We start from the raw sequence: 144179 nt of genomic DNA, 5'->3' as shown, positions 1-144179 counted from the left end.
GAACACTGTGGCCCCCGGTTCTACTCCACACCGTATTTTCAGCCTTACACTTTTTACTTCGTTGCACTTTCCGCCTTCAAATCTCACTTTGCAAACAATCTTGAAGGGATTGACAACCCCTTTGAAGCGTTGGGTGCAAGCTTGTTTGTGTTTGCGCAGGTACTCTGGACTTGACGAGACCCTCCTTCTGGATCGATACCTTGGTTCTCAAACTAAGGGAAATATTTACTGCTCCTGTGCTGCATCACCCTTTCCTCTTCAAGGGAAAAACCAACGCAAGCCCAGTCTCCGTCAACGTGTCAATTTCTGGCGCTGTTGTTTGTTGCCGTAGGAGAAGAATTTCTAGCGCCGTTGCCGGGGAGGAAGATCAGGTCAAGAACTCATCTCTTGCATTTACTTTGTTTGCCAGTTGCCTCTCGTTTTTCTGTCCCCCACTTCACAATTTGCCTTTTTCGTTCGTCCTTTTTCCTCGCTGGCGCTTTGCCCGCTTACCTGCCTGCTAAAACCTTAATGGCCAAACCAAGGGATTTTGATGCTCATTATGCGAAGTTAGAAGAGATTGAAACTAGTGTTAAAGGCTTCATGTCTACACAGTTTGAATAGAACAGTTACTTTCGTAGGGAGATGAAGGAACAAAATTCTTTTCTGGCTTTTATGAGTAGAGAAGTTTATGATATGGCCAAAGATTTCCTTGCGCTAAAATCTCAGTTTGCTCATCTTGAAAAGTTGGTAGGCCAGATTTCTGATAAGCAGGCTACTTTAGTCAATAAAATGGCTGCTAAACCTGAAACTCGTGATGAGAATCACGAAGATCTTAAAGTGCTTGGTGTGACTCCCATTGAATCTATGTTTTCTTGTGTCAAACCTAATGATTATGGGGCTGGATATGAATCCACTTTGGTTGAAAAGTGCCCCAATGATTCGGAGTCCATCTATCTTGATGCTAAAAGCATTGAAAGTGGAGTAGAAGACGTTAAAACTTTGAGTAGTAATGAAATTACTACCGTGGATTTCAAGGAATTCAATTATGATAGTTGCTCCTTGATTGAATGCATTTCTTTGAGACAATCCATGTTAAACTCTCCACATGCTTATAGCCAAAATAAGGCCTTTACCGATCATATCGTCGAAGCTATGACAAAATATCTTAAAGAGAAACTTGAATTGGAAGTCTCTATCCCTAGAAAGCTTCATGATGAGTGGGAACCTACCATCAAAATCTAAATCAAAAACTATAAGTGCAATGCTTTGTGTGATTTGGGTGCTAGTGTTTCTGCGATTCCAAAGTCTTTATGTGATGTTCTGGGTTTTAATGAGATTGAAGAGTGTTCTCTTAATTTGCATCTTGCTGATTCTACCGTCAAGAAACCCATTGGAAGGATTAATGATGTTCTTATTATTGCGAATAGGAACTATGTACCCGTGGATTTCATTGTGCTTGACATTGATTGCAATCCTACATGCCCTATTATTCTTGGTAGACCTTTCCTAAGGACTATCGGTGCTATTATCGATATGAAGGAAGGGAATATTAGATTTCAATTTCCTTTAAGGAAGGGCATGGAACACTTTCCTAGAAACAAAATAAGATTGCCTTATGAATCCATGATGAGGGCCACTTATGGTTTGAGCACCAAAGACGACGATATGTGATTCTATCACTTTTATGCCTAGCTAAGGGCGTTAAACAATAGCGCTTGTTGGGAGGCAACCCAATGAATTTATCTTTTTATTTCTGTTTTGTTGCGTCCACACCATCACAATTCTGTTGTGAGTGTGTTTTTTTGTGTTTCTTTTTGTGTTTGATCCAAGCAAAACCTCTATGACTAGTCTTGGTAATGGTTGTTTGATCCTGCTGGAAAAAGACAGAAAATTTTCGCTCACGAGATGATTTTTCATTTTTATTCAGAAAGATATTTTGAGTTGATTCTTTTTTCTGCTGGTTGAAATGACTTTTTCCCAGGCCGTTGTAATGTTTCAGATTTTTTGAGGTACCAGAAATATACGAAGTATACAGATTGCTACAGACTGGTCTGTTTTTGACAGATTCTGTTTTTGTTGAGTTGGTTGCTTGTTTTGATGAAACTATGGTTAGTATCGGGGGGGGGGTACTAGACTTGGAAAAGTGAGAATACAGTAGCCCAACACCAATATAGATAGAATTCAAGGTTGCTACAGTACCAAAAGAAGTGGTAGTTTGTTTTCTTGTGCTAATGTTATCACGAGTTTCTGTTTAAGTTTTGTGTTGTGAAGTTTTCAAGTTTTGGGTGATGTTCTCATGGAAAAAGAAATAAGGAGTGGAAAGATCTCAAGCTTGGGGATGCCCAAGGCATCCCAAGCCAAATTCAAGGACACCAAAAAGCCTAAGCTTGGGGATGCCCCGGGAAGGCATCCCCTCTTTCGTCTTCAATCCATCGGTAACATTACTTGGAGCTATATTTTTATTCACCACATGATATGTGTTTTGCTTGGAGCGTCTTGTATCTTATGAGTCTTTCCTTTTTGTTGTGTCATAATCATCCTTGCTTCACACCTTTTTGAGAGAGAGATACATGCACTCATCGTGATTTTTGCTAGAATGCTCATAGTGCTTCACTTATATCTTTTGAGCTAGATACTTTTGCTCTTTGTTCTTTACTTATATCCTTTAGAGCACGGTGGTGCGTGATTTGGTAGTTGGCTTATGCTATTAAAGTAGTCCCATATGTGATAGGTACCCAAAGAGGATGCAAAAACGTCCATCTTCATGTGCATTGAGTAGAAAGAGAAGTCTTGATTCCTATCAATTAGTTTTGATACGTGGATTTGGTAATATTAAGATCCATGTTAGTAGGGTGTTGTGAATCTAGAAATACTTGTGTTGAAGTTAGTGATTCCCGTAGCATGCACGTATGGTGAACCTCTATGTTAGGAAGTCGGAGCATAATTGATCTATTGATTGTCATCCTTTGTGTTGAGGTCGGGATCGCGAGATGGTTAACACCTACCAACCCTTCCCCTAGGAGTATGCGTTTAGCACTTTGTTTCGATTACTAATAAAAACTTTCGCAACAAGTATGTGAGTTCTTCATGACTAATGTGAGTCCATAGTATAGATTCACTTTCACCTTCCACCATTGCTAGCCTCTCTAGTGCCGCTCAATTCTCGCCAGTGCACAAACCCACCATATGCCTTCCTCAAAACAGCCACCATACCTACCTACTATGGCATTTTCATAGCCATTCCGAGATATATTGCCATGCAACTCCCACCGTTCTGTCTCATGACTTGTGCCGTCACTCTCATATTGCCATTGCATGATCGTAAGATAGCTAGCAAGATGTTTCAACGTCATACGCCATGCTAGATCGTTGTACATCCCAGTACACTGCCGGAGGCATTTCCAATAGAGTCATCATCATTTTGAGCCGTGAGTAAATAAAAGTGTGATGATCATCATTATTAGAGCATTGTCCCATGTGAGGAAAAAAATAGGCCAAAGAGCCCAAAAATAAAAAAAGGGAGAAAACAGAAAAAGAAAAAAAAAAGAGGCCTAAGATCCTGAATAAAAAAAGAGAGAAAAAGAGAGAAGGGACAATGCTACTATCTTTTTCCACACTTGTGCTCCATAATAGCACCATGTTCTTCATGATTGAGAGCTTCTTGCTTTGTCACTACCATATGCTAGTGGGAATCTTCATTATATAACTTGGCTTGTATATTCCAATGATTGGCTTCCTCAAAACTGCCCTAGGTCTTCGTGAGAAAGCAAGTTGGATGCACGCCCACTAGTTTTCCTTTTGAGCTTTCACATACTTATAGCTCTACTGCATCTCTTGTATGGCAATCCCTACTCATTCACATTGATATCTATTAATGGGCATCTCCATAGCCTTTTGATACGCTAAGTCAATGTGACCATCTCCTTTTTTTTTGTCTCACAACCACCACCACACTCTATTCCACTTATAGTGCTATATCCATGCCTCACACTCATGTATTGCGTGATAGTTATAAAAAGTTTGAGAAAGTAAGAGTGCGAAAACAATTACTTGGCCAATATCGGGGTTGTGCATGATTTACATTAGTTGTGTGAGGATGATGGAGCATAGCCAGACTATATGATTTTGTAGGGATAACTTTCCTTGGCCTTGTTATTTTGAAAGTTCGTGATTACTTTGCTAGTTTGCTTGAAGTATTATTGTTTTCATGTCAATAGCAAACTATTGTTTTGAATCTTACGGATCTGAACATTCATGTCACGTGAAAGAAGTTGCAAAGGAAAACTATGCTAGGTAGCATTCCACATCAAAAATTCATTCTTTATCACTTCCCTACTCGAGGACGAGCAGGAGTTAAGCTTGGGGATGCTTGATACGTCTCCAACGTATCTATAATTTTTGATGGTTTCCTGCTATTATCTTGTAAGACTTTGGATGTTTTCATGCCTTTTATATATTTTTTGGGACTAACTTATTAACTCAGTGCCAAGTGCGAGTTCCTATTTTTTCCATGTTTTTGACCCCTTTCAGAGGAGATTTTGAAATAGAGTCTAAACGGAATAAAATCCCCGAAAAGAATTTTTCCGTAACGGAAGAAGATCAGGAGACTTGAGAGCCAAGGCAGGGGGCCCCAGGGGCCCCACAAGCCCTCACCCCGCGGCCAGGGGGGGAAGTCGCGGTCCACAGGCTTGTGGGCCCCCTCGACGCCCTTTGCCTTACGGGTTGCGCCTATATATTCCCTAAAAATCCCAAAAAAATCAGGAGATCATCGAAAGTACTTTTCCGCCACCGCAAGCTTTTGTCTCCGCAATATCCCATCTGGGGCACGTTCTGGTGCCCTGCCGGAGGGGGATTCAGACACGGAGGGCTTCTTCATCAACACCATGACCTCTCCGATGATGCGTGAGTAGTCCACCATAGACCTATGGGTCCATAGCTAGTAACTAGATGGCTTCTTCTCTCTCTTGGATCTTCAATACAAAGTTCTCCATGATCTTCATGGAGATCTATCCGATGTAATCTTCTTTTGCGGTGTGTTTCTCGAGATCCGATGAATTGTGGATTTATGATCAGATTATCTATGAATCTTATTTGAGTTTCTTCTGATCTCTCTTATGCATGATTTCATATCCTTGTAATTCTCTTCGAGTTGTGGGTTTGGCCAACTAGATCTATAATTCTTGCAACGGGAGAAATGCTTGGTTTTGGGTTCATACCATGCGGTGACCTCACCCAGTGACAGAAGGGGTAGCGAGGCACGCATCGTGTTGTTGCCATCAAGGGTAAAAAGATGGGGTTTTCATCATTGGTTTGAGATTATCCCTCTACATCATGTCATCTTGCTTAAGGTGTTACTCTGTTCGTCATGAACTCAATACACTAGATGCATGCTGGATAGCGGTCGATGTGTGGAGTAGTAGTAGTAGATGCAGAAAGTATCGGTCTACTTGTCTCGGACGTGATGCCTATATGTATGATCATTACCTTAGATATCGTCATGACTTTGCGCGGTTCTATCAATTGCTCGACACTAATTTGTTCACCCACCGTGATATTTGCTATTTTGAGAGAAGCCTCTAGTGAACACTATGGCCCCCGGGTCTACTCCACACCATATTTTCAGCCTTACACTTTTTACTTTGTTGCACTTTCCGCCTTCAGATCTCACTTTGCAAACAATCTTGAAGGGATTGACAACCCCTTTGAAGCGTTGGGTGCAAGCTTGTTTGTGTTTGCGCGGGTGCGCTGGACTTGACGAGACCCTCCTTGTGGATCGATACCTCGGTTCTCAAACTGAGGGAAATACTTACTGCTCCTGTGCTGCATCACCCTTTCCTCTTCAAGGGAAAAACCAACGCAAGCCCAGTCTCCGTCAACGTGTCAATTTCTGGCGTTGTTGTGTGTTACCGTAGCAAGTACCCCAACGATGTGCTCGTCTTCGATGGTCCACCGTCATCTGCGGGGTGCCTTGCCCCGTATCACGTCGCCGTCGTCTCCAACGTCATGGAGGTGATGGTCATTGGTGCCGGCACCACTAAGGCTCACGCAAGGCATCAGTAGATGCTGCTGATCCCGCCGCGGTATCAGCCGACACGCTTCTTGCTGCCCTTGCCGGGTTGAAGACGCCCATCGCCACCTCCACAAACCCTACCGACGCGCGGGCCTCGCTGGAGGAGGCTTGCAGGCAGATCTTGGAGGAGGGTATTACCATCGCCGTGGCTAAACACCGGATGTAGGCCGCGCAGCGCGAGTATAACTCCGCTTACGGCCTCACTCCGGTTGCTGAAGGTCCTAGCCAGCTCGGCGCGACCCGCGGCCGCGACCGGGTCATCGCCGAAATTCTAGGCAGCAAGCAGCCCATCTACGAGACTCCTGCGGCCAACTTGCGGGCTGCTCAGGCGGCCATGGCAGAAATGCCAGGTTTGAAGGGAGAGGAGCGCGTCCTTCAGGAGAAGCGGGTCAAGGATATCCCTGACGCTGCAAATGAGCAGCAGACACTGCTTGACCTTGGTCAAGCATAGTCGGAGTCTCCGGGAGCCGATCTCGGAGCTCGGCGTAACCCCAACGGTCGTCATCAAGCTGAGGGATCTTCCTTGCATCACACTTCTGGCCGGAAGGGCGAAGGCAACCAAGATAGGCGTTCGCAACGCCAGAGAGAGCCAAGTCTTCTGGATCCCTTCTGTTATGGAAAAAATCATCTCGAAGGTTTTATTCCATTTGGACTCCGTTTAATATTCTTCTCTGAAAAAGGTCAAAAACACGAAAAAAACAGAAACTGGCACCGGGCACTGAGTTAATAGGTTAGTCCCAAAAATGATATAAATAGCATATAAATGCATATAAAACATCCTAAGTTGATAATATAGTAGCATGGAACAATAAAAAATTATAGATACGTTGGAGACGTATCAGCCGGCTCGGCTCGGACATGGCTTAACAGCCTTCCAGCCGACAGCGTCAACTCCTGGGTTGACTTTGAGGAGGCGTTCGTCCGCAACTTCACTCGCACCTACAAGCGCCCTGGCCAGCCTCGCGAGCTGGCCATGTGTGTCCAGAGGCCCGACGAACCCCTTTGCGACTACGTCACACGTTGGACCGAACTGCGCAACTCTTGCGAGGGAGTGCATGAGGTACAAGCCATCCAGTACTTCATCGACGGCTGCCGAGACGACACTCTCCTCAAGCACAAGCTCATGTGCTCCGAGCCCACCTCTCTAGCGGTGCTCATGGCCAAGGCGGACAAGTACGCCACGGCCGACTCCGCGATGCGGGTCAAGATCACTGCCTCGGACAAGATTGTCCTCACGCGGACTACTCCCAAGCCTACTGGCGACAATCGAGGCGGCCAGAACAACAAGCGCAAGGCGGATCAACTTGATTCGCGCTCCAACAACAAGCTGGTGGCTAACGTGGAGGGAGATGCACGGACAACTCAAGCCGACTCTCAGCGGAGGCGTACCGGCAAGAATGACTGGCAGCCCAAGCTCACCTTCGAGCAAATGCTCGACGCGCCCTGCAAGATGCACACTCGGGTGAAGCCCGCTACCCATACCCTTCGAAAGTGAAGCTTTGCACGACGACTGCCAGAAGGAGAGGGCCTGCCAGCTCCCCCAGGTGCAGCTGCGGTGCCTCATGCTCCGGCTCCACCACCGCCGCCTCACAACGACGACCGTCTCCACGACGACTACCCCCATCAAGACGAGGCATATGTTGTCTTCACCAGCGAGGGTGATGACAAGCACAACCAACGACAACGCCGGCGTGAGGTGAACACCACGGTCCTCCAGGTTCCCCAATACATGCATTGGTCTGAAAAGCCAATTACATGGAGTCGGGTTGACCATCCTACAGTGATGCCAAATCCTAGCTCATACGCACTCGTCCTCGACCCCACTTTCGCCTCCCAGAGGCTCACGTGTCGGTTCTCCCGGGTGTTGGTCAACGGCGGCAGCAGCATCAACATCCTCTACCTCGACACCTTGCTCAAGCTTGGGCTAAAGGAGAAGGACCTCCAGCCAACCAACACTGTCTTCCACGACATCGTGCCGGGACAGTCCTGCTCGCCGATCAACAAAATCTAGCTGGACGTCCTTTTCGGTGACAAGGTGCACTTCCGCCGAGTGCCAATAATGTTCGAGGTGGTGGATCTCAACAGCTCGTATCACGCGTTGTTGGGAAGGCCGGCTCTGGCCAAATTCATGGCCATCCCCCACTATGCCTACCTCAAGATGAAGATACCGGGTCCAAAGGGCATCATCACCATCGCTCGCGCCTACAAGAAGTCGCTCGAGTGCGTACAAGACAGCAGCCGCCTGGCTGACGCCATGGTGATTGCTGAGGAGAAAAGGCAGATCGACCGTCTCATGGCTTAGGCTACCGAGCAGCCGGCGATCCCTACTCCACCACCCCAGTTGGCCGACGAGGGCTCGTTCAAGACGGACAAAGAAACTAAGCAATTGCCACTCGACCCTGCGAACCCCAAGCAGTGCGTCACCATTGGGGCTAACCTCAGCCCCAAATAGGAAGGCGAGCTCGTTGACTTCCTCCATGAGAATCGGGACATCTTTGCATGGTCTCCAAAAGATATGCCAGGGTTCCGAGGAAGTACATTGAGCACAAACTTCGTGTGCGGCCGGATGCATAGCCGGTGAAACAACCTTTGCGCCACTTCACCGAGGGGCAGCGACACACAATTGTAGAAGAGATCGTCCGGCTCCTTACAGCCGGCTTCATCATGGAGGTTTTCCACCCGGACTGGTTGGCCAATACAGTCCTGGTGCTGAAGAAGAACAATACATGGTGAATGTGTATCGACTACACGAGCCTGAATAAGGCGTGCCGGAAAGACCCTTTCGCCTTGCCCAGGATAGATCAAGTGATCGACTCCACAACCGGCTTCAAATCAAGCTAGATCCAGCTGATCGCGTGAAGACCTCATTCATCACGCCCTTCGGGGCCTACTGCTACACCACCATCACGTTCGGTCTGAAGAACGCTGGTGCTACATTTCAGCGCTGCATGCAGCACTGCGTCCTACCACAGATTGGCAGAAACATCCACGTCTATGTGGATGACATCATCATCTAGACCAAGCAGCACTTCAGTCTCCTTGACGACTTGCGGGAGACGTTCGCCAACCTACGCAAGTACAAGATCCGGCTCAACCCGGAGAAGTGCGTCTTTGGGGTTCCAAGTGGCAAGCTCTTGGGGTTCTTCGTGTCCACTCGTGTCATCGAAGCGAACCCTGAGAAGATCGGAACCATCGAGCGGATGGTGAACCGGCTCGAATCCTTGACGTCCAGAAGTTCGCCGGCTGCCTGGCATCTATTAGCCGGTTCGTCAGCCGGCTCAGTGAGAAGGCGCTTCCACTCTACCAACTCATGAAGTAAACAACCAAGTTCGAGTGGAGTGACCAGGCGGACGAAGCCTTCCGCGACCTCAAGCGCGTCATCTCAAGCCTGCCAATCTTGGCTGCACCGGCTGAAAGGGAACCCATTCTCATATATATTGCAGCGACCACTCGCGTGGTTAGTGTGGTCTTGGTAGTAGAGCGCAAGGAGGAGGGCAAGAGCATGCCATCACTGTGGTGAGCACCTCTCCACTTTGAGAAATCATGGGCAACCGTGATGCTACGGGCCGGATTGCCAAGTGGTCCATCTCCATGGCCGACCACGACATCCGCTACGAGCCACGCACTGCCATCAAGTCCCAGGTGGTGGCCGACTTCCTCGTCGATTTGGCCAAAACCCAATTCGAGCCGCCGCCTCCACACTCCACTCATTGGCGGATGCACTTCGACGGCTTGAAGATGCGAACTGGTCTGGGAGCCGGCATCGTCTTGACGTCTCTGAAAGGAGACCAGCTCAAGTATGCCCTCCAGATACACTTCGCCGCCCCAACAATGCCGCCGAGTATGAAACACTCGCTCATGGCCTCCGGCTTGCCAAGGAGATTGGCATCCGGCGGCTCCTTTGCTTCGACGACTCGGATCTCATGGTGCAGCAAGTCTGTGGTGAATAGGATGCCAGGGACGCCAACATGGCGAGCTATCGCTTCCTCATCCAACAGCTCAACGGCCCTTTTGAGGGCTGTGAGTTTCATCATGTCCCCAGGGCGGACAACGAGGCGGCGGATACCTTGGCCAAGATCGCCTCTACAAGACAAGCAATTCCAGCAGGCATCTCCCTCGAATAATTGCACAAGCCCTCCATCAAGCCGTCTCTGGAGTCGGCGTCAATTTTTGTGCCAGAAGATCCCTCAGTACCAGCGCCGTTGGCTATGCCAGCTGTGTCGGCTAGACTGGCTCTACCGACTCCAACTGTTGTGCCGGCTACAATAATTCGCCGGCTACGACTGCTTCGCTGGCTACAACAACAATGTCGGCTATGCCAAGCTTCGAATCCTATCGGCTTGACACCCAGTGGGTGGCCGTCATGAAGGTAGACGGCATGATGGCTGCCACAACGGCATCAGAGACAGAAAGTCTCGAGCCTGCGACTGCTTCATCAAGCGCGGGGACTACAGAAGCCCCTGATACTCAAGGCGAGACGGAGCCATCCCTTGTGTCGGCTTCGTTGTGGGCTCAACCCATCTTGGCCTTCCTTCTTCGCGGGGAACTTCCTCAAGAAGAGGCAGAGGCAAGTCAGATTCAGCGTCGATCAGCAGCCTACTCCATCATCAATCGCGAGCTGGTTCGGCGTAGCGTGACTGGCGTGTTCCAGCATTGCATCGAGTCAGAAAAGGGGCAAGAGATCCTCAGAGACATACACCAGGGTGAGTGTGGGCATCATGCCGCCTCTAGATCCCTAGTGGCCAAGGCGTTCCGCCACAGATTCTACTAGCCCACGGCCCTCGAGGAGGCCATGGACATGGTCAACAAATGCGAAGGCTGCCAACGCTTCAGCATGCACAACCACATGCCGGCTTCAGCTCTCAAAACCATCCCCCTGTCATGGCCGTTTGCCGTCTGGGGGTTGGATATGGTGGGGCCATTCAAGACAGCTCGAGGCGGGATGACACATCTCTTGGTAGCTGTCGACAAGTTTACCAAGTGGATCGAGTCTAGGCCCATCAAGAAGCTTGACGGCCCCACAGCCGCCAGGTTCATCAAGGACATTGCTGTCCGCTACGACGTCCCCCACAACATCATCACCGACAACGGCACCAACTTCGCCAAGGGTGCTTTGGCACTCTACTGCTCCAAGGAAGGCATCCGGCTCGATTTAGCTTCAGTGGCGCACTTGCAGTCCAATGGCCAAGTGGAGAGGGCTAACAGACTGATCCTGGCCGGCATCAAGCCAAGGCTGGTGGCGCCACTTGTCAGGTCAGCCAACTGTTGGATCGGAGAGCTGTCGGCTGTGTTGTGGAGCCTTCGCACCACGCCAAACCGGTCAACTGGATTCACACCATTCTTTCTGGCATACGGGTCCAAGGCAATCATCCCCATGGATGTCGAGTTCAACTCGCCTCGGGTCACCTTATACATAGAGACATAATCGAAGGAGGCAAGAGAAGATGACATCGATCTGCTCGAGGAGGCACGGGATCTAGCCTTGAGCCGGACGGCTATATATCAACAGAAGCTGAGGTACTACCACAACAAGAAAATCAAGCATCTCTCCTTGAGAGAGGGGGACTTAGTGCTCAGAATAATCTAGTGAACAGCTGGCCAGCAAAAGCTCTCTTCCCCATGGGAGGGACCTTTCATCATCACCCGGACACTTCATAACAATGCGTACTACTTGATCGATGCCCAGAAGCCAAGGACGCGCAAGAGAGACGACTCCGGCCAGGAGACGGAGCGTCCATGGAACACGGCATTGCTTCGCCCGTTCTATTGCTAGAATGCAAGAAAGAAAAATGAAAAGAGCATGTACGTATGTATCTTCCTCCCTTTTCAGGATTTCCAATGAATGCAATGAGTGTTTCAAGCCGATGCTTGGGACACACCTCTTTTGGATTCATGGAAAGAGATTTCACTCATTTGTGAGTCCCTTGGTCCGGCTCCACGGGCTCGGGGGCTCGCTAGCCGGCCCGAACGATTTCCTTAGTTGTAGATGAGTGTATAGTGTACGCTGGGTCGAACCCTTGCCGTCTCGTAATAGCTACAGATCGGCTCCCGACTGTCCGGCTAACGAGGCGGTGGCAGGGAAGGCTGGTTGCATGAAAAGTTCAACTACAAAAAGGGTTGCCAGCTCGGGTTGGTTTGATCATCTTTCGATCTTATTATTCTAGCCGACCTCTGTTGGCTTGTTTTTGAATCTTAAAGTCTTGATGGCTTCGAAAAATCTAAGTCCAATATTCTCAAAGGCAGAAGACGCGTCCCAGTCACAGACCGGCTCCCGGCTGTCTGGCTGGCGAGGCGGATGTTAGAGAGAATAAAGGGGTTGGAGAAAAAGGAGTCAAGCAGGAACCAAAAGATGAAAATATGAGGCAGCAAGCATGGTGTTTACGAATACAATGGAGAATACATTACATTCGAAAGCATTCAAAAGGCCCACGGCCGAAGTTCATTACAATAAACACCCCTAGTGGGTGGAACTGTTGGACTGACGATACAATGCAGACAATGCAAAACAAAAAAGGGCCAGCTAAGGGGCCGCGGTTACGTCTGCGGCCCCGACTCCAGCTCCTGAAGTGGTGGTTTCACCATCGCCGGCTATGCCCGAGGCGAACGCGCCGTCTCCACCATGAGAGCCTCCAGCTCCGTCCTTCGCGGCCAAGTCCACATAAGCCTCGCTGCTGGAGTCGGCAGCTTCCCCCTCAAGGGCCGCCTCGGCAGAACAAGCATCGGCATCACGTTGCCATCTTCATCACACTCCAAGTTGACCTCATCCCAGGCAGCAAAAGAGGCGAAGTCGCTGGCCCTCATCTACAGCTGGTCCTACATGGCCTGCAGCTCCCCCTCCGAGCCGTCGCGCTGTGTGGTGAACTTGCCAAAGTCTAGGTTCCGATACCAGGACTTGGCCAAGCGCAGCACCATGTAGGCACCAGCGCGCACGGCTGAGGCACGCCAGGTGTCGAGGCGGGCGCCGCCGGCTTCAATCCAGCGGGACATCCGACTCATTGACGACGGCTCCATGGCCTCGGGTCACAGAGCCCTTATCATCAACGAGCCTGCGCTTTGGAGCCGATCTAGGGATTCGGCAAGGACAAGCAAGCGGTCCTTGATGCCAACAGCAATCTGCTCCACAGTCCACCCGGTGTTGGCATCCACCTCCTCACAAGCAGCGCGGCGCTCCTCGCGACTGGTCTTCACAGCCGCTTCCTGTGTCCCAGGAAAGATTCATGGGGTATGGGAAGTGGTGCGAAGAAGAATAAGAGGGGAGGCCTGATACATCTCAAACGTATCTATAATTTTTGATGGTTTCATGCTGTTATCTTGTCAACTTTGGATGTTTTATATACCTTTTATATCCTTTTTGGGACTAACTTATTAATTCAGTGCCAAGTGCCAGTTCCTGTTTTTTCTATGTTTTTGACTCTTTTCAGATCTCATTTTGGAACGGAGTCCAAACAAAATAAAATCCCCGAAATAAATTTTTCCAGAACAGAAGAAGATCAGGGTACTTGAGGGCCAAGGCAGGAGGCCCACAGGGAGCCCACAAGCCCTGACACCGCGGCCAGGGGGGGGGGGGCGGCAACCAGGGTTGTGGCCTCCCTCGCGCTCCCTTGCCCTAGCTCTTTGGCCTATATATTCCCTAAACTCCTAGAAAAAATCAGGGCGTCCATGAAACCACTTTTCCGCCGCCGCAAGTTTCTGTTTCCACGAGATTTCATCTGGAGACCCTTCCCGGTGCCCTGCTGGAGGGAACTTTGGAGCTGGAGGGCTTCTACATCAACATCATCGCCTCTCCAATGACTCGTGAGTAGTCTACTTCAGACATACGGGTCCATAGTTAGTAGCTAGATGGCTTCTTCTCTCTCTTGGATCTTCAATACAAAGTTCTCCATGATCTTCATGGAGATCTATCCGATGTAATCCTCTTTGGCGGTGTGTTTGTCAAGATCCGATGAATTGTGGATTTGTGATCAGATTATCTATGAATTATATTTGAGTCTTTGCTGATTTCTTATATGCATGATTTGATATCCTTGTAAGTCTCTCCGAGTCTTGGGTTTTGTTTGGCCAACTAGATCTATGATTCTTGCAATGGGAGAAGTGCTTGGTTTTGGGTTCATACTGTGCGGTGACCTTTCCCAGTGACAGAAGGGGCAGCAAGGCACGCATCATGTTGTTGCTATCAAGGGTAACAAGACAGGCTTTCATCATAGATTTGAGATTGTCCATCTACATCATGTCATCTTGCTTAAGGCGTTACTCTGTTCTTATGAACTCAATACACTAGATGCATGCTGGATAGCGGTCGACGTGTGGAGTAATAGTAGTAGATGCAAAAAGTATCGGTCTACTTGTTTTGGACGTGATGCCTATATGTATGATCATTGCCATAGATAACGTCATGACTTTGCGCGGTTCTATCAATTGCTCGACAGTAATTCATCCACCCACCGTCTACTTGCTTTCATGAGAGAAGCCACTAGTGAACACTACGGCCCCCGGGTCTATTCACAACTATCGTCTTAGCTTTTACTTTTACTTTGCTTTGTTTACTTGTTGCTTTCAGTTCTCACTTTGCAAACAATCTATAAGGGATTGACAACCCCTTCATAGCGTTGGGTGCAAGCTCTTTGTGTTTGTGCAAGTACTTGTGACTTGACGCGATCCTCCTACTGGATTGATACCTTGGTTCTCAAAGTGAGGGAAATACTTACCGCCGCTATGCTACATCACCCTTTCCTCTTCAAGGGAACACCAACGCAAGGCTCCAAGGCCGCGGGGGAATCCTTTGCATGTTTTCCAAGGAAATCCCTATAGGCGTAGCTTGCAGCAGAACGATTTCTGGCGCCATTGCCGGGGAAGGTCTTTTGTTGCCGCAGCAGAAGGATTTCTGGCGCCGTTGCCGGGGAGGAGAGATCAAGTCAAGATCTATCCAAGTAAGTGTCACAAACTCATCTCTTGCATTTACCTTTTTTGCCAGTTTCCTCTTGTTTTCCTCTCCCCCACTTCACATTTTCTGTTTTCATTTGCCTTTCTCCTTTGCCGTTTTCATTTGCCTTTTTCCGTTTTCCTTTGCCAGTTTTCTTGCTTGCTTGTGTTCTTGTTTTTTTGTTGAAGTATTCATGGCTGAAAACACCAAACTTTGCGACTTCTCAAATACTAATAATAATGATTTTATTAGTACTCCGATTGCTCCCGCCGCTAGTGCGGAATCATATGAAATCAACGCTGCCTTGCTGAATCTTTTTATTGAAGAGAAATTTTCTGGTCTTCCTAGTGAAGATGCCTCATCCCATCTCAATACTTTCATTGAACTTTGCGATATGCAAAATAAGAAAGATGTGGATAATGATGTTGTTAAATTGAAGCTTTTTCCGTTCTCTTTGCGAGATCGTGCGAAAACTTGGTTTTCTTCTTTGCCTAAAAATAGTATCGATTCTTGGAATAAATGCAAAGATGCTTACATATCCAAGTATTTTCCGCCGGCTAAGATTATCTCTCTCCGTAACGATATCATGAATTTCAAGCAACTTGATCATGAACACGTTGCACAATCTTGGGAGAGGATGAAGTTAATGATTAGAAATTGTCCCGCTCATGGCTTGAGTGTGTGGATGATTATACAAATCTTTTACGCTGGTTTAAATTTTGCTTCTCGCAATATCTTGGACTCCGCCTCATGTGGAACGTTCATGGAAATCACGTTAGGAGAAGCTACAAAACTCCTAGACAATATCATGACCAACTACTATCAGTGCCACACTGAAAGGTCACCTGCTAGCAAAAGGGTACACGCTATAAAAGAAATTAACTCGCTTAGTGCTAAGATGGATGAGTTGATGAATTTGGTTGCTAGTAGAAATGCTCCTTTAGATCCTAATGACATGCCACTATCTTCCTTGATTAAGAGTAGCAACGCTAGTTTGGACGTTAATTTTGTTGGTAGGAACAATTTTGGCAACAACAATGCTTTTAGAGGAAACTATGTTCCTAGGCCTTTTCCAAGTAACTCCTCTAACAACTATGGAAATTCCTACAACAACACTTATGGAAATCATAACAAATTACCCTCTGATTTAGAGAGTAATATCAAAGAGTTCATCAACTCTCAAAAGATTTTCAATGCGTCCATAGAGGAAAAACTACTAAAAATAGACGATTTGGCTAAGAGCGTTGATAGGATGTCTTGTGATATTGATGCTTTGAAAGTTAGATGTGCTCCTCCCAAGGTTAACTTGGATGAAACTTGAAAGGCTATGCGTGTATCCATGAATGAGAGCAAAGAAAGAACCGCCCAAATTCGCGCTAAGCATGAATGGTTTAAAAGGGTGCGTTCTAGTGATGCAAATCATGAAGATCTTAAAGTGCTTGGTGTGACTCCTCTTGAGTCTTTGTTTTCGCGTGTCAAACCTATTGATGAAGGGGCTGGATATGAATCCACTTTGGTTGAAAAACTACCCAATGATTCGGAGTCCACCTATCTTGATGATAAAGGTGTGGACAGTGGAGTAGAAAAAATCAAAATATTGGGTAGTAATGAAACTCCCACTTTGGATTTCAAGGAATTCAATTATGATTGTTGCTCCTTGTTTGAATGCATTTCCTTGATGCAATCCATTGCAAACTCTCCACATGCTTATAGCCAAAGCAAAGCCTTTACCGCACATATCGTAGATGCTATGATGAAATCTCTTGAAGAGAAACTCGAATTAGAAGTCTCTATACCTAGAAAACTTCATGATGAGTGGGAACCTACTATCAAAATCAAAATCAAAAACTATGAATGCAATGCTTTGCGTGATTTGGGTGCTAGTGTTTATGCGATTCCAAATTCCTTTGGAATAGCGGAAACACTAGCACCCAAATCACAAAAAACATTGCATTCATAGGTTTTAATCTTGATTTTGATAGTAGGTTCCCACTCATCATGAAGTTTTCTAGGAATAGAGATCTCCAACTCAAGTTTCTCTTCAAGAGATTTCATCATAGAATCAACGATATGATCGGTAAATGCCTTATTTTGGCTATAAGCGTGTGGAGAGTTTAGCATGTATTGCATCAAGGAAATACATTCAATCAAAGAGCAACTATCATAATTGAATTCCTTGAAATCCAAAGTAGTAATTTCATTACTACTCAAAGTTTTGATATCCTCTACTCCACTTTCAGTGCTTTTAGCATCAAGATAGATAGACTCCGAATCATTGGGGCGTTTCTCAACCAAAGTGGATTCATATCTAGCCCCATCATCATTAGGTTTGACATTAGAAAACAAGGATTCAATGGGAGTCACACCAAGCAGTTTAAGATCTTCGTGATTCTCATCACGAGAACACGCCTTTTTAAGCCATTCATGTCTAGCACGAATTTGGGCGGTTCTTTCTTTACTCTCATTCATGGAAACACGCATAGCTTTCAAAGTTTCATCCGTATTATTCTTGGGAGGAGCACATCTTAACTTCAAAGCATCAATATCAAGAGATATTCTATCAACGGTCCTAGCCAAGTCATCAATTTTGAGCAGTTTTTCTTCTATGGACGCATTGAAAATCTTTTGCGAGTTGATAAACTCTTTAATATTACTCTCAAGATCAGAGGGTAATTTATTGTAATTTCGATGAGCATTGCTGTAGGAATTTCCAAAGTTATAGAGCGATTACTAGGAAAAGGCCTAGGAATAAAGTTTCCTCTATAAGGATTGTTGTTGCCCAAATTATTCCTACCAACAAAATTAACATCCAAGCTCTCATTGCTATTCTCAACCAAGGAAGACAAGGGCATATAATTTGGATCTAAAGGAGCACCTTTACTAGCAAACAATTTCATTAACTCATCCATCTTAGCACTCAAAGAGTTAATTTCTTCTATAGCATGCACCTTTTTCTAGTAGGTGACCTTTCAGTGTGCCATTGAGAATAGTTTGTCATGATATTGTCTAGGAGTTTTGTGGCTTCTCCTAATGTGATTTCCATGAAAGTTCCACCAGAGGCGGAATACAAGATATTTCTAGAAGCAAAATTCAAACCAGCATAGAAGATTTGTATAATCAACCAAAGACTCAAGCCATGAGCAGGACAATTTCTAATCATCAATTTCATTCTCTCCCAAGATTGTGCAACATGTTCATGATCTAGTTGCTTAAAATTCATGATATCATTACAGAGAGAGGTAATCTTAGCCGGTGGAAAATACTTGGATATATAAGCATCTTCACACTTGTTCCAAGAATCAATACTATTTTTGGGCAAAGATGAAAACCAAGTTTTTGCTCGATCTCGTAATGAGAACGGAAATAGCTTCAATTTAATCACATCATTATCCACATATTTCTTCTTTTGCATATCGCATAACTCAATGAAGGTATTAAGATGGGATGCAGCATGTTCACTAGGAAGGCCAGGAAATTGCTCTTTCATAACCAGATTCAGCAAAGCAGCATTGATTTCATATGATTTCGCACTAGTGGCGGGAGCAATCGGAGTACTAATAAAATCATTATTATTAGTATTTGAGAAGTCACACAATTTGGTGTTTTTAGTCATGGTGACTTCAGCAAGAAGACAAGCACACAAGCGAACAGAAAGCAAGCGAAAGAAAAGGGCGAACGAAAAAGGCAAATATTTTTGTAATTTTTGTTTTTCAAAAGTGGGGGAGAGGAAAACGAGAGGCAAAAGGCAAAAAAAGTAAATGCAAGAGATGAGTTTGCGATAGTTAATTGGATAAGTTTCACTTAGAATAGTCCCCAGTGCCAGAAATTGACACGTTGAAGGGAGACTATTCTTGACTTGATACTCCCCGGCAACGGCGCCAGAAATTATTCTTGCTACCTCTTGAGCTTGCGTTGGTTTTTCCCTTGAAGAGGAAAGGGTGATGCAGCACAGTAGAAGTAAGTATTTCCCTCAGTTTGAGAACCAAGGTATCAATCTAGTAGGAGTATCAAGGCAAGTCACCAATGTACCTGCGCAAAAACAAACAAACTTGCACCCAACGCTATAAAGGGGTTGTCAATCCCTTCACGATTAATTGCAAGGTGAGATCTGAAGGTGAAAAGTGCAACACAGTTAAAGTGTAGAGCTACAAATATGATGTGAAGTAGACCCGGGGGCAATAGTGTTCACTAGAGGCTTCTCTCATGATAGCAAATATTACGGTGGGTGAACGAATTACTGTCGAGCAATTGATATAACCACGCAAAGTCATGACGATATCTAAGGCAATGATCATACATATAGGCATCACGTCCAAGACAAGTAGACCGATACTGTCTGCATCTACTACCACTACAGGAATTAGCTTCTTTGCCGTCTGCCATCACAAACGGCAAATAGTAAATCCCGGACGGCAAAGAGAATATCACAGACAGCAAAGAATCTCATGGCCGGCAAAATTTCTGCGTCAGCCTACGACGACATTGTAGATTATTTGTCGTCTGTCTCCCCAAAGCGGACGGCAAAGAGATTTGCCATCAGCTTTTCATAGGAGCAGTCGGCAAAGAGGTCGAGACGGAAGACGACTGGCGTTGCCTCCATTAGGGGCTAACGTAGGCTTTGCCATGTGCCTCCCCCCTCTTCTTTGCCATCAGCCTCCCCCCTCTTCTTTGCCGTCAGCCTCCCCCCTCTTCTGTGCCGTCTGCCTCCCCTCTCCTCTTCTTTGTCGTCAGCCTCCACCTCCTCCACCCCCTCCTCTGTCCCTCTTCTTTGCCGTCTGCCCCCCTGGAAGCAGATGGCAAAGATACTATATGGCCAGTTGGTACTGCCCAAGTTGCACAGCTGGGCGCCACGTGGCACCTTTGCCGTCGGCCAGCTGACGGCAAAGGCCTTTGCCATCAGCTGGCAGAAGACAAAGAACCTATATTGTCACATTTTTGTTTATTTTTTCTATTTCACAGCACATATACATATAATTCATAGCACATATATGATAAATAGGTCATAACACATATATGATATACATATAAAGCTCATCAATGCCATTTGTTCATCAACGTACATCCCATATATCAAAAGAACCAATACATACAAAGTTTCATCCATATATACATACATATAGTTGCACATATATTGTTCATCCTTATATACATATACATATAGTTCCACATTGTTCACCAACTCAAATAAAAACGGAAACTAAAGCACTCCAATGTCAGCTTCCATGCATGTAGTAAATCCAATCTGCAAAATGGGAATAAGAAAGTCAGAAGAAGAAGAACAACAACATATATATGATAAATAAGCTAAATTGAAGAAGAAAGAGAAGAAGCAAGAAGAGAACAAGGAGAAGAAAAACAAGAAGGAGGAGGAGGAGGAGGAGGAGGAGGGGAAGGGGAAGGAGAAGGAGAAGGAGGAGGAGAAGAAGAAAAAAGAAGAGAAGAAGAAGGAGAAGAAGGAGGAGAAGAAGGAGGAGACAAGAAGAAGGAGAAGAAGGAGGGATCCTTCTCCTTCTTCTCCTCCTTCTCCTTCTTCTTCTCTTCTTCTCCTCCTCCTCCTCCTTCTTCTCCTTCTCCTTCTCCTTCTCTTCTTCTTCTCTTCTTCTTCTTCTTCTTCTTCTTATTCCTTCTTTTCATTTCTCCTCTTCTTGGAGCTAAATTAGCTAACTATGTCTTTTTGGAGCTAAATGGGCTAATTATGTCATTATAGAGGAAAACAAGCTAAGTATATAATATTAATGAGCTAACCAAGGTTCTTATGCCTTTTTGAGCTTATAATGTCTTTTAGGAGCTAAATTGGCTAATTATGTCATTGTTGGGGAAATTAAGGCAAGGAGAATATTAAAGAGGAGAAGAAAGAGGAGGAGGAGGAGAAGAAGAAGAAATAAATAAGAAGGAGGAGAAGGCGGAGGAGGAGGAGAAGGACTAGAAGGTCCTTGGCCTTCTCCTCCTTCTCTTCCTCCTCCTCCTCCTTCTTCTTCTCTTCTTCTTCTTCTTCTTCTTTCTTTTCATTTTTCCTATTTCTTCTCCTCTTCTTGGAGCTAAATGAGCTAACTATGTATTTTTGGAGCTAAATGGGCTAATTATCCCATTTTAGAGGAAAACAAGCTAAGTATATAATATTAATGAGCTAACCAAGGTTCTTATGCCATTTTGAGGTTATTATGGCATTTTGGAGCTAAATGGGCTAATTATGTCATTGTTGGGGAAATTAAGGCAAGGAGAATATGAAAGAGGAGAAGAAATAGGAGGAGGAGGAGAAGAAGAAGAAATAAAGAAGGAGGAGAAGGAGGAGGAGGAGGAGAAGGATTAGAAGGTCAAGGACCTTCTAGTCCTTCTCCTCCTCCTCCTCCTCCTCCTCCTCTTTCTCTTCTTCTTCTTCTTCTTCTTCTTTCTTTTCATTTTTCCTATTTCTTCTCCTCTTCTCCTCTTCTTGGAGCTAAATTAGCTAACTATGTCTTTTTGGAGCTAAATGGGCTAATTATCCCATTTTAGAGGAAAACAAGCTAAGTATATAATATTAATGAGCTAACCAAGGTTCTTATGCCATTTTGAGGTTATTATGGCATTTTGGAGCTAAATGGGCTAATTATGTCATTGTTGGGGAAATTAAGGCAAGGAGAATATGAAATAGGAGAAGAAAGAGGAGGAGGAGGAGGAGAAGAAGAAGAAATAAAGAAGGAGGAGAAGGAGGAGGAGGAGGAGAAGGACTAGAAGGTCCTTGGCCTTCTCCTCCTTCTCCTCCTCCTCCTCCTCCTCCTCCTTCTCCTTTTTCTCTTCTTCTTCTTCTTCTTCTTCTTCTTCTTCTTCTTCTTCTTCTTCTTCTTCTTCTTCTTCTTCTTCTTCTTCTTCTTCTTCTTCTTTCTTTTCATTTTTCCCATACTCTGCTCCGGATCCAACGCAAAATTTCGGCAGCACCTCCCCGCTGTTCTCCTGATACACGTCTCCGCAATAAACAGAGAGGATGTGCATCCGAAGAACAACAGGGAGGCACTGACGAAATTCCGCATCGGATCCAGAGCACATCATATGGGAAAACGAACCCAATCTACACATACTCGGGCTGTCCATGCATAATGTTGGACAATTCGAAAGGATGGCGGTTATAAATATGCATAGGCATGCATATTTATAGATGTCGCCCTTTCGAATGGGAGACGCATACTGGTCATGCATACTGATAAATTAATTTAATTACCTAAATCTAGAAAGTTTCATCCAAAAATCGAGCCACATTAAATGAAGGGGCGGGGAGGAGGTGAAATTTGTACTGACCCACGAATGCAGGGGCGGAGCTCGTACAACGCACGGGCAGGTCTTCGCACAGCACACCTCACAGCGACGAGACAACTATCACATGCAAATCCACCCGATCAACACAAATATTCTAATTACGTCATTTTAGAGGAAAACAAGTTAAGAATATAATATTCATGAGCTAACCAAGGTTTTTATGCCATTTTGTAGCTAAATGGGCTAATTATCTCATTGTTGGGGAAAATATGGTCAGTAGAATAAGATAGAGGAGAAGAAAGAGGAGGAGGAGGAGAAGAAGAAGAAATCAAGAAGGAGAAGGAGGAGGAGGAGAAGAAGGAGGAGAAGAAGGAGGAGGAGAAGGTATTCTTCTTCTCTTCTTCTTTCTTCTTCTTTTCTTCTTCTTTTCTTCTTCTCCTTCTTATTTTTGTCTTCTCCTCTTCTTCTTCTTCTTGTTCTTCTTCTCCTCCTCCTCCTCCTCCTCTTTCCTCTTCTCCTCCTCCTATTCTTCTTCTTCCTATTCTTTCTATTAAGCTAACTAACTAACTAACCTAACTAACCAAGCTAACTAAACCTATCGCTAAACCTAGATAGCACTAAATAGCAAAAAAATAACAAAAACAGAATCTACCACTAGGTAACTAAAAAAGAATCTAGCTACCACTAATTAACAAAACAAAATCTACCACTAAACTACCTACTAAATCTACTAATTAACTAACTAAATCTACCAACTAACTAAACTACCACTAAAACTACTAATTAACTAACCTACCAACTAAACTATATATGCCATTGAATCTGTTAATTAGCAAAAAAAGAAAAAAAAGGACTCACTGGAGGGGGGCGACCGGGGAGGAGGAGGGTGCGGCGGTGGAGGAGAGGGCGGTGGTGGCGGAGGGGGTGGTGGTGGAGAAGGGGCAAGCTCTGATGGCGGTGGTGGAGGAGGAGGTCACGGGGAGGAGGAGGGGGCGTGGTGGAGGAGGGGGCGCAGGGAGGAGGGGGCATAGGGAGGCCGGAGGAGGGCGCGCAGGGAGGAGGGGGCATAGGGAGGCCGGAGGAGGGCGCAGGGAGGCCGGAGGAGGAGGGGGCGGCGGCGCAGGGAGGCCGGAGGCCGGAGGAGGGAGGAGGAGGGGGCGCAGGGAGGAGGGGGCGTAGGGAGGCCGGAGGAGGAGGGGGCGGTAGCGCAGGGAGGCCAGAGGCCGGAGGAGGGAGGAGGAGGGGGCGCGGGGAGGCTGGTGGAGGAGGGGGCGGCGGCGCAGGGAGGCTGGAGGCCGGAGGAGGAGGGGGCGCAGGGAGGCCGGAGGAGGAGGGGGCGCATGGAGGCTGGAGGAGGAGGGGCGGCGGCGCAGGGATGCCGGAGGAGGGCGCGACGGCGGTGGTGGTGTCGGGGGGTGAGAGAGAGGGGTGTGGGGTGGCCGTTAGGGGTGAGAGAGAGGCGCGTGGGGGTGGGGCTAACGGCCGTTAGGGCGCACCCTCTTTGTCGTCCGCCTCCCGATGGCACAGAGGAGAAAAGCGGACGACAAAGAGAGAGGTCGTTAGGGGGGAGAGAGGGGGTGCGAGTTGGGCCAGCTGAGCGCTTTGCCGTCTGCCTAAGTGATGTTTGCCGTGAGCCCAAGTCTTTGCCGTCAGCCTGAGTGGTGTTTGCCGTGAGCCTGCAGACGACAAAGAAGCAGCAGATGGCAAAGACCCTCTTTGCCATCAGCTACCAGAAACCAGGCAAAGAGGGTCTTTGCCATCAGCCAGCAGACGGCAAAGAAGCAGCAGATGGCAAAAAACTGTTTTCCAGTAGTGTACTATTACTCCACACATCGACCGCTATCCAGCATGCATCTAGTGTATTGAGTTCATAACAAACAGAGTAACGCCTTAAGCAACATGACATGATGTAGAGGGATAAATTCATGCAATAGATATAAACCCCATCTTTTTACCCTGGATGGCAACAACACAATGCGTGCCTTGCTACGCCTTCTATCACCGGGTGAGGACACCACACGGTATGAACCCAAAACCAAGCACTTCTCCCATTGCAAGAATTATAGATCAAGTTCGCCAAACGAAACCCACAACTCGAAGAGAATTACAAGGATACGAAATCATGCATATAAGAGATCAGAGGAAACTCAAATAATATTCATAGATAATCTGATCATAAATCCACAATTCATCGGATCTCGACAAACACACCACAAAAGAAGATGACATCGGATAGATATCCATGAAGATCATGGAGAACTTTGTATTGAAGATCCAAGAGAGAGAAGAAGCCATCTAGCTACTAGCTATGGACCCGAAGGTCTGTGGTGAACTACTCCCGCATCATCGGAGAGGCAATGGTGTTGATGAAGAAGCCCTCCGTGTCCGAATCCCCCCTCCGACAGGGCACCAGAACGTGCCCCAGATGGGATCTTGCGGAGACAGAAGCTTGCGGCGACAGAAAAGTATTTTCGTGGCTCTCTCTGATAGTTTTGGATTTTTAGGGAATTTATATGCAGAAGAAGTAGGGCAAAGGAATCACGGGGGGGGGGGGGGGGACAAGCCTGGTAGGTGATAACCCACAAGTGTAGGGGATCGCAACAGTTTTCGAGGGTCGAGTATTCAACCCAAATTTATTGATTCGACACAAGGGGAAGCGAAAGAATATTCTCAAGTATAAGCAGCTGAGTTTGTCAATTTCAACCACACCTGAAAGATTAGTGTCTGCAAGAAAGTATCAGTAGCAAAGTGGTATGATAGCAACGGTGCCAGAATAAGATCTTTTGACGGTAGACTATTCCTAACTAGTTGTATCAATGGTGCGAGTAAATAGCACGTTGATGGGGGGCTATCCTTCCCTGGCAACGACTCCAGAAAAGTCTTGCAACAAGTAACAGAAAGGTAGCAAGTAACAGTAGTAGTGAGAGCAGCAGCAAGTAACAGTAGTAGTGACAGCAACAGCAAGGAACAGCAGTAGTGACAACAGCAGCAGAGTAACAGAAGTAGCAACAGTAGTAGCGACAACGTAACATAGCAAGGACCAGTAGTAAAAGACTCATAGGCAGTGGATCGGTGATGGATGAGTATACCGAATGTGATTCATCATGTAACAGCTATAACACAAAGAGATAAGTAACTAGCTCCCGCTCGTCACTGTAATGTAGGCCTGTATTGCTGGAGTCATACGTGCTTAGGGAAAATAACTTGCATGCCATCTATTGTCCATCCCTCCCGTAGCAGCGGGGTCCTAATGGAAACTACGGGATGTTAAGGTTCTCCTTTTAATAAACAACCGGACCAACGCATTAACACTTGGTGAATACATGAATTCCTCATACTATGGTCATCTCCGGGAGTGGTTCCGGCTATTGTCACTCCGGGGTTGCCGGGTCATAACACATAGTAGGTGACTACAACTTGCAAGATAGGATCTAAAACACACATATATTGGCGACAACATAATAGGTTCAGATCTGAAATCATGGCACTCGGGCCCTAGTGACAAGCATTAAGCATGGCAAAGTAGTAGCAACATCAATCTCAGAACATAGTGGATACGAGGGATCAATCCCCGTCAAAACTAACTCGATTACATGATAGATCTCATCCCACTCATCACCGTCCAGCAAGCTGCTACGTAAACAAAAGTCCTTCCCCGACAGTGGTGCCAGAGATCCTTTTGTCGTCTCTTGAGCTTGCGTTGTTTTTTCCCTTGAAAAGGAAAGGGTGATGCAGCACAGGAGCAATAAGTATTTCCCTCAGTTTGAGAACCTTGGTATCTATACAGTAGGAGAATCTCGTCAAGTCCAGAGTACCTGCACAAACAAAAAAGAGCTTGCACCCAACTCTATAAAGGGGTTGTCAATCCCTTCAAGATTGTTTGCAAAGTGAGATCTGAAGGCCGAAAGTGCAACGAAGTAAAAAGTGTAAGGCTGAAAATATGGTGTGGAGTAGACCCTGGGGGACATAGTGTTGACTAGAGGCTTCTCTCAAAATAGCAAGTATTACGGTGGGTGAACAAATTACTGTCGAGCAATTGATAGAACTGCGCAAAGTCATGAGGATATCTAAGGCAATGATCATACATATAGGCATCACGTCCCAGACAAGTAGACCGATACTTTCTGCATCTACTACTATTACTCCACACATCGACCGCTATCCAGCATGCATCTAGTGTATCGAGTTCATGACGAACAGAGTAACGCCTTAAGCAAGATGACATGATGTAGAGGGATAATCTCAAACCAATGATGAAAACCCCATCTTTTTACCTTTGATGGGAACAACACGATGCGTGCCTCGCTACCCCTTCTGTCACTGGGTGAGGTCACCGCACGGTATGAACCCAAAACCAAGCACTACCCCCATTGCAAGAATCATAGATCTAGTTGGGCAGACAAACCCACAACTCGAAGAGAATTACAAGGATATGAAATCATGCATAAGAGAGATCAGAAGAAACTCAAATAAGATTCATAGATAATCTGATCATAAATCCACAATTCATCGGATGTCGACAAACACACCGCAAAAGAAGATTACATCGGATAGATCTCCATGAAGATCATGGAGAAATTTGTATTGAAGATCCAAGAGAGAGAAGAAGCCATCTAGTTACTAGCTATGGACCCGTAGGTCTATGGTGAACTACTCATGCATCATCGGAGAGGTCATGGTGTTGATGAAGAAGCCCTCCGTATCCGAATCACCCCTCCGCCAGGATACCTGAAGGTGCCCCAGATGGGATCTTGCGGAGACAGAAGCTTGCGGTGGCGGAAAAGTACTTTCGATGATCTCCTGATTTTTTTGTGAAATTTTTGGGGACATATAGGCGCAAACCCTAGGGCAGAGGAGGTCCAGGGGGCCCACAAGCCTGTGGGCTGGGGCCTCCCCCTGGCTGGGGGGTTAGGGCTTGTGGGGCCCCTGGGGCCCCCCTGCCTTGGCTTTCAAGTCTCCTGATCATCTTCCGTTACGGAAAAATTCTTTTCGGGGATTTTATCCCGTTTGGACCCCGTTTCAAAATCTCCTCTGAAAGGGGTCAAAAACATGGAAAAAACAGGAACTGGCACTGAGTTAATAAGTTAGTCCCAAAAAATATATAAAAGGCATGCAAAACGTCCAATGTTCGACAAGATAATAGCATGAAAGCATAAAAAATTATAGATACGTTGGAGACGTATCAAGCATCCCCAAGCTTAACTCCTGCTCGTCCTCGAGTAGGGAAGTGATACATAATGAATTTTTGATGTCGAATGCTACCTAGCATAGTTGTCCTTTGCAACTTCTTTCACGTGGCATGAATGTTCAGATCCGTAAGATTCGAAACAATAGTTTGCTATTGACATGAAAACAATAATACTTCAAGCAAACTAGCAAGGTAATCATGAACTTTAAAAATAACAAGGCCAAGGAAAGTTATCCCTACAAAATCATATAGTCTGGCTATGCTCCATCATCCTCACACAACTAATGTAAATCATGCACAACCCCGATATTAGCCAAGTAATTGTTTTCGCACTCTTACTTTCTCAAACTTTTTATAACTATCACGCAATACATGAGCGTGAGACATGGATATAGCACTATAGGTGGAATAGAGTGTAGTGGTGGTTGTGAGACAAAAAGGAGGAGATGGTCACATTGACTCGGCGTATCAAAAGGCTATGGAGATGCCCATTAATAGATATCAATGTTAATGAGTAGGGATTGCCATACAAAGGATGCACTAGAGCTATAAGTATGTGAAAGCTCAAAAGGAGAACTAATGGATGTGCATCCAACTTGCTTGCTAAGGAAGACCTAGGGCAATTTTGAGGAAGCCCATCATTGGAATATACAAGCCAAGTTATATAATGAAGATTCCCACTAGCATATGGTAGTGACAAAGCAAGAAGCTCTCAATCATGAAGAACATGGTCCTATTATAAAGCACAAGTGTGGAAAAAGATAGTAGCATTGTCCCTTCTCTTTTTTTTCATTTGGGCTCTTAGTCCTCTTTTTTTTCTTTTTTCTTTTCTCTTTATTTTATTATTATTTTTGGGCTCTTTGGCCTCCTTTTTTTTTATTTCCTCACATGTGACAAAGCTCTAATAATGATGATCATCACACTTTTATTTACTCACAGCTCAAAGCTTAGAAATGACTCTATAGGGAATGCCTCCGACAGTGTACCGGGATGTGCAACGATCTAGCTTGGCGTATGACGTTGAAACATCTCGCTAGCTATCTTACGATCATGCAATGGCAATATGAGAGTGACGGCACAAGTCATGAGACAGAACGGTGGGAGTTGCATGGCAATATATCTCGGAATGGCTATGAAAATGCCATAGTAGGTAGGTGTGGTGGGTGTTTTGAGGAAGACATATGGTGGGTTTGTGCACCGGCGAGAATTGCGCGACATTAGAGAGGCTAGCAAAGGTGGAAGGTGAAAGTGCATCTATACCATGGACTCACATTAGTCATGAAGAACTCACATACTTGTTGCGAAAGTTTTTATTAGTAATCGAAACAAAGTGCTAAACGCATACTCCGAGGGGAAGGGTTGGTAGGTGTTAACCATCGCGTGATCCCGACCTCAACACAAATGATGAAAATCAATAGATCAATTATGCTCCGACTTCCTAACATAGCGGTTCACCATACGTGCATGCTACGTGAATCACTAACTTCAACACAAGTATTTCTAGATTCACAACACCCTACTAACATAGCTCTTAATATTACCAAATCCACGTCTCAAAACTAATTGAGAGGAGTCAAGACTTCTCTTTCTACTCAATGCACATGAAGATGGATGTTTTCTTGCATCCTCTTTGGGTACCTATCACATTTGGGACTACTTTCATAGCAGAAGCCAACTACCAAGTCACGCACCACAGTGCTCTGAAAGATATAAGTGAAGCACATAGAGAAAAATTATCTAGCTCAAAAGATATAAGTTCAGCACTATGAGCATTCTAGCAAAAATCACGATGAGGGCATGTCTCTCTATCTCAAAAAGGTATGCAGCAAGGATGATTGTGACACAACAAAAAGAAAAGACTCCTATGATACAAGACGATCCAAGCAAAACACATATCATGTGGTGAATAAAAATATAGCTCCAAGTAATGTTACCGATGGATTGAAGACGAAAGAGGGGATGCCTACCCGGGGCATCCCCAAGCTTAGGCTTTTTGGTGTCCTTGAATTTGGCTTGGGATGCCTTGGGCATCCCCAAGCTTGAGATCTTTCCACTCCTTATCTCTTTGTCCATGAGAGCATCACCCAAAACTTGAAAACTTCACAACACAAAACTTAAACAGAAACTCGTGATAACATTACCACAAGAAAACAAACTACCACTTCTTTTGGTACGGTAGCAAACTTGAATTCTATCTATATTGGTGTTGGGCTACTGTATTCTCACTTTTCCATGGCCAGTACCCCCCGATACTAACCATAGTTTCATCAAAACAAGCAACCAACTCAACAAAAACAGAATCTGTCAAAAACAGACCAGTCTGTAGCAATCTGTATACTTCGTATACTTCTGGTACCTCAAAAAAATCTGAAACATTATGACTTCCTGGGAAAAAGGCATGTCAACCAGCAGCAAAAAGAATCAACTCCAAAGCTCTTTCTGAATAAAAATGAAAAATCATCTCGTGAGCGAAAAGTTTCTGTCTTTTTCCAGTAGGATCAAACAACCATTACCATGACTAGTCATAAAGGTTTTGCTTGGCTCAAACACAAAAAACACAATCAAAATAGAGTTGTGATGGTGTGGACGCAACAAAACAGAAAGAAAAAGATAAATTCATTGGGTTGCCTCCCAACAAGCGCTATTGTTTAACGCCCTTAGCTAGGCATTGATAATTCAATGATGCTCACACAAAAGACAAGAATTGAAGCACAATGAGAGCATCATAAAGCATGTGAAAATCACATCTAAGTCTAATATACTTCCTATGCATAGGCATTTTACAGGAAAACAGATTGTCAAGACAACCAATAGTCACCATATGCAAGGACCAATAGTCACCATATGCAAGGAAGAAGAAAGAGACAATAGCAATCTCAACATACCGAGAGGTGATTTAGTGATATGAAAGTTTCTACCACCATGTTTTCCTCTCTCATAATAATTACATGTGGGATCATATTCGAATTCAACAATGTAACTATCACATAGGATATTCTTTTCATGATCCACATGCATGCAAAGTTGACGCTCTTCAAAAATAGTGGGATTATCATCAACTAAAGTCATGACTTCTCCAAACCCACTTTCAATATTATTACAAATATCATAATCATCATGAGGCTTAAACAAATTTTCAAGATCATAAGAAAAATCATCGCCCCACTCATGATCATTGCAACAAGTAGTGGACATAGCAAAACTAGCATCCCCAAGCTTAGGGTTTTGCATATTTTTAGCATGATTTTCACTAATAGAATTTATAGTGAAACCATTGTAATCATGCTTTTCATCCAAGGAGCCCTCGTGAATCACTTCATAAATTTCTTCCTCACAATTTTCAGATTCACGCATCTCAAGCAAAACTCCATAAAGATAGTCAAGTGCACTCAACTCACTAGCAATTAGATCAACATAATTGGATCTCTTAAAGAGATTAGCAAGTGGATGAGGATCCATATCACTAGATTTTCAGCAAGCGAAGTTGCAAGCATGTTGAATGCACATGGCACACAAGCGAAAAGAAAGCAAGCGAGAGCAAAGGGCGAACGAAAAAGGCAAACGAAAAAGGCAAATTAGTTTGCGACACCTACTTGGATGAGTTCTTGACTTGATCATCCCCGGCAAAGGCGCCAGAAATCCTTCTGCTACGTCAACAAAAGTCCTTCCCCGACAGTGGTGCCAGAGATCATTATGTCGTCTCTTGAGCTTGCGTTGGTTTTTCCCTTGAAGAGGAAAGGGTGATGCAACACAGGAGCAGTAAGTATTTCCCTCAGTTTGAGAACCAAGGTATCAATCCAGTACGAGAATCTCGTCAAGTCCAGAGTACCTGCACAAACACAAAAGAGCTTGCACCCAACACTATAAAGGGGTTGTCAATCCCTTCAAGATTGTTTGCAAAGTGAGATCTGAAGGCGGAAAGTGCAACGAAGTAAAAAGTGTAAGGCTGAAAATATGGTGTGGAGTAGACCCTCGGGGCCATAGTGTTCACTAGAGGCTTCTCTCAAAATAGCAAGTATTACGGTGGGTGAACAAATTACTGTCGAGCAATTGATAGAACCGCGCAAAGTCATGACGATATCTAAGGCAATGATCATACATATAGGCATCACGGCCGAGACAAGTAGACCGAAACTTTCTGCATCTACTACTATTACTCCACACATCGACCGCTATCCAGCATGCATCTAGTGTATTGAGTTCATGACGAATAGAGTAACGCCTTAAGCAAGATGACATGATGTAGAGGGATAATCTCAAACCAATGATGAAAACCCCATCTTTTTACCCTTGATGGCAACAACAAAATGCGTGCCTCGCTACCCCTTCTGTCACTGGGTGAGGTCACCGCACGGTATGAACCCAAAACCAATCACTTCTCCCATTGCAAGAATCATAGATCTAGTTGGCCAGACAAAACCCACAACTCGAAGAGAATTACAAGGATATGAAATCATGCATAAGAGAGATCAGAAGAAACTCAAATAAGATTCATAGATAATCTGATCATAAATCCACACTTCATCGGATCTCGACAAACACACCACAAAAGAAGATTACATCGGATAGATCTCCATGAAGATCATGGAGACCTTTGTATTGAAGATCCAAGAGAGAGAAGAAGCCATCTAGTTACTAGCTATGGACCCGTACGTATATGGTGAACTACTCACGCGTCATCGGAGAGGTCATGGTGTTGATGAAGAAGCCCTCCGTATCTGAATCCCCCCTCCGACAGGGCACCAGAACGTGCCCCAGATGGGATCTTGCGGAGACTGAAGCTTGTGGCGGCCGAAAAGTACTTTCGATGATCTCCTGATTTTTTTGTGGAATTTTTGGGGATATATAGGCGCAAACCCTTGGCAGAGGAGGTCCAGGGGGCCCACAAGCCTGTGGGCCGCGACCTCCCCCCTGGCCACGGGGGGAGGGCTTGTGGGGCCGCTGGGCCCCCCTGCCTTGGCTCTCAAGTCTCCTGATCTTCTTCCGTTACGGAAAAATTCTTTTCGGGGATTTTATTCCGTTTGGACTCCGTTTCAAAATCTCCTCTGAAAGGGGTCAAAAACATGGAAAAAACAGGAACTGGCACTTGGCACTGAGTTAATAAGTTAGTCCCAAAAAATATATAAAAGGCATGCAAAACATCCAAAGTTTGACAAGATAATAGCATGAAAGCATAAAAAATTGTAGATACGTTGGAGACGTATCACAAGCCTACGATGAGATTACTCACGAACGGTGAAGAGCATCATGGAATTGTTGATCGAGGAAGGTTGATGATGACGATGGCGATGATTTCCCCTCTCCGGAGCCCAGAACGGACTCCAGATCTGCCCGCCAGATGAAGAACAGGAGGTGGCGGCGCCTCCGTATCGTAAAACGCGATGAATCCTTCTTTTTGATTTTTTTTCGAGCGAGACGGAATAAATAGAGCTGAGTTTGGTGGCGGTGGCGCCACGTGGGCCCCACAAGCCCTCACGGTGCAGCCATGGGGGGTGGCCGCGGCCCCTGGGCTTGTGGCCCACTGGCGCACCCCCTCCGGTGGATCTTTGCACATGTATTTTTCATTAATTCCAGAAAAATTCTCCGTAAATTTTTAGGACATTCTGAGAACTTTTATTTCTGCACAAAAACAACACCATGGCAATTCTGCTGAAAACAGCGTTAGTCCGGGTTAGTTCCATTCAAATCATGCAAATTAGAGTCCAAAACAAGGGCAAAAGAGTTCGGAAAAGTAGATACGATGGAGACGTATCAACTCCCCCAAGCTTAAAGCCTTGCTTGTCCTCAAGCAATTCAGTTGACAAATTGAAAGATACAAAAGAAAAACTTTGACGAACTCAGTTTGATCTTGTTGTTGCAACTATGTCTAACTCATAACCAGAATTTCAGCAAGATCACAAGCAAACGACATAAGCAAATGACATCTAGGTCTCACGGTAAACTCATATCAATGGCATAATCAACTAGCGAGAAAATAATAATAAGCCTCAAATGTCAACACTTCAATCAAAACAACATGAAGAAGTACGAACAGATGGTATCTCGCTAGCTCTTTCTGAGACCGCAAAACATAAATGCAGAGCACCTTCAAAGACCAATGGCTGACTAAACATTGTAATTCAAGGCAATGAAGATCCAGTCACAGTCATACTCAACACAGTTAAAAGCAAAGCATAAAAATGACAGAGGTGCTCTCTAATTGGTGCTTTTGTAAGAGGAGGATGACTCAACAAGAACATAAATAGATAGGCCCTTCGCACAGGGAAGCATTGATTTGCAGAGGTGCCAGAGCTCATGCTTTGAAACAAGAGATAATAATTTTGGGTGGCATGCTTTCATTGTCAACGCAATGACTAAGAGTTCTCAACATCTTCCATGCTACACATGCTATAGGCGGTTCCCAAACAGAAAAGTAAAGTTTTGACTCCCCCACCACCAATCAATCACACTCCACGGCTAGCCGAATCCTCGGGTACCGTCCATACCAACATCAATCCTGGGCGAGTTTTGTTTGCAATTATCTTTTCGATTTGAGCATGGAACTGGGAATTCCAATTACCGGCCCCTTTCTCGTGAATGATAGTTAATAAACACATATCGAGGATAACACGCCTAGCATGGAAGATACTAATAGCCACTACCAATCAATCACCACATGAGCAGTTCGGGCATGCAAAACAGATTATTTCATAAAGATTTAGAGAATGGCACATGCAAATTTACTTGGAACGGCAGGTAGATACCGGACATAGGTAGGTATAGTGGACTCATATGGAACAACTTTGGGTTTATGGACGTGGATGCACAAGAAGTATTCCCGCTTAGTACAAGTGAAGGCTAGCAAAAGACTGGGAAGCGGCCAACTAGAGACCGCAACAGTCACCAAAATGCATTGAGATTAACTAACATTGAGTGCAAGCATGAGCAAGACATAAATCACCATGAACATGAATATCATAGAGGCTATGTTGATTTTGTTTCAACTACATGCGTGAACATGTGCCAAGTCAAGCCACTTGAATCATTCAAAGGAGGATACCATCCTATCATACTACATCATAGTCATCTCAACATTCATGTGGGCAACCAAGACAGACCATTATAAGCTCCTAGCTAAGTAAGCATGGCATAAGCAACTATGATATCTAAGTTGTCATTGCAAACATGTTTCTCTCACAACAAAGCTGAACTAGGAACAGTGAGCTAGTCATATTTACAAAAACAAAATAGATCGAGTTCATACCAGCTTTTCCAGGCTCAGTCACTTCATCATATATCATCATTATTGCCTTCCACTTGCATGACCGAATGACGTGAACAATAACAAGAGTGCTCGTGCATTGGACTAAAGCTAGAATCTGCAGGCCAACACAAAGGAGAAGACAAAATAATATGGCTCTATGAAAGCTAAACAGGTATGCATGCAAGAGCCACTAAACATTGTAACCATTATCTTCTACCTTGACCCAAAGAAAAAGAAAACTATCTACACGGGAAAGCTCGCAACAAGAAAAAGAAGAAAAAGAAAATCTTTTTGTTTTTTCTCAAACTAGATAGACACACGAAAAGAAAAAAAAGAAAAACTAGCATGGATGATACAGTGGCAAAGTGTGAACACCGACGAACAAAGTGAAAGCGTAAGCAACAATGTAAAGTTGGTGAGAACACGTACTCCCCCAAGCTTAGGCTTTTGGCCTAAGGATGGTCCTAGCTACACCCAAAATCATAATGAGGGTTGTACGAGAGCACTGCAGCCACTGCCTGAATAGCTGCCCCACGGAGACGAGCAACCTTTGCCTCCCTCTCATACTCCTCTGCCTCTCCTCTGGTTATGTAATATCTCCGTTTTACCTAAAAGTCAAAGAAGGCAGGAGCAGCAAGGATAATATGGAAAACACGCTGCCGGTTAAATATCAAACGGTATAGGAGGGATTCATCATCCATCTCAAGGAACTGGTAGCGTGTCAAAGCGACGCTATCAAGGAAAGCTGTATGGAGTGGGGTATCTCCTTCGCGGATGGGTACTCCAAGAAAATTTGCTATGCGAGTGGCATAGATCCCACCAAAGAAATCCCCTTGATTAGCATTCTTATTCAGCCTCCTTGCTATCATAGCTCCCATGTTGAAGCTTTTGTCACCCGTCACTACGCTCTTAAGGATACTAAGGTCGAAAGCGCAGAGGTAACAATGCTCAATCTTGCCATTAATGCATCTGCCTATGAAGAGGGCAAAGTAATGCAAGGCAGGAAAATGAATACTCCCCATGGTAGCTTGCGTAATGTCTCTAGTTTCTCCAATAGTAATACCAGAGCAAAAATCTCTAACCGAAGATTTAGAAGGATCATTGAGGCTACCCCAAATAGGTATTTTGCAAATTCTATTGAAATCCTCTAAATCCATGGTATACGATTTATCATAGAGATCAAACAGTACCGATGTATCATGGCCAGCTAAAAATTTGAATCTACGAACAAAAGAGGCAGTGCGAGCAACATACTGTTCACATTTATCGGAGATAAATTCTTCGAGTCCGACATTGTGAACAAGTGCATCAAACTCATCTTTGAAACCTACCTCAATCATAAATTCATCAGAAGGCCATTCACATGGTTGTACCTGCGCGTCCCTTGGTTGGTAAGGATCAGGCTCCCGAATCGCAAGACGGGGACCTCTCTTGCTTGAGGAACCACCATGAAAGTTTGTCCTGAACATCTTCCTTTTCTGAAATTTATAGTGACCCAAAGGAAAAGTGAACAAGGCTCAACTAAACTAGTAGCAACTATTCCAAAAGTGCCTAGAGACCATATTACGCATCAAAACTACTTGGGACCAGCTAAAATCAGCATGCAAAGCTCAAGAACATGGCCACCAAGGTAGCAAAAATACGCGAAGTATAAGGCACTAGAGGAAAAACTAATTGGACCAATGGAGGAGTCGGTTACCAAGGAGTAATTTCCCCAAAACAGTTTGGAGAATGGTTCTTTGAGCAAAGAGATCGAAAATCCCAGCAAGAGGAGCAAGAACACGGGTTTGAGCTGCGAAACGATTTTTTCTGGAGGTAGGAGAACCAGGTGAGAGCAAGAATGAGTGGAGGGGGTGCCTGTGGGCCCCACAAGCCTGGGTGGTGCGGCCAGGGGGGTGCCCGCGCCGTCAGGGCTTGTGGCCCACTGGTGCGGCCCCCAGACAAGCTCTTCGTCTCAGTATTTTTCAAAAAATCTAGAAAAAATCATACTTGATTTTCAGGACGTTCGGAGAACTTTTATTTTCGGGGTACTTTTCTACCGGATGCTAAAACAGAAAACAGGGAAAACTAAACTAAATCTAACATTTTTCTTCTAAGCCACCAAAAGTGAAAGCTTGGAACAGAGGTTTGTGACTCCTCGATTCATCCATCTCATGGTCATCGAAAGAAAATCCGTCAATGGGGTTGATCAAATCCCCTCGACAAAACTTTTCGAATCACAAAAGAGAACGGAGAATTTTCGAACAATCACTATGTCACTTCAATGGGGATGTGTATCTCCCCAACAAGAAAATCATACTTCATCTTGACACGAGGAATAGGGCGTTCAAAGCTCCCAATAAGAATCGATGAAGTTTTTTCGATAGCATTGATGCAATGTACTCGATATTGTTTCTTCGGAAAGTGCACCGTATGCTCATTACTGTTGACATGGAAAGTGATATTGCCTTTGTTGCAATCTATAACAGCCCCTGCAGTGTTTCAAAAGGGTCTTCCGAGGATGACAGCCATGGCATCGTCCTCAGGAATATCCAAGATAACAAAGTCTGTTAAGATACTGAGGTTTGCAACCACAACAAGCACATCCTCGCAAATGCCGATAAGGAAAGCAGTTGATTTGTCGGCCATTTGCAACGAGATTTCAGTGGTGTCAACTTATCCAGTTCAAGCTTACGATAATGAGAGAGAGGCATAACACTAACACCGGCTCCAAGGTTACATAAAGCAGTTGTAACGTAGTTACCTTTAATGGAGCAAGGTATAGTGGGGACACCGAGATCACCTAGTTTCTTAGGAGTTCCACCCTTGAAGGTATAATTAGCGAGCATGGTGGAAATATCAACCTCAGGTATCCTCCTCTTATTAGTCACAATATCTTTCATGTAGTTAGCATACGGAGACAACTTGAGCATATCCGTCAAACGCATTTGCAGAAAGACAGGTCTGATCATCTCAACGAATCGCTCAAAATCCTCATCATCCTTTTTCTTGGATGGTTTGGGAGGAAAGGGCATGGGTTTCTGAACCCATGGTTCCCTTTCTTTACCATGCTTCCTAGCAGTGAAGTCATTCTTATCGTATATTGTATTCTTAGGCTGTGGGTTATCAAGATCAGGTTCAATATCCACATCCTTTTCATTGCTAGGTTGAGCATCATCATGAACATCACTATTGATATTATCATTAGGCTCATGTTCATCACCAGATTGTGTTTCAACATCAGAAACAGAGGCATCATTTGGACTCTCGGGTGTAGCAGCAACAGGGTTGCTAGCGTGCAAGTTCCTATCACCTTTCTTCTTCTTTCTAGGATGACTAGGTCCATCAGTGCTAACTCCTTGAGAATCTTGTTCAGTTCTCTTCGGATGACCCTCAGGATACAAAGGTTCCTGAGTCATTCTACCGCCTCTAGTGACGACTCGGACAGAATTGTCATTCAACTCCTTGAGAAAGTCATTTTGAGCTTTAAGTACTTGTTCTACCTGAGTAGTAACCATAGAGGCAGGTTTACTCAGAAGCTTAAGATCATTGAAATTTCTGTCCACACAAGCACTTAAATGACTAAGCATACGAGCATTCTGTTCCAATTGTCTGCTAACATAATCATTGAAAATCTGTTGTTTGGCAACAACGTTATCAAATTCATCCAGGCATAGGCTAGCAGGTTTATCAAAAGGAATATCACTCTCATCAAACCTATGCAGAGAATTTACTTCTACTACCTGTATCGGGTTATCAAGACCATGGATCTCTTCGATAGGTGGTAGATTTTTGACATCCTCAGATTTAATGCATTTCTCTCGCATAGATTTCTTAGCTTCTTGCATATCTTCGGGACTGAGGAATAGAATACCTCTTTTCTTCGGAGTTGGCTTAGGAGGTGGTTCGGGAATAGTCCAAGCATTCTCATTGCACAAGATGTTATTCAGTAGAATCTCAGCTTGTTCTACAATTCGTTCCCTAAAAACACAACCGGCACAATTATCTAGGTGGTCTTTGGAAGCATCAGTAAGTCCATTATAGAAGATATCAAGTATTTCGTTCTTCTCAAGAGGGTGATCAGGCAAAGCATTCAGTAGTTGGACGAGCCTCCCCCAAGCTTGTGGGAGACTCTTTCTCTTCAGCTTGAGCAAAGTTGTATATTTCCTGCAAGGAAACTTGCTTCTTATGGGCAGGGAAATATTTTTCAGAGAAGTAGTAGACCATATTCTGGGGGCTACGCACACAACCAGGAGCAAGAGAAGTGAACCAGGTCTTAGCATCATCCTTTAGCGAGAAAGGAAACAGCTTGAGGATATAGTAGTGGCGAATCTTTTCCTCACTAGTGAATAGGGTGGCTATATCGTGCAGTTTGGTAAGATGGGCTACAACCGTTTAGACTCATAACCGTGAAAAGGATAAGATTCAACTAGAGTGATTAACTCAGGGTCGACAGAGAATTCATAATCCTTATCGGTCACGAAGATAGGAGAAGTGGAAAACTTCGGGTCGTATTTCATCCTAACGTTCAGAGATTTTTCTTTCCACTTGCGCAGTAAATTCTCAACATCATAGCTATCCTTACACGCAAGAAAGTCCTCAGCTATCTCTCCCTCCATAACATCACGCGTATCACGCATAACAGGCATATCAAGTCTAGGAGAGCTAGTTCTAGCAGGCAAAATAGCAGGTTCTACTTCAATAGTATCAGCAGTTTCAGAAGTATCATCACGTCTAGCAGCAACTCTACCAATTTGTGCATCAAGGAATGCACCTAGTGGAAAAGCAGTATCAAGCATAGCATCATCAGGCATAGTATCAAGCATAGCATCATTAGGCATAGTATCAAGCATAGCATCATCAGGCATAGTACCAAGCATAGCATCATCATAAGCATCATGGGCAGCAGAAGTAGCATCATCAAGCACATGCGACATATCAAGATTTCTAGCAGGAGGTGATGTCGCAAACTTACTCAAAACTGAAGGTGAATCAAGTGCAGAGCTAGATGGCAGTTCCTTACCTGTACTCGTAGTGGAAGGCACAATTTCAGTTCTTGGATCTTTCGGATTCCTCATAGTGACCAGCCGACGTCAATCCCAAGTGACTCAGAGAATATAGCTGTGCTTCCCCGGCAACGGCGCCAGAAAATAGTCTTGATAACCCACAAGTGTAGGTGTCGCAAAAGTTTTCGAGGGTAGAGTATTCAACCCATATTTATTGATTCGACACAAGGGGAAGCGAAAGAATATTCTCAAGTATTAGCAGCTGAGTTTGTCAATTTCAACCACACCTGAAAGATTAGTGTCTGCAAGGAAAGTATCAGTAGCAAAGTGGTATGATAGCAACGGTGCCAGAAAAATATCTGTTGACGGCAGACTATTCCTAACTTGTTGTATCAATGGCGCCAGTAAATAGCACGTTGACGGGGGACTATTCTTCCCTGGAAAAAACTCTAGAAAAGTCTTGGAACAAGTAACAGAAAGGTAGCAAGTAACAACAGTAGTGACAGCAGCAGCAAGTAATAGCAGTAGTGACAGCAGCAGCAAGGAACATCAGTAGTTACAGCAGCAGCAGAGTAACAGCAGTAGCAAGAGTAGTAGCGACAAAGTAACATAGCAAGGACCAGTAGTAAAAGACTCATAGGCAGTGGATCAGTGATGGATGAGTATGCCGGATGTGATTCATCATGTAACAACTATAACACGGAGAGATAAGTAACTAGCTCCCGCTCGTCAATCTAATGTAGGCATGTATTCCGTATGTAGTCATACATTCTTAGGGAAAAGAACTTGCATGACATCTATTGTCCATCCCTCCCGTGGCAGTGGGGTCCTAATGGAAACTACGGGATATTAAGGTTCTCCTTTTAATAAAGAACCAGACCAACGCATTAACACTTGGTGAATGCATGAACTCCTCATACTATGGTCATCTCCGGGAGTGGTTCCGACTATTGTCACTCCGGGGTTGCCAGGTCATAACACATAGTAGGTGACTACAACTTGCAAGATAGGATCTAAAACACACATATATTGGGGACAACATAATAGGTTCAGATCTGAAATCATGGCACTCAGGCCCCAGTGACAAGCATTAAGCATGGCAAAGTAGTAGCAACATCAATCTCAGAACATAGTGGATACTAGGGATCAATCCCCGTCAAAACTAACTCGATTACATGATAGATCTCATCCAACTCATCACCGTCCAGCAAGCCTATGATGAGATTACTCATGAACGATGAAGAGCATCATGGAATTGTCGATGGAGGAAGGTTGATGATGACGATGGCGATGATTTCCCCTCTCCGGAGCCGAGAACGGACTCCAGATCTGCCCTCCAGATGAAGAACAGGAGGTGGCGGCGCCTCCATATCGTAAAACGCGATGAATCCTTCTTTTTGATTTTTTCCGGGCGAGACAGAATAAATAGATCTGAGTTTGGAGGAGGTGGCGCCACGTGGGCCCCATAAGCCCTCACGGCGCGGCCAGGGGGGTGGCCGCGGCCCCTGGACTTGTGGTCCACTGGCACACGCCCTCCGGTGGATCTTTGCGCATGTATTTTTTATTAATTCCAAAAAAGTTCTTCGTAAATTTTCAGGACATTTTGAGAACTTTTATTTCTGCACAAAAACAACACCATGGCAATTTTGCTGAAAATAGCATTAGTCCGGGTTAGTTCCATTCAAATCATGCAAATTAGAGTCCAAAACAAGGGCAAAAGAGTTCGGAAAAGTAGATACGACGGAGACGTATCAGTAGGATCGCCCCCCAGGCCGCGGCTAGGGGGCTTGTGGCCTCCCCCGGGGTCCTTTGCCTTGGTTCTCAAGTTCCCTACGTATCTTGTGTTACAGAAAAAATCATACCGAAGGTTTTATTCCGTTTGGACTCCGTTTAATATTCTTCTCTGAAAAGGGTCAAAAACACGGAAAAAACAGGAACTGGAACTTGGCACTGAGTTAATAGGTTAGTCCCAAAAAAGATATAAAATGCATACAAAACATCCAAAGTTGACAAGATAATAGCATGAAACCATCAAAAATTATAGATACGTTGGAGACGTATCACTTCACTTTGTCATGGCCTTTGGCGAACAAGGCTACTAGCTCCGGGACGCTGCTGAGCTCGGTGCCTGCGGGCAATGCTGTGCGCTCAGCGTTGGCCACGCGCAAAATCCTCATGGGCCGGCTCCCGGCGATGTGGCCGGCTCCTGGGGCGGCTGGGCGGCGGCTGGCCACGACGATGGTGCCGTCTCCAGGTGGTGGGTTGGTGGCCAGCTCCCTCGATGTTCCGGCCGGCGCCGTCTCCGCAGCCGGGGGTGGATCGGCCGTCTCTGGCGCATCCATGGTCACCTCCGGCGCCTCCATGGTCATCTTCGGCGCACCGTCTACATCAGCATCCGGCGTGTCGGGGATCACCTCGAGGTCCGCTGTCGTGGAGGCGGCTGGCTCGGCGGCCTTGGCTGACTGGGCCCCTTGGGCGCGCTTTGGAGCGGCATCGCTAGCTGGCTCCTCCATGCGCGCTCACTTGGCGGGGTCGTGCTTGGTCTTCGACCGTTTCTATGGGCCGGCTCCCGGCGATGTGGCCGGCTCCTGGGGCGGCTGGGCGGCGGCTGGCCACGACGATGGTGTCGTCTCCAGGTGGTGGGTTGGTGGCTAGCTCCCTCGATGTTCCGGCCGGCGCCGTCTCCGCAGCCGGGGGTGGATCGGCCGTCTCTGGCGCATCCATGGTCACCTCCGGTGCCTCCATGGTCATCTCCGGTGCACAATCTACATCAGCATCCGACGTGTCGGGGATCACCTCGAGGTCCACTATCGTGGAGGCGGCTGGCTCGGCGGCCTTGGCTGACTGGGCCCCTTGGGCGCGCTTCGGAGCGGCATCGCTAGCTGGCTCCTCCACGCGCTTACTTGGCGGGGTCGTGCTTGGTCTTTGACCGTTTCTCCTTGGCAGGAGGTTTGTTGGTCCATTTGGGCTTGGATTGACCCACGGTCGTCTTGTTTGCCGCTGCTTCCCAGTGAAAGGCAGACTCATCCTCCAACGCCTTCTTGGCAGCATCAACAGCTGCCCAGCCGGCTCATTCGACGGCGGAGGCGGTTTCTTCCTCCACGTCTTCTGCCTCCCTGCCAAGTACTATTTGAGGAGCCTATCCCGACGCAACAAATCAAAAAGAGATAACAAAGGACTCTTACCCCGCCACGACGGGCACCTACTTCCTGCCGGCGCCGGCACGATGCTTCTTGGCGCCACCTCAGCGTCCTCCTGCTGGAGGTCCCGTTGCGGCATGCTTGGGGGCCGGCTTGGATGTAGCTGCCCCCTTGCCCTTGTTCCTGGCCGTCTCGCCAGGCGCTGCTGTCTCACTAGCCTTGCGGCGACCCCACGTCAATGGAGGGCTGGTGACCTCCTCCAGATCCTCTGGATCCTCCCTGAAGGTTGCATCAGGCAAAGTAGGTGGCGTCGCGTCATCATCCATCCAGTCAAGAAGGGAGGGCTTAAGGTGCTCACCAGGCGGCTCGGAGCCCTCCGACTCGAGCACTTCCTCCGAACCTTCGGAGGCGGCGGCTTGCGGCTCGATCACCCCCTCACCCTCGATTTCCGAGGGGTCCGACGTCTCCACGTCGGCGGCTGGCGGGGTGAGCACTTGCAGGCTCTCGGACAACTAAGCAAGGGAGTCGGTAGCCGACACAGAGGAGAGAACAACAAGTTCAAAGAAAAACAAAGCAAGATTTGGGAAGCGACTTACCACCGGGGCCGGATGGGCTCGACCGTAAGGCATCATCCCCCATTCCCAACCTCCACCTTCGTCCATATTGGCGGAGGAGATCAGGTTCACGTTATGAGCCACCGTGCCGGCTCGGAAGTTCCTGGTGGAGAGCCAGCACGGATCATGTCGGCCGCCCATCTGACAGATCAGATGCGGCCGCCTCTTCAGAGGCAGGATCTGGCGGGTCATCATGGTGGTGAGCAGGTCGCGGCCAAGGAGGCCGCGAGTCTTCATGGTCTCGAGGTAGGCGCATATCTGCTCTACCTCGGCGATCGGCTTCAGATACAAAGCCTTCTAGTTCCTCCTCGCTGTCGGAGGAGCGATGATGAAGGGCGGCAGGTTGAGGCCGTCGTGGGAGGGGTCGACGTTCTTCACGTAGAAGAACCCCCCTGCCACAGATTGATGAAGTCCTGGAGCGGCATCTGGGGGAAGCCGCACGTCTTCCGATGATGCACTAGTGCTACGCCGCACGGGGTCATTGGGCGGGGGCCCGTGAGCTTCTCCGCCTTGGCCTTGTCCATTTATATGGACTGCTGCTTGAAGAAGAACATATTTTGCTAGAGGTCGAGGTGGGGATCGATACCCAGAAAGCCCTCGCACAGGACAACGTAAGCAACGAGTTGAAGAATGGCGTTCGGCGCCAGATGGTGCGGCTGTAAGCCGACGAAGATGAGGAAGTTGGAGAAGAAGTTGCTCGCCGGGAGCCCGAAGCCGCGGTGGAAGTTCTCATCGAACACGACTACCTCTTCCTCCCTCGGCGTCGGAGAGTTTTCGGCTCCTGGCACCCGCGCTACCACAACAGATGCGGGAGGCAACATGCAGCATTGGCGGAGCGCCTCGATATGACCGTCGCAAATGTCGCTGCCGAGCTAAGCACCGTTCTGCTGTCCCTTCTGGGGGCGCTGCTCGACATGGCGGCAGATGGTGAAAGCTCGAGGTTGTTGGCGGCGACGATCCGCGCGACGACAAAGATGAAGCGAGGCTCTTAGTTTCTCTAGGCTAACGGAAGGAAGGGGCACAAGTGCGGGGCGAGAAGGGGGTGAATGGCCTCCTTGGTACCCCCGCACCATATTTAAACCCCACGATGGATCGTCGGGAGGGATCCGGTGCGCACTGGGTCCACCTCTCCCGATTATTACGGGCACATTAAAGATTCCCAAAACCCAACCACCATGGAGTAAATCCGCAGAGGATCCTCCGCGCGGGGGCCGAGGGCACATCGTGGCGGGACCCAGGGATCATGCCCGGTGCCGTCATCTAAGCAAACCATCATCATGTCAGGCCGGGGCCTGGCACGTGGTAAAATCTGCGCAACTAACGATGAAGCCAAGGCGTCCCTTGGAAGCCAGCCGGCTTCCGAGCCGGCGTCTCCTGCCGCAGGCGGCCTTCCGCTTCGAGGCGGCGGGCCTCCCCTCCTTGGGGGACTACTGACGGGGGGATAACCCCGGGGTAGGCTCATCAAGCCTACTCCTTTGCCTTCTACCTTGAAGGAACAATACAATCCATTCTACGAAGCCTAAACCCCCTGGCCGGCTAGGAAGCACCTGTCGGCTAGGGGCAAGGCGAGCGAATCTATCTGGCTGGCTAGGAAGCTCCTGCTGGCTAGAAGCAAGATGACTACCTCCCTCTGGCCGTTTAAGACGCGCAGGCCGGCTAGAGGCGAGACGACCATTCCCAGGCCGGCTAGCGAAGCGACTAGCCAGCTAGGGAGCTCAAGTCACATCAGGCCATAGGTCATGACGATACCCAACGGTTAAAGGTGGCTACACGTCAGCCAAGGTACTGGATTGGAGCACACTGTTGGGGAACGTCGCATGGGAAACAAAATTTTCCTACGCGCACGAAGACCTATCATGGTGATGTCCATTGATACGTCTCCATCGTATCTACTTTTCCAAACTCTTTTGCCCTTGTTTTCGACTCTAGTTTGCATGATTTGAATGGAACTAACCTGAACTCACGCTATTTTAAGCATAGTTGCCTTGATGTTATTTTTGTGCAGAAATCAAAGTTCTCCAAACGTCCTGAAAATCTACGGGGAGCAGTTTTGGAAAATATAAAAAATATCTACGCCAAGTTCCACCTGAGGGGGTGGGCCAGTGGGCCACAAGCCCTGGCTCCGCCACCACCCCCTGGTGGCGGTGGGCAGGCTTGTGGGGCCCACACGACTCTGCCGCCCCCAAGCTCAGGTCTATAAGTCCCCTTTCATCCCAGAAAAAATAAAAAGAGAAGTTTTCGTCACGTTTGCGATACGGAGGCGCCGCCACCACCCGTTCTTCATCCGGAGGGAATATCTGGAGTCCGTCTTGGGCTCCGGAGAGGGAAATTGTCGCCATCGTCATCATCAACCTTCTTCCCTCTCCAATTCCATGAAGCTCTTCATCGTTCGTGAGTAATCTATTCGTAGGCTCGCTGGGCAGTGATGAGTAGGATGAGATCTATCATGTAATCGAGTTAGTTTTGATGGGGATTGATCTCTAGTATCCACTATGTTCTGAGATTGATGTTGCTACTACTTTTCCATGCTAAATGCTTGTCACTAGGGCCTGAGTGCCATGATTTCAGATATGAAATTATTATGTTGTCACCAATATATGTGTGTTTTAGATCCGATCTTGCAAGTTGTAGTTACCTACTATGTGTTATGATCCGGCAACCCCGGAGTGACAATAACCGGAACTACTCCCGGTGATGATCATAGTTTGAGGAGTTCATGTGTTCACAAAGTGCTAATGCGTTGGTCCGGTTCTTTATTAAAAGGAGAACCTTAATATCCCGTAGTTTCCTTTTGGACCCCGCTGCAACGGGAGGGATGGACAATAGATGTCATGCAAGTTCTTTTCCCTAAGCACGAATGACGACACACGGAATGCATGCCCACATCACATTGACGAACGGGAGCTAGCCACATATCTCTCCATGTTATAGCTGTTGCATGATGAATATCATCCAAACAAATCACCGACCCATTGCCTACGAGCTTGTCCTACTGCTGCTACTACTGTTGCTACTTCTGTTACTTGTCTTGCTCTGCTGGAGCTACTACTGTTGCTACTGCTGTTACTTGTCTTGCTCTGCTGCTGCTACTACTGTTGCTACTGCTGTTACTTGTCTTGCTCTGCTGCTACTGTTGCTACTACTGTCGCTTGCTACTGTTGTCACTACCGCTGTTCCTTGCCACTGGCGTTACTCGCTACTTTGCTGTTACTACTTTGCTTGCAGATACTAATCTTTCAGGTGTGGTTGAATCTGATAAATTGAGCAGCTAATAATTGAGAGTATTCTCTCACCTCCCGTCGTGCGAATCAACAAATTTGGGTCGAATAATCTACCCTCGAAAACTGCTACGATCCCACGCGCTGGTGGGAGTCAACAACATTCTTCTAGTTTCGATTGCCGGAGAGTGCTAGCGGCATTCTTGTGGTGCCGCTGCAAAGGGGAAGAACAGTTGACATCAAGCATTTTTCTGGCGCCGTTGACGGGGAGGTATTGCTATATTCTCTGAGTCACTTGGGATTTATATCTGCTGATCACTATGAAGAATCTCAAGGATCCGAAGACCAAAGTCTTGCCCTCAACTATGAGGGGAGGTAAGGAATTGCCATCTAGCTCTGCACTTGATTCACCTTCAGTTATGAGTAAGTTTGCGACATCACCTCCTGCTAGAAATCTTGATATGTCGCCTATGCTTGATACTATGCGTGATGCTACGCCTGATACTGCTAGAGATGCTATGCTTGATACTGCTTTGCCTGATGATGCTAGAGATGCTATTTTGCTTGATGATGCTATGCTTGATACTGCTAGAGATACTACTTTGCCTGATGTTCCACTAGGGGTATTCCTTGATGCTCATATTGCTAGAGTTACTGCCAATGCTCATGATGCTTCTGATACTGCCGATACTATCGAGATAGAACCTGCTTTTGCTCCTGCTAGATCTAGCTCTCCTAGATATGAATTGCTTGATATACATGAGGGTTATGTTATGGAGGGAGAGATAGCCGAGGATTTTCTTGCGTGTAAGGATGCCTATGACGCTGAGAAATTACTTCTCAAGTGGAAGGAAAAATCTCTGAAAGCTAAGATGAAATATGACCCGAAGTTTGCCACTTCACCTGTCTTTATCACCGATAAAGATTATGAATTCTCCGTCGATCCTGAGATAATCTCTCTAGTCGAATCTGATCCTTTTGACGGTTATGAGTCTGAGACGGTCGTAGCCCATCTTGCCAAACTACTATATCCTTAAGCTATTTCCTTTCTCTCTAAAGGATGATGCTAAAGCCTGGTTCACCTCTCTTGCTCCTCGATGTATGAGTAGTCCCCAGGATATGGTCTATTACTTCTATGAGAAATATTTCCCTGCCCATAAGAAGCAAGCTGCCTTGCAGGAAATATACAACTTTGCTCAACTCCAAGAAGAGAGTCTCCCATAAGCTTGGGGGAGGCTCGTCCACCTACAGAATGCTTTGCCTGATCACCCTCTTAAGAAGAACGAGATACTTGATATCCTCTGTAACGGACTTACCGATGCCTCTAGAGACCATTTAGATAGTTGTGCCGGTTGTGTTTTTAGGGAACGAACTGTAGAACAAGCTGAGACCCTACTGGATAACATCTTGATCAACGATAATGCTTGGACTATTCCCGAACCACCTCCTAAGCCAACTCCGAAGAAAAGATGTATTCTATTCCTCAGTCCCGAAGATATGCAAGAAGCCAAGAAATATATGCAAGAGAAATGCATTAGATCTGAAGATGTCAAAAATCTACCACCTATCGAAGAGATCCATGGTCTCGATAACCCGATACATGTAGTAGAAGTAAATCCTCTACGTATGTTTGATGAGAGTGATATTCCTTTTGATAAACCTGCTAGCCTATGCTTTGATGAATTTGACAACTTTGTTGCCAAACAACAGAGTTTCAATGATTATGTTAGCACACATTTGGAACAAAGTACTCATATGCTTAGCCATTTAAGTGCTTGTGTAGACAGAAATGTCAACGATCTAAAGATTCTGAGTAAACATGCCTCTATGATTACTACTCAGGTAGAACAAGTACTTAAAGCTCAGAATGACCTGCTCAATGAATTAAATGACAACTCTGTCAGAGTCATAGAGAAGGCAAAATGACTCAGGAACCTTTGTATCCTGAAGGTCATCCTAATATAATTGATCAAGATTCTCAAAGAATCAATGCTGATACACCCAGTCATCCTAAGGAGAAGAAGAAGGATGATAGAATCCTGCATGCCAGTTCACCAAATACTGTCACACTGGAAGAACCTAATGATATTTCTGCGTCTAACGCAGAAACACAATCTGGTGATGAACATGAACCTGGTGACAATATGGACAGTGATGTTCATCATAATGCTCAACCTAACAATGATAAGGATGTGGAGATTGAACCTATGGTTAATCCTGATAAACCACAACCTAAGAGATGCGATAAGAATGACTTCACTGCTAGGAAGCATGGTAAAGAAAGGGAGACATGGGTTCAGAGACCTATGCCCTTTCCTCCTAAGCCATCCAAGAAAAAGGATGATGAGGATTTTGAGCGCTTCGTTGAGATGATAAGACCCATCTTTCTACAGATGCGGTTAACTGATATGCTCAAGATGTCTCCGTATGCCAAGTACATGAAAGATATCGTGACTAATAAACGGAAGATACCAGATCTTGAGATCTCCACCATGCTTGCCAATTACACTTTTAAAGGTGGAACTCCTAAGAAACTTGGTGATCTCGGAGTGCCCACTATACCTTGCTCCATTAAAGGAAACTATGTAAGAACTGCCTTATGTGACCTTGGAGCCGGTGTTAGTGTTATGCCACTCTCTCTTTATCGTAGACTTGAGTTGGATAAGTTGACACCCACTGAAATTTCTCTGCAAATGGCCGACAAATCAACAGCTTTCCCTATCGGCATTTGCGAGGATGTGCCTGTTGTGGTTGCTAACACCAGTATCTTAACAGACTTTGTTATCTTGGATATTCCCGAGGACGTTGCCATGGCTGTCATCCTCGGAAGACCCTTTTTAAACACTGCAGGGGCTGTTATAGATTGCAACAAAGGCAATGTCACTTTGCATGTCAACGGTAATGAGCACACAGTGCACTTTCCGAAGAAACGATATCAAGTACATTGTATCAATGCTATCAAAAAGACTTCATCGATTCTTATTGGGAGCTTTGAATGCCCTATTCCTTGTGTCAAGATGAAGTATGATTTGCTTGTTGGGGAGATACATATCCCCATTGAGGTGACTTAGTGGCTATTCGGAAATTCTCCGTTCTCTCTTGCGATTCAAGAAGGTTTTGTCATAAGGACTTGATCAATCCCATTGACGGATTTCTTTCGATGACCATGAAATGGATGAATCAAAGAGTCACATACCTCTGTTTTAAGCTTTCCTTTTCTGTTGTTTAGAAGAAAAATGATAGAATTAGTTTAGCTTTTCCTGTTTTCTGTTTTAGCGCCCCGGAGAAAAATACCTCGAAAATATAAGTTCTCCGATGGTCCTGAAAATTTAGTATGATTTTTTCTGGAATTTTTGAATTTTTTTGGGCCTGAGAGCTGGCCTGGGGGCCTGACCAGTGAGCCACAAGCCCTGCCATCGCCACCTACCCCCTGGTGGGAGAGTGCAAGCTTGTGGGGCCCACAGGCACCCCCTCCACTCATTCCAGCTCCCAGCCTCTTCTTCCACCTCTAGAAAAAATTGTTTCGCAGCTCAAACCCGTGTTCTTGCTCATTTGGCTGTGATTTTCGATCTCCTTGCTCAAAGCACCATTCTCCGAACCATTTTGGGGAAATTACTCCTTGGTAAGTGACTCCTCCATTGGTCCAATTAGTGTTTGCTCTAGTGCTTTATCCTTCGCGTATTCTTGCTACCTTGTTGACCCTGTTCTTGAGCTAGAAATGTTGATTTTAGCGGGTCCCAAGTAGTTTTAGCGCGTGATACAGTCTCTAGGCACTAGTAGGAGTAGTTGCTACAAGTTGTGGTGGATCTTCATTCACTTTTCTCTTGAACTTCAAAAATTTCAGCAAAAGGAAATTATGTTCAACAGAAAGTTTCATGGTGGTTCCTCAAGTAAGAAGGGTCCTCGTATCTCTTTTCGGGAGCCCGAACCTTTTCAACTAAGGGACGCACCGGTACAACCATGTGAATGGCCTTTCGATGAGTTCATGATCGAAGCAGGTTTCAAGGATGAGTTTGATACACTTGTCGGCAATGCCGGGTTAGAAGAATTCTTCTCAGATAAATGTGAACAGTATGCTATGCTCACTACCTCTTTCGTGCGTAGGTTTAAATTTTCAGTTGGCCGTGACTCATCCATACTGTTTGATCTGTACAATAAATCCTATACCGTGGATTTGGAGGATTTCAATAGGATTTGCAAGATACCCGATGGGGGTAGTATTAATGATCCTTCTAAGTCTTCGGTCACAGACTTTGTCTCTAGTATAACTGTTGGAGAAACCAGAGATATCACACAAGCAACCATAGGAAGCATCCATTTCCCTGGCTTGCACTACCTTGCCCTCTTTATAGGTAGGTGCATTAACGGCAAGGGTGCACATTGTCACCTATGCGCTTCCGACCTTAGTATCCTTAAGAGCACAGTAACAGGTGTCAGGAGCTTCAATATGGGAGCTATAATAGCAAAAAGGCTGAATAAAAATGCCAGTGAGGGGGATTTCTTTGGTGGAGTTTATGCTACACGCTTAGTAAATTTTCTTGGAGTATCCATCCGTCCAGAAGACCCTCCTCTCCGTACAACCTACCTTGATCGTGTCGCTCTAACACGCTACCAGTTCCTTGAGAGAGATCATGGATCCCTCCTATGCCGCTTGATATTAAACCGGCAGCGTGTTTTCCATATTACCCTTCCTGCTCCTACTTTCTTTGACTTTCAGGTAAAACGAAGATACTACATTACCATAGGAGAAGCAGAGGAGGATGAGAGGGAGGTGACGGCTGCTCGACTTAGTGAGGCGGCTATTCAGGCAGTGGCTGTAGCACTCCTGTATAACACCCATTATGACTTTGGGTTTCGCGAGGACCATCCTTGGGAGTAGACCAAGCTAGGCCAAAAGCCTAAGCTTGGGGGAGTACGTGTTCTCACCGACTTTACATTCATGCTTATGCTTTCACTTTGTTAGCCGGTGTTTACACTTTGCCACTGTATTATCCATGCTAGTTTATTTTCGTTTTCTTGTTTTCTTGTTTTGTGTCCTTTTGAGAAAACCCAAAAAGATTTTTCTTTCTTATTTTGCTTGTTGGGAGTTTTCCCGTGTAAATTGTTTTATTTTTCTTTGGGTCAAGGTAGAAGATATTGGTTACAACGTTTATTGGTTCTTGCATGCTTACCTGTTTAGCTTTCAAAGAGCCATATTACTTTGTCTTCTCCTTTGTGTTTGCCTGCAGATTCAGCTTAGTCCAATGCGCTTATTATTGTTCACATCGTTCGATCGTGCAAATTAAAGGCAACAATGATGATATATGATGAAGTGACTGAGACTGAAAAGCTGGTATGAACTCTATCTATTTTGTTTTTGTAAATATGACTAGCTTGTCGACCCAGATTTAGCTTTGTTGTGAGAGAACCATGTTTGCAATGACAACTTAGAGATTATAGTTTCTGATGCCATGCTTATTTAGCTGAGAGCTTATAATGGTTTGTCTTGAATGCCAACATAGATTTTGAAATGACTATGATGTAGTATGATAGGATGATATTCTCCTTTGAATGTTTCAAGTGGCTTGACTTGGTGCATGTTCATGCATGTAGTTGAAACAAAATCAACATAGCCTCTATGATGTTCGTGTTCATGGTGATTTATATCCTGTTCATGCTTGCATTCAATGTTAGTCAAACTCATTGCATCATGATGACTGTTGTCGCGCTCTAGTTCGTCGCTTCCCAGTCTTTTGCTAGCCTACACTTGTACTAAGCAGAATACTGCTTGTGCATCCACTTCCATAAACCCAAAAGTTTTTCCATGAGAGTCCACCATACCTACCTATTTGTGGTATCTACCTGCCGTTCCAAGTAAATTTGCATGTGCCATTGTCTAAACCTTCAAGAAATAATCTGTTTTGCATGCTCGAACCGCTCATGTGGTGATAGGGGGCTATTGGTATCTTGCATGCTAGGAGTGTTATCCTCGACATGTGTTTATTCACTGTCATTCATGAGAAAGGGGCTGGTAATTGGAATGCCGAGTTCCACGCTTAAATCGAAAACATAACTGTAAAACAAGACTCCCCCCGGATTGATGTTAGTATGGACGGTACCCGTGGATTCGGCTAGCCGTGGAGTGTGATTGATTGGTGGTAGGGGAGTTAAAACTTTACTTTTCTGTTTGGGAACCGCCTATAGCACGAGTAGCATGGAATATATTGAGAACTCTTGGTCATTGCGTTGACAATGAAAGCATGCCACCCAAAATTATTATCCCTGTTTTCAAAGCTTGAGCTCTTGCACCTCTGCAAATCAATGCTTCCCTCTGTGAAGGGCCTGTCTATTTATTTTCCTATTGAGTCATCCTCTTCTTATACAAGCACCAATTAGAGAGCACCTTTGTCATTTTTATGATTTGCTTTTGATTGATATTGAGTATGACTATGACTGGATCTTCGTTGCTATGTATTACAATGTTTAGCCAGCCCTTGATCTTTGAAAGTGCTCTGCATTTATGTTTTGCGGTCTCAGAAGGAGCTAGCGAGATACCACCTATTCATATTGCTTCATGCTTGTTTTGAGTGAAGTGTTGGTATTTGAAACTCATTATTATTTGCTCGTTAGTTGATTATGCCATTGATATTAGTTTACCGTGAGACCTATGTGTCACTTGCTTATGTGGATAACTTGTGATCTTGCTGAAATTCTGGTTATGAGTTAGACATAGTTGCAACAACAAGATCAAAGAGAGTTTGTCAAAGTTTTTCTATCTCTCTCAGTTTGTCAACTGAGTTTCTTGAGGACAAGCAAGGTTTTAAGCTTGGGGGAGTTGATACGTCTCCATCGTATCTACTTTTCCAAACTCTTTTGCCCTTGTTTCGGACTCTAATTTGCATGATTTGAATGGAACTAACCTGGACTGACGCTGTTTCCAGCAGAATTGCCTTGGTGTTATTTTTGTGCAGAAATCAAAGTTCTCCAAACGTCCAGAAAATCTACGGGGAGAAGTTTTGGAAAATATAAAAAATATCTGTGCCAAGTTCCACCTGAGGTGGTGGGCCAGTGGGCCACAAGCCCTGGCTCCTCCGCCACCCCCTGGTTGCGGTGGGTAGGCTTGTGGGGCCCACACGGCTCTGGCGCCCCCAACCTCAGGTCTATAAGTCCCCTTTCGTTCCAGAAAAAATAAAAAGAGAAGTTTTCGTCGCGTTTGCGATACGGGGGCGCCGCCACCACCTGTTCTTCATCTGGAGGGCATATCTGGAGTCCGTCTTGGGCTCCGGAGTGGGGAAATTGTCTCCATCATCATCATCAACCTTCTTTCCTCTCCAATTCCATGAACCTCTTCGTCATTCGTGAGTAATCTATTCGTAGGCTCGCTGGGCGGTGATGAGTAGGATGAGATCTATCATGTAATCGAGTTAGTTTTGATGGGGATTGATCCCTAGTATCCACTATGTTCTGAGATTGATGTTGCTACTACTTTGCCATGCTTAATGCTTGTCACTAGGGCCCGAGTGCCATGCTTTCAGATCTAAAATTATTATGTTGTCACCAATATATGTGTGTTTTAGATCCGATCATGCAAGTTGTAGTTACCTACTACGTGTTATGATCCGGCAACCCCGGAGTGGCAATAACCGGAACCACTCCCAGTGATGACCATAGTTTGAGGAGTTCATGTGTTCACCAAGTGCTAATGCGTTGGTCCGGTTCTTTATTAAAAGGAGAACCTTAATATCCCACAGTTTCCTTTTGGACCCCGCTGCCACGGGAGGGATGGACAATAGAAGTCATGCAAGTTCTTTTCCCTAAGCACGTATGACGACACACGGAATGCATGCCTACATCACATTGACGACCGGGAGCTAGCCACATATCTCTCCATGTTATAGCTGTTGCATGATGAATATCATCCAAACAAATCACCGACCCATTGCCTACGAGTTTGACCTACTGCTGCTACTACTATTGCTACTGCTGCTACTACTATTGCTACTGCTGTTACTTGTCTTGCTCTATTGCTGCTACTACTGTTGCTACTGCTGTTACTTGTCTTGCTCTGCTGCTACTACTACTGTTGCTACTGCTTCTACTACTATTGCTAGTGTTGTTACTTGTCTTGCTCTGCTGCTGCTACTAATGTTGCTACTGTTGTTACTTGTCTTGCTCTGCTGCTGCTACTACTGTTGCTATTGCTGTTACTTGTCTTGCTCTGCTGCTACTGTTGCAACTACTGTCGCTTGCTACTGTTGCTACTTGCTACTGCTGTCACTACCGCTGTTCTTTGCCACTGCTGTTACTCACTACTTTGTTGTTACTACTTTGCTTGCAGATACTAATCTTTCAGGTGTGGTTGAGTGTGATAAATTCAGCTGCTAATACTTGAGAGTATTCTCTCACCTCCCATCGTGCGAATCAACAAATTTGGGTCGAATACTCTATCCTCAAAAACTGCTACGATCCCACGTGCTGGTGGGCGTCAACAACATTCTTCTAGTTTCGATTGCCGGAGAGTGCTAGCAGCATTCTTCTGGTGCCGTTACAAAGGGGAAGAACAGTTGACATCATCCATCTATGAGAGGGGATATGGATCTACGTACCCTTGTAGATCACAAAGCAGGAAGCGTTAAGAAACACGGTTGATGTAGTGGAACGTCCTCACGTCCCTCGATCCGCCCCGCGAACTGTCCCACGAACCGTCCTGCGATCCGTCCCATGATTCACTCCGATCTAGTGCCGAACGGATGACACCTCCGCGTTCAGCACACGTACAGATCGACGATGATCTCGTCCTTCTTGATCCAGCAAGAGAGATGGAGAGGTAGATGAGTTCTCCGGCAGCGTGACGGCGCTCCGGAGGTTGGGTGTGATCTTAATCCAGCCAGGCTCCGCCCGAGCTCCGCAGAAACGCGATCTAGAGGAAAAACCGTGGAGGTATGTGGTCGGGCTGTCGTGGCAAAGTTGTCTCAAATCAGCCCTAATACCTCAGTATATATAGGAGGGAGGGGAGGGACCTTGCCTTGAGGCTCAAGGAAGTCCCAAGGGGTCGTTCGAAGGGGGGGAGGAGGATTCCTCCTCCAATCCTAGTCCAACTAGGATTGGAAGGTGGAGTCCTTCTCTACTTTCCGACTTCCCCCTTTTTTTATCTTTGATTTTTCTTCTCTCTTGTGCAAGGGCCCTCTTGGGCTTGCCCACCAGCCCACTAAGGGCTGGTGCGGCACCCCTAAGGACAATGGGCTTCCCCCGGGTGGGCTGCCCCTCCCCCCGGTGAACATCCGGAACCCATTCGTCACTCCCGGTACATCCCCGGTAATGCTGAAAACTTTCCGGTAATCAAATGAGGTCATCCTATATATCAATCTTCGTCTCCGGACCATTCCGAAAACCCTTGTGATGTCCGTGATCTCATCAGGGACTCCGAACAACATTCGGTAACCAACCATATAACTCAAATACGCATGAAACAACGCCGAACCTTAAGCGTGCAGACCCTGCGGGTTCGAGAACTATGTAGACATGACCCGAGGGACTCCTCGGTCAATATCCAATAGCGGGACATGGATGCCCATATTGGATCGTACATATTCTATGAAGATCTTATCGTTTGAACCTCAGTGCCAAGGATTCCTATAATGCCATATGTCATTCCCTTTGTCCTTCGGTATGTTACTTGCCCGAGATTCGATCGTCAGAATCCGCATACCTATTTCAATCTCGTTTACCGGCAAGTCTCTTTACTCGTTCCGTAATACAAGATCCCGTGACTTACACTAAGTCACATTGCTTGCAAGGCTTGTGTGTGATGTTGTATTACCGAGTGGGCCCCGAGATACCTCTCTGTCACATGGAGTGACAAATCCCAGTCTTGATCCATACTAACTCAACGGACACCTTCGGAGATACGTGTAGAGCATCTTTATAGTCACCCAGTTACATTGTGACGTTTGATACACACAAAGCATTCCTCCGGTGTCAGTGAATTATATGATCTCATGGTCATAGGAATAAATACTTGACACGCAAAAAAGAGTAGCAACAAAATGACACGATCAACATGCTATGTCTATTAGTTTGGGTCTAGTCCATCACATGATTCACCCAATGATGTGATCCAGTTATCAAGAAACAACACCTTGTACATAGTCGGAAGACCTAGACTATCCTTGTTCAACTGGCTAGCCAACTAGAGGCTTGCTAGGGACAGTGTTTTGTCTATGTATCCACACATGTATCTAAGTCTTCATTCAATAAAATTATAGCATGGATAATAAACGATTATCTTGATACAGGAATTATAATAAAAACTTATTTATCATTGCCTCTAGGGCATAATTCCAACAGTCTCCCACTTGCACTAGAGTCATTAATCTAGTCCTCACATCGCCATACGAATTACATTGTAATAAATCTAACACCCATACAGTTCTGGTGTTGATCATGCTTTGCTCGTGGAAGAGGTTTAGTCAGCGGGTTTGCCACATTCAGATCCGTGTGCACTTTGCATATATTCACGTCCTCCTCCTCGACGTAGTCGCGGATGAGGTTGAAGCATCGTTTGATATGTCTGGTCTTCTTGTGAAACCGTGGTTCCTTTGCTAAGTCAATGGCACCCGTGTTGTCACAAAACAGGATTATTGGATTCAGTGCGCTCGGCACCACTCCAAGATCCATCATGAACTGCTTCATCCAAACACCCTCATTAGCTGCCTCCGAGGCAGCCATGTACTCCTCTTCACATGTAGAATCAGCTAAGACGCTTAGCTTGGAACTGCACCAACTTACCGCACCCCCATTAAGAATAAATACGTATCCGGTATGTGACTTGGAGTCGTCTGGATCTATGTCAAAGCTTGCATCGACGTAACCTTTTACGACGAGCTCTTTGTCACCTCCATATACGAGAAACATCTCCTTAGTCTTTTTCAGGTACTTCAGGATATTATTGACCGCTGTCCAGTGATCCACTCCTGGGTTACTCTTGAACCTGCCTGCCATACTTATGGCCAGGCTAACATCCGGTCAAGTGCACAACATTTCATACATGATAGAACCTATGGTTGAAGCATAGGGGACGAAACTCATTATCTTTCTATCTTTCTCAGTTGCTGGGCACTGAGTCTTACTCAATTTTATACCTTGTAACACTGGCAAGAACCCTTTCTTGGACTGATCCATTTTGAACTTCTTCAAAACTTTATCAAGGTATGTGCTTTGTGAAAGTCCTATCATGCGTTTTGATCTATCCCTATAGATCTTAATGCCTAGAATGTAAGCAGCTTCTCCTAGGTCCTTCATAGAGAAATTTTATTCAAGTAACCTTTTATGCTCTCCAAAAGCTCCACGTTGTTTCCAATCAGCAATATGTCATCCACATATAATATTAGAAACGCCACAGAGCTCCCACTCACTTTCTTGTAAATACAGGATTCTCCAACCACTTGTATAAACCCAAATGCTTTGATCACCTCATCAAAGCGTTTATTCCAACTCTGAGATGCTTGCACCAGTCCATAAATGGATCGCTGGAGCTTGCACACTTTGTTAGCATTTTTAGGATCGACAAAACCTTCGGGTTGGATCATATACAACTCTTCCTTAAGGAAACCGTTAAGGAACACCGTTTTTGACATCCATCTGCCAGATTTCATAATTGAAAAATGCAGCTATTGCTAACATGATTCTGACGGACTTAAGCTTCGCTACGGGTGAGAATGTCTCATCATAGTCAATTCCTCGAACTTGTGAAAAACCCTTTGCTACAAGTCGAGCTTTATAAACGGTCACATTACCGTCAGCGTCCGTCTTCTTCTTAAAGATCCATTTGTTCTGAATAGCCTTGCGGCCTTCAGGTAGTACTTCCAAAGTCCACACTTTGTTTTCATACATAGATCCTATCTCGTACTTCATGGCCTCCAGCCATTTGTTGGAATCCGGGCCCACCATTGCTTCTTCATAATTCGCAGGCTCATTGTTGTCCAACAACATAATTGATAAGACGGGATTACCGTACCACTCTGGAGTAGTACGCGGTCTCGTCGACCTGCGAGGTCCGATAGGAACTTGATCCGGAGTTTCATGATCATCATCATTAACTTCCTCCTCAACCGGCGTCGCAACAACAGGGGTTTCCCCTTGCCCTGCGCCACCATCCAGAGGGATGAGAGGTTCGACAACCTCATCAAGTTCTATCTTCCTCCCACTCAATTCTCTCGAGAGAAACTCCTTCTCGAGAAAAGCTCCGTTCTTAGCAACAAACACTTTGCCCTCGGATTTGAGATAGAAGGTTTACCCAACTGTCTCTTTTGGGTAACCTATGATGACGCACTTTTCCGCTTTGGGTTCCAGCTTTTCAGGCTGAAGCTTTTTGACATAAGCATCACATCCCCAAACTTTAAGAAACGACAACTTTGGTCTTTTGCCATACCACAGTTCGTATGGTGTTGTCTCAACGGATTTTGCTAGTGCCCTATTTAAAGTGAATGCAGCTGTTTCTAATGCATAACCCCATAACGATAACGGCAAATCGGTAAGAGACATCATAGATCGCACCATCTCTAATAAAGTACGATTACGACGTTCGGACACACCATTACGCTATGGTGTTCCAGGCGGTGTCAACTGTGAAACAACTCCACATTGTCTTAAGTGAGCACCAAACTCGAAACTCAGATATTCACCCCCACGATCAGACCGTATGAACTTGATCTTCTTGTTACCATGATTTTCAACTTCTCTATGAAATTGCTTGAACTTTTCAAATGTTTCAGACTTGTGCTTCATCAAGTAGACATAACCATATCTACTCAAATCGTAAGTGAAGGTGAGAAAATAACGATATCTGCCGCATGCCTCCACACTCATCGGACCACACACATTGGTATGTATGATTTCCAACAAGTCACTTGCACGCTCCATTGTTTCGGAGAACGGAGTTTTAGTCATCTTGCCCATGAGGCATGGTTTGCACGTGTCAAGTGAGTCGAAGTCGAGTGACTCCAAAAGTCCATCGGTATGGAGTTTCTTCATGCGCTTTACACCAACATGACCTAAGCGGCAGTGCCATAAAAACATGGTGCTATCATTGTTAACTCTAACTCTTTTGGTCCCAATGTTATGTATATGTGTATTATCACTGTCAGATTCAATATGAACAATCCTCTCACATTGGGTGCATGACCATAAAAGATATTACTCATAGAAATAGAACAACCATTATTCTCTGACTTAAACGAGTAACCGTATCGCAATAAACAAGATCCAGATATAATGTTCATGCTTAACGCAGGCACTAAATAACATTTATTTAAGTTCATAACTAATCCTGATGGTAACTGAAGTGAAACTGTGCCGATGGTGATTGCATCAACCTTGGAACCATTTCCCATGCGCATCGTCACTTCATCCTTCACCAGCCTTCGCTTATTCCGCAGTTCCTGTTTCAAGTTGCAACTATGAGCAATAGAACCGGTATCGAATACCCATGCACTACTACGAGAGCTGGTTAAGGACACATCAATAACATGTATATCGAATATACCTGATTTTTCTTTGGCCACCTTCTTATCAGCCAGATACTTGGGGCAGTTGCGCTTCGAGTGACCCATACCCTTGCAATAATAGCACTCCGCTTCAGGCTTAGGTCCAGCTTTGGGTTTCTTCGTCGGATTGGCAACACGCTTGCCGCTCTTCTTTGAATTACCCTTCTTTCCTTTGCCGTTTCTCTTGAAACTAGTGGTCTTATTCACCATCAACACTTGATGCTCTTTACGGAGTTCTGACTCTGCGACTTTCAGCATCGCGAATAACTCGCCGGGTGACTTGTTCATCCCTTGCATGTTATAGTTCAACACAAAGCCCTTATAGCTTGGCGGTAGTGATTTAAGAATTCTGTCAGCGATAGCCTCTTGCGGGAGTTCAATCCCCAGCTCAGCTAGACGGTTTGAGTACCCACCCATTTTGAGCACATGTTCACTGACAGACGAATTCTCCTCCATCTTGCAAGCATAGAATTTATCGAAGGTCTCATACCTCTCGATCCGGGCATTATTATTAAAGATAAACTTCAACTCCTGGAACATCTCATATGCTCCGTGACGCTCAAAGCGACATTGAAGTCCCGGCTCAAAGCCATATAAGACTGCAAATTGAACTACTGAGTAGTCCTCCTTACGTGTTAACCAAGCGTTCTTGACATCTTGGTCAGCCGTGGCGGGTGGTTCATCTCCTAGCGCAGCATTAAGGACATAATCCTTCTTCCCACCTTGCAGGAGCAACTTAAGATTACGAGCCCAGTATACAAAGTTGCTTCCATCATCTTTCAACTTAGCTTTCTCGAGGAACGTATTAAAATTCAGGGTGACTCTCACGTGAGCCATTGATCTACAACACAAATATATTCAAAGTGGACTTAGACTATGTTCAAGATAATTAGAGTTTAACTAATCAAATTACTTGCTAAACTCCCACTCAAAAAGTACATCTCTCTAGTCATTTGAGGGGTTCATGATCCAGTTCCACTAGCTCAAGTCCGATCATCACGTGAGTGGAGGATAGTTTCAATGGTAAGAATCCCTATGCTAATCATATCAACTATATGATTCATGATCGACCTTTCGATCTCATGTGTTCCGAGGCCATGTCTGCACATGGTAGGCTCGTCAAGCTTAACTCGAGTGTTCCGCGTGTGCAACTGTTTTGCACCCGTTGTATGTGAACGTTGAGTCTATCACACCCGATCATCACGTGGTGTCTCGAAACGACGAACTGTAGCAACTGTGCACAGTCGGGGAGAACACAATATCATCTTGAAATTTCAGTGAGAGATCACCTCATAATGCTACCGTCGTTCTAAGCAAAATAAGGTGTATAAAAGTATTAACATCACATGCAATTCATAAGTGATATGATATGGCCATCATCACATGCTTCTTGATCTCCATCACCAAAGCACCGACACAATCTACTTGTCACCGGCGCCACACCATGATCTCCATCAACGTGTCACCATCGGGTTTGTCGTGCTACTCATGCTATTACTACTAAAGCTACTTCCTAGCAATATAGTAAACGCATCGGCAAGCACAAACATTAGTTTAAAGACAACCCTATGGCTCCTGCCGGTTGCCGTACCATCAACGTGCAAGTCGATATTAACTATTACAACATGATCATCTCATACATCCAATATATCACATCACATCATCGGCCATATCACATCACAAGCATACCCTGCTAAAACAAGTTAGACGTCCTCTAATTGTTGTTGCATGTTTTACGTGGTGACCATGGGTATCTAGTAGGATCGCATCTTACTTACGCAAACACTACAACGGAGATGTATGAATTGCTATTTAACCTCATCCAAGGACCTCCTCGGTCAAATCCGATTCAACTAAAGTTGGAGAAACCGACACTCGCCAGTCATCTTTGAGCAACGGGGTTGCTCGTAGAGATGAAACCAGTCTCTCGTAAGCGTACGAGTAATGTCGGCCCGAGCCGCTTCGATCCAACAATACGGCGGAATCAAGAAAAGACTAAGGAGGGCAGCAAATCGCACATCATCGCCCAGAAAAACTTTTGTGTTCTACTCGAGATGACATCTACGCATGAACCTGGCTCTAATACCACTGTTGGGGAACGTCGCATGGGAAACAAAATTTTCCTACGCGCACGAAGACCTATCATGGTGATGTCCATCTATGAGAGGGGATTTGGATCTACGTACCAATGTAGATCGCACAGCAGGAAGCGTTAAGAAACACGGTTGATGTAGTGGAACGTCCTCACGTCCCTCGATCCGCCCCGCGAACCGTCCCGCGATCCGTCCCACGATCCGCTCTCATCTAGTGCCGAACGGACGACACCTCCGCGTTCAGCTGTAGCGACCCGACTCAAAACGAGTCAAGCCTTTGTGGATCTATGCCATCCCTGGATCAGTATGCTGGCACACACAGTACATCAATATATATATATCAAAGTGCAATCACATGTAAATAGCGTAAAACTGATATATACCTTAAATATCTCAGCGGAAACAGTCAAGGGAGTGGAGTCCCAATAAACACCAACGGCAAGTTGAGTGCGGACCGTAACCCTGAATCGTACTCTTACTCGTCGAGGAAAAAAATCTGCAGCATAAGACGTTGCAGCCGTGTAGGTTAGCATATTGAATATGCTAGCAAGTCACATAAGAGAGAGGTGAAAAAGTAATAATCTATTCTATATGCATACATGGCAGGTGGGGCTATAAGTTTTAGCATAAAGCAAATTTTCACCTGCAACAAGAGAGGGCTGAAAACAAAATACTACTACATTGTTTGTTGTTAGCGAGATGGTTCCGCCAACCAATTCTTGTACCCGAGTTGTTGATAATTCCCACATCATTATTAAGTTGTGTTGAGAGTTCAGGGAAAAATTCAATGCCTTCGGCTCAAGTTGTCCATGACCGTGGACACGGCTAATCGATTAGGTTTGGGTACTCCGCAGAGTTTTGCACACGTTCCCCACAAGATTTGATCGCCTCCGAGTATGTCCTCGCACTTCAGGGTGTTTGAAGACGGGATGATCAAAACATGGTCGTTCAACGGGTCCCTCTGAATCCCTGTCGGTGCCCATCCATTCCTACCGTTCTTCTACATCTGCTGGCACTGCCTGTCCGGAGTCGCCGCGTTGTCCAACCAAGCCAGAGCCCATAATGACTTGTGGCTGTGCTGGTAAGCCTTGGGTCTTGAAAATATCCGTCCGTCTCTTTGAGCCTGGGTGAAGCTTTCCGCAAGATGTCATGGCACGTCTCCAACATCCCGGGTCATCCACTGGTTTCTCCAGGGAGCCGATCAACCGTCCTTCACCCAGAGTTGCATTGCATCACGAGGTCTTGAAAAGTGTTGACTTAACCGGTCTTGGTTATTAAATTATTCTTGCATCACTCGTGATAAACTCTCAACCAGAATCCCGTCTACTCAAGCATAGCAATATGAACTTTGTCGTCCCGGGCCAAATAACGGGGTTGTTGGGTGCCTACCACATGATACACAATATGTAACCAATATTTCCAAGTACCTACTCAACATGCAATTGGGTATAGGAAGGTGGAACTACCATGCATAGAAAAACATAGGTGATAGTATGATCAAAGTGACTTGCCTGGTGATGTTGACGAATAAGAATTTTCGTTCTCGAGGAATAACTTGATAGACTACTCGTCACTCTCCGATGAAATCTATATAACATCCATATCATTCACGTAAGCACTCATACTAGCAATCATTCTAGCAATCAAAACAAAAGAGAGAGCAAATAAGAATCCGAAAGAAACTTCAACTAAAACTAGGAGTCTTCTACTACATCAAACACTAAATAATTTTTTTTGTTCTAACTGAAAATAAAACATTAAATAACAGAGAACTAAGATATAAATTTAACCAAGATAAAATAAAGTATTTTACATAAAACTATTTTGAAAGTATTTTCAAATGGGAGTTGAAACAGTAGAGAAATCAATTGCAAGTTATTAGAGAACTAGAATTGATTTCATGATAACAAATAAAATAAAAATAAAAACTTGTAGAGAACCTACTGTTTAACTAACAGAAACTAAACATAAACTTTCTGAAATATAAAAGAAATTAATTTAAAAACAATTATACAAAAAGAAATAGCCATAATCCTAAAAGAACTAAAACAGAATCTGTTTTGGTAAAAACCCCAAGTAAAGTTATTTAAAAAAAATTGAAACTTAATCTACTGAAAGATATGATCACTAGGAAACAGCAACAAAAATAATTAAATTAAAATCTATTTTTAAACTCCTAGAATAAGCAAAACAAGGTTTAAACTAAATCTGATCTAATTCAAATTTTATAATTCCAAACGTAGACAAATTATATATTTTCTGAAACTACAAGAAATTTGTGATCTAATCCAAAAAGAATCACCTAATTCGGAGTTATAGACTTATAGATATGAATTTTCTAAGATTGCAGTTTTTTGAAAAAACTGCAATACGGGATTTCGTGAATCTCACCGGAGTTAGTCGCCGGAGTTGGAGAAGACGACGGGAAGGTGGCTCCGGTGGCCGGCCGAGGCAGCGAAGGTGTCCAGGCGGGGGAGGAGGTCTCCGGCCGAAGGTTGGTGGTGCCGGCGGGTCGTGGGGCGACGGGGGGAGGCAGCAGGACCTCCGGCAAATTCCTATTGAAGATGAACTCCGGCGAGGCGAGGGCTGCGGCTAGAGGCGAGGAGAGGTATGGTTCTTGGGGAAAATGGATAGAGGAGGGTGTGGGGGTTCTTATAGGAGGCTCGGGAAGAGCCGGGATGGAAGGACGAGGGAGATCGGGAAGGGAAATTATTCTCTCTGTCACCATGGCCATGGATGGAAGGTCCTGGCAAGGTTACGTGAGGAAGGAGAAGAAGTTGTCGGGCCAACTTTTGGAAAGGTCTTAATGGGCTAGAGCAAAGTTTCCAAATAAATGAGATTTCTTTCCTATTTTCAAAAACCGGAAAGTAAACGATTTAAAAGGAAACGAAATAAATTCGGAATAAATAGTTTCTATATACTAAAATTATCAGAAAAATAAAATCTAAATGATAGGCATTTTTCCATGGCCAAAATAAAAACTTAAAAAAATGTTTTTCCAGAAAATCCCTAAAAGCATTATTTCTTTTTGCAATTATTTCTCGAATTAAATTTTGGTTTTTTCTTGGCTCAAAATATTTCAATGAATGCCCCTCGTTTTTGGAGGGTCATGTTCCTCCTCTCTTTCTTGCTTGGCAAGAATTTATTCCTGGCATTTCTTGAGTGGAGAAAAAAAATAGAATTGCAAAAGAAAAATCGAAAGAAATTCAAATGCCACCTTCATTCAAATTCTTTATAGTTGAAGAAGTCATGCTATCTCCTCTCATTGATTTTAAATGGATGAATTTGAATTCACTGGAAAAAGGGGAAAGTCATTTTATTCCCTCTCATTCAAAAGATTTTGAAAAGTTTCTAATTTCAATCAAGTTTCAATCACTCAAACAAACAAACAATCAATCTAATAATTTTTTTTACATTCCAAAATTTGGGATGTTACAAACCTACCACACTTAAAATGAATCTCGTCCTCGAGATTCGAAGAGCCTAGAAAGAAAGGTTAGGGTTTGGGGGTCTTCTGACAATTCCAACCTCCTGCAAAGTGGGATGCTACCACACTTAAAATGAAGGTTACTGGTCCCTTAAGATTTTAAAAAAACTCTGGGTTTTTGGCATGTGACTCCTCACAGTCTTCATATCTTCCGCTATATTCATAACGTTCCCATTAAAATGAGGGTCCTTCTGTTGATATAAGCTTCTTCCTTTACTGGGTCTTCTTAACTAACAGTCTCGTGATCAACTCTAATTAACCTATCGATGATTCTCATGGTGGTCTACCATTTGTGGTTATCCTGCAGAGAGAAGGGTCTTGGTTTCATCCTCACCGTAAAATTTCCTACGCGTGACAACAAGTGCCATGTACATGGGATTTCATTATACCATTCTAAGGCTTAAACAAAAGCTTCAAAGAGCGTCGTCTCTCACTATGGGTAAGTCTCTCAGATTTACCATTCCGAATAGCAAGAGAATGATAATAGTAAGTCGTCATGGTGGCCAAACCATGTCGCACTAAAATCATTACCTTGTATAAGTCTTAGTGAATCTCGTATTCTACCACTTGGGCATCCTCACAAGCATTGCAGAATTTCTCTTGTCTACGAACGAAGTTCGGATAATCCATTGGTTCTGCAAGCTGAACAAAACATCTATCGTATCTTCACAACTCTCACGTTTTCGTATGCTCCTAAGAAAACGTTTGCTGATCCATCATAGCTTCTTCCAAGTTTCTTTCTTCATAAAGGTAGTACTTGATCCTTATTAGTCCCAGGGTCTGTGGGTTTCAGGCTTACTTGGAATTACTCTGCCTTTAAATTCCATAGTGTTTCATTCCATCATACTCTTGGGGTTACCATCATATAATAATAATCCTCAGACTTATTTTTGGTACATACTCCACTCCATGGGATACCATAAGAAGATATTGCTCATCGATAATTCATATTTTATTTCATATTCAATCCTTTATTACATCCTTAATTTCTTCTGAAAAACTCCAATTCAAAAGTACTCTATTACAATGCTGCCATCCACATTGTTCGGTATGGTCGAGCATTTCTGCCAACATTATTCATTCGTCTCCCTTGGAGATATTTTAGTCCCACTGGAACTTTCCGAGGTGCTCCTTGAAATCATCCATATTTTGCTTCGTCATGGTGGCCATTAGCTTCATCTCCATCATCTCCGCATGCACTTCACTCAGGTATCCCGGGGTATGACGGAGTCTTGCTTCAAGTATTTCTCCAATCTGACGTATGGCTTCCATGGCAGCTTCACGAACAGCATCAAAGAAGGTTGTTCGTGGTACACATGAAATGAAAAAGTATTTCCCATAGTCTTTGGACAAACTCCTTTCACATGGTGGAGGTGTACTTCCACATACCAAAGTTCTACTCCACTTTCCATGAATGGGTAGCCTTTGTAGACTGCATCTCCTTCAAGATGAATGTGCTTCATCATGTCCTTCAGGATTTTCGGGTAATCATGATCACTGGTCAGGGTCATGATTGTTTCTGGGCCCTTGAGGAATGACTCGTAGAGAGTTGTCATCTGCAGGTGTCAGTAAATAGGTACTCAGAGGAATGTATATGTCTCCTTGGTAGTTATGGTACATTCCTACTCAGTGGATCCTGTAGGTTGACCGATTACTACCACACTTAAAATGAATTATACTCATGCATGCATAGACCATATTTTCTCATATCCTCATAATTGTTCAGAGATCTTTGTTCGAAGAGAAACAACTCATACAGTTTCAACATAGGTAATCATGAGACAATAAATTCCATTTATTCATGATGTTATTACAATCTCAGGGACTTCTGTTACAAAAAATTTCACTCCATGATCTCATGAAAAACAAGAGTTCTTCAGATTACACTAATTGTCGCGATCAAACTTAACTACTCCTTTTTAGCTTTCTTCCTTTCTGGACAATCGTTAGCAAAATGTCCTGCTTCCTTGCAACGAAAGCAAATGAGTTCTGACAAGTCTCGAGGCATCTTAGTGTTTGCTTTTGCTCCTTGGGTTTCCGACTTCCTTCCTGAGCACATGTATTTGTGGTGGCCAAATTCCATACACTTGTAACATCTGACATGACTCAGGTCTATATCTGCATAGATTTGGCTCTTCCGAGGGTACCTTTATTTCTTTCCGGACTCCTTTATTTTGGCCAGTTCTTCTATTTCAAGTGGATCAAACTCCACTTTTTCCATCGGGAAGTTTCCCAGATACTCTTGGCTTCCCTTCGTGCAATCCTGTGAATAATGTCCTTCTTCTCCACATGAGTAGCATGCATTGGAGAAAAATCTGGTCAGACCTTGTCCATCAGGGTCTTCAATATTTTCGTTCATCACCGGTTCTTCTAGAATCTTCTTCTTGAGGGTTTCCTTCACTGCATCTTTCTGCTGCTTGACAACTTGTTGCACCTTGGGGTAAATGTGACACTCAGCTGGGTAGTGGGTGGTTCCTTCACAAAGGAAACAAGTCACCTGACTACTTGGGCACTCCTCAGCTGGGTGATTTTCTTCACAATGAGTGCATCCATCCTGGTGTTCTTCCTGGGTGTGTCCTATTTCTCCACAGATCTTGCATGCACAAGTCTTCTCCTTTGGATTATCATAGCACTTTTGAATAAGACGGGATCTTAACAAAGTCTTCTTGAATTCGTCCCAGGTTTCTGCTCCACTAAATCCTTGGATGGCATGATGCATTTTCCACCAGATTGCAGCACTTTGTGTAAAGTACTGAAGAGTGTGTTCCACTTCATACTTCCTTGAGATCAAGTTGCTCCCGAAGTGGTTCTCCATGTTTTGAATCCATATATCCGCCTCCAGCTGGGTCATTGGTCCAGAGACTACAAGTCCAGCTTCATACTCCATCTGGTAGGGTTGAGGTTTTGGGGATGAGACGGGTAAGAGAGGGAGGAAGATACACACAATACAAACAATATTTTTGAGAATAGGTCTTAGTTGTGGCCGTCGGAAAACACACACCAATGACAGCTCACAAATCATCGTATCTAACGTGGGTATATAACAGGGGTTTGGACTTCTAATGGTCATATAAATATTCGAACGCTTCAGGGTCTTTTAATTCTTCGGGTCTTGAGAGTCTTCAACGGGTGTAGCTTCAATTCTTCAAATGGATGGTGAAATCCTCTTTACTTCGAAGTAGAACTCCGTTGATTCTTCATGAGGTCAAAGGGGTAAGGGTATTGTCTAACTATTGGAGGTGAGAGAGAACTTTTGATGATGTCAGAAGAGATGAGAGGTAAAGAATGTTCTTGTAAATAAAATTTTAGAGAGATCCTTTTCTAAGAGATTTCCAGTTTCTAGGGTCACGTCCTACAGTCAACATGTGCTCTGATACCATTTCTGTAGCGACCCGACTCAAAACGAGTCAAGCCTCTGTGTATCTGTGCCATCCCTGGATCAGTATGCTGGCACACACAGTACATTAATGTATATATCAAAGTGCAATCACATGTAAATAGCGTAAAACTGATATATACCTTAAATATCTCAGTGGAAACAGTCAAGGGAGTGGAGTCCCAATAAACACCAACGGCAAGTTGAGTGCGGACCCTAACCCTGAATCGTACTCTTACTCGTCGAGGAAAAATATCTGCAACATAAGACATTGCAGCCGTGTAGGTCAGCATATTGAATATGCCGGCAAGTCACATAAGAGAGAGGTGAAAAAGTAATCATCTATTCTATATGCATATATGGCAGGTGGGGCTATAAGTTTTAGCATAAAGCAAATTTTCACCTACAACAAGAGAGGGCTAAAAACAAAATATTACTACATTGTTTGTTGTTAGCGAGATGGTTCCGCCAACCAATTCTCGTACCCAAGTTGTTGATAATTCCCACATTATTATTAAGTTGTGTTGAGAGTTCAAGGAAAATTTCAATGCCTTCGGCTCAAGTTTTCCATGACCGAGGACACAGCTAATCGATTAGGTCTGGGTACTCTGCAGAGTTTTGCACACGTTCCCCACAAGATTTGGTCGCCTCCGAGTATGTCCTCGCACTTCAGGGTGTTTGAAGACGGGATGATCAAAACATGGTCGTTCAACGGGTCCCTCTGAATCCCTGTCGGTGCCCATCCATTCCTACCGTTCTTCTACATCTGCTGGCACCGCCTGTCCAGAGTCGCCGCGTTGTCCAACCAAGCCAGAGCCCATAATGACTTGTGGCTGTGCAGGTAAGCCTTGGGTCTTAAAAATATCTGTCCGTCTCTTTGAGCTTGGGTGAAGCTTTACGCAAGATGTCATGGCACGTCTCCAGCATCCCGGGTCATCCACTGGTTTCTCCAGGGAGCCAATCAACCGTCCTTCACCCAGAGTTGCATTGCATCACGAGATCTTGAAAAGTCTTGACTTAACTGGTCTTGGTTATTAAATTATTCTCGCATCACTCGTGATAAACTCTCAACCAGAATCCCGTCTAGTCAAGCATAGCAATATGAAATTGGTCATCCCGGGCCAAATAACGGGGTTGTTGGGTGCCTACCACATGATACTAGAATATGTAACAAAAATTTCCAAGTACCTACTCAGCATGCAATTGGGCATAGGAAGGTGGAACTACCATGCATAGAAAAACATAGGTGATAGTATGATCAAAGTGACTTGCTTGGTGATGTTGACGAAGAAGAATTTTCGTTCTCGAGGAATAACTTGATAGACTACTCGTCACTCTTCGATGAAATATATATAACAACCATATCATTCACGTAAGCACTCATACTAGCAATCATTTTAGCAATCAAAACAAAAGAGAGAGAAAATAAGAATCCGAAAGAAACTTCAACTAAAACTAGGAGTCTTCTACTACATCAAACACTAAATAGTTTTTTTTGTTCTAACTGAAAATAAAACATTAAATAACAGAGAACTAAGATATAAATTTAACCAAGATAAAATAAAGTATTTTACATAAAACTATTTTGAAAGTATTTTCAAATGGGAGTTGAAACAGTAGAGAAATCAATTGCAAGTTATTAAAAAACTAGAATTGATTTCATGATAACAAATAAAATAAAAATAAAAACTTGTTGAGAACCTACTGTTTAACTAACAGAAACTAAACATAAACTTTCTGAAATATAAAAGAAATTAATTTAAAAACAATTATAGAAAAAGAAATAGCCATAATCCTAAAAGAACTAAAACAATATCTGTTTTGGTAAGAACCCCAAGTAAAATTATTTAAAAAAAATTGAAACTTAAACTACTGAAACATATGAACACTAGGAAACAGCAGGAAAAAGAATTATATTAAAATCTATATTTAAACTTCCAGAATAAGCAAAACAAGGTTTAAACTAAATCTGATCTAATTCAAATTTTATAATTCCAAACATAGACAAATTATTTATAGACTAATAGATATGAATTTTCGTAAACTACAAATTTTTTTGATCTAATGCAAAAAGAATCACCTAATTCGGAGTTATAGACTAATAGATATGAATTTTCTAAGATTGCAGTTTTCTGAAAAAACTGCAATACAGGATTTCGTGAATCTCACCGGAGTTAGTCGCCGGAGTTGGAGAAAACGACGGGAAGGTGGCTCCGATGGCCGGCCGAGGCAGCGGAGGGGTCCAGGCGGGGGAGGAGGGCTCCGGCCGAAGGTTGGTGGTGCCGGCGGGGCGTGGGGCGACGGGAGGAGGCAGTAGGACCTCCGGCGAGTTCCTGTTGAAGATGAACTCCGGCGAGGCGGGGCCTGCGGCTAGAGGCGAGGAGAGGTATGGTTCTTGGGGAAAATGGATAGAGGAGGGTGTGGGGGTTCTTATAGGGGGCTCGGGAGGCGCCGGGATGGAAGGACGAGGGAGATTGGGAAGGGAAATTATTCTCTCTGTCAGCATGGCCATGGATGGAAGTTCCTGGCAAGGTTACGTGAGAAAGGAGAAGAAGTTGTCGGGCCAACTTTTGGAAAGGTCTTAATGGGACAAAGCAAAGTTCCCAAATAAATGAGATTTCTTTCCTATTTTCAAAAACCGGAAAGTAAACGATTAAAAAGGAAACGAAATAAATTCAGAATAAATATTTTCTATATACTAAAATTATCAGAAATATAAAATCTAAATGATAGGCATTTTTCCACGGCCAAAATAAAAACTTAACAAAATGTTTTTCTAGAAAATCCCTAAAAGCATTATTTCTTTTTGCAATTATTTTCTCGAATTAAATTTTTGTTTTTTCTTGGCTCAAAATATTTCAATGAATGCCCCTGGTTTTTGGAGGGTCATGTTCCTCCTCTCTTTCTTGCTTGGCAAGAATTTATTCCTGGCATTTCTTGAGTGCAGAAAAAAAATAGAATTGCAAAACAAAAATCGAAAGAAATTCAAATGCCACCTTCATTCAAATTCTTTATAGTTGAAGAAGTCATGCTATCTCCTCTCATTGATTTTAAATGGATGAATTTGAATTCACCGGAAAAAGGGGAAAGTCATTTTATTCCCTCTCATTCAAAAGTTTTTGAAAAGTTTCAAATTTCACTCAAGTTTCAATCACTCAAACAAACAAACAATCAATCTAATAATTTTTTTAACATTCCAAAATTTGGGATGTTACAAACCTACCACACTTAAAATGAATCTCGTCCTCGAGATTCGAAGAGCCTAGAAAGAAAGGTTAGGGTTTGGGGGTCTTCTAACAATTCCAACCTCCTCCAAAGTGGGATGCTACCACACTTAAAATGAAGGTTACTGGTCCCTTAAGATTTTAACAAAACTCTGGGGGTTTTGGCATCTGACTCCTCAGAGTCTTCATATCTTCCGCTATATTCATAACGTTTCCATTAAACCGAGGGTCCTTTTGTTGAAATAAGCCTTTTCCTTTACTCGGTCTTCTTAACTGACAGTCTCGTGATCAACTCTAATTAACCTATCGATGATTCTCATGGTGGTCTACCATTTGTGGTTATCCTGCAGAGAGAAGGGTCTTGGTTTCATCCTCACCGTAAAATTTCCTACGCGTGACAACAAGTGCCATGTACATGGGCTTTCATTATACCATTCTAAGGCTTAAACTAAAGCTTCAAAGAGCATCGTCTCTCACTATGGGTAAGTCTCTCAGATTTACCATTCCGAATAGCAAGAGAATGATAATAGTAAGTCGTCATGGTGGCCAAGCCATGTCGCACTGAAATAATTACCTTGTATAAGTCTAAGTGAATCTTGTATGTCATTCCCTTTGTCCTTCGGTATGTTACTTGCCCGAGATTCGATCGTCAGTATCCGCATACCTATTTCAAGCTCGTTTACCGGCAAGTCTCTTTACTCGTTCCGTCATACAAGATCCCGTGACTTACACTAAGTCACATTGCTTGCAAGGCTTGTGTGTGATGTTGTATTACCTAGTGGGCCCCGAGATACCTCTCCGTCACACGGAGTGACAAATTCCAGTCCTGATCCATACTAACTCAACGGACACCTTCGGAGATACCTGTAGAGCATCTTTATACTCACCCAGTTACGTTGTGACGTTTGATACACACAAAGCATTCCTCCGGTGTTAGTGAGTTATATGATCTCATGGTCATAGGAATAAATACTGGACACGCAGAAAATAGTAGCAACAAAATGACACAATCAACATGCTACGTCTATTAGTTTGGGTCTAGTCCATCACATGATTCACGCAATGATGTGATCCAGTTATCAAGCAACTACACCTTGTATGTAGTCAGAAGACCCAGACTATCCTTGATCAACTAGCTAGCCAACTAGAGACTTGCTAGGGACAGTGTTTTGTCTATGTATCCACACATGTATCTAAGTCTTCATTCAATAAAATTATAGCATGGATAATAAACAATTATCTTGATACAGGAATTATAATAAGAACTTATTTATCATTGCCTCTAGGGCATAAGTCCAACATGCACGACAGGTACAGCGTTGTCGGCTATGCCGCTAACCTACTCCAGCTCCGATCCATCATCTTGCACAGTGTCGTCCTGTCAAACTCCCACTCTATTACTACACTTAGCGTGGGAACCGTGGAGACGGTCGTACTGGCACCCCATGACGAATCTCGCAAGACGACGCTGGACGGACTGCACGTGTCCTGCGTCGACCTTACGCGAGAGCCTTACTGGCTAGCCGACGGGCCCCATTGCTAGATGGGACCTCGCAGCCGGCAGGCCCCTCCAGTGACAAGACAAGACCCCCGTGGGCCCCCTGGCCAGCCGGCGAGGCTATCAGCCGGGTCCCACTACTGTACTTTTATCTTTATTGTAGGTTAGTGGGTTCGTCTATAAAACCCCCCGACCCCCCCTCCATGTAGAGGGTCGTTCAATCCCACACACACACCATATAGGAGAGGTAGACGCGAGCCGGCTGCTCCTTCTTCCTCCTCCGCAGGACAGCTCCAGGAGCACATTCTAGCCTCATCGATACTTTATACACTCCGGCAGGATTAGGGGTGTTATATCTACGGAGAGCCCTGAACCTGGGTACATCATGCGTTCCATGCTTGTACCAACTTCGTCCCCAGCACCTACCTGTGTCACTTTGGTTCCCACCATCTTTAGCCTACCCATGGCTTATGTTGTGAGTAAACACGGACATCCACCACCCTCCCACTCAATTCTTTCGAGAGAAACCTTTCCTCGAGAAAGGACCCGTTTTTTAGAAACAAACACTTTGCTTCTAGATCTGAGATAGGAGATGTACCCAACTGTTTTGGATATCCTATGAAGATGCATTTATCCGCTTCGGGTTCGAGCTTATCAGACTGAAACTTTTTCACATAAGCGTTGTAGACCCAAACTTTCAAGAAACGATAGCTCAGGTTTCTCCAAACCATAGTTCATACTGTGTCATCTCAATGGAAATACGCGGTGCCCTATTTAAAGTGAATGCGGTTGTCTCTAATGCATAACCCACAAACGATATTGGTAATTCGATAAGAGACATCATAGTATGCACCATATAAAATAGTGCGCGGCTATGACGTTCGAACTCACCATCACACTTTGGTGTTCTAGGTGGCATGAATTGCAAAACAATTTCCACATTGTCTTAAATGTCTACCAAAACTCGCAACTGAGCTATTCATCTCTATGATCATATCGTAGACAATTTATCCTCTTGTCACGACGATCTTCACTTTGAAATAGATTTGAACTTTTTCAATATTTCACACTTGTGATTCATCAAGTAAATACTCCTGTATCTACTCAAATCGTCAGTGAAGTGAGAACATAATGATATCCACTATATGCATCATCACTCATTGGATTGCACACATCAAAAATGTATTACTTCCAACAAGTTACTTTCTTGTTCCATCCCATTGGAAAACGAGGCCTTCAGTCATCTTGCCCATGTGGCATGATTTGCATGTCTCAAGTGATTTAAAATCAAGTGACTCCAAACGATCCATCTGTATGGAGTTTCTTCATGCGTTAATACCAATAGGTATGGTTTGCATGTTTCAAATGTTTCAAAAATGAGTGAGTACAAAGATCCATCACTATGGAGCTTCTTCATGCATATTATACCGACATGACTCAAGCGGCAGTGCCATAAGTAAGTGGTACTATCATGACTAATTTGTATCTTTTGGCATCCGTATTATGAACATGTGTATTACTACGATCGAGATTCAATAAACCATTGAAGGTAATTATTCAAGCAAATAGAATAACCATTATTCTCTTTAAATGAATAATCGTACTGCAATAAACATGATCCAATTATGTTCATGCTCAACGCACACGCCAAATAACAATTATTTAGGTTTAACACCAATCCCGATGGTAGAGGCAGTGTGCGATGCTTGATCACATCAACATTAGAATTACTTCCAACACACCGTCACCTCACCCTTGCTAGTATCCTTTTAATCCGTAGCCGTAACTTCGAGTTACTAACACTTAGCAACTGAACCGGTATCTAATACCCTGGTCCTACTAGGAATACTAGTAAGGTACACATCAATATCAGGTATATCCAATATACTTTTGTCGACTTTGCCAGCCTTCTCATCTACTAAGTATCTACGGTAGTTCCGGCTCAGTGACCGTTTCCCTCATAACAGAAGCACTTAGTCTCGGGTTTGGGCTCAACCCTGGGTTTCTTCACTAGAGCAGCAACTGTTTTGCCATTTCATGAAGTATCCCTTCTTTCCCTTGCCCTTCTTTAAACTAGTGGATTTACAAACCATCAATAATTGATGCTCCTACTTGATTTCTACTTTAGGAGTGTAAAACATTGCGAATCGCTCAAGGATCATCATATCTATCCTTGATATGTTATAGTTCATCACGATGCTCTAGCAGCTTGGTGGCACTGACTTTGGAGAACCATCACTATCTCATCTGGAAGATTAACTCCCACTTGATTCAAGCGACCGTTGTACTCAGACAATCTGAGCACATGCTCAACGACTGAGCTTATCTCCTTTACTTTGTAGACAAAGAATCTTGTCGGAGGTCTCATACCTGTCAACAAGGGCACTAGCATGAAATCCCAATATCATCTCTTAGAACATCTCTTATGTTCTGTGACGTTCAAAATGTCTTCGGCGCCTTGCTTCTAAGCCGTTAAGTATTATTACGCACTGAACTATCACCTAGTCCTCAAAAACGTGTATGTCAGATCTTCGCAACATCCACAGACGATGCTCGAGGTGCAGCACACCGAGTGGTGCATTAAGGACATAAGCCTTCTGCGTAGCAATGACGACAATCCTCAGATTAGGACTCAGTCCGCAAAGTTGCTACTATCATCTTTAAACTAAATTTTCTCTAGGAACATATAAAAATAGTAGAGCTATAGCGCAAGCTACAAGATAATTCGCAAAGACCTTTTGACCATGTTCATGATAATTAGTTCAATTAATCATATTACTTAAGAACTCCCACTGAAAATATACATCCCTCTAGTCATTTGAGTGGCGCATGATCCAAATCCACTAACTCAAGTCCGATCATCACGTGAGTTGAGTATAGTTTCAGTGGTAAACATCTCTATGCTAATCATATCAACTATATCATTCATGCTCGACCTTTTGGTCTCTTGTGTTCTGAGGCCATGTCTGCACATGCTAGGCTCGTCAAGTTTAACCCAAGTGTTCCGCGTGTGCAACTGTTTTGCACCCGTTGTATGTGAACGTTGAGTCTATCACACCCGATCATCACGTGGTGTCTCGAAACGGCGAACTGTCGCAACGGTGCACAGTCGGGGAGAACACAATTTTGACTTGAAATTTGGTGAGGGATCACCTTGTAATGCTACCATCGTTCTAAGCAAGATAAGGTGCATAAAAGGATTAACATCACATGCAATTCATAAGTGACATGATATGGCCATGATCTTGTGCTTCTTGATCTCCATCACCAAAGCACCGACATGATCTTCATCGTCACTGGCGCCACACCATGATATCCATCATCACGATCTCCATCATCGTGCCGCCATCGAGGTTCTCATGCTATCTGTGCTATTACTACTAAAGCTACAACCTAGCAATATAGTAAACACATCGGCAAAAACAAACGTTAGTTTAAAGACAACCCTATTTCTCTTACCGGTTGCTGTAGCATCGATGTGCAAGTCGATATTAACTATTACAACATGATCATCTCATACATCCAATATATCACATCATGTCTTTGGCCATATCACATCACAAGCATACCCTGCAAAAACAAGTTAGACGTCCTCTAATTTGTTGTTGCATGTTTTACGTGGCTGCTAGGGTATCTAGTATGATCGCATCTTACTTACGCAAAAACCACAACGGAGATGTGCAAATTGCTATTTAACCTCTCTCCAAGGATCGCCTCGGTCAAATCCAATTCAACTGAAGTTGAAGAAACCGACACCCGCCAGTCATCTTTATGCAACGAGTTGCATGTTGGTCGATGAAACCGGTCTCTCGTAAGCATACGAGTAATGTTGGTCCGGGCTGCTTCAATCCAACAATACCGCCAAATCGAGAAAATACTAAGGAGGGCAGAAAATCAAACATCAACGCCCACAAAAACTTTTGTGTTCTACTCGAGATTACATCTACGCATGAACCTAGCTCATGATGCCATTGTTGGGAACGTTGCATGGGAAACAAAAAAATTCCTACGCACACGAAGACCTATCATGGTGATGTTCATCTACGAGAGGGAGATCGGATCCACATACCCTTGTAGATCACTAAGAGGGGAGCGTTAAGAAACGCGGTTGATGTAGTGGTACGACTTCGTGATTCAAATAAACGTCGCCCCACGATCCGTCCTGATCTAGCACTAACGGACGACATGTCCGCGTTCAACACACGTACAACTCGATGACGATCTTCGCCTTCTTGATAAATCAAGAGAGACGGGGAAGTAGATGAGTTGTCCGGCAGCGTGACGGCGCGCCGGTGATGGTGAAGATCTATTCCAGCAGGGCTCAGCCCGAGCTCCGCAGAAATCCGATCTAGAGGAAGAACTACGAGGTATAGGTTTGAGTTGCACGTTGCAAAGTTGTGTCTCAAAAACCCTAAAACCTCTAGTATATATAGGAGGAGGGGAGGGGCTAGCCTTGGGACTCAAGGGAGCCCCTAGGGCGCCGGCCAAGGAGGAGAGAGGACTCCAACTCCAATTCGGTTTGAGAAGGAGGAGTCCTCCTCTTCCTTCCCACCTCCCTCTTCCTTTTTTTTCTTTTCTCTTTGGTTTTTTCTTCCTTGCGCCATAGCCCACTTGGGCTGGCTTTACCAGCCCACTAAGGGCTGGTACGACACCCCTGGGCCACCAGGCTCACTCCCGGGTGGGTGGCCCCCTCCCGGTGAAGATCCGGAACCTATTCCTCACTCCCGGTACACTGTCGGTAATGCCCGAAATCTTTTCGGGGACCAAATGAAACCATCCTATATATCAATCTTTGTTTTCGGACCATTCCGGAAACCCTTGTGATGTCCGTGATCTCATCTGGGACTCTGAACAACCTTCGGTCACCAACACCTATAACTCAACTATACCGAAACTTCACCGAACCTTAAGTGTGCAGACCCTACGGGTTCGAGAACTATGCGGACATGACCTGAGACACTTCTCTAGTCAATAACCAATAGCGGGACCTGGATGTCCATATTGGCTCCTATGTATTATATGAAGATCTCTATCGGTTGAACCTCTATGTCAAGGATTCATATAATCCCGTATACCATTCCCTTTGTCCTTCGGTGTGTTACTTGCCCGAGATTCGATCGTCGGTATCTCTATACTTAGTTCAATCTCGTTACCGGTAAGTCTCTTAACTCGCTCCGTAATACAAGATCCCGTAACTAACTCCTTAGTCACATTGCTTGCAAGGCTTGTTGTGATGTTGTATTACCGAGTGGGCCCCGAGATACCTCTCCGTCACACGGAGTGACAAATCCCAGTCTTGATCCATGCCAACCCAACAGACACCTTTGAAGATACCTGTAGAGCACCTTTATAGTCACCCAGTTACGTTGTGAAGTTTGATAACCCACAAGGTATTCCTCCGGTGTCCGGGAGTTGCCTGATCTCATGGTAATAGGAACGGATACATTGACATGCAGAAAACAGTAGCAATACAATGACACGATCATATACTACGTCTATATTTTGGGTCTTGCCCATCACATCATTCTCCCAATGATGTGATCCCGTTATCAAGTGACAACACTTGCCTATGGCCAGGAAACCTTGACCATCTTTGATCAACGAACTAGTCAACTAGAGGTTCACTAGAGATAGTGTTTTGTCTATGTATCCACACATGTATTTGAGTTTCCAATCAATACAATTCTAGCATGGATAATAAAGATTATTATGAACAAGGAAATATAATAATAACTAATTTATTATTGCCTGTAGGGCATATTTCCAACAGTTTGGACTACCGGTGCCAATAGCTTGAGCCTATTAGTGATAGGTGTCGTATTTTGGGAAATCCGTGTGTTTTTCAAAAACTAAAAATTAGTTGAGAACTCTAGCTACTAGATTGATCTCTAACCTATGGAGGGGCTGGAATATATAGAGTACCCTCATGTTACCATGGGTCGAGGATGCGCAAGGATAACTAAACCCCGAAACACTCCTCCTCGGGGTACTTGTCTCTTTGTGAATCTCCTAACTAGATAGAGAGTTACCGATAATAAGTGCATGAGTTCTTCGGAGTAATGCGAGTATTTGATTGTTGGCACTTCCACCATCCAAATTTTGCTAGCCTCTTCGGTAACGTGCATTGCCCATTCTCAACTTGGGAGTTGGTGCAAATGTCGCCGCTGCATCCAAACCCTTGGCATGATACGTTGTGTCATCATAAGCCTCATTATATCTTTCCTCAAAAAAGCCACCATACCTACCTATTAAGGCATTTCCATAGACTTTCTGAGATACATTGCCATGCAACATCCACCATCTCATGACTTGATCTTCATGTCATACATGCTTTTGCTTGATCGAGGAGCCGCATGCTAGTTGGGCCTTGCCCTTATTATTGCTACATGACGCGCTAGTTTCGTTGCATATCCTTCTACACTCGCAGAGGCATACATTTGCATACATCATGATAGTTTTCATTTGATTTTATGTGAGTACTTCTTATAAAGGGTGATGATCCTCTTTTTATTCTTGTAAAACATAGAGTGTTGCCCTTAAGTGAGGAAAAGATCCCAAAGAGGACAAATGAGAGATAAAAAGAAAGAGCCAAAGAGGGCACAAAAAAAATAAAAAAAAGAGTAAGAAAAAAAAGAAATAAATAGAGAGAAGGGGGCAACACTACTATTCCTTTTGAAAGATCCACACTCATACTCCATCTGCTATATTTGGACTACATAGAGATTATCATTCATGCATAACTATGTGAGGACCCTTACACTATAGAACTTGGCTTGTATATTCCAATGATGAGCCTCCTCAAATGAGCACTAGGTCTTCATGAGCAAGCAAGTTGTATGCACCCCCCACTAGTTCCATTGGAGAGCTTACCTTAGCTCATATGTGCATCCATTGCATGCCAATCCCTACTCCTCCCATCATATCTATCATTTGGCTTTCTCTCGCCTATGGTTGTCCTCATTTATGTGAGCCTTTCACACCTTTTTTTCTACCTTCCCCATCATTATTCTATTTTCCATCCTAAGTGCCAACATATCTTGCTTGCTCTCATCCATTGCATGAGTGCTCAAAGTGTAAAGGGAGATGATCAGTTTGACTTGTGCCTGACTAGTGGTCTCGGGATGAGTCAAAATAAGATTCCGAAGGAGACCAAGTGTGAGGTTTAGTAGATTGAGTTCTCAATTAAAAATATATTTTATGCTCTAAACCCATCTCCCACTTCTTGCACGCAAACACCATTTGGAGACATTCGAGTCACAAACAGCGAGAGCTCTTGCACCTTTATGTTCTTACTTTGCTAAACTCAATACTAGATATAGACTCTTGCTTGTTATTTTCTTGACTTGAATTGCATATCTTACTTGATTTACTTTGAAGTTCTTATATGTGTGTTAGCATATCACCACATAAATTATTTGTGTTATCATTTACCTACTCGAGGAGGAGCAGGAATTAAACATGGGGATGTTAATACGTCCCAAACGTATCTATAATTTCTGCTTGTTCCATGATCTTTTGGGTGACATTGTTATCTGTTTAGCTACACTTTTATATCTTTTTACACATATTTGGACTAACCTACTAACTCAGTGCACCCACTGCCACTATCTGTCTGCTGATGTCTTTTTTGCAGGGGCTTTTACCCAAATTTCCAGAGCCCCAAAAATCCTGAGAAAATTATATAAAAATCAACGTGACGCAAGCTTGCGGAGCACCGAAGATGGGCCACAGGGGAGCCAGGGGCTGTCCAGGCGGCCACCCTGCGCGACCTGGCCCCTGGCCACGCCCATAGGCCGCCTGGGTGGGCCCCACCTCCTCTGACCCGCTCCTTTGTCCTATATTTACCCCTCTGATCAGAAATCTTCCATCATATCCAGAATCGCAAATTTCTCCATCGTTCCGCTGCCGCAGCGCTTCCGAGATCGGGAGCGTCAGGAGACCTCTTCCCGGCACCCTGCTGGAGGGAGGATTGACCTCCAGGAGCTTCTCCACCGCCATGGACGTTTCCTGGACATGCCGTGAATAGTCCTCCTTAGACCATGAGTCCATGACCAATAGCTATGTGATGTCTTCTCTCCAATCTTGTGGTTAAATGATTAGCCCTTGTGAGATGCCCTACATGATCAAGGCATCTATGTAATTTTCCTGCTGTTGCTATGCTCGGTTTGTTGGGATCCCATGGATAATGAGATTATGTTCAGATTTTTATGAGTTATATATTTGATTATCCTTTTATATTATATTCTTTAGTGATTCATGCATGTTCTCCGTTGCTCTTTATTGCTTTGTCCGAGTAGTACATTGTAACTCCAAGTGGGAGCGTTATGCATGATTGTGGGTTCATGCCCCCTGATGTCTAGCTTGAGTGACAGAAACATGAGATTAGGGGATGTGTTGTTGCCACCAGGGAGAAAACAATGGTGCTTGTGACCACGGTTGCAAGGATTGTTTACCTTACGCATAGTTTGTTAATGCAGTTGTCCGTTGCTTTGAGTTTACACTTTGGGTGGGGCTCGCAACTTACTACTAGCGAGATGTTCTAGATAGATATCTCAAGGTGGATGATTAGTAAGTATATGCTGATGAATAAAGGGTCTAATTTTCGAGATGTTCTAGCTTGAGTAACTATTGAGCCTCTAATTTCAAGTAGCATAATTAGCATTGCGGTGCATTCATAATTCTGTCAATTGCCCAGCTGTAATTTGTTTACCCAAGCATAGTTGTTTATCGTCTTTTGGGAGAGACACATCACTAGTGAACATCACGTGACTCACGTCCATATCACCACCATTGCTTACACCTCCATCACTTATTGCTTAATTTACTTGTTCGTCGCAATCACTATCACTATTCCCCCGCTTGTGCTTTGATCCTTTGCAAACTACAAGGCCGGAGAGATTGCCAACCTCTATGTACTCGTTGGGAGCAAAGTTATTTGTTGTGTGTGCAGGACCACGTCTTCTGCTAGCGCCAGGGCAGCAGACACCTACTTGTTGATCATCGGAGTCCTCCTGGTTCGATAAACCTTACAGTCTCCGTGTAAGGGAAACTTCCTGCTGACTACATATCCACCTTCCACTTGGGGTAACCAACGAGGGCGAGAAGTATATTCATCAACTCGTCATCACATGTATAGACATGGCGTCGGAATACGGGAGACCGAAAGGTCAAAATGAGTCATATGGATGATACGATGAGCATGGAGATGTTGACCATTGATGACTAGTCCGTCTCACGTGATGATCGAACACGGGCTAGTCGACGTGGATCATGTATCACTTAGATGGCTGGAGGGATGTCGATCTAAGTGGGAGTTCATTATATAATTTGATTAGATGAACTTAATTATCGTGAACTTAGTCTAAATAATGTCTTTACAAATATTGTAGATCCATTGGCCAACGCACATGTCAACTTCAATTTCAACGTGTTCCTATAGATAACCAAGCTGAAAGACGATGGTAGCAACTATGCGGGCTGGGCTCGTAACTTAAAGCTCATCCTCACTGCTTCCAAGAAGGCATATGTCCTTGATGCACCGCTAGGTGACCCTCCCGTTCCCGTGGCAGCCTAAGACGTTATGAACGCTTGACAGTCACGGAGTGATGAATACTCTCTGGTTCAGTGCGACATGCTTTACAGTTTAAAACCGGGGCTTCAAAGGCGTTTTGAGCAACATGGAGCATATGAGATGTCCCAAGAGCTGAAACTGGTTTTCCAAGCTCATGCCCGGGTTGAGAGACATGAGGTATCCGAAAAGTTCTTCAAGTGTAAGATGGAGGAAAATAGTTCTGTCAGTGAGGACATACTGAGAATATCTGGATTGCACAACCGCTTGATTCGGCTGGGAGTTGAACTTCCGGATGATGCGATTATTGACAGAATTCTCCATTCGCTTCCACCTAGCTATAAGGGGCTACGGGCTTTGTGATGAACTACAACATGCAAGGGATGGAGAATACCATTCCCGAGTTGTATTCAATGCTGAAATCAACGAAGGTAGAAATCAAGAAAAAACATCAAGTGTTGATGGTGAATAAGACCACCAGCTTCAAGAAAGGCAAGGGTAAAAAGAACTTCAAGAAGGACGGCAAAGAAGCTGCCGTGCCCGGTAAACCAGTTGCCGGGAAGAAGCCAAATAAAGGACCCAAGTCCGAGACTGAGTGCTATTATTGCAAGGGAACCAATCACTGGAAATGGAACTGCTCCAAGTACTTAGCGAATAAGAAGGCTGGCAACATCAAAGGTATACATAATATACATGTTATTTATGTGTACCTTACCAGTGCTCGTAGTAGACCCTGGGTATTTGATACTGGTGTTGTTGCTCACATTTGCAACAACAAACAGGAACTACGGAATAAGCGGAGGCTGGTAAAGGACGAGGTGAAGATGCACGTCGGGAATGGTTTGAAGGTCGATGTGATCGCCGTCGGCACGCTACCTCTACATCTATCTTCGGGAATAGTTTTAAACCTTAATAATTGTTATTTAGTATCATCTTTGAGCATGAACATTATATCAGGATCTTGCTTGATGCGAGATGGCTACTCATTTAAATCTGAGAATAATGGTTGTTCCATTTATATTAGTGATATGTTTTATGGTCATGCCCGGCAGGTCAATTGTTTATTCTTGATGAATATCGAATGTGATGTTACACATATTCATAGTGTGAGTACAAAAGCATGTAAGGTTGATAATCATAGTCCCACATACTTGTGGCACTACTGCCTTGGTCATATCGCGGTGTCAAGCGCATGAAGAAACTCCATATAGATGGACTTTTGGAGTCTCTTGATTTTGAATCATTTGACACATGCGAACGGTGCCTCATGGGCAAGATGACAAAGACTCCGTTCTCCGGAACAATGGAGCGAGCAACCAACTTGTTGGAAATATTACATACCGATGTATGCGGTCCAGTGAGTGTTGAGGCTCGCGGTGGCTATCGTTATGTTCTCACCCTCACTGATGACTTAAGCAGATATCGGTATGTCTGCTTAATTAAACACAAGTCTGAAACCTTTGAAAGGTTCAAGGAATTTCAGAGTGAGGTAGAGAATCAACGTGACAAGAAAATAAAGTTCTTGCGATCAGATCATGGAGGAGAATATTTTATTTACGAGTTTGGCATGCACTTAAGAAAATGTGGAATTGTTTCACAACTCACGCCTCCTGGCACACCGCAGCTTAATGGTGTGTTTGAACGTCGTAATCGCACTTTATTGGATATGGTGCGATCTATGATGTCTCTTAGTAATTTACCGCTATCATTCTGGGGACATGCATTGGAAACTGCCTCCTTCACTTTAAATAGGGCACCGTCTAAATCCGTTGAGACGACACCATATGAATTATGGTTTGACAAGAAACCTAAGCTGTCGTTTCTGAAAGTTTGGGGCTGCGATGCTTATGTGAAGCTCGAACCCAAAGCGGAAAAATGCATCTTCATAGGATACCCTAAGGAAACTATTGGGTATACCTTCTATCTTAGATCCGAAGGCAAAAACTTTGTTGCCAACAATGGATCTTTTGTAGAGAAAGAGTTTCTCTCGAAAGAAGTAAGTGGGAGGAAAGTAGAACTTGATGAGGTAATTGTACCTCCTCTCGAACCGGAGAGTAGCGCGGCACAAGAAAATGTTTCTGAGGTGCGTGCACCGTCTAGAGAAGAAGTTAATGATGATGATCATGAAACTTCAGATCAAGTTGCTACTGAACCTCGAAGATCCACAAGGACACGTTCCGCACCAGAGTGGTACAACAATCCTGTCATGGAAATCATGTTGTTGGACAATAGTGAACCTTCGAACTATGAAGAAGCGATGGCGGGTCCGGATTCCAACAAATGGCTTGAAACCATGAAATCTGAGATAGGATCCATGTATGAGAACAAAGTATGGACTTTGGTGGACTTTCTCGATGATCGACGAGCCATAGACAATAAATGGATCTTTAAGAAGAAGATTCACGCGGATTGTAATGTGACCATCTATAAGGCTCGACTTGTCACTAAGGGTTATCGACAAGTTCAAGGAATTGACTACGTTGAGACTTTCTCACCCGTAGCGATGCTGAAGTCTGTCCGAATCATGTTAGCAGTTGCCCCATTTTAGGATTATGAAATCTGGCAAATGGACGTCAAAACGACATTTCTGAATGACTTTCTTAAGGAAGAATTGTATACGACACATCGAGAAGGTTTTGGAGATCCTAATAATGCTGAGAAGGTATGAAAGCTCCAGCGCTTCATCTATGGGCTGGTGCAAGCATCTCGGAGTTGGAACATTCGCTTTGATGAGGTGATCAAAGCGTTTGGGTTTGTACAGACTTATGGAGAAGCCTGTATTTACAAGAAAGTGAGTCGGAGCTGTGTAGCATTTCTCATATTATATGTGGATGACATATTGTTGATGGGAAATAATACAGAACTTTTGGAAGGCATAAAGGCCTATTTGAATAAGAGTTTTTCAATGAAGGACCTTGGAGAAGGTGCATACATATTAGGCATCAAGATCTATAGAGATAGATCGAGACACCTCATAGGTCTTTCGCAAAGCACATACCTTGACAAGATATTGAAGAAATTCAATATGGATAAGGCCAAGAAGGTCTTCTTGCGTGTATTACAAGGTGTGAGGTTGAGCACAGCTCAACGCCCGACCACGGCAGAAGATAGAGAGAAGATGAGTACCGTCCCCTATGCTTCAACCATAGGCTCTATCATGTATGCCATGTTGTGTACCAGACCTGATGTGAACCTTGCCATAAGCTTGGTAGGGAGGTACCAAAGAGATCAACGAGTGGATCACTGGACAACGGTCAAGAATATCCTAAAGTACCTGAAAAGGACGAAAGATATGTTTGTTGTTTATGGAGGTGCCGAAGAGCTCGTCGTAAAGGGTTACGTCGATGCTAGCTTCGACACAGATCCGGATGACTCCAAGTCACAAACCGGATACATGTATATATTGAATGGTGGGGCAGTCAGCTGGTGCAGTTGCAGGAAAGCATCATGGCGGCATCTACATGTGAAGTGGAGTACATAGCTGCTTCGGAAGTACCACAGGAAGGAGTCTGGATGAAGGAGTTCATCACCGACCTAGGAGTGATTCCCAGTGCGTTGGGCCCGATAACTCTCTTCTGTGACAACAATGGAGCTATTGCCATTGCCAAGGAGCCTAGGTTTCACAAGAAGACCAAGCACATCAAGCGCCGCTTCAACTCCATTCGTGGATACATCCAGGATGGATATATAGATATTTGTAAAGTACATACAGATCTGAATGTCGCAGATCCATTGACTAAACCTCTTCCATGAGCAAAACATGATCAGGACAAAAACTCTATGGGTGTTCGATTCATCACAATGTAACTAGATTATTGACTCTAATGCAAGTGGGAGACTATAGTAAATATGCCCTAGAGGCAATAATAAAATGTATATTATTATGTTTCCTAGTTCATGATAATTTTCTATTATTCATGCTATAATTGTATTAACCAGAAACCGTAGTACATGTGTGAATATATAGATCACAATGTGTCCCTAGTCAGCCTCTAGTTGGCTAGCTCGTTGATCAATATATGGTCATGGTTTCCTGAACATGGACATTGGATGTCGTTGACAACGGGATCACATCATTAGGAGAATGATGTGATGGACAAGACCCAATCCTAAGCATAGCACTAGATTGTATTGTTCGTCCGCTAAAGCTTTTCTAATGCCAAGTATCATTCCCTTAGACCATGAGATTGTGCAACTCCCGGATACCGTAGGAGTGCTTTGGGTGTATCAAATGTCACAACGTAACTGGGTGATTATAAAGGTGCACTACAGGTATCTCCGAAAGTATGTGTTTGGTTGGTACGAATCGAGACTGGGATTTGTCACTCCGTGTGACGGAGAGGTATCTCTGGCCCCACTCGGCAATGCATCATCATAATGAGCTCAATGTGACTAAGGAGTTAGCCATGGGATGATGTGTTACGGAACGAGTAAAGAGACCTGCCCGTAACGAGATTGAACAAGGTATAGGGATACCGACGATCAAATCTCGGGCAAGTATCATACCGGTAGACAAAGGGAATTGCATACGGGATTGATTGAATCACCGACATCATGGTTCATCCGATGAGATCATCGTGGAACATGTGGGAGCCAACATGGATATCCAGACCCTGCTGTTGGTTATTGACCGGAGAGGTTTCTCAGTCATGTCTGCATGTTCACTGAACCCATAGGGTCTACACACTTCAGGTTCGATGACGTTGGGTTGTAATGGGAATAGTATGTGGTTACCGAAGGTTGTTCGGAGTCCCGGATGAGATCCAGGACGTCACGAGGAGTTCTGGAATGGTCCGGTGGTAAATATTCATATATAGAAAGTGAAGATTTGATCGCCGGAAGTGTTTTGGGGATTGTTAGTATTGTATCGGGACCACCGGAAGGGTTCCGGGGGTCCACCGGGAAGGGCCATTAGCCCCGAAGGGCTACGTGGGCCAAAAGTGCATGGTAACCAGACCCTAGGTTGGCTGGTGCGCCACCACCAAGGGCCCAAGGCACACAAAAGGGATAATGGGGGCAAACCCTAGGTGTGGGGGCTGCATTGGGCGCCGCCCCTCCCATCTAGGGCAGCAGCCGCACCACCTAGGGAAACCCTAAGGGTGGTGCACCCTCCTCCCTTTCCTCCTATATAAACCCAAGGGGTTTAGGGCTGAAACACACAAGTTCCATCCTCCCTCGGCGCAGCCCTACCTCTCCTCCTCCTCCTCCTCCTAGCGCTTGGCGAAGCCCTGTCGGAGTACCACGCAGCTCCATCGTCACCACGCCGTCGTGCTACCGGAGCTCTCCCTCAACCTCTCCTCTCTCCTTGATGGATCAAGGGGTAGGAGACGTCATCGGGCTGCATGTGTGTTGAACACAGAGGCGCCGTTGTTCAGCTCTTAGATCGGAATCTTCCGCGATCTGAATCGCTGCGAGTACGACTCCATCAACCGCGTTCTAGTAACGCTTCCGCTTAGCGATCTTCAAAGGTATGAAGATGCTCTACAACCTCTCTCGTTGCTGGTTTTTCCTAGATAGATCATGGTATGACGTAGGATTTTTTTGAATTACTACTACGTTACCCAACAAGCTTTCCCTAATGGCCTTTCTCATGAAAAATAGCATACTCTCGGTAAACAAATTACTGTTGGGCAATTGACAGAAAAGAGGATAGTTATGTGATATTCTTGGCAATGATCATATGTACATAGACATCACGTCCATGAACAAATAGGATGACTCCTACCTACACCTATTGCTATTACTCCAGTCATCGACCACTATCCAGCATGCATCTAGAGTATTAAGTAAAACAAAGCAATGCATGGAGAACAATGACATGATGTATACAAAGTAAACTCAAGCAATATGAATAAACCCCGTCGTTTTATCCTTAGTAGCAGCAACACAGAGACACATCTTGTCCCCTTATGTCATTGGGATGTAGAAATTCGCCAGGTTGAACTTACCACAACAAACCTCTCTCACCGAACAAATATCGATCTTGTTGGCCAAACTATTTCAATAGATATGAGAGAATTACGAAGCTATCATAATCGTGCACATAAGAATCTATACTACTATTAAAAGAGCAAACATCAATTCCCCTATAGTCACACGAAAAAAATGTATAGAAGATGATCCCCACCGTCCGATCTGACCCACTTATTAACATCTAACTGTCGACGTTACATCCACCAGGCTACAGTCAGACCAACGGTTGAAACTAAATGTTCTGTCGGCAGACTCCCGTGGTCTGCCAATGATCATAGTGCTCCGCGTCCCCGATCCACACGGCCTCGCCCACAATACGGATCAAATCTACCCGAATCACGTTAAATCAGATAATTATCCCGCTAATTCCTCTGCTCCAGTCCTTCCATCTTCCCAAATCACGCGTCAACATACCCCCTCCACCATATCGCCTCCAAGAAAACCCAGCACTGCTGATCTCCCATGCCGCCACCATCTCCGCCACCTCCTCGGCACGTGGCCACCACCATTTAGCTCCACTTGGGCGCGTCTATTGCACTTCAGCCATGGCAGTCGTTGCCACCGTGGCTCTAGCGTCGGGAGTTCTTCCTATTGTACTGGATCAGGACAACAACAACGATTTGGATCCGGACGGCGGCGGCCGAGCAAGGGCACCAGTGTTGTCGAGGTACATATTCACCCTCTCTTCCTACCAACCTTCCTCTCTCCCTACCTCCCTCCCTCCCTCCACGCCATCGGGGTCACCGTGAGCCCATGACAATGGACTGGCGAGGAACGGGGAGCTTCGACAGTGAGGAATGTTGAGCATGGGGGATCTGGTGGCGGAGGCATGTTCTGGGGACGAGGAGACCTCCAGCCGTGGGGAATGGAGAGAGCTTTGGGTTCAATTCTTTTTTCTATTGATAACATAGAAGAACATTCGTAATGGTGAGCCAATGAAGATAAGTAGCAGACTAATTATTTTTTCTAGATGAGGATTTGCTCCCTGTATGTGATTTCTGGTCATATTGGGCTGTGTGAAAAATGGGTTTTCTCTGTATTCTCTATATGAGATTATTTTGTGATCGTCAGAGTATGGAAATAACATGGTGTGCAGCTGTGCAACAATCTATGATGCTACAGATGTTTATAAATATACTAGCAGTAAGAGATTAGTATTAGGTATGTCAAAGTAAAAGATTAGTATTAGATATGTCAAAGTAAATTTGGGTCAACAACCAATTACAGTGCAACATTTTTTATGGGTTTCTCTTGCAATCTGCACTGAACGTTGTACGCCGATGCCATGTTTGATGGTTTCGCTTTCAATTGGTCTTCTAAAGAAAACCGTGTTCAATTCACATGTTCTGCTTTGAACGAATCTTTATGGAAATTTGTATGTGTTATTATATGGCTTGTTGGAGTTGTGCAAATTGTGATGGTTTGCTTTCTATGAGAAACTGCTTGAATGCTGAAATATTATACAGTACATATATCATGTCAATAACATGTATTTCTTTATGTTTCACATGTGTAGAGAGGAGTTGCATACGTTGTTGTCCCCTCGGCAATAGTATGTAATTCACAAATTATCTTGGTATCTTTGCCGACTAGTATTTTTTAGACTAATAATGGTAGTGCAGATTACACTCAGAAATTGCACAGTTCTAAAATATGATTTTGAATTCCATCTTATTGGTTAGAATCCACAAAAGATTTGAGTTGTGAATCTTGTAAGAACATTTATTTTGTGAAATTTAACATGACTAATTTGATATCAACAAAGGAATAGGCCTGAAGAAATACAAATATTGAGCCAGGTCCGCAAGGCGATATGTCGAGCTCTGCATAGCATGGTTTAAATTGCTTATTTAAACAGGTGCCTCATTTTCCTTTGTATGTGTTTTGAGTCTCTTTTTGTCTAACATAGTCCGTAGATGTCCTGTGGTGTGGTTTTCTTTTTCGAGTTCAGATTTGTGTTGTCACAGAATTCAGGTAAGGGATATCAAGAAGATGTTTGATATGTTAGCACAACTGCTGAAAGATTTGCAGGTGAGAAACTATTATATTAGTTTGGACGACCGAATATCAGTAGTGCATTAAAATCTACGACTTTATATATTTTGTCACATACTGTCATATTTCATATATGATGAACATTGTATCTTTTTCACTTAGAGTGTACATTGCTTCCAGTGTAACAAGAACAGAAAGTAAGGTACTCCCTAAATAATGTGCAAGGAGTCAGATTCTGTAATTTGTTTTGCTGTAGCTAACTGCACATGCTTAAACAATGGAGTGATTCGAGTGGAGTTTCAAAGTCGATCGCCCATGTCTGCAGTGTCAAGTTTCTATATGTTTACTCTGAGACCTAATAAGTACTCATCATTTCAGAAAGTTTCATGTTTCATACTCAAAATTGATACTGATTGTATTCAAGTAATTGTCTACTTGATTACGGTGGTTGTCTAACTAGTAAGTAAGATGCCATCCTAAGTGCATGATTGTTTGATAGATTTGAATTTGTAGTTTTTTTGTTATTGGTCTTTTTGGGGGGGGGATCTATGAGAAGTTTCGGGACATGGAAGAAATTTATTGTTCTAACTTAAGTAATATAAAAATTAAAGTAGTATTTTCTTAATATCTTCTATTAGTAATATATGTCTATCATATTATGATTTACCTCTGCTAATAGATGCTGTCATGGCGAAGAAATATGCCCAAACTTGTAAGTATATATTGGTATTACTTTCCAGTAATCAACAACCAACAAAATATATATTTATGAATGATCTATTATCTTGCCATGGATAACAATGATAAATTTGTTGTTGACTCATGTTATATCCTCACAATAAAGTGCTACAAGGAACTTTCTTTATCAGCTCAGGTTGGATGAGCAAGACAACATACTGCAGACCGGGAACTAGGTGAGAAGGTTAGATGCAAATTTATGTACCATATGTACATCTATGTTTGTTAATCTCCTTCTCATGTTTTCCTTTTTATTTGCAGAATTGTGTTCATAATCAGTGAAATGTGTTAATACTCCTAGAGATTAATTTCTTTGCTTTTGCAAAAATGGGTCAGATACATCCCAGGCTTCCAAATATCAGGTTGCAAATACCTTCATTGCTTTGGAACTTGCCTTGGAAGTATGAAAAATAAATCACCACAAAAGCCTCTAGATTATGAGTAAGGGTGATTCTACCTTGAGTGGTTTGCGCATCCGCATAGTTTCTCATGCTGGTTTCATGAGCACTTGATTTTGCTTGGAGCAGTCACAGGGACGAGGATGTTATATTGTTGCAGCTTGGTTTCTTAACTAGCAACGTTTTGTTTCTTAGATGGACAAACTTGTATATCAGAACCTTAATGAATTATTTCATTTCATGAGCTTATGTGGAAACTACTAATTTGCATTTCCTCTGTGCATATACTTGCATATCTTTTTTCCTGGTGCTTATTGGCAATGACCCTTTCATAGGCACGACCTAGAAGAGAATAAGATTGAATATATATTTTTCTTGGTTGGAGTTATTACACCTCGAATTTACTTCAGTTTGGATACAATGGTGACTCTTAAGATCGAAATAACTAGTGAATTATGTTAGTTATACACTTTAAGAGGTCATGGATGTGATAAATGACACACAATTTTATCTGTTATACATGTATATCTATATGGCAGTGTGGATGCTCGAGAGTTGTTTGTGATGACATTGGTTGTCGAGATGCACTAGCTAGGGGTGCATGCATGGTCATAGGCCACACTAAAATTTTCTTGATGGATTGATTTTCTGTCAATTAGTTAATGATAAATTGTATTTGCTAAGCAATGGACATGGGCCTACTGATTTATAAAGCACAATATTTTCAATCATTTCTACAAGTTAGGAATTAGATGCATTTTGCGTGAGATTACAAATGTTCAAAAAGTAAATTTACGTTATGACAGAATTAATAATTTTTATAGTAAAACATATTTAATCGAGATGTGCGCTTGCACATGCATGCTAACTTGTCATATAGGTATTCATAGAAGACTCAAATATTTGTCATGAATAATCTGAACATAAACCCACAATTCATTGGATCCCAACAAACGCACCGCACAAAAGAAATTACATCATATAGATCAAAGCGAAGATGTGATGTAACATCCCAAAACTCTAAGTTTTGGAATGTTATATTAATTTATCTGTATTGATTGATTGTGTGAATGCTTGTGTGAAATTGATTGAAATTTGAAAACTTTTGGAAAATAAAAGAGATGGAATAAAATGACTTTCCCAAAACTTTCTTCCTTGCTTTTGAATTCAAATCCTATTCAAATTTAAAATCATAAAGAGAAGATGAAATGAATTCTTCAAATAAATAATTTGAAATGGGATTTGAAAGTACTTCAAAGGTTCCATTTGGAGTATTTCCATATATTACAAATTTGATCCATTTCAATTTCTTAATTTGGATGAATTCAAATGCTCTCGCCAATTTTAAAAACAATGAGTGGAGGAACATGACCCCCCAAACCAGAGGCAAATTTTAATGTTATTTGTATTTATAAACTCAAAAAAACATTTGAAAAGTATTTGATCTTTGGATCAAAGTCATTTTTTGAATTTTGTGAAATATGTATTTATTTTTATAAATATTTCGGATGTCTTTATAAAAATGTTCATGGTGTGGGAAATTTTATTTAAAAAAATATTATATATAATATGTCTATATAAATCTTTTCTTTATCGTTCATTATTATTTTCTCTTTCTGTGTAGTAAAAAAACGCTATCACGACCCAGCCCACGACCAGGTCGTCTTCAACCTGAGGCGCTCCCAGCCAGCACTACTAGCTCCACCATGGCCGCCGTGATTGATGCGCCCTCCCAACTCTTTCCTTTTCCCCATCTTCCCAGAAGCTTCCTCTCCCACGAATCCTTCCCTTCCCGTTCCTCCCCATCATTAAAAGTCCTTAATGACCGTGATCGACGCCGACGAAAAAAATACAGCCATGCCGGATTTTCTCACCCTGTCCACTACACCTCGACACAACCCTTCGACTATAAATACTGCTACCTTGAATTATTATCTCCCCTTGTCCGGTTCCCTTCTCCTCAACTACGTCATCTGCACGAGCTCGCCAGAGTTTATAAACTCTGGCGGCGTCTCCACTGCGCCAACGGATGAGGCCAACCCCAACATGCCATTCCCTGGGTTCCAATCGAGCTTCACTATGCCGCCCCGAGCACTCCCTCCTCCAATGACCACCGATTCATCAGATCCGATCTTCTTCCTCAACTCCGGCGACCAACTCCAGTGAGATCCAAAACTATCCCATAACTTTTTTTCCAGAAAAATAGCAATCTTAGAAAAATCGTATCTAATTGTCTACTTATCCAAATTGAGTGATTTCAGTTGCAATGGTTTCAAAACAAATGTGTAGTTTCTATAGATCCAAAAACTTTTCATGTTTGAAAATCATAAATTTATATTTTCTCAAATTTGATCATATCACTATTTTGTGAATGTCTTGAGGTCAAAAACATATTTTTGATTGATTGCTTTTGTATTTTATTAGCGATTTGTTTTTGCAGTAGTACTTAGTGAGTTATGTTTATTATATTCAAAAATTTAGGTTTAAATTGTCATTTTGAATTATTTTAGTTAGTTCTTTTTGTAGATTTTAACATGTTATGATATACTTCCGTTAGAATACATTTGATAGTTTTTTTAATTATTGTTTAGATGTTGTTCTGTATTTTGTTTGCTTAGCTACTAATTGTAGTAATATAATTGGTGTTATTAGTTTTTCATTTAGTTAGTTGTTATTTTGTCAAATAGCAATAATTTAGTTTTTGATTTTGATTTGAGGTTATGTTAATTGTTCTCTTGTTGTTATACTTGATTCGGTGATAACTAGATAGTTAAAATAGTTTTTAAATTAGCTCCTTTTTCCTAGCTAGTAATTTAGTAAATTGCTTTGTGTTGTCTTATTTAGATTGTATTTTATTTAGTGTTGAATAGTTACTTATATTAATTTAGTGTTGTTTTGTGTGTATTGATTGCTATTGTGTGAGATGGTTTCTCCTTGGGTCTTTATTTGGTTTTCTTTGATTTCATTGTTATTTTATTTATTGTTTTGGATTGTCATTTTGTTTGATAGAATTGCTTGCTAGATGCGTTTATTTATGTGAATGCAATGCTTGACTATACAGATTTCATCGGAGAGTGCCGAATAGTTCTATCAAGTTTTTCTGAGAGCGATTTATCTTCATCAACTACACGAGGCAAGTTATCTTTGATCATACTTTGAATACCTATGTTTTAATTGCATTAGTGCCACTTTTCCTCTTGCATTTAGTAGGAATATTGAAACTTGTGGTTGTAGTAGAATCATGAGGTAGGAACCCATACCCTTGTCACAAATCCTCGAGAATCGTGGTTAAGTTGGTCACAGCTATGCTTTAGTGGACGGGGATTGGTATGAGTGTCTCATGTGAGATGTGAGTGTGATAATAATATCTGGATCAATCTCAAGACCGTAAGACTTCACGATTTCAATACACCTCTAGGTGGACTACCTGCAGGAATGGGCTAGTGATGATCCAGTTCAACAAGAGATCCTAGGGATTGACTAGTGATCACCCGGTTATACACACTCAAGAGGGGATCCTAGGGAGTGACTAGTGATCATCCAGTGCTTCGGACTCAAGAGGGGACCATGGGGATTGACCAGTGACCACCCAGTTTTACGAGGGGATCTAGGGGATTGGCGAGTGATCACCTAGTTTTATGGAAGGCCACCCAGGCTCAAAGAGATTGATGGATCTTTCGAGACCAAAAGCTTCCATGTGCAGCCACAAGCTATTAAGGACTCTAGCATAGTTGAGTACTTTGGAAAGACCGTGTCTCGTTCCTCCTGTTCTCAACACCATGTAGTGCGAGGACTTCAAGGGAGGTGACCGAGTCTTGCAGTAAAAGTGTGCAATCCTCTATAGTGTGTTAATCTAATCAGTTAGCCATGTCCCCGGTTACGGCAATTTGAGTGACTGGAATTGGATTATTTGGATATTCTCAACACTTCATACATCAAACGAACAAGGGATTAATGAAAAATTTGGATAATGATAATTTGGTTGGCGGAACCATCTCATTAATGACGTTATCTTTGTAGAAAGAAATCTCATTAACTTTGAGTTAGTACAAAATTGGCTTTTATGCAAAAACTCAGACATAGAGCCTCCACTGCCTCCACTGCCTTCATATGTGATCTTATGAGTACATTCAATGTATTGAGCTACACGGTTGCAACATATCATGGGAAATATTTCTATGACGAGTAAGAGTATGATTTAGGGCTAGGGTCTACTTTCAACCTGCCATTGGTGTTGATGGGACTCCACCCCCATTTGTCTGTTTCCGTTGAGACTCATGATGTATATATCAGTTTTACATTACTTACCTGTGATTGCACTTTGATATACACATTGATGTACTGTGTGTGCCAGCATACTGATCCAGGGATGGAACAAATACATAAAGGCTTGACTTGTTTTGGGTCGGGTACCTACATGCGATGATCATTGTATTGAAGAGCAAAGAGAGAGATTGCCATCTAGGTATTGGTTGTGGACCCGTAGGTCTATGGTAAACTACTCACACATCATCGTGAGGGCAGCAAGGTTGACTAAGAGGCCCTCCATGGTCCACCCCTCCAATAGGGTGCTAGAATGGAGCTCCAGATGGCCTCCCATCGGAATAGAGACTTGCGGTAGCATAAAAAGTGTTTTGTAATTCCCTGTAGTGTTTTTAGGGTGGATGAGAATTTATAAGCCAAAGAACGGAGTCGGGAGGGCCGTGAGGGAGGCACAAGACATTAGGGCGCCCCCAGGCCGCGCCCTGTTGGCTTATGGCCCCCTCGTGAGGCCTCTAGCCTTCTTTCAATGATCGTTAGTTTTATTTTGGTCCAGAAAAATCACCAAAAAGTTTTAGGGCAATTGGACTTCATTTGGCATGGAAAACCTGAAAAGTGAAAACACGCAAAAAACAACAACTGACACTGGGCATTGGGTCAATTGGTTAGTGCTAAATAATAATATAAAATGGTAAATACATACCCCAAAAGTATTCTAGAATGATAATATATCAGCATGGAACAATCAAAAATTATAGATACGTTGGAGACGTATCAGCTAGCATAGGCATGTGTGGCATATGGTAGAGCATCACATGTAGTTCATGTATAATAAAAAATAGTTCTCACCATTTCCATTTATGCATGAATATTTTCTATATGAAATAGTTCTATTTCATTAACATAGCCATGCACTTATACCAAAACAACCCACCTCTCAACTTATATTACATCAGTGTTCAAGATGCTTTCCTTGAGTATGCAGAAAAGTTGGGTGCACTCCAAAACTTTGAGATTTTATCTTCCCTCCAATTTCCTATTTTGGAAATATTCAAATTAACTCAAAATTAGAAAATAGTATAATAATGTTGTTTGATTTTTTTGAAATAAATCATAAAATAAACTACATGAAATTTGAGGAATGTGCGAAAAGAATTATTTCATTTGAAATTGTATTTTAAAAGTCAGAGGCAGTCAAAGTTCAGTCAAAGCCTTTTTTTAATAAATCAGAGAAAAGAAAACGCTTTGAGGGGAATACGCTTACTGGAACAGAAAGCATACTTAAAGAAGTACGTTTCCCTAGAGGGAACACACCTAAGGGAGAGTCGCAGACCTGACAACTAGGTTGGCTTACCGAGAGGTGGATCCCACTTGTCTGATTTGTCACCCTCCTTCTTCGCTCCTGGACAGAGACAAGGGTCGCTCAAGTGATGATTGCTGGTGCTAGGGGGTGCCATTCCTGATGCTAGGCACACCGGCTTGATCAGGAGGGTGGACCCCATGTGATGGAGCTCGAGGGGAGCGACAGAGGACTCGAGGTCGAGCAGGACTTCAACCATGGTGGGGTGAGCTACTGGAGACACGGGGCTTTGCTCATGAATCGCTATGGGAAGGAGTTGAAGGGGAAATGAGCCCACGATGATGGTTAGGGCTACTCGCGAAGGAAATCCCTAGGGAGGAGTGGGTGGTCGAGGCGAATTTAACTGGAAGGCTGTGGCGGGCATCTTCATCAGAGGCGATGAAGGTGACTACTCTGGGTGGTTTAGGTTCACTAGCTAGCTTCAAGGTGAGCAAGGAGTGGCGATCGTCGATTGAGAGAGCATCAGGAGCCTCTTATATAAGCATGCGATGGATGTACCCGTAAAGGAGCACTTCTACTAGCAACCAAATTCATTAACTCATCCATCTTAGCACTTAACGAGTTAATTTTTTCTATAGCGTGTACCTTCTTACTAGTAGGTGACCTTTCAGTGTGCCATTGAGAGTACTTCGTCATGATATTGTCTAGGAGTTTTGTGGATTCTCCTAGCGTGATTTACATGAATGTTCCACCTGAGGCGGAGTCCAAGATATTTCTAGAAGAGAAATTCAAGCCAGCGTAGAAGATTTGTATAATCATCCAAAGACTCAAGCCATGAGAGGGACAATTTCTAATCATCAATTTCATTCTCTCCCAAGATTGTGCAACATGTTCATAATCAAGTTGCTTAAAATTCATGATATCATTACGGAGAGAGATAATCTTAGCTGGAGGAAAATACTTGGATATGTAAGCATCTTTGCACTTATTCCAAGAATCAATACTATTTTTGGGCAAAGACGAAAACCAATTTTTTCCTCGACCTTGCAACGAGAAAGGAAAAAGCTTCAATTTAATCACATCATTATCCACATCTTTCTTCTTTTGCATATCGCAAAGCTCAATGAAGGTATTAAGATAGGATGCGGCATCTTCACTAGGAAGGCCGGAGAATTGCTCTTTAATAACAAGATTCAGCAAAGCGGCATTGATTTCATATGATTCCGCACTAGTGGCGGGAGCAATCGGAGTACTAATAAAATCATTATTATTAGTATTCGAGAAGTCACAAAGTTTGGTGTTTTCAGTCATGGTGACTTCAGCAAGCAAGCAAGCACACAAGCGAACAAAGAGCAAGCAAGAGAAAAGGGCGAACGAAAAAGGGAAACAAAAAAGGCAAACGAAGAAAAGGGCACATATTTTTGTAAATTTTTGTTTTTCAGAAGTGGGGGAGAGGAAATCGAGAGGCAAAAAAAAGTAAATGCAAGAGATGAGTTTGCGACACTTACTTGGATGAGTTCTTGACTTGATCCTCCCCGGCAACGGCTCCAAAAATCCTTCTGCTACTTCTCAAACAACAGTGCGAGAAATTGACACGTTGATGGAGACTTGCTTGCGTTGGTTTTTTCCCTTGAAGAGGAAAGGGTGATGCAGCACAGGAGCAGTAAGTATTTCCCTCAGTTTGAGAACCAAGGTATCAATCAAGTAGGAGAATCTCATCAAGTCCAGAGTACCTGCGCAAACACAAAAGAGCTTGCACCCAACACTATAAAGGGGTTGTGAATCCCTTCAAGATTGATTGCAAAGTGAGATTTGAAGGCAGAAAGTGCAACGAAGTAATAGAGTAAGGCTGAAAATATCGTGTGAAGTAGACCCAGGGGCCATAGTGTTCACTAGAGGCTTCTCTCAAAATAGCAAATATTACGGTGGGTGAACAAATTACTGTCGAGCAATTGATAGAACCGCGCAAAGTCATGATGATATCTAAGGAAATGATCATACATATAGGCATCACGTCCGAGACAAGTAGACCGATACTTTCTACATCTACTACTATTACTCCACACGTCAACCGCTATCCAGCATGCATCTAGTGTATTGAGTTATGACGAATAGAGTAGCGCCTTAAGCAAGATGACATGATGTAGAGGGATAAACTCAAACCGATGATGAAAACCCCATCTTTTTACCCTTGATGGCAAAAACACGATGCGTGCGTCGCTACCCCTTCTATCACTGGGTGAGGTCACCGCACGGTATGAACCCAAAACCAAGCACTTCTCCCATTGCAAGAATCATAGATCAAGTTGGCCAAACAAAACCCAGAACTCGAAGAGAATTACAAGGATATGAAATCATGCAATTAAGAGATGAGAATAAACTCAAATAAGATTCATAGATAATCTGATCATAAATCCACAATTCATCGAATCTCGACAAACACACCGCAAAAGAAGATTACATCGGATAGATCTCCATGAAGATCATGGAGAACTTTGTATTGAAGATCCAAGAGAGAGAAGAAGCCATCTAGCTACTAGCTATGGACCCGTAGGTCTATGGTGAACTACTCACGCATCATCGGAGACGGCATGGTGTTGATGAAGAAGCCCTCCATATCCGAATCACCCCTCCGGCAGGGCACCAGAACGTGCCCCAGATGGGATCTTGTGGAGATAGAAGCTTGCAGAGGCGGAAAAGTACTTTCGATGATCTCCTGATTTTTTCTAGAATTTTTGGGAATATATAGGCGAAAGACCTAGGGCAGAGGAGGCCCAGGGAGCCCACAAGCCTGGGAGGCGCATCCCCCCTGGCCGCGGCTAGGGGGCTTGTGGGGTCCCTGGTGGCCCCCTGCCTTGGTTCTCAAGTTCCCCGATCGTCTTCTATTTCGGAAAAAAACTTTTTGGAAGTTTCATTCCGTTTGGACTCCGTTTAAAATCCTCCTCTAAAAGGGTCAAAAACACGGAAAAAACAGGAACTGGCAGTTGGCACTGAGTTAATAAGTTAGTCCCAAAAAATATATAAAAGGAATACAAAACATCCAAAGTTTGACAAGATAATAGCATGAAACCATCAAAAATTATAGATACGTTGGAGACGTATCAATCGCTGGTTCCGCTCTCCACGCCATACCTCCCTCTCCCCGCCAAACAATCAAGGGACTCCTCGAGTTTCCCATAATTGTTGGTTTTTTCCCGACATCTTTGGCGCTCCAAATAGGGGGATCGATGGTTGAGAGCTTCTTCACGGATTCAAGCAAGTTGAGCGTCAGATCTTGGGAGGTGGAGCACACCACTGCAGACCCTCGAAGCAGGGCTAAATGGTGGTCGTTCTACTTCACCACGGCCTCCTGACGCCTGCTCGAGTGCCCCACTGCATGAAGGCAGGCTAGGGAGGGCGGAGACCTTGAACCCGAAGGCACCAGGCTAACGCACCGCTCCAGGACAGCGCGCTTCTGTCGAGGGTGTGCTTGGGGGCTCCGGCGAGGCCTCCGGCACATACTCCGGCTGACGCACCTCCACGGAGAGGTTCATAACGGTCGATAATGTGCCCATGGGCCCCGGATCCTAGGCGCGCACTCCAGCAGAACGCTCCCCCCCGGAAGCATCACGTTTTCACCAAAGGTGCTCTCGGGGGCTCCGTCAACATGACCAGGAAAAATAGGAAAGGAGTTATACTCCGGCAACCCCCCTTCTATGTCTCCTGCTTGCTGGGGGTCTGAGGCCCCGACAAAGGACCCAAGCTCCACGAGGAAAAGTGCGGCGGCACTACAGATAAGTGATAGATATTCCAAATGAGATTCCAGAGTAGATAGGTTGTTCCCTTTCTGGAAGATCCCAAACCTTGTTTGAGAAACCTGCGTGTAGATGGAACCTTGTCAGGATCAGTGCGCCTTAGGCCAACTCCACCGCGCGACCCCATCATGTCCGCGCGTATCCGTTTGGGGCAAAAGGGACGAAACAGATGGCCGAGCACGCGGGAGCAAACAGACATTTGTCCGTTTTGTGTCTGTTTTCCACCCATCCCTGGACTAACTTTGCGCCGATTTTGGGGTGAAACGGACAGTGCGCGGACAGGCGGGACGCGTGCGCTCGTCCGCCCCTGGCCCGCTAGTCGGTGGCACAAAGTAAAACCCACCCCCGCCCCTTTTGGCGCCATTTCCCCCACACCCTCCCACTTTTCGCCGTCTCCCTCTCTCTCCCCCATCCATGGCCGACGCCCACCCGAAGTCCGGCGGCCCGGCTGTCAACCAACCCAGAATGGCCAAGAAGAAGAAGGCCAAGGTGCCAAGGAAGCCGCGGGCGGAGTGCACACCGGAGGAGATCGCCAAGTTGGACGTGGAATTGGCGAAGAGGAGGAACCGGAGGGCGGCCGTGAAAGACAACGCCGCCGCGTGCAAGTTCGTCACCTAGCGCGATGCGATGGAGGCCGCGCGGCGCAAGATCGAGGTCGAGGAGAAGGAGGCCATCGTCAACAAAGTGCACGCCCTCCTCATGATTGGCATTTGTCGTCCGACCGGTTTCTCTGCAGCGGCCATCGGCCTGGCAAGCATAGGCTAGTCGGTTGCCTGGTCTCCGCACTGCCAGTCGCCAACGTCGCGGACCACGGCTGTGTCGCCCGGCTACCCCCCGCCAAGGCACGACGCCCACACCCGTTTCTCGGGGCGGCGGACGTGAGCGTGATCACACCTTCCACCCCATGCCCCTCAGCCTACATCGACCTTAACGTTGCACCTGGGTCCAGCAGTGGCGGTCGGGCGTCCGTTGAGATGCAAAGAAAGCAAGCACGACCGCCGTTTGGGGACACCATGCCGTCCCCCCGCGTCATGTTCGACGAAATGCCAACACCAATGGCACCAGTCGACAACACCTATGACCAGTTCATTGAGGACGTGATCTACAATGGGGGCATGTCCCTGCCTACGATCCCGACGAGACCCAAAGTCAGGATGGCCGCGCCCAGTTCGTTGCTGATGAAGAGGCCGACGACCGTGCTGATTACGACCATGGTGACTCGTGGCATGGAGACGACGACATCTATTGTGAAGGTGATGGCGATGAATATGAAGTCAATGACACTGATATTAGTGGTGAGCCATTGTTCATCGACGAGCTCACCCAAAGAGCGGAAGCAAAAAAGAAGAAGAAGAGCGTTCTCACGAGTTCATACACCCAAGATGAGGACAAGCTGATTTGCAACTCTTGGATGGAGATTAGCCAAGATCCGAGGACGGGCGCGCAACAAAAGGGCCTAGTTTTTTGGACAAGAGTCCACAAAACTTCCCATGAAAGGAAGATGTTTGAGCCCTATCAAATCACAAGCGACCGAGGCATCACCTCAATTCAAAAGAGGTGGTTGGTCATCCAACAAGAGTGCAACAAGTATTGCACCGCATTGGAGAGCATTGAAGCACGACCCATGAGTGGCCTCGGCATTGTGGACATGGTATGCTCTCCTTATCCTAGTCCTTTCCTTGATTCGGCCTTGTATATGTTTGCATGTGCAAATCTTGTTGATCATGTGGTGTAGGCATTTCAATCTTTGGAAGCATTCAAGGCCCGGCACAACAACAAGCCATTCACGCTTACGCATTGTTGGACGATCATCAACGATTTCCCTAAGTTCAAGGATCAATATCGTGAACTTCAAAGGAAGAGAGGCAAGAAGACGGCCAATTTCGCTGGAGGTGGAGATGGCGAGGCGTTGAAGAGGCCGAGGGGCAAGACCAACTCCAAGGTGGATGACATACGTGATGCCGCATCCATGGCCTTGCATAAGACTTTGCATGGCATGATGTCTCGAAAGGACATGAGAGATGAGAAGAAGAAGCAAAGCAAGGACGACCAAATGAAGCAATACCTGGAGCTTCAAAGGAAGAAGCTAGAGATGGAGGAGGAGGCCAAGAAGAGGAAGATCGACCTGGAGGAGGTGGCCCGGCAAAGGCAGCTCGACATCGAGGCCGCCAATGTCGAGGCCAGGAAGAGGCAGCTCGACATCGAGGCCACCAATGCCGCAACCAAAGCGAAGGAGGTGGCCCTTGTGATCATGAGTGTGGACTTGACGAAGATGAGCGAGAAGACGAGGAGATGGTTAGAGGCCAGGCAGAAGGAGATGTTTGACGCCGACGGCCTGAACTAGGTCGTCCGACCAGACGTGTCCTTTCTTTTTTGGAGGCTAGCATTGGTGCCGCTCGCTGGGCCGCTCGCTCTGTGCCGGCGAGAAACAGGTTCATTTTGGAGGCTGGCTGTGTTGCCGCCCGCTGGCTATGTTGTTGGCGAACAAAACTATTCATTTTGGAGGCTGTCTGTGTTGCGGGCCGCTGGCTTTGTTGCCGGCGAGGACGTGTAGGTCGCTAGGTGTGTCGCCGGCGTGAACTAGGGCCGCTGGCGTGAACTAGGCTGCTAGCATCTGAATCGTTGTTCTTTTGGAGGTAGACAAGATAGGGAAAACGGATGTGGCCGCGCGCTGCGCACGCGGCAGGCGCGTCCCAGGACAGGGCCGGAAACGACCCCATCTCCCCACCCAAACGGACAGAATCCTGGCAAAACGGACGTCCGTTTGGGCTCGCGTGGTGGAGTTGGCCTTAGTTCTGTTTCGAACTAGTTCAGCGACCTGAATGTCCACAGACCGCCTTCTCACTATTTCGAATGGTTCAACAGTCTAAGTGGCTACATAGCACCTTATTTTGCCTCAAGCCGCGCTCGACGATCTAATGGTTGCACTGAGTGCGTCAAGGAGCCTTGCCGGTAAAGACCCGTCAAGCGAACTGCTAAGGATCCATTCCACAAAGCACTAGCGGCTGGACTAGTCGCACCGGCAAGTTTCCAGAAAATGCAAAAGGCGTATCATTCAAGGAAAATGATAAGACGCACGGGAAACACCATTTCATTCATTTGTTTGAAACAAACTCAGACATATTACATGAATGATTTTTGCCACTCTAACCTATTGCACTGTCTTTTGGCGCGGGACATATTCGCCGGACAAAAGTTCAAGAAGACAAAAAGGCGGAGCTCACGGCACGGTCAGGGCGGTCTCCCCCGGGACCAACACTATGCCGACGAGAACGGGAGCAGCCCCAACAAGAACTGCCCGGCCCTTTCTGGCTTGATAACATAGGGTAGGGCACAGGAAGTGGAGAAGGTCCGGAGCCCGCGAGCGCGCCTCCTCCCGGGGCCGGGGAGCAAGCGCTCGCTCTTGTGAGGTGGCCCAAGCAGAGGGCATGGAGAAGTCAGAGCTTGCGGAGGTGCCTCCCTCGTGAACAAGAGGCACCATCGCCAGCTCCGGCAAGATACCCCCGCCGGACGTGGGGGAGGCATGAGCAGGCCTCGGCGGCAGGGCCGGCAGTCAGTCGGAGCTCGGGGAGTCGTACTCCGACCTGACCCCCCGAGATCCTGACTTGCCATGAGTGCCACTAATGCCACTGTCCTCCTCGTCGCTATCGCTCGAGGAGGGACATTCGACACCGTTTGAGGTATCTTCGCAGCAGCCGAGACGCACACCTGAGTGCCCGTAAAACTTGACGGATAGCATATTATCCTCTACTAGCTTGAAGCGGAGGATATGCCCATCCTCGAGGCCGTGGGCGCGGGTGAAGGCTTTCCAGCCCCGCCCGAGCAACATGGAGTGGCGCTTCGGGTACTCCACGTGCACTTGCATAGCGCCGTGGGAGCAACCGTACACCCGCAACCACAAGACAGGAGGCTTTGCAGCCTCTATCGCCCTAGCAAAAGGGCGAGGGAGATGCAAATTGCCCCGTAAGACACCGTGTAGTTCCACGACGAACTAGCGCCATCCCGTACGAGTGCCCACCAAGCACGGGATAAGACGGAGGTGCTAGAGTAGCACTCCGCCTGTCCTGTCCACGGCCTCTGCGGTGACTGCGGCTTCTCGCCCCTCCGCCCCCACGGACGCTCGTGCCGCCCTCCGCACCTGCACCCCCTGAAGCTGTGGCATGATCCTATTGGGATACCCTTGCCGCCTTGGCGGCCGATGGTGGCCTCCCTCCTCCCCTAGCCATGGTTAGGGGCGAGTGCCACCTGGAGTCACAAAAGATTCTACAGATGCAAAGCTAGGGGTGGTGATGTTCCAGGAGCTGATGGATGAGCAAAACCCCCTCGCAAACTCCCTAATTTATAGGGAAAGGCACGAGGGGCTAGCCCCCTCACTCCAGAAACCGCTACCCCTTTCGCCCAATCACCCATGATCACGGGCGAACAGGGAACCGCCCTGCTGCACCAATGCATGCGGGGCCGGGTCCTGCCACGACTGCGGCCATTATGGCCACGAACGCCACTTTCCCAACATTTTCTGCGCATGCTTCACATGTGGGAGTAACACGTCGGGAGGTGGGGAGGCTACTATGCGCGCACTTCTCCACCTCGCGTGTTTGATGCGTGACGTGGGGAATGGCCGCCTGCAACGGCTCCAAGACTACAGAGTTCCCTGTTAAGGAAGCCCGTGCACTACTTTGGGCCTAGTCCAGCAATGCCCCGCGCGTGTGCATGGCCCAGGCCCGGGGGCTCATGTCGGTGCACTAGAGACTGAGGTCCCTTGTACCCCCAGACTTGTGCACGGGCATCGGCAACGCCCCCGACAGCAGTGTACCGGGAAGAGCAGAAAGAAAACAATCCAAGGCAGTCTAAGGCCACGCCCTTCCCTTTTCTCCACGGGCATGGGATACGAAGGCTCCAGGCCCCGGCAAGCCCTCCTTGCCGGGAAGATTCCTAAGGCCCCGGCAAGCCCTCCTTGCCGGGAAGATTCCTAAGGCCCCGGCAGGCATGCTTCGCCGGGAAGACGACCAGCAAGACCCCCGACAAGTTTCCCTTGCCGGGAAGACCTGCATAGAGTCATGAGGCCTCTGACAAGCCCTTGTCGGGAAAGTATTGAAGCCCCCGGCAAGCCTTCCTTGTCGGGAAGGTGACCAAGTCACCCGATGGAGACTCCAAGCCAGCGAGCCCCTGTTCACACCCGCCAGGTGTCGCCACCAGTTTCTACCACAATCCGACCGCTCCAGCACATCCCTCGCGTGCCAGCGCAAGGACCAGGTATTGATTCACCTGGGTACGTGTCACAACCATATTGCGGCAGGTCAGGGGTCAAACAAGGCATTTACTGCCCCTGACACCACCAAAGAAGTAGAGCAATGAACAATGTTCACTGTACATCCCGTGAGCACACTGTTGGTGACCCCTTTGCCTATAAAAGGAGGCCCAAAGCACATTCTTAGGGGTTGGACATTTTGGGGATCAGAGACTCCCTAATCACCTACAAAGTTACTATAGCAAAACCCCCCTACAGGAAGCCCACAATACAAACTAAGCAGGAGTAGGGTTTTACGTGTCAAGCAGCCTAAACCTGGGTAAAAGGACCTTGCCAGTGTTGATCCCTAGTTCTGCTCTCGATGCCATACCTCCCTCTCACCGCTAAACGATTAAGGGACTCCTCGAGCTTCCCATAGGTGTTGGTTTTTTCCCGACATGAAACTCTCGGCCTGAAAACTAAGAAAAAGGGTGAAAAATCAATGGACTCCAAATGACCACAAATTTCATGGAATATATAAAAATTATTGGGCCAAAAATATACCAGAGGGGGGCACCTGCCGGCCACGAGCCAACAAGGTGCGGCCACCTCCCTAGCCACGCCGTGTTGCCTCATGGGGGCACAACAGGTCTCCCGACCCGCCTCTTCTCGTATGTGGTGTGTTTTGACCTAGAATAAATCATAAGTATACTTTCGGATCGAAGGTCTGCCGTCTCGAGGCGGGAACCAGGGCAGAAGCCCTTTTGCTCCCCGACACATATATTCTGCTAGGGGAATTCCTCTCTGGGAGGGGAAGATCGAAGCTATCATCATCACCAACATTTTCTCCTTCATAGGAGGACTAATATTCATCAACATATTCACCAACACCATCTCATCTCCAACCCTATTCATCTCTTGTAGTCAATCTTTGTCTCAAAACCTCAGACTGGTACCTGTGGGTTACTATTAGTGTTGATTACATCTCGTAGTTGATGCTTGTTGGATTACTTGGTGGAAGATATTATGTTCTTCCTTCATCACCATTATCATAAGTCTGATCTTGAACAGGTTGATGAGGTGTGAGTAGTAAATATTGTTCCTGAGGACATGGGAGAAGTCTTGTTATTAGTAATTGATACGTCTCCAACATATCTACTTTTCCAAACACTTTTGCCCTTGTTTTGGACTATAATTTGCATGATTTGAATGGAACTAACCTGGACTAACGCTGTTTTCAGCAGAATTGCCTTGGTGTTATTTTTGTACAGAAACCAAACTTCTCCAAAGTCCTGAAAATTTACGGGGAGCAGTTTTGGAAAATATCAAAAATATCTGTGCCAAGTTCCACCTCAGGGGGTCGGCTAGTGGGCCACAAGCCCCTGCTCCGCCACCACCCCCTGGTGGCGGTGGGCAGGCTTGTGGGGCCCATAGGCACCTGCCGCCCCCAACTCCAGCTCTATAAGTTGCCTTTCATCCCAGAAAAAATAAAAAGAGAAATTTTCGTCGCGTTTTCGATACGGAGGCACCGCCACCTCTTGTTCTTCATCTGGAGGGCAGATCTGGAGTCCGTCTTAGGCTCAGGAGAGGGGAAATCGTCGCCATCGTCATCATCAACCTTCTTCCCTCTCCAATTCCATGAAGCTCTTCGTCGTTCGTGAGTAATCTATTCGTAGGCTCGCTGGGCGGTGATGAGTAGGATGACATCTATCATGTAATTGAGTTAGTTTTCATGGGGATTGATCCCTAGTATCCACTATGTTCTGAGATTTATGTTTCTACTACTTTGCCATGCTTAATGCTTGTCATTAGGGCCCGAGTGCCATGATTTCAGATCTGAAATTATTATGTTGTCACCAATATATGTGTGTTTTAGATCCGATCTTGCAAGTTGTAGTTACCTACTATGTGTTATGATCCGACAACCCCGGAGTGACAATAACCGAAACCACTCCCGGTGATGACCATAGTTTGAGGAGTTCATGTGTTCACCAAGTGCTAATGCATTGGTCCGGTTCTTTATTAAAAGGAGAACCTTAATATCCCGTAGTTTTCTTTTGGCCCCCGCTGCCACGGGAGGGATGGACAATAGATGTCATGCAAGTTATTTTCCCTAAGCACGTATGACGACACACGGAATGCATGCCTACATCACATTGACGAACGGGAGCTAGCCACATATCTTTCCGTGTTATAGCTGTTGCATGATGAATATCATCCAAACAAATCACCGACACATTGCCTACGAGTTTGTCCTACTACTGTTGTTACTTGTCTTGCTCTGCTGCTGCTACTACTGTTGCTACTACTGTTACTTGTCTTGCTCTGCTGCTGCTACTGCTGTTGCTACTGCTGTTACTTGTCTTGCTCTGCTGCTACTGTTACTACTACGGTCGCTTGCTACTGTTGCTACTTGCTAGTGCGGTCACTACTGCTGTTCCTTGCCACTACTATTGCTTGTTACACTGCTGCTACCTGCTACACTGTTGGTTCGCTGGCCATTGATGGGAACTGACAACTTCCGTCAACGCGGCAACGGAGGCGCCATTGATACAATTGTTTGGAATAGTCTGCCATCAACAGATCGTTTCTAACACCGTTGTTATCATATTACTTTGCTGTTACTATTGTGCTTGCAGATTACTATGAAGAATCTAAAGGATCCGAAGACCAGAGTCTTGCCCTCAACTACGAGGGGAGGTAAGGAATTGCCATCTAGCTCTGCACTTGATTCACCTTCAGTTATGAGTAAGTTTGCGACATCACCTCCTACTAGAAATCTTGATATGTCGTCTGTGCTTGATGATGCTTGTGATACTACTGCTAGAGATGCTATGCTTGATACTACTTTTCCTGATGATGCTATGCTTGATACTGCTAGAGATACTCCTTTGCCTGATGTTCCACTAGGAGTGTTCCTTGATGCTCATATTGCTAGAGTTACTGCCAATGATCGTGATGCTTCTGATACTGCCGATGCTATTGAGACAGAACCTTATTTTGCTCCTATTAGATCTAGCTCTCCTAGATATGAATTGCCTGATATACCTGAGGGTTACGTTATGGAGGGAGAGATAGCTGAGGATTTTCTTGCGTGTAAGGATGCCTATGACGCTGAGAAATTACTTCTCAAGTGGAAGGAAAAATCTCGTGAAGCTAGGATGAAAAATGACCTGAAGTTTGCCACTTCGCCTATGTTTGTCACCGATAAGGATTATGAATTCTCTGTCGACCCTGAGATAATATCTCTAGTCGAATCTGATCCTTTTCGCGGTTATGAGTCTGAGATGGTCATAGGCCATCTTGCCAAACTATCCGAAATAGCCAACCTTTTCACTAATGAGGAGAAGATCCGCCACTACTATATCCTTAAGCTATTTCCTTTCTCTCTAAAGGATGATGCTAAAGTCTGGTTCACCTCTCTTGCTCCTGGATGTGTGCGTAGTCCCCAGGAGATGGTCTATTTCTTCTGTGAGAAATATTTCCCTGCCCATAAGAAGCAAGCTGCCTTGCAGGAAATATACAACTTTGCTCAACTCCAAGAAGAGAGTCTTCCACAAGCTTGGGGAGGCTCGTCCAGCTATAGAATACTTTGCCTGATCATCCTCTTAAGAAGAATGAGATACTTGATATCCTCTATAACGGACTTACCGATGCCTCTAGAGACCACCTAGATAGTTGTGCCGGTTGTGTTTTTAGGGAACGAACTGTAGAACAAGCTGAGACCCTACTGAATAACCTCTTGATCAACAATAATGCTTGGGCTATTCCCGAACCACCTCCTGAGCCAACTCCTAAGAAAAGAGGTATTCTGTTCCTCAGTCCCGAAGATATGCAAGAAGCCTAGAAATCTATGCAAGATAAAGGCATTAGATCTGAAGATGTCAAAAATCTACCACCTATCGAAGAGATCCATGGTCTCGATAACCCGATACAGGTAGTAGAAGTGAATTCTCTACGTAGGTTTGATGAGAGTGATATTCCTTTTGATAAACCTGCTAGCATATGCTTTGATGAATTTGACAACTTTGTTGCCAAACAACAGAGTTTCAATGATTATGTTAGCAGACATTTGGAACAAACTCCTCGTATGCTTAGCCATTTAAGTGCTTGCGTAGACAGAAATGTCAATGCTCTGAAGCTTCTGAGTAAACATGCCTCTATGATTACTACTCACGTAGAACAAGTACTTAAAGCTCAGAACGACCTGCTCAATGAATTAAATGCCAACTCTGTCAGAGTCATTACTAGAGGAGGCAAAATGACTCAGGAACCTTTGTATCCTGAAGGTCATCCTAAGAGAATTGATCATGATTCTCAAGGAATCAATGCTGATACACCCAGTCATCCTAAGGAGAAGAAGAAGGATGATAGAAACCTACATGCGAGTTCACCAAATACTATCACACCTGAAGAACCTAATGATATTTCTGCGTCTGATGCGGAAACACAATCAGGTGATGAACATGAACCTGGTGACAATATGGACAGTGATGTTCATAATAATGCTCAACCTAGCAATGATGAGGGTGTGGAGATTGAACCTACGGTTAATCCTGATAATCCACAACCTAAGAGATACGACAAGAATGACTTCACTGCTAGGAAGCATGGTAAAGAAAGGGGGCCATGGGTTCAGAGACCTATGCCCTTTCCTCCTAAGCCATCCAAGAAAAAGGATGATGAGGATTTTGAGCGCTTCGTTGAGATGATAAGACCCATCTTTCTGCAGATGTGGTTAACTGATATGCTCAATATGTCTCCGTATGCCAAGTACAAGAAAGATATCGTGACTAATAAACGGAAGATACCAGATCTTGAGATCTCCACCATGCTTGCCAACTACACTTTCAAAGGTGGAACTCCTAAGAAACTTGGTGATCCCGGAGTGCCCACTATACCTTGCTCCATTAAAGGAAACTACGTAAGAACTGCCTTATGTGACCTTGGAGCCGGTGTTAGTGTTATGCCACTCTTTCTTTATCATAGACTTGAGTTGGATAAGTTGACACCCACTGAAATTTCTCTACAAATGGCCGACAAATCAACTGCTTTCCCTATCGGCATTTGCGAGGATGTGCCTGTTGTGGTTGCTAATACCACTATCTTAACAGACTTTGTTATCTTGGATATTCCCGAGGACAATGCCATGGCTATCATCCTCGGAAGACCCTTTTTAAACATTGCAGGGGCTGTTATAGATTGCAAGAAAGGCAATGTCACTTTCCATGTCAACGCTAATGAGCACACCGTGCACTTTCTGAAGAAACGATATCCAGTACATTGCATTAATGCTATCGAAAAGACTTCATCGATTCTCATTGGGAGCTTTGAATGCCCTATTACTCGTGTCAAGAGGAAGTATGATTTGCTTGTTGGGGAGATACATATCCCCATTGAGGTGACTTAGTGGCTATTCGTAAATTCTCCGTTCTCTCTTGCGATTCAAGAAAGTTTTGTCATAAGGACTTGATCAATCCCATTGACGGATTTCTTTCAATGACCATGAGACGGATGAATTAAAGAGTCACGTACCTCTGTTTTGAGTCTTCTTTTTATGTTGCTTAGAAAAAAATGATAGAATTAGTTTAGTTTTTCCTGTTTTCTGTTTTAGCGTCCCGGAGAAAAATACCTCGAAAATAAAAGTTCTCCGATGGTCCTGAAAATTTAGTATGATTTTTTCTGGATTTTTTGAAAATTTATGGGCCTCAGAGCTAGCCAGGGGGCCTGACCAGTGGGCCACAAGCCCCCCCACCGCCAACTACCCCCCTGGTGGTGGGGTGCAAGCTTGTGGGGCCCACAGGCATCCCCTCCACTCATTCCAGCTCTCAGCCTCTTCTTCGACCTCCAGAAAAAATTGTTTCGCAGCTCAAACCCGTGTTCTTGCTCATTTGGCTATGATTTTCGATCTCCTTGCTCAAAGCACCATTCTCCGAACTGATTTGGGGAAATTACTCCTTGGTAAGTGACTCCTCCATTGGTCCAATTAGTTTTTGCTCCAGTGCTTTATCCTTCACGAATTCTCGCTACCTTGGTGACCCTGTTCTTGAGCTATAAATGTTGATTTTAGCTGGTTCCAAGTAGTTTTAGCGCGTGATACGGTCTCTAGGCACTAGTAGGAGTAGTTGCTACAAGGTATGGTTGGTCCTCATTCACTTTTCTCTTGAACTTCAAAAATTTCAGCAAAAGGAAATTATGTTCAGGAGGAAGTTTCATGGTGGTTCCTCAAGTAATAAGGGTCCCCGTCTTTCTTTTCGAGAGCCCGAACCTTTTCAACTAAGGGTCACATCGGTGCAGCCATGTGAATGGCCTTCCGATGAGTTTATGATCGAAGCAGGCTTCAAGGATGAGTTTGATGCACTTGTCCGCAATGCCGGGTTAGAATAATTCCTCTCAGATAAATGTGAACAGTATGCTATGCTCACTGCCTCTTTCGTGCGTAGATTTAATGATTTAGTTGGCCGTGAATCACCCATACTGTTTGATCTGTACGATAAATCCTATACCGTGAGTCTGGAGGATTTCAATAGGATTTGCAAGATACCCGATGGAGGTAGTGTTAATGATCCTCCTAAGTCTTCGGTAAGAGACTTTGTCTCCGATATAACTGTTGGAGAAACCAGAGATATCACGCAAGCCACCATAGGAAGCATCCATTTCCCTGCCTTGCACTACCTTGCCCTCTTCATAGGTAGGTGTGTTAACGGCAAGGGTGCACATTGTGACCTATGCGCTTCCGACCTTAGTATCCTTAAGAGTGCAGCAACAGGTGACAGGAGCTTCAATATGGGAGCTATTATAGCAAGGAGGCTGAATAAAAATGCCAGTGAGGGGGATTTCTTTGGTGGAGTTTATGCTAAACGCTTAACAAACTTTCTTGGGGTATCCATCCGTCCAGAAGACCCTCCTCTCTGTACAACCTACCTTGATCGTGTCGCTCTAACACGCTACCAGTTCCTTGAGAGAGATCATGGATCCCTCCTATACTGCTTGATATTTAACCAACAGCGTGTTTTCCATATTACCCTTCCTGCTCCTACTTTCTTTGATTTTCAGGTTAAGCGAAGATACTACATAACCATAGGAGAGGCAGAGGAGTATGAGAGGGAGGCGACTACTTCTCGACTTCGTGAGGCAGCTATTCAGGCAGTGGCTGCAGCACTCCCATATAACACCCATTATGACTTTGGGTTTCGCCAGGATCATCCATGGGAGTAGATTAAGCTAGGCCAAAAGCCTAAGCTTGGGGGAGTACGTGTTCTCACCGACTTTACATTCATGCTTATGCTTTCACTTTGTTAGCCGGTGTTATCCATGCTAGTTTCTTTTCATTTTCTTGTTTTCTTGTTTTGTGTCCTTTTGAGAAAACCCAAAAAGATTTTTCTTTCTTCTTTTGCTTGTTGGGAGCTTTCCCGTGTAAATACTTTTCTTTTTCTTTGTGTCAAGGTAGAAGATATTGGTTATAATGCTTAGTGGTTCTTACATGCTTACCTGTTTATCTTTCAAAGATCCATATTATTTTGTCTTCTCCTTTGTGTTTGCCTGCAGATTCAGCTTAGTCCAATGCGCTTATTATCGTTTTCATCGTTCGATCGTGCAAATGAAAGGCAACAATGATGGTATAGGATGAAGTGACTGAGACTGAAAAGATGGTATGAACTGCATCTATTTTGTTTTTGTAAATATGACTAGCTTGTCAACCAGATTTAGCTTTGTTGTCAGAGATCCATGTTTGCAATGACAACTTAGAGATCATAGTTTCTCATGCCATGCTTATTTAGCTGAGAGCTTATAATGGTTTGTCTTGATTGCCAACATAGATTTTGAGATGACTGTGATGTAGTATGATAGGATGGTATTCTCCTTTGAATGTTTCAAGTGGCTTGACTTGGCGCATGTTCATGCATGTAGTTGAAACAAAATCAACATAGCCTCTATGATGTTCATGTTCATGGTGATTTATATCATGTTCATGCTTGCATTCAATGTTAGTTAAACTCATTGCATCTTGATGACTGTTGTCGCTCTCTAGTTGGTCGCTTCCCAGTCTTTTGCTAGCCTTCACTTGTACTAAGCGGGAATACTGCTTGTGCATCCACTTCCATAAACCCAAAAGTTTTTCCATGAGAGTCCACCATACCTACCTATTTGCGGTATCTACCTGCCGTTCCAAGTAAATTTGCATGTGCCATTCTCTAAACCTTCAAGAAATAATCTGTTTTGCATGCCCGAACCGCTCATGTGGTGAGAGAGGGCTATTGGTATCTTCCATGCTAGGAGTGTTATCCTCAACATGTGTTTATTCACAGTCATTCACGAGAAAGGGGCTGGTATTTGGGATGCCCAGTTCCATGCTTAAATCGAAAACATAATTGTAAAACAAGACTCCCCCCGGATTGATGTTAGTATGGACGGTACCTGAGGATTCGTCTAGCCGTGGATTGTGATTGATTGGTGGTGGGGGACTTAAAACTTTACTTTTCTGTTTGGGAACCGCCTATAGCATGAGTAGCATGGAAGATATTGAGAACTCTTGGTCATTGCGTTGACAATGAAAGCATGCCACCCAAAATTATTATCTGTGTTTTCAAAGCTTGAGCTCTGGCACCTTTGCAAACCAATGCTCTCCTCTGCAATGGGCCTGTCTATTTATTTTCCTGTTGAGTCATCCTCCTCTTATATAAGCACCAATTAGAGAGCACATCTATCATTTTTATGCTTTGCTTTTGATTGATATTGAGTATGACTATGACTGGATCTTCGTTGCTATGAATTACAATGTTTAGTCAGCCCTTGATCTTTGAAAGTGCTCTGCATTTATGTTTTGCGGTCTCAGAAAGAGCTAGCGAGATACCACCTATTCATATTGCTTCATGCTTGCTTTGATTGAAGTGTTGTTATTTGAAACTCATTATTATTTGCTCGTTAGCTAATTGTGCCATTGATATTAGTTTACCGTGAGACCTTTGTGTCATTTGCTTATGTGGTTAACTTGTGATCTTGCTGAAATACTGGTTATAAGTTATACATAGTTGCAACAACAAGATCAAACATAGTTTGTCAAAGTTTTTCTTTCTCTCTCAGTTTGTCAACTGAGTTGCTTGAGGACAAGCAAGGTTTTAAGCTTGGGGGAGTTGATACGTCTCCAACGTATCTACTTTTCCAAACTCTTTTGCCCTTGTTTTCGACTATAATTTGCATGATTTAAATGGAACTAACCTGGACTAACACTGTTTTCAGCAGAATTGCCTTGGTGTTATTTTTGTGCAGAAATCAAAGTTCTCCAAACGTCCTGAAAATTTACGGGGAGCAGTTTTGGAAAATATCAAAAATATCTGCGCCAAGTTCCACCTCACGGGGTGGGCCAGTGGGCCACAAGCCTCTGCTCCACCACCACCCCCCTGGTGGCGGTGGGCAGGCTTGTGGGGCCCATAGGCACCTGCCGCCCCCAACTTGAGCTCTATAAGTTGCCTTTCGTCCCATAAAAAATAAAAAGAGAAGTTTTCGTCGCGTTTTCGATAGGGAGGCGCCGCCACCTCCTTTTCTTCATCTGGAGGGCAGATCTGGAGTCCGTCTTGGGCTCCAGAGAGGGGAAATCGTCGCCATCGTCATCATCAACCTTCTTCCCTCTCCAATTCCATGAAGCTCTTCGTCGTTCGTGAGTAATCTATTCGTAGGGTCGCTGGGCGGTGATGAGTAGGATGACATCTATCATGTAATCGAGTTAGTTTTGATGGGGATTGATCCCTAGTATCCACTATGTTCTGAGATTGATGTTGCTACTACTTTTCCATGCTTAATGCTTGTCACTAGGGCCCGAGTGCCATGATTTCAGATCTGAAATTATTATGTTGTCACCAATATATGTGTGTTTTAGATCCGATGTTGCAATTTGTAGTTACCTACTATGTGTTATGATCCGGCAACCCCGGAGTGACAATAACCGGAACCACTCCCGGTGATGACCATAGTTTGAGGAGTTCATGTGTTCACCAAGAGCTAATGCGTTGGTCCGGTTCTTTATTAAAAAGAGAACCTTAATATCCCGTAGTTTTCTTTTGGACCCCGCTGCCACGGGAGGGATGGACAATAGATGTCATGCAAGTTCTTTTCCCTAAGCACGTATGACGACACATGGAATGCATGCCTACATCACATTGACGAACGGGAGCTAGCCACATATCTCTCCGTGTTATAGCTCTTGCATGATGAATATAATCCAAAGAAATGACCGACCCATTGCCTATGAGTTTGTCCTACTACTGCTGTTACTTGTCTTGCTCTGCTGCTGCTACTACTGTTGTTACTGTTGTTACTTGTCTTGCTCTGCTGCTGCTACTACTGTTGCTACTGCTGTTACTTGTCTTGCTCTGCTGCTACTGTTGCTACTACTGTCGCTTGCTACTGTTGCTACTTGCTACTGCTGTCACTACTGCTGTTCCTTGCCACTACTATTGCTCGTTACATTGCTGCTACCTGCTACACTGTTGGTTCGCTGGCCGTTGACGGGAACTGACAACTTCCGTCAACGCGGCAACGGAGGCGCCATTGATACAATTGTTAGGAATAGTCTGTCGTCAACAGATCGTTTCTGACACCGTTGTTATCATATAACTTTGATGTTACTACTGTGCTTGCAGATACTAATCTTTCAAGTGTGGTTCAATCCGACAAATTCAGTTGCTAATACTCGAGAGTATTCTCTCACCTCCTTTAGGTGATCAAAAAATTTGGGTTGAATACTCTACCCTCGAAAACTGCCGCGAACCCACGCGCTGGTGGGCCATCAACGACATTCTTCTAGTCTCATTACTGGGGAGTGCTTTCAGCATTCTTCTGGTGTCGTTGCAGGAGAAGGTTTGTTGTCATAAGCATTCGTCTAGCTAACGCGAGAGATTGCGCGATCAGTAATCATGTGAAGTTGGTATTTGTTCGATATTTTGGTGATGTGTATGTTGTTGCTTCTCTTAGTGGTGTCGTGTGAATGTCGACTGCACTACACTTCACTATGTTATGGGACTAAAGGAAGGCATTGTGGAGTAACAAATATATGATTGGTTGCGAGAGTGACGGAAGCTTAAACACTAGTTTATGTGTTGCTTCATAAGGGGTTGACTTGGATCCACATGTTTCATGATATGGTTAGATTTATCTTAATTCTTCTTTTGTAGTTGCAGATGCTTGAGAGAGGCGGTAATTATAAGTGGGTTTCTTGTCAAAGTAAGAATTGCACCTTAGAACAGATCCACCTAGATATCTAATTATCAAAGTAACATACGTGAAACAACTTAACATGATGAACATGACTAGATAGTAATTCTCGTGTGTCCCCGAGAACATTTGCTTTATATAAGAGTACTTCCATGCATGTCCTTTCCAATAAAAAGGATTGGGCTACCTTGCTACACACTTGCTACTATTTTTTCTTGTCACTTGTAGAGAATTATCTTGCTACAAAACTATCTATCGCTGTTACTTACAACAGTTGCAAATAATACCTTGCTGAAAACTACTTGTCACTTTCTTATGCTCCTCATTGGGTTCGACACTCTTACTTATCAAAAGGACTACGATTGATCCCCTGTACTTGTGGGTCATCAATGGGCTGTGGTACCCTGGTATCCAGTGGACCAACAATGCATGAAAAAAACATGATCTACTTTGACAAACAAGTATTATCACGGAAGTGGGGTTTTATTTGTATTGGGAGTTGCGCGGTAGCCTGTCTAGCCATGATTAAGCTGATCCTGAGACACATAATGGGATGTGACTTATTGTGTTACCAATATCGCAGTGTGCTTGGTTTTACCTAAGTAATTCTCTATGCGTCAGAGATAAACGAATTCTGGATTTGATGTGTGACCACTTCATATCCGTAGCATGGTGCTGTGATGCGTGACATAAGACACCGAATTGGGGCCTCATAACCCGGCTTGTAATGTTCCATGGCTCAAGCTCATATGTGACCGTAGAGGTCTCGCTCGAATCCTAGGTGATCATGAACCATCTCACTTTCGTTTCATGCCCTTGTTAGTATTATCTCTTGATAGAGCTCGCCAGTTGATATGTCTCCAACGTATCTATAATTTTTGATCGTTCCATGCTATTATATTATTAGCTTTGGATGTTTTATATGCATGAATATGCTATTTTATATTATTTTTGGGACTAACCTATTGACCAAGAGCCCAGTGCCAGTTTCTGTTTTTTCCTTGTTTTCGACCTTTTTCAGATAGGAATATCAAATGGAGTCCAAACGGAATAAAACATTCGCCGTGATTTTTTATAGAAAATATCAAAAATACCAGAAGAAAAATATACCAGAGCGGAGTCCCAAGGAAGCCACAAGCTAGGGAGGTGCGCCCACCCCCCTAGGCGTGCTTGGGGGGCTCGTGACTCCCTCGTGGGCCCCCCTGACTTGTTCTCGATGCCATCTGGTTTTATAAATACAGAAACCTCGAGAAATAAACCTAGATCGGGAGTTCCGCTGCCGCAAGCCTCTATAGCCACCAAAAACCAACCAGCACCCCGTTTTGGTGCCTTCCCGGAGGGGGAACCATCTCCGGTGGCCATCTTCATCATCCCGGCAATCTCCATGACGAGGAGGGAGTAGTCCACTACTACTTCTCAAACAACAATGCCAGAAATTGGCACGTTGACGGAGACTTGGCTTGCGTTGGTTTTTCCCTTGAAGAGGAAAGGGTGATGCAGCATAGGAGCAGTAAGTATTTCCCTCAGTTTGAGAACCAAGGTATCAATCCAGTAGGAGAATCAAGTCAAGTCCAGAGTACGTGCGCAAACACAAAAGAGCTTGCACCCAACGCTATAAAGCGGTTGTCAATCCCTTCAAGATTGATTGCAAAGTGAGATCTGAAGGCGGAAAGTGCAACGAAGTAAAAGAGTAAGGCTGAAAATATGATGTGAAGTAGACCCGAGGGCCATAGTGTTCACTAGAGGCTTCTCTCAAAATAGCAAATATTACGGTGGGTGAACAAATTACTGTCGATCAATTGATAGAACCGCGCAAAGTCATGACAATATCTAAGGCAATGATCATACATATAGGCATCACGTCTGAGACAAGTAGACCGATACTTTCTGCATCTACAACTATTACTCCACACATCAACCGCTATCTAGCATGCATCTAGTGTATTGAGTTCATGACGAACAGAGTAACGCTTTAAGCAAGATGACATGATGTAGAGGGATAAACTCAAACCAATGATGAAAACCCCATCTTTTTACCCTTGATGGCCACAACATGATGCGTGCCTCGCTACCCCTTCTGTCACTGGGTGAGGTCACCACACGGTATGAACCTAAAACCAAACACTTCTCCCATTGCAAGAATCATAGATCAAGTTGGCCAAACAAAACCCACAACTCGAAGAGAATTACAAGGATATGAAATCATGCATAAGAGAGATGAGAAGAATCTCAAATAAGATTCATAGATAATCTGATCATAAATCCACAATTCATCGGATCTCAACAAACACACCGCAAAAGAAGATTACATCGGATAAATCTCCATGAAGATCATGGAGAACTTTGTATTGAAGATCCAAGAGAGAGAAGAAGCCATCTAGCTACTAGCTATGGACCCGTAGGTCTATGGTGAACTACTCACGCATCATCGGAGAGGTCATGGTGTTGATGAAGAAGATCTGTATCCGAATCCCCCCGTCGGCAGGGCACCAGAACGTGCCCCAGATGGGACCTTGCGGAGACAGAAGCTTGCGGCGGCGGAAAAGTATTTTCGTGGCTCCCCTTATTTATTTAGGGAATTTAGGGAATTTATAGGCGAAGGAGCTAGGGAAGGGGAGGCCTAGGGAGCCCACAAGCCTGGGAGGCGCGGCCCCCCTGGCCGCGCCATGGGGGCTTGTGACCTCCCCCGGGACTCCCTGCCTTGGTTCCCAAGCTTTCTGCGTATCTTCTGTTCTAGAAAAAATCTTTTCAGAAGTTTTATTCCGTTTGGACTCCGTTTAAAATCCTCCTCTGAAAAGGGTCAAAAACAAGGAAAAAAACTGGAACTGGCACTTGGCACTGAGTTAATAAGTTAGTCCAAAAAAAGATATAAAAGGCATACAAAACATCCAAAGTTTGACAAGATAATAGAATGAAACCATCAAAAATTATAGATACGTTGGAGATGTATCATCCATCCTCGGGGTTGAGGGTATGTACCAGTGGCTATGTGTTTGATCTCTCTCTCTCTCTCTCTCTCTCTCGTGTTCTTGAGATGTCTTGATCTCGATGTACCCCGGGGTTTTCTACTATAGTTGGATCTTATGATCTTCTTCCCCCTCTCCCTTCTTGTAATGAATTGAGTTTTCCCTTTAGAGTTATCTTATCGGATTGAGTCTTTAAGAACACTTGATGTATGTCTTGCACGTGCCTATCTGTGGTGACAATGGGATATTCATGTGAGTACTTGATGTATGTTTTCGTGATCAACTTGCGGGTTTTGTGACATTGGGAACCTATGCATACGGGTTGGCACACGTTTTGACTCTCCGGTAGAAACTTTGGGGCACTCTTTGAAGTTCTATGTGTTGGTTGAATAGATGATCCTGAGATTGTGTGATGCATATCGTATAATCATGCCCACGGATAGTTGAGGTGACAATGGAGTATCTAGGTGACATTAGGGTCTTGGTTAATGGGTGTCCTAAGGTGTTGTCCTAGTATGAACTCTAGGATAGATTGAACGGAAAGAATAGCTTCGTGTTATTTTACTACGGACTCTTGAATAGATCGATCAAAAAGAATAACTTTGTGGTGGTTTCGTACCCGAAAATAATCTCTTCGTTTGTTCTCTGCTATTAGTGACTTTGGAGTGACTCTTTGTTGCATGTTGAGGGCTAGTTATATGATCCAATTATGTTATCATTGTTGAGAGAACTTCACTAGTGAAAGTACGAACCCTAGGCCTTGTTTCCACGCATTGCAATACCGTTCTTGCTCACTTTTATTATTAATTACCTTGCTGTTTTTATAATTTCAGATTACAAAAACTTATATCTATTATCCATATTGCACTTGTATCACCATCTCTTCGCCGAACTAGTGCACCTATACAATTTACCATTGTATTGGGTGTGTTGGGGACACAAGAGACTCTTTGTTATTTGGTTGCATGGTTGCTTGTGAGAGACCATCTTCATCCTACGCCTCCCGCAGATTGATAAACCTTAGGTCACCCACTTGAGGGAAAACTGCTACTGTCCTACAAACCTCTGCACTTGGAGGCCCAACAACGTCTACAAGGAGAAGGTTGCGTAGTAGACATCAAGCTCTTTTCCGTCGCCATTGCCTGGGAGGTTAGCGCTTGAAGGTATATCTTTAAGATCTTGCAATTGAATCTTTCAGTTTCGTGTTTTATCACTAGTTTACTTTATTAATAGAAAACAACAAAAAAATGGAATTAAGGTTGCCTCATATGCTTCATCTTTTTAATGTCTTTCGTGAAAATGATGGAAATGAAAATTTTGCTCAAGTGCTAAAAGAAGAATTACATAGAATACTTGGCATAAAATATGTGAAAGATGAGCATGATTGCAATGTTTTTAGTATGAATTCTTTGAATACCCATGATGCTAACGATATGCAAAGCCACAAGCTTGGGGATGCTATGTTTGATGAAGATGATCTTCTTAGTTCCCCCACTTTGAATGATCAAACTTATTATGATGAAAGCATGCCCCCTATCTATGATGATTATTGTGATGATATTATGCTATAAATAAGAACGATAATAAAACTTGTCACAATTATGAGTACCCTCTTACTTAACATTACTCTTTCAATGTGGAAACAATTCGTAGTGTTCAAGTATTTTATGATACTCCCACCACTATTTATGAGAATAAATTTCCTTATGTGGAGAGTAGTAATATTTATATGCTTGTATATCATGAAAAGAATGCTTTAGGTACTGGTTATATTGTTGAATTCATTCATGCTGCTACTTAAAATTATTATGAGAGAGGATCATATGCTTCTACATATTGCAATAATATCAAGCTTCCTCTCCATGTGTTGAAACTTTTGAAGTCATCCTTATTTTATCTTCCTATGCTAGTTGATTACTGCTCCAGTAAATTGTTTGATCACAAAATCCTTATGCATAGTAAGTGGGTTAGACTTAAATGTGCTAGTCATATGGTCCATGATGCTTTCATTATGTTTCAATCCTTATCTTTTATGTGAGCATCATTGAAATCATCATGCCTTGCTTGAAAGGCATTAAAGAAAAGTGCTTGTTGGGAGACAACCCAATATGTATCCTTACTGTTTTTGTGTGTTAACATGATTAAGTTACTGTATTAATCATGTTTTATTGCCTTAGTTTCAATAAAGTGCCAAGTAAAGCCTTTATGATTAGTATGGGTGATAGTTGTTTGATCATGCTGAAAAAGACAGAAGCTTTGCGCTCGCGAAATCATTTATAATTTCTATCTAGAGAGTGATTTTAGGTTGATTCTTTTTTCTGCGATTGATATACAAATTACCTAAATTTTCATAATTGTTTCAGAATTTTTGGAAATGCAGAAGTATGGTTATCATTCAGATGATTACATATTGTTCTGTTTTTGACAGATTCTGTTTTCAATGCATAGTTTCCTTGTTTTGTTGTTTCCATAGATTATATTGAGTAATATAAATTGTGTAAATAGTAAGATCCAGTAGTAATTGTGTGAAAATAATTATGAGTCTTGTTTTGACAGTACCCAAGTGATTGATTTGCTCGTTATCATACTAACCCATCTCACGAAGTTCCATTAAGTTTTGTGTTGTGAAGTTTTCAAGTTTTGGGTAGAGTTTGGATGGACTATGGAACAAGGAGTGGCAAGAGCCTAAGCTTGGGGATTCCCAAGGCACCCCAAAGCCATATTCAAGGACACCAAGGACCTAAGCTTGGCGATGCCCCGGGAAGGCATCCCATCTTTCGTCTTCAATCCATCGGTAACTTTACTTGGGGCTATACTTTTATTCACCACATGATATGTGTTTTTCTTAGAGCATCATTTAATTTTATTAGTACTTCCTTGATTTTATTTATATTAAATTTTTTCATCATTTAGTTCAATAAAAATGTCAAGGATAGCCTTTACCATGCTTAATTTGCAAGTTTAGAAGTTGCTGTTCCAAAACAGAAAGTTTGCTTGTAGTGGAAATATTCCCTAGAATTTTCTGTATGTGAGAATAACTTTAAATTTGGAAACGTTATGTTCTTATAAATTCTCTACAGCATGGAATTGTTTCAGATTTTTTGGAGTTAATTAAGTATGGATATTGCTGCATTCTTCACAGACTGTTCTGTTTAGGCAGATTGCTGTTATGTTTGCATTGTTCACATATGTTTGCTTGTTTAATAATTCAATTTGAGGATGGGAGTTTTAAATATGCAGAGGAATTTAGTATGCAATGTCAAATAATGATTTTATGGATTTTGTACAGTAGAGTATGATAAATGTTTGCATTGATTTATACTAACCTATCTCACGAGTTCTTGATTGAGTTTTGTGTGGATGAAGTTTTTAAGATTTCAGAAACCGTCATATGAGAGGAATTAAGGAGACATAAAAAGCTCAAGCTTGGGGATTCCCAATTTATCCCCAATCCATATTTCAAGAATTCTCAAGTGTCTAAGCTTGGGGATGCCCCGATTGGCATCCCACCTTTCTTCTACAACAATTATCGGTTAGTATGGGTTGAACCTAAGTTTTTGCTTCTTCACATGTTTCGTGCTATACTTTAAGTGTTTTTGAATAAGGTAATTAGGATCTGAAATTCTTAGATGTGAGAGTCTTCACATAGCCAAATAATTATTCAACTACTCATTGAGCTTCACTTATATCTTGTGGAGTAGTTTGTCTTTTGCTCTATTGCTTCACTTATATCTTTGGAGAGCATTGAAATGGTTTTATCTTATAGAAATAGTTGAACTCTCATGCTTCAGTTATATTATTTTGAGAGTCTTAAACAGCATGATAATTTTCTTAAGTTATGAATCTAGTCCTAATATGATGGGCATCCAAGAGGGATATAATAAAAACTTTCATATAGAGTGCATCGAATACTATGAGAAGTTTGATTCTGTGCATATAGTTTTGAGATATAAAGATAGTGATATTAGAGTCATGATAGTGAGTACTCGGATTATTGTGTTAGACTTTGTGATTCCCGTAGCATGCACATATGGTGAACTACTATGTTAGGAAGTGGGAGCATGATGTTTTCATCGAGTGTCATCCTTTGTGTGGAGGTCGGGATCGCGCGATGGTTAACTGCTACCAACCATTCCCCTAGGAGCACGTGTCTAATAATTTGTTTCGATTACTAATAAAACTTTTGCAATAAGTATGTGAGTTCTTTATGACTAATGTTGAGTCCATGGAATATACGCACTCTCACCCTTCCACCATTCCTAGCCTCTCTAGTACCGCGCAACTTTTGCCGGTGCATTACACCCACCATATATCCTTCCTCAAAACAGCCACCATACCTACCCATCATGGCATTTTTATAGCCATTCCGAGATATATTTCCATGCAACTTCCACCGTTCCGTTTATTGTGACGTGCACCATCATTGCCATATTGCTTTGCATGGTCATGTAGTTAACATCGTATTTGTGGCAAAGCCACGTTCATATCTTTCATACATGTCACACATGAGTCATTGCATATCCCGATACACCGCCGGAGGCATTCATATAGAGTCATATCTTTTGTTCTAAGAATCGAGTTGTAAGTAAATAAAAGTGTGATGATCATCATTATTACAGCATTGTCCCATGTGAGGAAAGGAATGAAACTATGATTCCCTCACAAGTTGGATGAGACTCCAGACTATAAAAATAAAATAAAAGAGGATAAAGAGCCTACAAAAAAATGAAAAGGAAAAAAAAGAGTCCAAAGAGCCCTAACAAAAAAATGAGAGAAAAAGAGAGAAGGGACAATGCTACTGTCCTTTACCACACTTGTGCTTCAAAGTAGCACCATGACCTTCATGATAGAGAGTCTCATATATTGTCACTTTTCATATACTAGTGGGAATTTTCTTTATAGAACTTGGCTTGTATATTCCAATGATGGGCATCCTCAATTGCCCTAGGTCTTCGTGAGAAAGCGAGTTGGATGCACACCCACTTAGTTTCTTTTTGAGCTTTCATAAACTTATAGCTCTAGTGCATCCGTTGCATGGCAATCCCTACTCACTCACATTGATATCTATTGATGGGCATCTCCATAGACCGTTGATACGCCTAGTTGATGTGACCATCTCCTCCTTTTTGCCTCACAACCTCCACCATATTCTATTCCACCTATAGTGCTATGTCCATGGCTCACGCTCATGTATTGCATGAGAGTTGAAAAGGTTTGAGAAAGTAAAAGTGTGAAAACAATTGCTTGAATAAGGCCGAGGTTGTTCATGATTTAAATACGTTGTGTGGGGAAGATGGAGCATAGCCAGACTATATGATATTGTAGGGATAACTTTCTTTGGCCATGTTATTTCGAGAAGACATGATTGGTTTGTTAGTATGCTTGAAGTATTATTGTGCTTATGTCAATATTAAACTTTTTTGCTTTGAATAATATGTATCTGAGTATTCATGTTACAATATATGTTAGGTAGCTTTCCACATAAAAATTCTGTTTTTATCATTTACCAACTCGAGGACGAGCAGTAATTAAGCTTGGGGATGCTTGATACGTCTCCAACGTATCTATAATATTTTACCGTTCCATGCTATTATATTATCATCTTTGGATGTTTTATATGCATGAATATGCTATTTTATATTACTTTTGGGACTAACCTATTGACGTAGAGCCCAGTGCCAGTTTCTGTTTTTTCCTTGTTTTTGACCTTTTTCAGATAGGAATATCAAATGGAGTCCAAATGGAATAAAACTTTCGCCGTGATTTTTTATAGAAAATATCAAAAATACCAGAAGAAAAAGATACCTGAGAGGAGTCCCGAGGAAGCCACCAGCCAGGGAGGCGCGCCCACCCCCGTGGGCGAGCCTGGGGGGCTCATGACTCCCTTGTGGGTCCCCCTGACTTGTTGTCGATGCCATCTGGTTTTATAAATACAGAAATCTCCAGAAATAAACCTAGATCAGGAGTTCCGCCGCCGCAAGCCTCTCTAGCCACCAAAAATCAATCGAGGGCCCATTCCGGCACCCTGCTGGAGTGTAACATCCCAAATTTTGGAATGTTAATATAATTATTTGTTTGTTTGTGTGATTGAAAACTTGAGTGAAACTTGAAACTTTTCAAAAACTTTTGAATGAGAGGGAATAAAATGACTTTCCCTTCTCCGGTAAATTCAAATTCATCCAATTTAAAAGCAATGTGACAAGATGACATGACTTCTTCAACTATAAAGAATTTGAATGGAGTTTGCATTTGAATTCTTCAAATTTTTGCTTTTGCATTTCTATTTTTCTTCCCCGAGAAATACCCCAAAAATAATTCTTGCAAGCAAGAAAGAGCGGAGGAAAATGACCCTCCCAAAATCAGGGGCATTTTTGAAATATTTTTGAGCCAAGAAAACCATATTTTTATTGAGAAAATAATTACAAAAGAAAATAAAAACCTTTAGGGGTTTTGTGAAAAAACATTTTTTTAAAAAGTTTTTATTTTGGTCTTGGAAAAATGATAAACATATAGGACATATTTTTCTGAAAATTTTGGTATATAATATCCCTATATTTGGTAATTATTTGTTTCCTTTTTATATTTTATTTACTTTCTGCTTCTTTGAAAAACACAAAATCGGGAAGTTTTTTTTATTTGGAAAGCGCCTCGGGCGCTTTATAGCCGAATCGGCCCATACCTTTTAGCCCGGGACCGAATCCCTTAGGATCCGGTCAACCGAGCCCTGCGCCCGCGTCCTCCTCTCCCTGCCAGTGGGGCCCGCGCCCGATCCCCACCCCGAGCCGGCCTTCTTCCTCCTCTTTCCTTTCTCTCCTCCCTCCCCTTTCCTTCCATGGCCGACCAAGCCGGATGCGCCGTCGCGCCCCTATCCCCTTCCCTGCCTCGCCTCCCCTAGCCCCTATTTAAGGCCGGCCCTCCACCACACCTCCCCCTCCCCCGTAGCCTCCACTCCTCGCCGCCCCTGCAGCCAAGCCCCCTGCTCGCCGGAGCCGAAGATCCAAAGGAGCCCCCCTCGCTCTGCCTCGCCACCCTCGCCTCCCCACACCGTCCGACCCCACCAGCGAGCTCGCCGCCGCCGCCGCACCCCATTTTCCCCAAACCTCCGGCCCACTTCGCCGCAGCGCCTCGCCACCACCTCGCCGGAGTCGACGTGAAGCCAAAGCTCCCCGGCCTCGCCGGAGACATCACCGGAGTCCACCTCCACCGCGTTGAGCAACCCCCTCTCTCTCCTCCGTCCGATCTGCCATATACGGCTAGGATTAGATGTCATGTAACCCTTCGGTTTTAGATTAAAAAAACCCGAACGGTTTTTTTCACTTAATATTAGCCGAAGAGATTTTTAATAAGATTCGGTCGTTTGCTAGTACTTCTCGCAGCACACACCTCCACATCCAATCAGAGAGTGCCCCGTGTACAAGTGTCCGATAGAATCAGATTTTCTTTTTCTGTTTTAATTCCAAAAACAGAGAGAGTTTTAATTTTATTTTGATCATAACTTTTGATCCATAACTCCAATGGAGTTGAAACTTGTTCCAGTAGATCACAATTTTTCTGTAGTTTTAAAAAACATATTATTTGCCTATGTTTCAAATTTTCAAATTTGAATTAGATCAGATTTAGTTTAAACCTTGTTTTGCTTATTCTAGGAGTTTAAAAATAGCTTTTCAATTAATTATTTTTGCTACTGATCACTAGTTATCTTATTTATCAGTGGTAATAGTTTCAGAATTGTTTGAGTATTTTAACTCATTATTTCTTGTGAAACAGTTTTTGTTTCGCTTCTTTTAGGATTATGATTATTTCCCTTGCTTTTGATGTTTTTAAAAAATTCTCCTTTGTATTTCAGAAAGTCTATGTTTGATTTCTGTTAGTTAATGAGTAGGTGTTCAACAAATTTTTATTTTTATTTTTATTTTTTATCATGAAATCAATTCTAGTTCTCTAATAACTTGCAATTGATTTGTCTACTGTTTCAACTCCCGTTTGGAAATACTCTCAAATAGTTTTGTGAAAAATACTTTATTGGTTAAATTTATATCTTAGTTCTCTGTTATTTAATGTTTTATTTTCAGTTAGAACAAAAAACTATTTAGTGTTTGATGTAGTAGAAGACTCCTAGTTTTAGTTGAAGTTTCTTTCGGATTCTTATTCGCTCTCTCTTTTGTTTTGATTGCTAGAATGATTTCTAGTATGAGTGCTTATGTGAATGATATGTTTGTTATATACATTTCATCGGAGAGTGACGAATAGTCTATCAAATTATTTCTCGAGAACGATAATTCTTCTTCATCAACCTCACCAGGCAAGTCATTTGATCATGTATCTCCTATGATTTATGCATCGTAGTTCTACCATCCTATACCCATTTGCATGTTGACTAGGTACTTGAAAAATTATGGTTACCTGATGTAGTATCATGTGGTTGGCTCCCCAACAACCATGTTACTTGGCCCGGGATGACAAATTCTATTATGCTATGCTTGTGTAGACGGGGTTCTGGTTGAGAGGTTATCACGAGTGACGCGAGAATAATTTAATAACCAAGACCGGTTAAGTCAAGATTTTCAAGACCTCGTGAAGCAATGCAACTCTGGGTGAAGGACGGTTGATCGGCTCCCTAGAGAAACCAGTGGATGACCCGGGATGCATGGAGACGTGCCATGACATCTTGCGGAAAGCTTCACCCAGGCTCAAAGAGATGGACGGATATTTTCAAGACCCAAGGCTTACCTACACAGCCACAAGTCATTATGGGCTCTGGCTTGGTTGGACAACGTGGCGACTCTGGACAGGCGGTGCTAGCAGATGTAGAAGAACGGTAGGATTGGATGGGCACCGATAGAGGATCAGAGGAACCCGTTGAAAGACCATGTTTTGATCATCCGGTCTTCAAACACCTTGAAGTGCGAGGACATAAATGGAGGCGATCAAATCTTGTGGGGAACGTGTGCAAAACTCTGCAGAGTACTCAAACCTAGTCGATTAGCCGTGTCCACGGTCATGGACATCTTGAGCCAAAGGAACTGAAGTTATCTGGAATTCTCAACACCATTATATATATTTGATGAGGGTAATATTGATAACTTGGGTGTCACATCCCTTACCCCTTAAGCAAGTTAGCTTTGTGCTCATGTTTTCTTTGCATTGCATCTAGGAAATTCTCAACAAGAACAAAGTAAGTGGTGAAGGAAAATTCAACAAACCCTAGCCACTTCTCAAATTAAAGGAAATTCAAACTAGTTAAAATCAATGAACCCAAAATGGCCTCAAGAAAAGTTCAATCTTTGTGATAAATCATGAAAGTAAATAAGCAATGAAGAAAACCTTTTCCTTGACACTTTAAGCATTTTAAATAAATGCAAAAAGCTACTGGTTTCAAGTTTTAAATATGAAATCAGAAAATTTAAAGTTTCAAAAATGTTGAAAACTTTGGGAATGGTTGGAAATATTCCAACAAATATTCTGGCGTGTTTAAAATAGTTTTTACAGACTATTTGGGAGCTGAAATAAATAGCAAGTAAATGAAATAGCAAAACAGAAACAAATCAGAAAGAAAATGACAAAAACATTACCTGACGCTCACCTCGCCCGGCCCATCTGCTCGTGTCGTCTTCCTCCTCGCCAGTAGGAGCAGGAGGTGGCCGCCGCGTCGCCGCGCGCCTCCATGTAGCTCCCTGGCTACCTGGCCGCCGCTTCGCGCTGGCAAGCACGGGGATAACCTCCCCGAGCTCGTAGCTATCCGTTCCCCAGCTCATTCTCCCCCTCTGCCTCGTTTCTTTCTGCCGCCATTGGAGCCCGAGCAGAGCTCGAGCTCGCCGTCGTTCTCGCCTACCCTTCTTCCTCCTGAGCCGCACAATAGGTCCGCCGCAACTCCCTGAAGCTGTGTAGCCACGAGCCCGGCACCGAGATGCAGTGAAACGACGAGACGCAGTCATCTTCTTCCTCGGGTCACCGAAGCTCGTTGCCGGCGTTCTTCCTCTCGAGGCCGTCCCCGAGCAAGCTAGCGCCACCACTTCACTCCTCGTGAGCTTGCGCATCTTTCCCCTAAGATCTCCTCGTTGATCCCCTCCTCTAGGCCTAGTTCCATCAGAGCCCGATGACATCTGCCGCGGGAGCTTGTCGCCGGTAGCCCTCCAGTGATCAGCTCGTCCTTCTAAGGCCACCGGCAGCTTTAGGCCGTCGCGTAGATGCCGTAGGAGCTAAGTCCCGTGCATAACTCCCTCTGTATCGAAGACCCCGATGACGCCAGAACCTTGGCCGCCGCCAAGCTCGTCGCCGGCGTCATCTCCGGCCAGATCAGCCCCAGCCAAGTGCAAAAATGAACCCGCGGGAGAAGTGTCGTTCCTGTGGTGCTCTCCGCGCCGAGTTTGGCCCCCTGTGCGCTGTTTCCGAGCCCCTCCCACGTACTGGTGCTCGCCGGAGGCTCCCCGCCGGCGAGGACGACCTCGCCGCCGGTGGATCTCAGCTGGCCTGAGCCACTGACGTGTGGGGCCAGCCTCTGGGAGTTTAGAAATAATAAAAATAAAATCAAATAATTTGATAAGTCACTGACATGTGGGTCGAGTGAGATTAATTAGCTAATCAAGTTTAATTTTAATCTAAAACTGACCAGAGACACTGACCAGTGGGTCCCACTGGTCAGGTTTGACTTTCAACGGCCAGTTGGACCTGCTGATGTCATGTTGATGCAGTAAAGGGGATTTTCCAGTATAAGAATAATTCCAGAAATGTTTAAAACTTCAAAAATTCATAGAAATTAATCCGTAACTCCAATGAAAATAATTTATATATGAAAAAGTATCAGAAAAATTCAAGGAATCTGAATATGCCTATTTCAAACATGTTTGAAAATGTTACAGAACCCAAACATGTAGATTAATGAATAAGTCAATTCTTATAAATACTTTATAAATGGAATATGGAAAATATTTAAATTTCACTATGATTGACATGATCAAATACTATCCTAATTACAAACCAGCAACCTAACATGTCATTCCATGCATGTTAACATCAAGTTGATCTGAGCATCAGGTCAAATCAATTAAAATGGTATCCGAGAATACCTCGTTTGAAGTGATATTTGAATTTGATTCAAATCAACTTCAAACCTAATACATGTTAGTTATAATAGTATATCACCTTGCATTCTCATGCCATGCTCATGCATCATCTTGATTGCATATGCTTGATATTGATTGATGTCATTCCTTTCGGTAGGCTCCGCTCCCCCGGATTCCACCGAATATCCGTCTGACGGATATTGTTACTCCTCTGAGCAACAAGGCAAGCAACCATTTTGATCATCCCGATAAATCCCATGTTCTTGCTCCTGCACTTACTTATTGCATTAGGATCAAATGCTTCAAATGCTTTTGCCACGTTAGTTGAACCCACTTCCTTTGCATGACCTATCCTTGTCACAGTAAATAGCTGAACCTTGCAACCTAGCATACCTGGTAGTTGCTTGAGCCATGATGTGCCTTATCCTGCTATGCATGCTATGGTCTGTCATCTGGGAGATGAATAGAATTGTGAGAATGTGTTCGGTAAGCCAAGGTTGGGTGTTGAACCTGATTTGGTAAAGGTACCGGTGAAAGGCTGTGTAGGAGTACATGGCGGGTTGTTTCATTGGAACCGTCCTTAGGAACTGAGTTCCATGTATGTAATCCAAGACGAGATACTACCACATGTTGGGCCCTGAAATATGACCCCGCTCGACTTATTAACCGCTTAGTACTCGGTCCAGGAGTTGCAAGTAGTTTCTGGTGTTTATAGTCATGCTGGAGGCCGTGCATAGTGCTGACCTGAGAGGTGGGCTATGATGCGGTAGGCAGTGGCATGGTGTACCAAGTGGCACCCGGATGGTGGGCATGGGAACCCTGCGCACATCGTTTGAGGCCGTGGCGGAAACCTCGGCCGGACTTCCGTACGGGTTACTCTCAGATAGGGGATAAACCTGGACTAGGTACTAATGTGGTTAACGGTCGTGGCCGACTCCCTCGCTGTGCTTCCGCTTGAAGGTTGCCGAGGTGCATGACGTGCACATGGCGATAAGTGGCGAGAGCGTGTGTGACGAAGTACACCCCTGCAGGGTTATGATCTATTCGAATAGCCGCGTCCGCGGATATGGACTACTTGGAGACATATGTTGTTCATAGATAACTTCAATGGCTACTCATAAAATTGTCAAGATAAGTGTGAGTGTCGTGGACGGCATCTCCGCATGGAGACGAAATGATTCCACGATGGTGTATTGTTGTGGTGTTAGTGGACTCTTGTGCGAGAAAATCAAGTTGTCAAAATTATTTAAAAATGCAAGTTGTCTAGCCACGAGTCAAATGCTGGCTTTCCGCATGAAACCCCACAATACCTTATTGATACATTGCATGAGTAGATAGTTATCCTAAAGTCTTGCTGAGTACCTCCGTACTCATGTTTGCTTAATAAATGTTGCAGAGGATGCTAATGACCCTAACGGAGGGTTCTTCATAGACATCGACGACGACGAGTAGCTGGTGTCCCAGCTATGATCTGTCCCTAGGTTGGGTCTGTAGTATAGTCAGGCCATGTGCCTTCTAGTTGCACCTGTCTGTACTCAGACAGTTCTAAACTCTTCCGCTGGCTTGTAACTGAATGACTGCTATTATGGGTCGTGAGACCCTTACTGTGTAATATTATGTGTGTGGCTTTTCTGAGCCTCTTAAATAAAGCTTGTATGTTTATGGTTATGTTTTGATGCCATCGATGTATCTATACATATCGATATGCCATGCGTACGGGTGTCGTACCTGATATGTATGGGGTTCGATTACCTAGTCGTGAATTTTAGTAGCACTCCTTACAGGGAAATGCCCCTTTGTGATCCAACGAGCCATGGTAGCTCGCTACTGCTCCGGACACATTGGTTGACCGGCATGTGTCCTTCCTAGCTGTTGTGTCTGTCCCCTTTGGGGAAATGTCATGCGATGTAATGGAGTCCTGGTAGCTTGCTACGACTCGTCTACACTCGCTGGTGACCGACACCTGCTTTGTTGGGTCAGGTATGCCTGTCCTTGTGCGGTACTGCCACTTTGGTTTATGACTAGACTTGTCGATCCGGGTTCTTTGGCATTGGAATGCTAGCGACACTATTGCATACGTGAGTCAAAAGACGCAAACGGTCCCGGCTAAGGTAAGGCTGCAGCCGTGGAGTTAACCGTGCATGAGACCGCAAAGGGATGCGACGTGTTACAGGCTGGATTCCTATGGCTTAGGATCGGGGTCCCGACATTGGGTATGAGAACTGGTTGGCGGAACCATCTCATTAACAACCAACAACGTAGTAATATTTTTCTTTTAGCCCCTCTCTTGATATAGGAGAAAACTTTGATTTTCGCTAAAAACTTACAACCCCACCTGCCATATATGCATATAGTATAGTTGATATTTTACCCCCTCTCATATGTGACTTGCCAGCATATTCAATATGCTGACCTACACGGCTGCAACATCTTATGTTGCAGATATTTTCATCGACAAGTAAGAATATGATTCAGGGTTACGGTCCGCACTCAACCTGCCGTTGGTGTTATTGGGAATCCACTCTATTTGACTGTTTCCGCTGAGATTTTTAAGGTATATATCAGTTTTACGCTATTTACATGTGATTGCACTTTGATATATACATTGATGTACTGTGTGTGCTAGCATACTGATCCAGGGATGGCACAGGTGCACAGAGGCTTGACTCGTTTTGAGTCGGGTCGCTACAGAAATGGTATCAGAGCACATGTTGACTGTAGGACATGACCCTAGAAACTGGAAATGTCTTAGGAAAGGATCTCTCAAAAAATTATTTTCAAGAACACCTTTTACTTCTCACCTCTTCTGATTTCATCAAACGTTCTCTCTCACCTCAAATAGTTAGACAATGCCTTTTCCCCTTTGACCACATGAAGGATCAACCGACTCCCACTTCAAACTAAAGAGCATTTCACCAGGCGTTTGAAGAATTGAAGCTGCACCAATTGAAGACTCTCAAGACTCGAAGAATTCGAAGACCCTGAAGCGTTCAAATATTTATATGACCATTAGAAGTCCAAACCCCCGTTATATACCCACGTAAGTTACGATGATTTGTGAGGCGTCATTGGTGTGTGTTTTCCGACAGCCACAAATAAAACCTATTCTCAAAAATATTGTTTGTAGTGTGTGTATCTCCCTCTCTCTCATACCCATCTCATCCCCGAAAGCTCAACCCTACCACATGGAGTATGGAGCTAGACTTGTAGTCTCTGGACCAATGACCCAGCTAGAGGCTGAGATATGGATTCAGAACATGGAGAACCACTTCGGGGGCAACTTGATCTCAAGGAAGTATGAAGTGGAACACGCTCTCTAGTACTTTACCCCAAGTGCTGCTATCTGGTGAATACGCACCATGCCATACAAGGATTCAGAACATGGAGAACCACTTCGGGGGCAACTTGATCTCAAGGAAGTATGAAGTGGAACACGCTCTCTAGTACTTTACCCCAACTGCTGCTATCTGGTGAATACGCACCATGCCATACAAGGATTTAGTGGAGCAGAAACTTGGGACGAATTCAAGAAGACTCTGTTAAGATCCCGTCTCATTCGAAAGTGCTATGATAATCCGAAGGAGAAGACTTGTGCATGCAAGATCTGTGGAGAAATAGGACACACCCAGGAAGAACACAAGGATTGGATGGGCACCGGTAGAGGATCAGAGGAACCCGTTGAAAGACCATGTTTTGATCATCCGGTCTTCAAACACCTTGAAGTGCGAGGACATAAACGGAGGCGATCAAATCTTGTGGGGAACGTGTTCAAAACTCTGCAGAGTACTCAAACCTAATTGATTAGCCGTGTCCACGGTCATGGACATCTTGAGCCAAAGGAACTGAAGTTATCTGGAATTCTCAACACCATTATATATATTTGATGAGGGTAATATTGATAACTTGGGTATGAGAACTGGTTGGCGGAACCATCTCATTAACAACCAAAAGCGTAGTGATATTTTGCTTTCAGCCCCTCTCTTGATGTAGGAGAAAACTTTGCTTTTCGCTAAAAACTTACAACCCCACCTGCCATATATGCATATAGTATAGATGGTATTTTACCCCCTCTCATATGTGACTTGCCAGCATATTTTATATGCTGACCTACACGGCTGCAACGTCTTATGTTGCAGATATTTTCCTCGACGAGTAAGAGTACGATTCAGGGTTACGGTCCGCACTCAACCTGCCGTTGGTGTTATTGGGACTACACTCCCTTTGACTGTTTCCGCTGAGATTTTTAAGGTATATATCAGTTTTACGCTATTTACATGTGATTGCACTTTGATATATACATTGATGTACTGTGTGTGCCAGCATACTGATCCAGGGATGGCACAGGTGCACAAAGGCTTGACTCGTTTTGAGTCGGGTCGCTACAGAAAAGCCTCTGTAGCCACCAAAAACCAATCGAGAGCCCATTCTGGCACCCTGCTGGAGGGGGGGCCATCTCCGGTGGCCATCTTCATCATCCCGGCGATCTCCATGACGAGGAGGGAGTAGTCCACCCTCGGGGCTGAGGTTATGTACCAGTAGCTATGTGTTTGATCTCTCTCTCTCTTGTTCTTGAGATGTCTTGATCTCGATGTACCACGGGTTTTGCTACTATAGTTGGATCTTATGATGTTCTTCCCCCTCTCCCTTCTTGTAATGAATTGAGTTTTCCCTTTAGAGTTATCTTATTGGATTGAGTCTTTAAGAACACTTGATGTATGTCTTGCACGTGTCTATCTATGGTGACAATGGGATATTCATGTGAGTACTTGATGTATGTTTTGGTGATCAACTTGCGGGTTTTGTGACATTGGGAACCTATGCATATGAGTTGGCACACGTTTTGACTCTCCGGTAGAAGCTTTGGGGCACTCTTTGAAGTTCTATGTGTTGAATGAATAGATGATTCTCAGATTGTGTGATGCATATCATATAATCATGCCCACGAATACTAGAGGTGGCAATGGAGTATCTAGGTGACATTAGGGTCTTGGTTGATGTGTGTCTTAAGGTGTTGTTCTAGTACGAACTCTAGGATAGATTGAACGGAAAGAATAGCTTCGTGTTATTTTACTACGGACTCTTGAATAGATCGATCAGAAAGAATAACTTTGTGGTGGTTTCGTACCTGACAATAATCTCTTCGTTTGATCTCCGCTATTAGTGACTTTGGAGTGATTCTTTGTTGCATGTTGAGGGCTAGTTATATGATCCAATTATGTTATCATTGTTGAGAGAACTTCACTAGTGAAAGTATGAACCCTAGGCCTTGTTTCCACGCATTGCAATACCGTTCGTGCTCACTTTTATTATTAATTACCTTGCTGTTTTTATAATTTCAGATTACAAAAACCTATATCTATTATCCATATTGCACGTGTATCACCATCTCTTCGCCGAACTAGTGCACCTATACAATTTACCATTGTATTGGGTGTGTTGGGGACGCAAGAGACTCTTTGTTATTTGGTTGGAGGGTTTCTTGAGAGAGACCATCTTCATCCTACGCCTCCTGCGGATTGATAAACCTTAGGTCACCCACTTGAGCGGAAATTGCTACTGTCCTACAAACCTCTGCACTTGGAGGCCCAACAACGTCTACAAGGAGAAGGTTGCGTAGTAGACGTCACCAACCTCTTATGTTATGATGACCTCATGAGCTTCGAGGGGCTCTTGGTTAGATAGTATGGTAGTTTCTCTGTAAAGGACATGATGCTCTCTATTCTAGCCTGTCTATCTCGCGATCTGGTTTTGTTGCCTTGTAGCTCTGTCATCATATGTATCACCTTTGTGAGCTCCGCTAGCAGAGTCCTATTTCTTAGTGTAGCTTGCAACCTATCCACCAGTATTACAGCAACTTGTATGTCATGAGATGGCATGAGAGGATTTGCCAAATTGTTCCACTCCCTTAGTCTAGTGTCAGCCTCCTAGTTTATGTCTGCACTATGGTTGGTGTTGGCCTTCGCCCAGTGGCATGGCCGACATCAGTGCTCAAGATGGATATCAACCTATTGGCAAGTGGTGTTCTCGAGGGCAACTTATTGGAGTCGGACTTGTCTTTTTAGTGCATGTATCTTTCAAGATTCCCTTGATAGAGCTACGTGGTCATTACCTTGTATGTATTCATGACGGGGGGTGTTGTTGCAACACCGGAAAATTCAGGCTCGGTAGCCCAGAGAGTGAAGAATATAGGAGGTTTGATGTCTGGATTATCTATGCGCTCTAGACCGGTAGTGTGAGTTTGTGTTGACGTGCACACCGTTATTATCGTTGGTGTGACGATCGTAGTAGTCGATCGAGGGGTTTCCTGGTCATCTGTTTGGTCTTCTACTTCTGTCGGCATGACCTGGTGCAGCGAGATTGGGAGTGGGACGTATTCTTCCATGTCCTCCTTGGGCATGTCTTTAGTCACGTCGATCTCGTGTTGTTTGCCACACCTCTCCTTTTCTCGGTAACTCGTCATTGTTGCTTGTTTCTTTGTCATCTCAAAGTGGCGCATCAGCCTAGTTGGTCATTTCATTGTGTTCTCATGTTTGTTTTTCATCATCTTCCTTGTAATCTGAGAACAAGATTAGTTCTGTTGTGTTAACATTGCAGTCTTAGATGTGCTCATCGAGAAAACTATCATCCACGGAGTGGTCGATGTGAGAATTGTTGCACACCATGGGGACCAATTGTGAATTTATGGTCGGTCAATCTAGCCGTAGGAAATCCAGGCTTATTGGTGATGTGGGCTCATATATCTCGAGGTTCAGAGCTTTACTAATGTCCTATGGATCTTAGGTCGAGAGGAGGTGGTTTTGTGTGGTTGACCAAACGCCGCTTTCACATTGAGATACTGACATAGGTGTCGGTAGAGCTCTTGCTGATATGTAGCTCCCTAATTTTCTAGCACGAGTGGGTATGAGTAGTATATTTCTGATGACAATGTCGTCATGACCGAACATGTTCTTGTTTCTATGTGCCGAATTGGTGGCAACAAAAATAGGAGATCATTGTTATTGTTAATGGTCAAGGCGACATTGCGAACATAGATCGTGAATGTAGGGTAGGCCGGTGAGTTGATGTTGACCCAACTTGCCCTGTCGGTGGTGATAGTGAGGGATCCAAAAGTTCGGCTATCCCGGGAGAGAAGCCACCGTAGGGTGAGGCAGATCCGATTTAAGATCAATCTGTAGCCGACACCGTGTGTGCTTGGTGCACCAAGTCATAGTGCGTAATACCGTCAGATCCCTTAGTAGGGATCCAAGCCATTGGAATTTTCAGATCGGGGTTTACACAAGGTTATTTTCCAGGTTCATAGTAATACTGTACATATTGCTTGCATTGACTATTCAGGGTGGGGGATATCTAGTGCGAGGGGTTAAATTGGTGTATGAGGTTGCTACAGAGAGTTGCTATCTGAGATTAGATGGGATTGATATCTACCTAATCTATCTTTATAATTGCAGAGGAGTCCTAGTTTTTAAAGAGGGGTAGATGAGATCAATTTTGTCATCCACCTTGTCTTGGAGGGTAAGAAGGTCGCCGTTGCCCTCCTTAGGGATTTTCCCTAGTCTTGGACCTTGTGGGCCCTGATCAAGCACGAGGTGGACACTCCCTCGGATGAGCCACCCCTGGTACACGACATCGTTAGGTAGCAATAGACGCACACATTATTATAAAGTTCCACATTAATAGCTACAATCTTGAATAAATGTGAAAACCTAAGGAACGACAAAAGTATGATATACTTCTTATTGCTGCATATCCAATATATATATGCTTGAATTTATTAGGGAAGATCGGATACGACGTAAACTGAAATTGTATTCTAATTAATCAACTTTGAAGGGACAGTTGGATTCCATTTCGGCATGGTATTAATACATCGCTTTGCTCCTCACCCTCCCTCACAAGCACTCAGAGTTCATACTATCACCTGTTTTATGGCAACCAACTCTCTTTCATCGACCATGAAGGCGAGAGTGGAGGGTGAGGGACCAGCTCCATTCAACACTGGGTTTGACGACAACAACAACAATAGTTGTGATGGTACCAACCATGACAAGAACAAGAAGCCTGACAGTTTGGAGCTCCGCCTATGGTGGCCTTCGGAGACTACGCAACAGGTAATGTACTTATGTGTTGATCTCATAGTGGATATGCCTATGATGCAGTGTTAAGAGAGGGATTGAAGTGGTACCTATATAACACATTACATCATCTATAAGATGCATGATCTTGCGATGGGAATCTTGAGTCACCAAAGGAGTAGGAGGTCACCAAATCACCATAAATAATGCTAATTTCGTTTTTGTTCTCCGTAGGAGGGTATGGAAGTCGTAGAGGAGCGCAAGGAGGTGACGAGGTCAGTCGAGAACAGGGTGAAGGTGCCAGAGACGGGGACGTCCATCCATCCACATGTGATCGCACCAAGTGCTAGAAAGTATTGGACCGACGAGGAACATATGTAATTGATTTTGCATACTTCCTCATTTTGTATCAAATTCCTACAATTAAACTACTTTATTAATAATTATGTGGCAGTTTCCTTTTACGAGATGGAATGATTTTTGTTCATTCTGCTTCTGAATATAGAAACTCACTAATATAGTTTTGCATTTATGGGAAAGATATTTTCTAATCAACTTGTGTTCCTCGTTTTTGTTGTAATATAAAGTTTATGTTTAGAAATGGTAATTTCATATGATTCTATTATATTTCACTAGATTGTTCATTCCCCCTTTAAATTTAATGGAATTGAACCTCCCTTAATGGATATCATGCATCAATAGTTTGTTCATGATAAAATGTGTTATAATTGCAAGTATAATCATGCATGGTATGGCTATTAGAATTGAGTATGGGCATATTAATTATTTAGTGCTTACTCATATGCACTCACTTTCTTATGTATTATATCAAAAAACTATATAATCCAAGAGTTGTCATTGACATGATTAGAGTGAGTGCAAATGTTTCTATATGAAAACATTTGTATGTTTTCACATTTCAAACTATTTCATTCAGATTTTGTACTTTTGAGTGAAAATACTATCTTTTATTTCCATGCATATCTAAGAATGATGTTTATTAGGTACAAACTACCTCAACTAATGAATGAATAGTGTGTAGCTCTTCGAGAAGCTAACCTCTTCATCTCTAACATGGTTATGCAAGGCTCTTTCTCCATGGATTGGGTGTCTATGGGCGTGGAAAATGGAAGGAAATATCCAAATACCTTGTCACCACCAAGACCCCTGTGCAAGTTTCAAGCCATGCACAGAAGTACTTCAGGAGGATAAAGAAAGGAGAGTCGGAAAGGCAACGGTACAGCATCAACGACCTAGAGCTCAAATTTGTCATACCAGGGACAATTGGAAATAACTCTAGTGCTTAAGGATCTCTCATCTTCGATGATGTTGATAACCAGAACTGAAGTTTCGTCATGTAAACTCCATAGTGAGCAAGGTCCTGAATTTCAACAATAATGCTTAGTTTTAGTTACCTTTCTCAAGCACATATCCTTCAAAAAATTGTATCTTGTTGACGACAATATGTCTCAGTTACTTTATTGGGAGAGTAGACCATATTGTGTGTTATTATTGTGTATTTTTATATGAATACTAGAAATAGCATGTGTGTGGTCCCAATATCAATATGCATGTTTTCACTATAACACATGTCCAATGTGTTAAGTACTTACTACATGCACTGAAAATATGTAATTTTAATATCACCTGATCGTATTTAAATAACACAATTGGCTTCATAATTTTTCACATTTGAAGCATCCTATTATATTGTACTTTCTCGATATTATGTAGCATCATGTGGGATTACCTTTGTCCTTGATGGTCTTTTTACCATTGGCAGCATCGTGTTGCGCGCCGACTAGGCCGGTCACCTCGGCTAGGTTGAGAACCTCCCCCCAACCAGACCATCAAGTTTGGCAATCTAGAGTATGCCATGGATTCTAGTGGTGAACTTGTCTTTTCAGGATGGGTGCTATAGCAGCCCGAAGATCCTATAAATGTAGTCATCGTGACAACATATTCAATCTTTGATCAGGTCCATGGATCAAATCATATCTCAAATCTCAATTCAAGCTCAAATACAAACTATACCCTACTGTATTAGGCATTAGGCCTATGAGAAAAATTCCTGAGGCTATGTCAGTTGGAACCTAGGGAAAACTACATGTGTCGTGTCCTCATCAAAGAGATAAGTCTAGGAGCCCTCACAACTAGGTGGTTGCTTGGATGGGGTTGATTGGGAACGAAAGACACGAGTTTAACCAGGTTCGTCCCCTCCGATGGTGGTAAAAACCTATGTCATGCTTGTGTGTTATTGATGATGATGATGATCAAAATTACAAGGGTGTGGAATCACTAACCTAGCTCCCGAGGGTTTCTTTCTTTTCCCCCATCTTGCTCCTGGGCTCTCCTTTATATAATAGGTCGATACCCTAGGGTTACAAAGATTCTGGGTCGTATCTGTTGACACATGTCCTAGTCGGTCCCCTAATCGTTAGTTCACCCATGCTTTCTCGTCAAGCCGGCCCACAATCTGTAATGAGCCAGCCCACGGGCGGGTCTTTGTCTTTGTTTTGGTGTCTTCAATTTTTTTTATAATCCGGGTCAAGGAATGACAAGATAGATTGCCGAGTTATTCCTTCTTCTGGGTCATACCCATGGGGAATATCCCCAATATTAGCCCCCAGTTTAGCTTGGACTTGTCCATTTTAGAATTTGTCTTGAAATAAACACAAATAATTTCCATAGACATGATCCATCATCTTTTTGTCCTCTTGAAAAATCGTCTTCTGGATGTTTGGGTGGGTCAATTTTTTAACCGGTTCATTCAGTCCCTCATGGACTTTGTAATTTTTCAACTATTAGCGATGTGACATCATCCTTCCACGATCCATTGTCTCCTCATGTCATCATAATGAATCTTTGTCTATATATATATGTCAAATCTAGTGAATGCAAAAAAATCAAGTATCGGTGCACTAAATACTCGGGTCTCTAGTGCCCCAGACTTGTGCACGGGCGCAAAGAGCCCATGGTAGTAGGGCGCGGCAGATTCCAGACAAGAAGCACCCCAAGGTATCCAAGGCCAAGGCAAGCCTGCCTTGCTGGGAAGACAACCAAGGCCACGTCCGTCTAATGGACGTAATGAACACACCTAGCGCAAGCCCACGACGAGCCTCCCTCGCTGGGAAGACAGCCGAAGCCCCCTCCCTTGCCGGGACGAAGCACCAAGGCCCCGGAAAGTATCCTTGTCGAGATGACGTGGCAAGATACTAGAGGGCGACCGCCCTTGCCACAGTGCCACCACCCCCGAGTTCCAGAGCATTCCGCATGCGCAAGCAGGCCACCTAGGTGTCGAAGCACCTGGACACATGTCCTCACCAGCACTTAGCCGACATGGACAAGACGTGCATTTAATGCACCAGACAGTGGTAGATAGATAAGCACCACTATAGGTTCACTGTAACATCTCGTGAACCTACCACCGAGCACTGTAGGTGACCCCTTTGCCTATAAAAGGAGGCCCTTAGCTCATTCACAAGGGGTTAGAATCTTTGGAGATTGGCCAAGAAGACGGTTGTCATCGCTGTAAACAAACAACAAAAGAATGCTTAACATGACCAGATGAGCAGGACGTAGGGTTTTACACGTAAGCGGCCCGAACCTGGGTAAAAAGTCTTGCCGGGTGTTGATCATTAGGTTTGCCCTTGACTTTGATTTTCTCCTCCCTACGATTACAAGGGTATCACATTGATCCCCATAGGTGTCGACCTAGCATCGCCGACATCTTTGGCGCGCCAGGTAGGGGGAGGGGAGAAACGCGTGAACCGGAGCAGGCTCAACGCCGGCTTCATCGAAATTTAGGCGCTATGCCGCGTTC

The 144179-nt window shown here is 44.1% G+C and overlaps 1 protein-coding gene and 1 pseudogene across 1 annotated transcript; both read left to right on the top strand.

Moving 5' to 3' along the window:
• Positions 1 to 44217: 44217 nt before the first annotated feature.
• LOC123408377 lies at positions 44218 to 104161 on the top strand (annotated as a pseudogene).
• A 35995-nt stretch (positions 104162 to 140156) lies between these two features.
• LOC123411096 (myb-like protein J) lies at positions 140157 to 141864 on the top strand. The gene is made up of 3 exons (XM_045104023.1): positions 140157 to 140392; positions 140591 to 140733; positions 141444 to 141864. Exons 1-3 carry the CDS (start codon positions 140210 to 140212, stop codon positions 141661 to 141663), a joined length of 546 nt encoding a protein of 181 aa, XP_044959958.1. The 5' UTR covers positions 140157 to 140209; the 3' UTR covers positions 141664 to 141864.
• The last annotated feature ends 2315 nt before the right edge of the window (positions 141865 to 144179 follow it).

The sequence above is a fragment of the Hordeum vulgare genome, chromosome 7H (assembly GCF_904849725.1).
Source record: "Hordeum vulgare subsp. vulgare chromosome 7H, MorexV3_pseudomolecules_assembly, whole genome shotgun sequence".
NCBI classification, from domain to species: domain Eukaryota; kingdom Viridiplantae; phylum Streptophyta; class Magnoliopsida; order Poales; family Poaceae; genus Hordeum; species Hordeum vulgare.
The sequence above is the reverse complement of the archived record's forward strand: the minus strand, read 5'-3'. Positions and strand labels throughout refer to the sequence as shown.

Excerpts from the sequence above, each read along its gene's own strand:
- LOC123411096 (XM_045104023.1), top strand. The coding sequence starts at position 140,210 with ATGGCAACCAACTCTCTTTCATCGACCATGAAGGCGAGAGTGGAGGGT. Across the intron at positions 140,393-140,590 it reads CTTCGGAGACTACGCAACAG|GAGGGTATGGAAGTCGTAGA; the intron begins GTAATGTACTTA and ends TGTTCTCCGTAG. Across the intron at positions 140,734-141,443 it reads TGGACCGACGAGGAACATAT|GCTCTTTCTCCATGGATTGG; the intron begins GTAATTGATTTT and ends TGGTTATGCAAG.